This window comes from Copidosoma floridanum, unplaced genomic scaffold, assembly GCF_036245765.1.
Source record: "Copidosoma floridanum isolate Cflo_tuat_1 unplaced genomic scaffold, Cflo_Japanese_pri ptg000025l, whole genome shotgun sequence".
Lineage (NCBI taxonomy): Eukaryota > Metazoa > Arthropoda > Insecta > Hymenoptera > Encyrtidae > Copidosoma > Copidosoma floridanum.
In genome coordinates, this window is record NW_028321902.1 from 5756879 (window position 1) to 5885659 (window position 128781).

Below are 128781 nucleotides of genomic sequence, written 5' to 3' on the forward strand. Positions count from 1 at the left end.
AAAAAAAAAAAAAAAAAAAAAAAAAAATGTACAAACAATATGAATAAAGCTGAATTGGTTGTCCGATTGCAGCGCCAGGTTGACGAGTCGCGGATTCGGCACGGCATCAGGTAATGCCGCGGTCCCACGTCCCCAGCGCCCGTAGCATGTGGACGGCCAGCAGGTACGCGACCCGTGGCAGCGGCAGCCGTCCCGCCGCCACTGCACCGGCCCAGGTAGTTCGCAAAAACGACGACGGCGGCGACACTGGCCGAAAAAATTGGTGACAGCAGTGGTCCAGGTGGTAGAGGCGAGCGTAGTACGGGGTCGTGGCAGCAAGTCCTTGGCCTCATCGCCACCATCGCCGTCGCCGTAAATCACCCGGGCAGCTTGAGCCTGCTGCGACGGAGGCCGAGGCGGAGGCGGCGGAAAGGGGGGCCGGCGGCGGTGGCGGGGGCAGTACCAGTTGGTGCCGGAGGCGCAGGAAGGTGAAGAAGAAGAGGAGGGGGAGGAGGGAGGCTGGAGGCGGTAGCTTAGAGCCGTAGCAGGCCGGCCGATGAGCGCCGGCGATGGCAAGGGGCTCGGGGAGGCCCGCGGTCAGGTGGACGCCAACAACACCCTCAGCCCGCCCGCGGGACCCCACCAGAATGGCGCTGCCACTGCCGGTGGTGGTGGCGGACCGCCCAGTACAACGGCTACCGCGCTTCCTGGGGGCAAGCCTGGGGCACCGGCGGCCGGGGCTGCCAAAAAGCCGGTCAGGAGACCCGGGAAGACACAGCCGGACAGACCCGTCAGGGCACTATGGTGCCTCGGGCTCAAGAACCCCCTGCGCAAACTCTGCATCGACATCGTCGAGTGGAAGTATCCTTTTCTTCTCTTTTAGGGCCATTTATTTTTGGTTGTTCATCGCTTCACTCGCTATTCAATGGTCAAATATACTTTTCCGATCAAAATAATGCAACATGTTTATTTGTTAATATATTAAAAGGCGTGGGTTTGTGTTGGGTGAGGGGTCGTGGGTTGGTTGGATACTGGGAGATGGGCGGAGATGGGGCGAAGAAGGTTATTAGCTGAGATTAATCATCATTATCCTTCACACACAGGTGATAAAGGGTACTCGTAAAAATTACCAAAGTGTTGTCTAGGGATAGGAAAAATACGATAAAAGTAAATACAGAGTAGTTTGTTGAGTAGTAATAAAAATGAAATGTCTAGCACAAATGGTACCCACGTAAGTAATATTTCTCGAAAAAAAAATTGTATCTTCAAAATCAATCATGTTAATTGTAAGTATGTATACATTTACATGTGATGAGTTTTCCTTAACTGAAATTCGCGTCAAGGCCCTTCGAGTGGCTCATCCTGTTTACAATATTGGCCAATTGCGTCGCCCTGGCCGTCTACACGCCTTACCCCTTCGCTGACTCCAACGCTACGAATTTAGCTCTGGTAAGTTTTTTTTCTCCAAACTAGTTACATTTTTTTGTAAATGTTAAAAAAAAAAAAAAAAAAAAAAAAACCAATCTCACCCCGATTCTGTCAGGAAAAAATCGAATACTTCTTCCTTGTCGTCTTCACATCCGAGTGCATAATGAAGATCATCGCCTACGGCTTCTGCATGCACCAGGGCGCCTATCTGCGGAACGGCTGGAATCTCCTCGACTTCACCATCGTCGTGATCGGGTAACCCCTTTGTCCACCCCCCGAAATTTCTTTCAACCCACCAACCCCCATATCTGGATGAAAAAAAAAAAAAAAAAAAAATCTCAATCTCGGTTGATCCAACAGGGCGATCAGCACCGTGTTACAATGGTTCATGAAGGAAGGCTTCGACGTGAAGGCCCTGCGCGCCTTTCGCGTGCTCCGGCCTCTGAGGCTCGTCTCCGGAGTACCAAGTATACATATTCAAAATACACCCACCCACGTACAACTCCCCACCGACACCCACGTCTACCAAAATCTCCAATCTTCTTCCTCCAGGTCTGCAAGTCGTCCTGAACTCGATCCTACGGGCAATGGTGCCCCTGTTGCACATAGCCCTGCTGGTAATCTTTGTGATCATCATATACGCGATAATCGGTCTCGAGCTGTTCTCCGGGAAACTCCACTCCACCTGCTGGAACAACATAACCGGTGAGATAATGGAGGACGCGCACCCGTGCGGCATAGCCGGTTTCAATTGCAAGACCATCGGCGACGACTGGATATGCGACACCAAGCGCTACTGGGACGGGCCCAATTGGGGCATCACCAACTTTGACAACTTCGGCCTGGCCATGCTGACCGTCTTCCAATGCGTCACCCTCGAGGGATGGACCGATGTTTTGTACTCCGTGAGTTGCCTCTTTTTTTTTTTTTCAATTGGCTTTTCCATACCAAAATAATACACGACATGACATGCGACAACGAGATGTGCAGATAGAGGACGCGATGGGCAGCACCTGGCAGTGGGTCTACTTCATATCGCTGGTCATCCTCGGCGCGTTCTTCGTCATGAACCTCATTCTTGGTGTCCTGTCCGGGTAAGTTGTGGTCGCGGGTGTTGAAAGAAAGAAACTAAGTTGCGCAACGGTGTCGCAGAGAGTTCTCCAAGGAGAGGGAGAAGGCCAAGGCTAGGGGGGACTTTCACAAGCTGCGGGAGAAGCAGCAGATCGAGGACGATCTGAAGGGCTACCTGGACTGGATCACCCAGGCCGAGGACATCGAGCCCGAGGCGGACGAGCCGCAGATACAAGATGGCAAGTGACGCCCAGAAAATCCCTCGTTATATTTATTGACTCGAAACAAAGTAAATTTTTGATGTTGGTCCGTTTTGTGGTTTAGCGAAGCAACAAGGGGAGATGGAGAGCACCGACAGACTGGAGGGCGAGGAGGGCGTGCAGCAGGTGACGGCGTGGCAGAGGAGGAAAAAGGAGTTCGACAGGTGAGAATTTGCTCTTTTCCCCTTCACCGGTACCCTTATTGTAATAATATATGTGGTATGCTTTTGTTCGAAAGGGCGAATCGTCGGATGAGACGAGCTTGCAGGAAAGCCGTCAAGTCGCAGGTTTTTTACTGGCTCATCATAGTCTTAGTGTTTTTGAATACCGGGGTTTTGGCGACCGAGCACTACCAGCAACCCGAGTGGCTGGACAAGTTTCAAGGTTTGACCCCACCACCCTTATACTTTCATTCTTTTAATTATGGGATTAATGGGTCGTTGCATATTGTAGAAGTGACAAACATGTTCTTCATCGTGCTCTTTTCCATGGAGATGATGCTCAAGATGTACAGTTTGGGCTTTCAGGTGAGTTTTTTTTTTTTTTTTGTTTAAGATAAAGAAAAAAAAAGGGGGGAGGCGAAAAAAAGTAACGATTAACAACCTTACTCAGGGCTACTTTGTGTCGTTGTTCAACCGTTTCGACTGTTTCGTCGTGATTGGCTCGATCTCCGAGACGATACTCACCAACTCGAACCTCATGCCACCCCTGGGGGTGTCCGTCCTCCGATGCGTCAGGCTACTCCGAGTCTTCAAAGTCACCAAGTAAGATATATACATACATGTATACGTTTTGATATCCATACAATAGAAGAGGCTTAGTGTGTACAAAGCTGTCGACGCCTTATACATGTATATATTGTTGGTGGAAATGGTTCGATAATTATATAGCCAGCGTGGCACGAATAATTTTCCTTTGAGAGGGTTGTACGGAAAAAAAAAAAAGCTCTAGCGTGTATAACGTAGGGAGAGGTGTCTAATACATAGTGTCGCTTGTTGTACACGTGTAGGTACTGGCGATCCTTATCGAATCTCGTGGCCTCCTTACTCAACTCGATACAGTCGATCGCCTCGCTCTTGCTTCTCTTGTTCCTCTTCATCGTCATCTTTGCCCTGCTCGGCATGCAGGTACGTGTGTGTCTTTATGTCGCATCTATACTATACTTTTTTCACGTGTGTGTGTGTGTGAGATGACGGTTTATTTTTTTTTTGTTTTTTTTTTTTTTTACTGTTTGGCAGGTATTCGGGGGAAAGTTCAATTTCAGCGCCGAGGAGGACAAGCCGAGGTACAACTTTGACAGTTTCTGGCAGAGTTTGCTCACCGTATTTCAGGTATACACATAGATTGATCGTTACTTTTACTTGTGTATGGTCAATCGGTAATGTGATTGGATGGTTGAACAAAATGACGTATCGATTTGACAGATTTTAACTGGTGAGGATTGGAACGTGGTGATGTACACGGGGATCAGGGCTTACGGTGGTGTGGCGAGCACCGGCGTGTTGGCCTGCATCTACTACATTATACTGTTCATCTGCGGTAATTGTATCCTTTTTTTTTTTTGTTTTACTCGAAAAAAAAGCTTCCAAAAACTCGAGGGTGTATACCTAAATTATCGAGGGAAGAGAGAAAAGCTGTATACTTTTCCTGAATCGATGGCGAATAGATATTCTGTTGAACGTGTTCTTGGCTATCGCCGTTGACAATCTCGCGGACGCAGAGTCCCTCACTGCCATCGAAAAGGAAGCCGAGGAGGAGGTATGTTTTAACGATATATTGTTATACGGTATGATAGTTAGAGTTTATTGCTGAGAAAAAATAATCGCAAAATTTTTTAAAAATTACTTTTAAAACAAAGGGTAACAAATAAATAAACAATATTTATCATTGATCTATTATTACGTGCTATTCCATAATTATTATCATTTATTTTTCTTTTTTTTTTTTGTAAAATCTGAGTTAAAAAGTATGATTAAATTGCGTAATTTAATAACGAAAATAATTAATTTTCATGAAGTGTTAAAAATAATTAATAACAATTTTCATCACTTATTCTAAAATTGTATATTAATAAAAACCAAATAAAATATATTCTATACATCAGCTTCAAGTTTTAATTAGTTATGATTCATAGTAGTTACTGCTACTTTTTATTTTCTGAGATGCCATTCGAGACAAAAAAAAAAAAAAAAAAAAGAAAACAAATAACCAATAACGGATTTTATTCTTGGTTTAAAATCTGCACTCTTTATCAATTTATTTGACGATCGGTATCCTTATTCACTAAAACGATTTTCACTTGGGTTGAACCGACAATGTAAAGGAATGGACACGCATGTATTCATATAATAACCGGTGACCCCCCGACACAGTTTCCAACATGCAATAGCCCAACAGTAAACCCAAGTTTGAATCGACGCGTCGTAACCGCGGGGCGCAAAAACCATCGATCCCCCGTAAAGCGCGCTTCGATCGTAAATTCACCCACGATAAAAATGAAACAAAGAAGAAACACTCGTATGCAGGCGGGAAAAAAGTCGAGGAGCGGCTCGCCGGGTCAGGAGTTGAGCGGCGAGCAGGACGACGGGGGCGACGTGACCGGTGGCGAGGACGAAGAGGGCGGCACGGACCTCGAGCAGGACCCTAACGAGACGATGGAGGACTACGAGCCAGCCGGCTCGGAGAAGGGCGAGGACGGGCCCCACGGCAAAGTCAGGCTCGACGTTGGCGAGTCCGAGGAGGAGGAGGAGGAGGAGGACTTTGAGGCCGAGGACGAGGACGAGCACACCGAAATGCAGGACGACGAGCTCGAGAACGAAGTGAGCGCCAGGCCAAGGCGCATGTCCGAGTTCAACACCGGCACCAAGATCGTGCCCATACCACCGGGGACCTCCTTTTTCATCTTCAAACAGCACAACAGGTCTGACTGCCGATCTTTTTTTTTTTTTTTTTTTTTTGTTGATTCCTTTGACCTATGTGGTTTTTTTTTCCCCCCATTGAAGGTTTCGCATATTTTGCCATTGGGTGGCTAATCACAGTCATTTCGGTAACGTGATCCTCGTGTGCATCATGATCTCCTCGGCTATGCTGGCGGCCGAGGATCCGCTGGACCCTCACTCGCAGCGAAACAAGGTGACTTTCGTCGTAAATTTTCTTTTTTGTTGTGATCGAACGAAAAAATCGATGCTTTTTTTTTCACGATGTAAACACAGATCTTGGCGTACTTTGACTACTTTTTCACGTCGGTTTTCACCATCGAGATCTGCTTGAAGACCATCTCGTACGGCTTCATTTTGCACGACGGGGCGTTTTGCAGGTCGTCCTTTAATCTCCTCGATCTCCTCGTCGTTTGCGTGTCCATAGTTTCCACGCAGTTGAGGTGAGAAATAATGTTAAATAAAAATAGTGTGCCAACGACAAAGAAATGTTTTACGCTTGGCTTCGTTCGTTTTGAAGCTCCGGGGCTATATCGGTAGTGAAGATCCTTCGAGTGCTGAGGGTCTTGAGGCCCCTGCGTGCCATCAACCGAGCCAAAGGATTGAAGGTACGTTGATTCTCACTTGTTCTCCTACAAATTGTATCAATGAATTTGATTATTCCCCCTTTAGATTAATAGTTGATCGCTATGATTTGAGATAAAAATAAAAGGTAATTTGTATAGCAGTATTATTGAAATACGTATACATTTATACGCAAGGCCTGTATTTTGCCAGTGTTGATACGAGTAAAGTTGTTGCTAGTTTTTTTTTTTTTTTCCCTAAATTAAAGAACAAAAAAAAAAAAAAATTATACACACGTAATTATTTTTGCAAGGTACACGTATTTGTGTCTCTGGAAGGTGTGGTATTGAAAAAAGAGACGTGTAGGAAAAATAAAAATTTCGAAAAATAAAGTTTGCCAATAAAATTGTTTATGGCGGCTCTAGCACGTAGTTCAATGCGTCATCGTAGCCATAAAGACTATCGGAAACATAGTCCTCGTCACCACACTACTGCAGTTTGTGTTTGCCGTCGTTGGCGTGCAACTCTTCAAGGTAGGATCGCCCACCCCCCTGCCAACCTTTTTGTGTCCCGCTAGCCTTTTAACGCCCCCCGGCCCCCTGTCGCGTGACAATTTTGAAAGCACAGGACATTCGACTTTCCTCTCTTGGTTTTTCTTGATTAATTTTTGTGATTGTTTTCATTTTTTGCTCCTCAGTTTTTCCCTAACGAAGGAAATTGTGTGATTTATTTTAATTTTTAACCCAGGGTTTTTTCTTTCGTTGTCAAAAAATACAAACAGTAACTATTGTTTTGTCTTATCCTGACAATGTGTATTTATTGTTAATTTCTAGCAATAATGTTAAAAGTAGAGATTTTTGTTTTATTTTTATTACCCAAGAATTTCGTGTCGTTTTCTTCTCCTAAAAATCTTTTTTAGAGATAATTTTTTCTTTGCACTGACTTGAAATTTATAATTAATTAGTTACGTGATATAACTATAGGCATTTATGTCAGAGCAACAAAACTTGTTTTTTGTTTTTTTTTTGTTTTTTTTTTTTGCTTCGATGCCCTGAGCCGTAAAAAATGTAGTCTGCTTCTTTGTCAACGTTTTTTTTTTTTTTTTATTTTTTAAGAATTTTTTATTAAACTTTTGTTATCAATTGAGTAATAAAAAAAATGCATACAAAGCAAATGATAAAAAAGCGAGGGTGTCGTGTACCATTGTTTTCTGTGATCCAACAATCAGTGTAGCTGTTGGATTTACCTGTACCTCATTTTTTTTCTTTGTCTTTTGTTTTGCCCATAGTCAAAAATTCAACGATTGAAACAGATTTTTTTCTATTTTCTGTTATCCTTCATTTTCTCCTCAAATTACGTTTCTCTTTTCATATTTGTTTTTTTTTTTTTTTTTTTTTTTATATACAAATTTTACAACACTTCCAACAAACTTACATTGTTACACTTTTTCAATTAATACATATTTTTTAACGCACTTTTACGGATAAAATGATTTATATTTACATTACCAATATTTCTATTTTTATTAAATTTATTAATTTCCTACAAAACGATCAAAGAAGTCTGTTATACAAGATCAAATTTAATTGATGTCTATATCATTATTAATTTAACAACTGAACAAATTTAATTTTTTTATGATGCAAAATAGATTTTTACTATTAATTGTCCTCAGTTTATGTAATCGATCATTTCAGAAGTATTGATCGTTATACAAATGTATAGATGCTTATGTGGCTTTATGCAAAAAAAATTTTTTTTCACAGAAATACACCACAAATCAATCATATATGTTTTAATTATTATTATTTCACCATTACTACTATATTTTTTTTGTATAATTTCATAGCGAGTTAGTAATGTATATTAGTAAACAAAAATTTAGAACACAATTGCTTACTTGCATTTTGAAAAGACAAAAACGTATAGACAATTTGGAAAAAAAAAAAAAGTAAAATAAAATTGAAAAAAAGTGCGAGTTATAAGTTAAATTTAGACTTGTGCATGTATTGGGGTTGTGTGCTGACTAACAAAGTTTTGAAAACTTTTAACCATCCAAAGTTTCTCTCTTTTCTTGAGGTACATAGTTAAAAGTAGTGATATTAAACGGGAGAAAAGTGCGAAACGAAATTCAAAGACCCCTTAATATATTATATTTTCATCTTATCTCCCTTCAATAATTTATCTGTACATACAACCGTATAATCATACATAAATTGTATACATCATGAAAAGGCCATGGCAATATATTTTAAATATTTAAGTGTGTTTTACTTAGATCGATTGAATAATTTATGTCTTAGAAAGTTACATTTCCTAGAACTTACATTTATTTGTACATTTATATTACACTTACATATAGATACCTACACACATAGATAAATTCATCACATTCATAGTTCTACATGTACATTTATATTTTCAAAAAATCGTTCATGTCAAGGATTGAATCGTGTAAAAAATAATTTTAGACTATACTAATTAAATTTAAAAAATATGGTTATAGATTTTCATTCGTTAAAATTTAAAGTACACTAACACTAAAAAGAAGTACAATTATATTATACTGAAAGGATTTTTATATTTTTTTTAATATTTGACGGTTGCTCACATGGCGGAGCTAAATAGCAAATCAGTAAATCACCAAATTACTTTCAACGTATATTTAACCCCAACTGGTGCAAAAATAATGTTTTATGAAGTTCTTAAGAGGAAAACGACATTTTTACAGCCGTACTTTTGAAATAGAAAGTAAAATCTATATTTAGAAATAAAAATCTGTTATCAAATTTTTTCGGCGACGATGACGTTTTAAAATATCATTTTAATTCAATGAAATTGGTGGAATCGTAGTGAGTATTAATTATCATTATACGTGCACAACATTAAAAATTATTAATTCATAAAGTGTCTTGGTAATAACTTAGTATAATAAATGAAGAAAAGAATTAGATTAGTTCATAGATCCCTTGTAAATTGATATACATGACAAATCATTACAATTAGTAATATTTATTTTATTTCGATTCTGCAAAATTATATGATTACAAAAACAAAACGTATTTTTTAAGGCGAATACTGGCTCATCGATAGAAGATAAAAAAAAAAAATGTACAATATACATGCACGTTCATATTAATAAAAATAGATATCCCCCCCATACCTAAGGTTGTTAACTCCTCGAATAATAATGTCAATATATTTCTTTGTATTTGTTTTTTTTTACAAACCTGCTCCTGTGTGTGCTCGCTCGCCTTCACCTTCGCCTGTGTGTTCCGCCAAACAAAACCAAAAATCGAACAATAAAAAAAACAATTCCAAAAACCAATGCGCCTCGTTTAAAAAAAAAAAAAAAAAAAAAAACTAGTACGTAGTCAAGTGCGTGATTGTCGCCATTAAAACGATCGGCAACATTATGTTGGTCACCTATCTCCTACAGTTCATGTTCGCCGTTATTGGCGTCCAGCTCTTCAAGGTAAACAATTAGCGTCATCAATCTGCTAACATATTAGATGAACGAATCTTTTGTCTATCTGTTATTGCGTTTCTATAAATATATTTTCTATTTGTACATATTTAATATACTTACTTACTTCACTTCTTCTGGAACTTGATTCTTTCTTTCTTTCTCTATCTCTCTTTATCTCTGTTTCATTTAATTCGTTGTATAGTTTCGATACTCGCTTAATTTTGCAAGAAACTACGCGATTGAAAATTTTTTCAAAAGATCAGCGATGTATCAAATTTTTCTATCGAAATAAACAATACGATACAATTGTAAAATATTACGTATTTGTGCTGCTCCGGGAAGAAGATGAATACGCGCTTCTTCTGTGCTTGCTCGGTTTAGTCGTTGTCAAACTATATAAATGTTTACTCACTGCTCTCGATGTCTCGATAACTTTCACGATGGAAATAAATAATAAAAGATACTCGTTTCATTCACTCAAATCATGTATACTAACACTTGCTTGGATCGATGTTTGTCGAAATCTCGAAAACGATGCAACGAAAAACTTAGCAAGCCAAACATCTGAATTCAGGACGATGATCCAACAACTCTTGCGCATGTTTGCATACTTTTCGGTGAACACTTTTAGATTATAATTCTTCGGTATCTTGTTATCTTCTTCTATTAATTTTGTTGACTAATGATGTATTAAATATTTCACAAGTATAGTGTTTTTTTTTGTAACATATACACGTGTAAACAGCAAAAAAAAAAACAATAGAATTAATGATTCTCCTAGACGCATGTGAAATGTTCTTCGTCGCATGTGAAAATCACTCCAATTTAATGATGGACAACTTAATAATACCATATACATATAGATGTGCATGTGTACACCTTTAATAGATTGAAAATCAACTTTAGCGAGAAGCATATTTGTGCATTACACGTTTACTCTAGAGAATATATCCATCTAATTTAATTAGTTTAAGTACATATATTTTTAGAAAAAGAAAACTTTTTATAATCCTATAGCGAGTATACATTAGTTACTAATAATATACAACAAAGTAGTTGATGAATGCAATACACCTAAAAAATTGTACTAGCATCTAATCTTACATGTGTTAAAAAACTCAATAAAGTAAAATCGACAACATAGAATTTATGTTTGCATGGATGTTAATCGTACACCTAATAACAAAAGAGTCGATGCCATGCCTAAGAAACAATTAATAAAAATCTAACTATCTTATGCGCGCGCGCGTTTTCGTATGCATTTAAATCGATAAATTATTTTCTGATCATTGCAGTCAATTGAAAAAAAAAAAAATAATAAAGTATTGCACGCATGGAAGATTCAAGCTGTCAATTTAATTTTTATATTTCATATTTATATAGAACTACGTAGAATAAAGTAGTGGATTATAAAAATATATAGTGTGACCCTTTTTTTAATTACTTGTCATGGCTCCTTGTCAGAGGATTTAATAAATATTTTTCATACTTGAGAATGAGTCGATGGAAAAAAATTTTCAAAAAAAAAAAAAAAGGGAGACAAGAGTAGCCAGAAGAGAAAAAAAAGCTACGCACACTGCATCAGTTGAGTTGCGCATTCGTAAAGCGAGAACAAAACTGCAGCATTATTGAAGAAGGAAAAAAAAAGTGCACGGTTTTGATGATATTTGATTTTTACTTTTTTACGTTTTTCTCTAGTATTATTATTGTTATTATTATTATTATTATTATTTGAATTTCGTTCACACTTTTGCGCTACTGCGATCACACATTTTAACACCAAGTACACGCTATTTCTTTTACCACAAGCATAAGTGCGCTTCTTTTTTAATTATTTACATTGCCTTCAGTGCCTTGGCTTTCACGTGCATAATCGTGTACAACTACATGCTTTTTGTTTTAATGTTTTCACCCTCCAAGTTTGAGTTTTCTCATCGTGTTTTTTTTTTGTGCAGCTTATCTTTACACAATAATGTGTGCTCACAATTTTTTGCCATCACTTGAGTGCGGTACACGTTATTTTAGAGAATAATGCGTTTTTATTTTTGTTTTCGCGACCTGGTGCAACAGGGCAAGTTTTACATGTGCAACGACAGATCGAAAATGACCGCCGAGGAGTGCCAGTGAGTAGAAGCGAATTTTTTAGACTCAGGACGAGTGACTTGGGCACACACTTTTTCAATTTTTTTTTTTTTTTGCAATATAATTTTTTATTTAAAATCTAATTTATTATTTATGTTAAATAATTTTAATTAATTACAACTTGGAAATTCAGTACAAAATTTTCTCCAGCAACACAGCATATTACAATGAAAAAAAAAATCCGCTTTTATACTAGCAGTAAATTTTGTTTTTGGAATGAAAATTTTTTTTGTTTTCAAAAAAAAAAAAAATGCAAAATACTCGGGAAATAACTTTTTATTTATATAAATAAAAAAATCCATGAAATACTCGTGCCCAAGTCTGCAGGATGAGATATATATTTTTTTTTTCATAATGGCTTTTGTTCGTTTCCCAGGGGAACTTTTATAAGGTACGAGGACGGTAACATCAACAAACCGGTGACGGAGGAACGCAAGTGGGACAGGAACACGTTCCACTTTGACGACGTCGCCAAAGCGATGCTCACGCTTTTCACTGTCTCGACTTTCGAGGGATGGCCAAGGTGATTTTTATTTTTTCCAATTTTGATTTTGGTGCCATTCACAATCAAATCAATGATCAACACAACAAACGTACTTGTAAATTTCAGCTTACTCTACGTGTCCATCGACTCGAACAAAGAAGACTACGGACCAATATACAATTTTCGACCGATAGTCGCAGCTTACTACATAATCTACATAATCATCATAGCCTTCTTCATGGTCAACATATTCGTGGGTTTCGTCATCGTCACTTTCCAAAACGAGGGCGAGCAGGAGTACAAGAACTGCGAGCTCGACAAAAACCAGGCAAGCCTTTTTCCCTCGATTATACCGATATGGAAAAGAGAAAAAACGGTGTTTTAACCATCTGCAATCGTTGGCGTTTGCAGCGAAACTGCATAGAGTTCGCGCTGAAGGCCAAACCGGTTCGCCGGTACATTCCCAAGCACAGGATACAGTACAAGGTCTGGTGGTTCGTCACCTCCCAACCCTTCGAGTACACGATATTCATCCTCATCATGATAAACACCGTCACCCTCGCCATGAAGTTCTACCAGCAGCCCAAGGCCTACACCGATCTCCTCGATTTCCTCAACATGATCTTCACCGCGGTCTTTGCCCTCGAGTTCATCTTCAAACTGGCGGCCTTTAGATTCAAGGTTTATCTCATTTTGACAAATCGAATGACCACTTTTTTCGTGGAAAACAAATCAACGACTTCTTGCAGAACTACTTCGGCGATGCCTGGAACGTCTTCGACTTCATAATAGTCCTCGGTAGCTTCATCGACATAGTTTGCTCAGAAGTGACGGTACGTACCCCCCTCCTTCTAATTTATCCTTTTAAAAAAATGATGTTCAAAACAATTCAGACCGGAGGTGGTCCCTCGGTGGGCATATCCATAAACTTCTTCCGGCTGTTCCGCGTGATGAGACTGGTGAAGCTGTTGAGCCGAGGCGAGGGCATTCGCACGCTCCTCTGGACTTTCATCAAGTCCTTCCAAGCGCTGCCCTACGTCGCCCTCCTCATCGTCATGCTGTTCTTCATCTACGCCGTCATCGGGATGCAGATGTTCGGCAAAGTGGCCATCGACAACGAGACGCCCATACACCGGAACAACCACTTTCAAAACTTTCCCCAGGCTGTCCTTGTGCTGTTTAGATCGGCAACTGGTACGTACACGACAACACAACCAAACCCGTCACATGGTCCATACGATTAAAATGGTATTTACGGGTTGTTAAAATAAACGGTTTAATTGAAATTACCATTTTACCAAACTATTTTTCCAAAGCCGGTAAATAAATTTATGGTTTTAAGGTTATGTTCGGTACACCGTGTTTTTCTACTGATTTTTTAAACATAAGTGCGCTTGTTGTTTGACCCTCAGGTGAGGCTTGGCAGGAAATCATGATGGCGTGCTCGTACAGTAAATTGGTCGCCTGCGCACCGGCACCGGCCGGCTCCAACATAACGGAGGCCCAGCCGGAGAGCTGTGGCTCGGATTTGGCCTTCCCCTATTTCATTTCCTTCTACGTGCTCTGCTCGTTTCTGGTGAGTCCTTTTTTTTTGACACACACACACTGACGTAAGCCAACAAAACCTGATCCTATGACTCCATACAGATCATCAATCTCTTCGTGGCCGTGATAATGGACAACTTTGACTACCTGACGCGCGACTGGTCCATCCTCGGGCCTCACCACCTCGACGAGTTCATAAGACTGTGGTCCGAGTACGACCCCGACGCCAAAGGCCGGATCAAGCACTTGGACGTGGTGACCCTGCTCCGGAAGATATCACCGCCCCTTGGCTTCGGCAAGCTCTGTCCACACCGGGTGGCCTGCAAGGTGACCATCTCTTATACACAAGCCTGCACGGAATCCAATACTTAATAGTAACGATGTTGGGTTTTTGCAGAGGTTGGTGTCGATGAACATGCCGCTGAATAGCGACGGCACGGTGTTGTTCAACGCAACCCTGTTCGCCGTGGTGCGCACGTCGCTGCACATAAAAACCGAGGGCAACATCGACGACGCGAACGCGGAGCTGCGCGCGGTGATCAAGAAGATCTGGAAGCGCACGAGCCCGAAACTGTTGGACCAGGTGGTGCCGCCGCCGGGGGTCGACGACGAGGTCACGGTTGGCAAGTTCTACGCGACCTTCCTCATACAGGATTACTTCAGGCGCTTCAAGAAGCGGAAGGAGCTGAACGCGATGAGGGAGAGCGACCGGGATTGTCACAACGCGGTCACGCTGCAGGCGGGCTTGAGGACGCTCCACGAGGCTGGTCCCGAGCTCAAGAGGGCTATCTCCGGGAACTTGGAGGAGTTGCAGGATGACCCGGAGCCCATGCACAGGAGGAATCACACCCTGTTTGGCAGCGTGTGGTCAAGCGTCAGGAGGCAACAGCAGCACTACCTCGACAGGGCGAGGTCGCTCAGGCTCACCTCGAGTGGCTCGTCGAAGGTTTGCTTTTTTTTTTTTTTTTTTTTTTTTCTTTTTTTTTCTGCCACGTCTATAATTTTCAACACACGCTTTTTTGCTTGACGCGCGAGCTATATGCATCATGACTATTGGAGCGTCTCTCTTTTCGTCAAATTGTTGAGCTTTGAGCTGTTATGTATACGTTTATAACGTTTACTTTTTTTTTTTGCAGCAAAAATTATACCATTTAATGATATTTTCTTACACACTGTACAGCATCACATACTTATGTTTATACACTGATTTCAACCATTGTACTTGAGTATTATTATGATTTGGCTTGATTATACATGTATTTATACGTAGGTTCATCAGTTTTTTGCGGTGCAAGAGGCAAAAATCTGAAATTTCTCACTGCGATCGTGCTTTGCTGGTAATATAATGGAATGGGAATACGCAATGTAAAGCAATGGTTCATGCATTTTTGTTCAAATGTGTCATCGATGTTGTTCTCGTTTCTTTTCTATTTTTCTCGTAGAGCCTTTAAAACTGAAAACAAAGACAAAAAAATAAAAAATAACGATATTTTTTAAGGATTCGCCGACCAATTCTATAGATTTCCTGCGATATTCTTCGTTGCAGAGGGGAGGTCCGGACACGCCGAATCAAATCGTCGCGAGGTCGCACCAAGTCGTACCAAACGTCACTGGGTAACTTTACAATATACATATTTTTTTTTGTAATTTAGGTTGCAAAGTTGATTTTGTTTATCTACTCATGACTATTTTTTACTTTTTTCTCTTCCTACTCCGCAGTGGTTTGGGTGACGGTGTGATGATAGGCCAACTGGGTATGGAGCCGAGACTGATGGGAGGCGAGGAGAGCATACCGATGAGGCCACTGGCGATGTTTGGTGGACAACAGCAGCCGCAGCTCATCAACTACCACATACCTCAGAAAATCGTCGAGTAAGTATACCGATTTTTTTTTTTTTTTTTACGCATTTGACCCGATCGAGCGCTCAATTTTATTGTGACTTTTTCACTTTTTCGAGTGATTACGAATATAAAAATTTTTAATCTTGAAGCGAACAGGCAGGCGATAATAACATAATAACGATAAACAGCGGGTAAACTTTTTTTCGCTTTTTTTAATTACCTTACATTCCAATTTTTGTTTACATTAGTGTAATTAATTATATACTCTACGCTGTGATATATACATATAGATGGTTTTATATTATATATTTGTTAATGTTTAGATATATACGTGTGTACACATATAAATACATTTATTAATAGACCTATAGTATATATTATAATGTGTGAAACTTTTTGACTTTTATCGACGTTTTCTTTTTCTCGATGTTTCGTGGTGTGTAGTGCATGAACAATAATTATCGACTTTTTCAAACTTTAAATGTGTACAAATAAAGAAAATTATTTTCTTTTCTCTCTTCTTAGACACTGTTTTCTCGTATAGAGTTCATAAGTAAATATTTTACGTATACTGAATAAATTCAAGGCAAAAACATAATAAAGATGAAAAAAAAAAAAAAAAATACATCGAAGATACTCGCGTCTACGTGACATTAGAAATAAACTTCTTTTTCTTTCCTATTCTTACAGTTTATTGTAATGGAAATGGCTCCTCGGCTGAGTTAACAGTAGTGTACCTACATTTGTATTTTGAACATTAAATCTCCCCGACCCTTCGTGTCTCGAAAATTACATTGATAAATGTGTAATCATATCCGGCACGGTCGTTTGGTGTTATTCTTTTTATATTTATCATTGTTTTTGATGGTTGAACGAAAAAGTTTAGACATTATACGTGTACCTTTAAATTGATATACATATATACATATGATATTTACCATAATGTGTACACAATAATTATTTAGTAATGATTTTTTGTGTGTATTGAACGTATTTCCATCACGTGTATTATATTGGTGAAAATTTCCTTATTTAAACCAAAGAGAAATCGATAAATGTTGTTGTATGGAAATATGAGGAAACTTTTACCCCAGAAGCGAGTGACATATTCACGTACACAAAATTAATGTGTCTCCGAGAGCTTTTTGTTCATTTTCGTACGTTTCAGTGGACCAGGTAGCGGTAACTATCTTCATCCGAATAGGGATTACGGTAAGACCTGCAGCCTCACCAGAAAATGTAGATTTTGCTGTCTACGTTTTCGCACGTCAGCTTTATCATTTTTTACCATTTTGTATACTTATATAAATGCCATTTTTGCAGCTTTTAATATTTATACTTGCTTTTCTTTACCTATTAACAATATTTATTTTGCAACACGTTTTACTCCCAGAAAAACAACAATTGAATTTCAAAGCTGGAGATGTTAATATATATAACGATCGTTGCACAAAATAGATATTAATTTCATTGACTGTCGTGTGTTTAGTCATTCACCAAAAAAAAAAAAAAAAAAAAGAACTTGCATGCCTGGATGCATCACTGCTTTTTTTGCACTCGTGTACACAAAATTCGTGGATTTACCCTTTATGTATATTCCTTCTTGTCTTGTATGTATGTGTGCTTCGGACAACCCGAGAACCAACTTGAATTGGGTAGTAGACATAAATTTATTTCTGCTTTATAGTCTTTTTTTGATTCGTAAAAATTTATAAGTAAAGGAAGTGAAGAAATATAATAATGTGTAACTACAAAATTGAGTAAAATAGGTGTTATTGATTGATACAAAAGTGGATAAAATAAATCAATAATATCATTGTTATCATGAAAGTAGTCATAGTATTTCGCAACGTTGTAAATAGCTTTCATTGTTGTAAAAATCCAAAGAAGACTGTGAATCGTCTGAGGACGTATGTCTACGTAGGAAATAAAAGTATCACCTTAATGAGTTAGAGCAAATAATGGCACAAATAAGAGTCAAACGGGAGTTGAAGTATCGATCTCTGCAAAGACTGAAAAATAATTGTACAGCTTACTTTAGAAAAGTGACATCTATAACTTTTATAAGTAAGAGGTACAATTTTTGTTTTCAAATTCTTTGGAAGAATGAAAATTCACTCCTAAAAAATAATTTTTAGTAATTTAGAGTATAGTGTTAATTAATTATAATTTTGAAAAATCACACCCTGATAAATTAATCCTGACCTAAATTATACGTCATACATGTACAATTATTCGAATCAAACGCAATCTGAACAATACACTTTCAACTTACGTAATTTCAAAAGCAAAAACAATGCAGAGTTTGAAATAATTGTACAAAATAAAAAAAAAATGAAAAGTGTTGATACTCTCTTTAGCACCTCGGTTATCACAGTCGATGGTTAGATTAATATTAGCAAATGCAGTAGAGACAAAAAAAAATCAAAATCACCGCAAATTACCAATCGCATTTAGAATATACTCATAGTCCAAAAGATAGAAAAAAAAAAAAAAACGAGCACACCACTTGTGCATCTAAAAATTATATCTACATTATGAACTCCCACTTGCTAGTCCATGACATGATCCGTAAACCCTGTGCCCACATATGTGTGTTCGCGATATCGCCGTGGGCCCACGACAATCCTGTCCCGCCATCTGATCCACCTGGTACAAATCTACGGCTCGCGGGTCCAGCCATCTTCAGGACGGAGTCGAGCGGCAGGTGACGGGCGTAGGCCCAGTGCCGCCGGGGCCTACGCCTTCGTCGTCGCCTTCGTTGCGCCGGTTGAAGCACGTCAGCCTCGACGAGTCCATCACCAGGAATTCCTCGACGCGCTCCATGATTACGGCATCGGCCAACAACTGCTGCGCCCTACACCACCACCACCACCATCCGGCCGTGGTGGCTGCTGCGATGGCCACGGCCAATCCTACATCGTCGGCAGACACGTCCCTGGGCGCCCCGAGTCCGAGCTTCGCGTCCTCGTCGTCGACGACCACCGGCACTGGCACAGAGCCCAGGTACCATTCCTATCCCAGTCAAGGATGCTGCCCCGACTGCGCTACCTGGAGCTCTCACGGTACGACCTTTTTTCACGCGCACACAATTTCATCACTTGTCGTTCATTTTTCTCACGCATTTTTTTTTCATTCTGTGTTGACACGTACACTCATTATCATTTTTTTTCTCTCTTTATGTATCAAATAAAAGTTCGGGATCATTTGATGATGTCAAAGTGGGGGGTACAGTCGGTAAAAATGCTACACTTTGGTGATTAAAGCCCCCTGCTGCCAAACAGATCATTATAAATAGAATCAAATGACCACGCACACCCCGCTAAACACTTTTGGTTCACTAGTGACGAAAAAAAAGAAAAAAAATGTAAAAGAAACCCTTAAATCCTATACGTGTGTGCGACAACAGCAACAGCAGCCGGAGAAGAAGAAGACCAGGATAAAACGGAGCAGGTGGACGCGATAGACATAGACGATGACGAAGACGACGACGACGACGACGACGACGAAGAGGACGTTCTGGGTCTGGATGACGAGACGACGTCCCTGGAGAGCTCGTCGTTTTCGGGCGTGAAAAACGACGATAGCTGCGGGGATTACGTTTACCCGGTGAGCCAGCAGCAACGCCGGCCGGTGTCCATGTCGTTGCGCTCGCACCAGCACTCCCGGCGCCAACACCGGCCGGTAAAGCCGACCATCTCGTCGCCCAGTGTCCCCTACTCCAAGTCGTCAGCCAAGCGGCCCGAAGCGCTGACGGAGGATGACAGTAGTTGTAGGACGAACAAGCCCAAGACCAAGAGGAGCATATCCCTGTCGCTGAGGAACAGGTTCAGGAGCGGAAGGGACAAAAGGAGGAGCTCGGGGACAGAGTTGAGGTCTGTGGCCAATGGATTGAGGTTAGCTCAGCGGCAGGCCATTGCCGTGGCCGGCTTTCTTGCCGAAGTCGACGCCAACCAGTGGCGGCTGTGCGACTCGTGCAGCTTCTCGCATCGGGCTTCTTATCACGGGAGAGGTGATTTATACACGTGCACATCACGTAGTTTTATACATTAAGTGATGTATCACTGTTGGATTCGAATGGGCACCGAGGAGATCTGATTAAGTTCTATGTATATATATGGATATTGATGAAATCTCTCTTTTTTTTTGTAACTGTTCAATGGCGAATTAGGTTTTGACGCTGAGAAAAACGATATTTCTCGGCGTCGATTGATGTGCTCACTGTATACTACATGTTTGTTTATAATACCTCTATGTGTCGCGATTTGCATTATTTCGTTGATCTAATTTTAATGTTCACACACGAAAACTATACACCCATTGACACGAGTATATCTACACCACAGTTTTAGTTGTTTCATTAAAGCTGTATCTTAATATATGTATGTAAAAAATACGACGAAAAATCTTTTGTTTCCATATGTGTCACATTGTACCATAGAATACGACCCTTAGGCATTTAATTATCTACGAGAGGTTCGAAGGATAAATCGGCCAAAGTGAAATTTTAAGGAATATATATCTACTCCCCGACTATTGCACTACCCCTTCCTGGTTGTCGAACGTTGCTCGAAGCATGCGATTGATCATTTTCAACTACCGAATCGTCGACTAACACCTACACATTGATGTATACTACTAACATTTTTTCGTATGAGTTGGTTTTTGGTTTTTGTTTTGAGTTTCTGCTGTGCTTTCAAAAATGCATCACTTATCCCAGTAATGGTGTAAACGTGAGAAAGTTTGTTTAAATACTTGTCAATTTCAATCCAAGATCACTTTGGTATTCAATTTTTTTATCGGGCCCTAATACATGCAGTACGACTGGAAGCGCATGTTGTGTGTTGAAGCATTGTTGGAAAAAAAAAAAAGGAAATCTTCCACAAGTAAACGTAAAGTATGTTTGAAACGCTCACCTACAGTGTCCTGGGGCGGAGAGAGTAACGGGAGCGTGGGCGCCGAGCGCCTGTCCCACAGCCTACCGGGTAGCCCAGCCGACAGGAAGCCCAACTTCGAGGTCATCGGCAGCGCCGAGAGTCTCGTCGGCAGGGTCAGTCCTTAATGTTGTCATTGATTGTCGCTTCAGCCGATAGCTCAGCCATTAATCCGTGCCCAATCCGTAGGTGCTGGTGGAACAAGGCCTGGGCAAGTACGCGGACCCGGAGTTCGTGCGCTACACCTCGCGCGAGATGCAGGAGGCCCTGGACATGACCCGCGAGGAGATGGACCGCGCTGCCCACCAGCTGCTCCTGCAGGAACGCCGAGGCCAAACTCTAACCTACCAACTGCAGCAGCAGACGGCCGGGCCCAACAGCCTGACCCCCCCACCACCCGACCACCACCCCCACCACCAGCCCTGGCATTTTGGTCCCGGACAACAGCAGCCGCCCCAGCAGGGCTCTGCGGTAGCTTACCAACCGCTACAGGATGCCTCGCTGCTCATGCCCACGCAGACGTCGCCGATGATGCAGAGGCAGCCGTCGCCCCAACCGCCCGCACCTCCGTCTTAGCGACGCTCGCCTGGCGGCTCCGATTGGGCAGCCGGGGACTGAGCTTTCACGTGTGCGTGTGCGCGTGTGTGTGTGTGTTTTTTTTCCACAGATTTCGTTTCGACTTGTTTTTGTTTCTTTCTTCTTCCACAGCACCGCTGGCGTTTATTACAAATAATATGACGTATTGTTATACACCTCGTTAATATTTATACATGATATATATTATGATGATGATTGTGGTGAGCTCTCCCGGTCGATTGGGATATGCGCGCAAGAGGAGGGTACGACGATGCGAACGAAAAATAAGAATGCGGTTTTTGTAGGTTATAATTGGTTACTTTGCAAGCGTCCCGACGAGGGGTTCCCCTTTTTTTGATGCATGGGTAAAACGAGATCGTTCGGGGTTCGGTGAATCGAGAGAAAGAGAGACTACGCAATACGCGTACGAGTCGTTGATTATTTGTCCTCTATTTTTTTTTTTTTTTTTTTTTTTTGTACAGAGAGAAACTATAAAGGAAATTTCAAATATGGGCTATCGTTTTGTAAATAATTACTAATCTTACGGTGGGTAATTGGTTGCGTTTGTTGGAAGTTAAAAAATTTACTGATCGGAGTATATTTGCGTTTCTGCAAAATCTTTCGAGTTGACGGTTGAGTTTTGACTTTTTAATAAAAAATTTGGTGCCTTTCTGTAGCCAGTGTTTTATATTGAATTCGCAGAACCATCTTCACCGAAGAGTTTGTATATAAATGTAAACGACAAAAATTTACCAGTCGTAACGATGGTAATGATAAAAAAAATTATTTAAACAAATTTATAGATTTATGTGAATAAATTATAATTATTTACAAAAAATAATTGTGACATGCCATTTACGGTTAAATGATTGGGATTTTCAATGTTTTAAATTTCCATTGAAAAATTTACACAACTATTAATTATTATGTAGTTTAAACGTTGATACATTAAATATTAAATATATATTAAATGTTTGGTGTGTTTTACAAAGTAAATAATTAAGGTCGCAATTCCTGACGTGTGATGAATGATGCGTGTAACGTGTAATTATTCCTTTGCACATTTTACAGGTTAAACAAATCAATGTCTCACAATCATTGTTTACCGTCATTTTTGAACAAAACATTCTTATGTAAGATTTTTTATCGATTCTTTACGATGCAAACGCTGAAAGCGATCAATTTTCTATCCAAAAATCTAAATGCATTTGCTACGGATGAACTAATAACGAGGAACAAGTAATAACTTCTATAAACAGCAGTTTTGCTAACTTTGTCAATAAAATTGTATAACATTTTCCAACTTAGCTGATATAAATAATGGACCTGCCATTGTAAAGTTTTTTAAAATATACATGTCTTTTTTTTGAAAAATATTATGTAGTTCTAAATATTAACTTAGTATTTGAAAAAAAAAAGATAGTAAAAGAAATAATTTTTATGAGAAACAAATGTGCGTTTGATACGTAACTACAATATTATAACTAAGGAAAAAATTAATTTCCTAAGATATGAACATTGAATATAAATATACGAACAAACAATTCATAGGAGTAATAAAACTGCTTATTTATTTTTACGGTGGAAAAGTCACTTTCTCTCTTTCTTTCTCTTTACCAATAACTCAGCGATTTCAGTTTACCTCGAAAAAACTAAAAAAAAAAATTCAGTAGTTGACATTAATAAATGATAAATTTTATATATATACCTAAATATACCTAATAGTTATATAAGAATAAAAACACTGTTACTTTGGTAATTTCTAAATTTTTTTTACAACAAAAAATTAGCTACCGGAATATATAATACATAATTAAATTTACCAAACTTGGTGCGAAAGAAACTTCGTTGTGTTTTATGTGTTTATGCAACGGTTCGTATAGAAGAGACAAGTGCCTAACATTCATTCGGACCAGCGAAGACTTTTATCAATCTTGTAGCAAAAAAAAAAAAAAAAAAAAACAAATAAAAAAAAAAAATAACACGATCTATTAAATTCTTATATACGATAATACATTTGTCTCGTCGTGCGAAAAATAATTTATATATTATATAAGACGCGGAAAGCCACAAATGTAATAATAATAATAGATCGTGATTCCAGATTTTGAAGGATAAAACCTACGAGTTGAATCAATCGAGATCTGGATTAAAATTTTTAGCAACAAAAATATCGCGAGGAGGCGGAAAATAAAATTTTAGTTGTTTTTTTTTTTAAGACGTAACTTTTTAAAAACTTACAAACGTCACAACACATTTTCTGTCATTTCACATGTACTACGCAGTATAGGTAATTTTTTTTTTTTTTTTTCTACAATTCACCTTTTAGAATGCGAATATTTTAAATTAATCAATGTAAGCGTGTCCTTGGAAATGATTTTCAAAATTCCAAAGTTTAAGAATGTTTTTGCTTAAAATTGTTATAAATTTAATGCACATGAAAATAATTTCGTTTGATACGTACAATCGATCAATAATCGTAACAGCGACATTTCATCTTTCCTCGATATAAGTGCCCTTATGCAGAATAACTTTTTTTACTCCTCAGCTATAGAAGCAGAGCAAAGTACAATTGTTAGATTGCTCCATACTATGAAAAAAAAGTCAAGTCCATAACAGATGAGGTGATTTTTCAAACAACTTTTTACGTGCACAGCCTGCCCTACTTGTTTTACTTTTTACCGATGGTTTATACACGTAGTTGAAAAAACCAATCAACGAAACTTTACGAAACAAAGTGTCAAACGGTATTATTACTTGTAGCCGAGTAACTTTATACGAAACTTTTCTTCCTCCTCGGCGATAAAATCGAAAAGATGCGCGTGCCTTGCGCTGGAAGAGACCCACAGGACAATGTGAGGAAAAAAAAGTCGTCCAGCCAAGCTCACAAGTGGACACATCTAAAAAAAAAAACTCGATGGTTAAAAGTGATGTGTATTAATTTATTTGTACTCCCGAGGAAGATTTTCACGAAAATTTTCGGACACTCCTCTCACAAATTTCATTGGAACCAAGTGCCAAACGAATTTTTTAAATCTTGATTTTTTTCCGTTCTCCGAACAAAGGGACAAACAAGAGTGACGAAAATTTTTGTGAATCTCAAAAATAGCTGGTGTCAACCAATCGGATTGCCATAAAATTTGTCACGGCGTTGACGCGCGTTTGAAAGTTGAGCAAAAATTACAAATGAAAATAAAAGTCTTGTAATAATAAAACCAAGAGATATGAGGGAGCACGAAAACATTTATGATATACATATACTTCTAGGAATATGTGGGTAGTTGAGACTACGTTTTCGCTCACTCGTCCTCTAAGCAACAAATAGTAGTTTATCTTACAATTTTTTATACATCTTTAAGTGTCATGCTATGAAAGAAGACAAAAAAAAAGGTTTTATTACATGAATGCCGCTGTTACTCCTACTTCTACATATGTATATGTATTTTCCTTTTTCGACGTGTCGATGCACATAAATGAAAATTACCAATGAATGACTTTTGACAATTTGCTGGCGCGTATATTGAGAGTCGTTTGTGTAAAATCCTCATGTTTATTTAACTCTGAAAAAGCGTACAAGTGTAATAAAATTTTCCAAGTCCTTTTTAATCGGGATCTTTGATTGTAAAGACTCAATCTGCCACGCACAAGCAAACTACATGAACGAACACTTAGTTGAAACCAGAAATGTAACAGTAATATTTATGTACAATAATGACGGTACGGAATATAAATTTAATTAATGAAAGTTAAATAATTGTGGCACGATGATGGTGAGAAGAAACTTTAACTAGCGACCGATGCAAAAATATTTTTCATATAAAAAGTTGGGAAAAATGTTGTCAAACACTTCCATTAAGTGGACTGTCGAATATTGAAAATGAGAGGAAAAAAAAAAATAATAAAAATAAAAATAATTAAATAAATGATTAAAAGACTCTTGATCATTTTCATTCACACAGCTTGTAAATATTATAACGAATAATAATTTACAGTACCATTAATATTTAATTAAATTAAATAAATACATGAAGTGGAAGATACGTTTTCCTCATTTATGCTGCAGAGAATAAGAAATAGTGGGTGAGGTGAAATGGGGAAATAAACGGAGTTATGACTGCAAACCGTGTGTTATCAAGTATGTGAAATATAAATAAATTTAAATAAAAAAAAGAAATAAAATAGGCGATTAAAAAATTTGAGAAAAATCTAATAAAAATTGTTGTTGTTGTTGATGTTGTCAGATAATGTGTCAAATTATAAATATACAAAATTTGAGGTCTACATTTTTGTTGTTTATTTTGTTCGAATAACACTTATTTGTTATTTTGAGGTTTTTTTAGGGATATGAAAGAAAAAAAGAACCAATAAAAATTCCAAGGTTAAATGAATTATTTTACTGAACCTGTCTTTTACACATCAATTTCATTTATCTTACATAAATTACAGCATCATTTGATACGAAATCACAGAGGCTAAAATAACGTCGTAACGCATGATGTAGATTTTTTTTTTTATCCTTGTACAATTTTCTTAGTATTAAACTCCTTACTTTCGATCTTACAATAATGTAAAAATGTTTTATAATAATTATAAATGTGTTATTTATAGCTAGTCGAGTGTTTGAACTTTGAAAAGACAACTTGACCGCGGCATTTCTTCACATGGGAATTCTACACCTGTAAATGAAATTTCAGCAGTAAAGCGAACACTCATTTGAAAACCTATTGCATTTTTTGCTTTAGGAACAAAAGTCAACACTAATTCAACACTTGGGCTGCTTTTTTGGCCTTCACGAGCTCGACCAATTCCTGTTCAAAGAGAAGAAAAAATTACATACAACAATCACACGAAATTTCAACTTCTAGCAACAACAAATACAAACCTTGTATCTCTTCATGCACTCTTTTTTCGTTCTAGAAGGCAAACACGCGGCGATTTGGTCCCACCTGTCAGCGACGGAAGCTGGGTAAGTCTTGAGAGCCTGCTCCAGGAGTTTCTGTTCAGCTGGTGTCCATGCTGCGGGTTCTGTCTTCTCTGATTTTACAGACTTTTCCTTTACCTCGGCATCTTTGGCACCTGCAAAAAAATCATGAGAAAAAAATGTAAAAAATCAAAATAGAACCTAATGATCAAAATAAAAGAAACTCCGAATATTTATAAACTCACTTTTGCCGTTGGAGATGGGATTGTCGAGTCTCTCAGTGACAGCGGGCATTCTGTCATCAACGTCCTTGTGCTTTTTCTCGTTGATAAAATTGTCAAAGGCTTTTTTATTGGCCTGCTCTTTCATACTAGATTTACTAAAATCGGTGGATTGTAAGTCCTTGGCCTTAGCTAATACCTCTTTGGCGTCGCGTTTTGTTCCATCAGTAGAATTCGTGTGCTGGTTGATGAAATTCGCCACAACCTCCCAGCGCTGATTCGTCCCCGCTGGGAAAAGATTTACAGCTTTAATGAGCAGCTGCAAGTCGTTTTCAGTCCACGGAGCTGTGCAGCCTTTAACCTGCTTCTCGGGCGCACTCTTCGCGTCACTGTCTTTATGCCCGAGGACAGCCCTTCTCTCGGCCTGTAGCCTCTGATCGACCTCTTCCATTATCCTTAAAAAGGCCTCTTTACCCTCGGCCCTCACACTCTTTACCGTTTCCTCCAACTTGGTCAACTTAAATAATTCGCACATTTTTTCGACGTTCTCCATATGTCTGATACTTTCGTCTGTCGTTTTGGCAAAGTAGGCATTTTCTTTACAAATATCTCTCAGATTCTTACGTTCCTTGCGCAGAGCTTTTTTCTGCTGGTCACGCTCTTGCTTCTGCTGTTCCATCTTGGCACGCTCCTCAGCCTCGCGCCTCTCGCGCTCCAAGCGTTCTTTTTCCGCCGCCTCGCGGGCTATCCGTTCTTCTTCCTGCTGACGGGCTTTCACGGCTTCTTGCTTGGCACGCTTGACGGCTTGCTTCTTATCTTTGTCTTGCTGTTGGAACTTGCGGATGCGCGGATCGATGCTGTATGCCATATCAACGAGCTGTCGTATTCTTATCATCTCCTCTTTCTTCTTCTTGGCACGGACGGATTTGTTTTTCTTTTCGATCCACTTGCGCGTGTCGCGGTCCTGACCACTTTCCTTGTCCTCCTCGTCCTGGTAAGAGTATTCTCGCCAAGACTCAAAGCCATACCAGAACAAATAAAACTTTTCTACCCGCTCTCGTGGAGTATTTGGATTGCCCAACTTGGGAACTGGCTTTTTCAACGACCACCGCGAGTTTTCTTCAAAGGCCTTGCCTACGACTTTGTAGAAATTTTCCTTAGCCTCTTTTTCATCTGGCAGAATGTCGCTAAAATATGGGTCGACACTGTCGTAGCTTCTTCTTTTGACTGGATTACCAAGTGTTTCCCAAGCCTTAGTTATACAAGTGAAATAGTCGTCGTCTACTCTGATCTCTTCACCCATTGCTTTTCTCTTGTCAGGATGATGTTTAAGAATTTTGTGTTTATCTACAAAATAATAAAAAAATCTTTAGAGGTTTGATTGATTATGAGAAAATTAATAAAAACTTTATCACTACACTGGTGTAGTAAATCCTTACAAGCTCTCTTAATAACATCCTCTGTTGCCTTGTGTCTGAGATCTTTAATACCAAGAACTGCATAATGATCTTGCTCTTTCCATTCCTTAGGATCTAGAGATCTTAAGTACAAAATGTCATCTTCGAACTGATAGTTGGAGTAGTCTTCTTCCTCTTCCTCTTTGTCACCATAATCTATGCTTGTGTCAACTCTACCATGATTTCCTTCTAACACAGACTTTAACCAAGCCTCATGGGATACATAAACAATTAGAGCGTTTGTCATTGATTTTTCCATTCTCTGGCTCCCTATGTAAAAGTATAAAACATGGGTATTGAATTTTTAAATCAACTTGCAATTGTCATTGTATAAAAATAAATTCTATGACTATGTATCGTGTTGGACCAAAAAAAAAAATTTACAAATTTAATAAAAATTAATGAAAGATCTTTGCATCACGTGGTTCTTGAAGACACAAAATATTCCTCAAATTCTTGCGATGCACCGTCAAAAATAGTTGAGGCATAAAAATCATATGTACTGCTCAATTACCATACTAAAATAAAACATTCAAATCTAATTGCACAAAATAATCGCGATTTTCACGAATTATTTATTATTTCATACTGACTTGACAACCACTAAAACGAAAATTTTTCTTTTATTAAATATACGACAAATTATAAGTTTACCAAAAAATTTCTCGCGTGAGATGAGAGCAGAAAGATTTGGCACACAAGCGCACGTGTGAAAAACGCAAACGTCAACCCAAGTCACACCAAAATCTGATTAATTTAATGCAACGAGTACGTAATGAATAATAAGAAAAATTCAATAGAAAGATTTAGAAAATAAAACACTAATAAGTCAGACATAGATGGATGGTAGTGCTTAATTGTCAAGTAGAGGTGTTGTGCAAAATACTAGTAATAACACATAACCTAAATGCCCAACATGCATTCTTCCTCGAAAGGGATATATATTAATAGACGAGCAAGTGTGCAACATCAAAATACAACCAGAACCAATGCGTGTACGCATCCGTACATGCGAGTGCATTTTAGTAAAGGAGGATAAAATTAAACATAAATCTACACACAATTACAGGTACTTACGAATGGACCCAGCGATTGCACATTGCTCGGATGCTGTCGTCTTAGCCATGGTCGTTTTGCTTTGTTGTTCTCAAAGACCGTTAATCGTAATGTAAGACTACAAAATCAATTGGTTAAAGTTCTAAACGTTTTTCGTTCTCTAAATGACCTCTCTTGTTCTTTCTTGTCTTTCGTAAATTAAAAACTCCAACTGTCCGCCCTCCGAGTAAACGCGGGACTGGTAACCGTCCACGACGAACGACGAGTGTCGGAGTGTCCGCCGTCCGAACCCCCCCGAGCCGCGCCGTTCGTCTCTCAGATGTTTTGTTCTCCGACTATCGATATTTTTCATACCGATATGTATCGTCGTATCGATGTTGAAATTCAAATTGTTGAGGTAACCACATGGAGAGCGTAACGCGTAGCGCGTAACCATTTGAGCCCATCAGAGTGCGACCGGAGCCTAAGAAATGTCAAACAAGCCTAAATGTTATGATGGGTATGCTCGCGGTGTTAAGCGATAAGGCCTATTTGGAAAGCTTTTGAAATTCGCAGACAGACATGGCGGCGCGATGAAAGCGTTCCTGATTGGTCAACTAAAATGGATGCGCAACGCCACACACCTATGTATCATGGTTTAAACTGTAGCCGCGCGAATAGAGTCAAAACATGAATTAAGTATTTCATAAGTTAATTAAATTTTATTCAATTATGTTGGTGAAGGATCCCGTAAATACGTTGGAGGACAAAATGTAGTAAATGCAAAAAAAATTTTTATTGCACCATAAAATTAAAAAAAAAAATGTGGTCTGTTTATGTTTGAAATCGAATAACTGGTTTGAGAGAGAATTTAATAATTATATAAGAACTGTAGTTTGGCACATCGTAGATGCCCTCGTGCAGTCCACCTATAGCGGTAATAGGTTTAATACGCCCAATTTGCTGCATTATTGAACCAATGCTCGTCTGTGTACGTTATTAACGTGTCGAACAAAAAAATTCTATTTAATACGATGAAATAAGTACACTAGTATAAGCGGTGGTCTCAAAAATCTGATGAATCCAATGCATCCATGGAAAATGCTTTTGCAAATGAACACGAAAGTATTCGGAAGCTCCAAGCTCCAATTGAAAAATTTAGTATTCTATGAAGGCTGAGTAAATCGTAGAAATTTTTCTAATTTGTTTGTACAACAAACTCGCGATTTCGCAAAGTCCACCCTAAATCAAACCTTAGAGTGGCCAGTAACACTTTCGGATAAAGTATATTTTCGGTAAGTGTTCAGTTATCGACTTGAAAAGTACAAGGTTACAATATATAGCTGTTGCATGATATAAGTGTAAGGACAAAGTGCAAATTTTGTTTAATGCGTAACAATCCTGATTCCACTACGATTCTCTCAGAGCCTGTAACGATCCCGTTTTTTCCCAAAAGTTAATAACACTTCCTTACCATTAGGAAAATTTTTTTGGCCAGATTGGCTCATAAAACAATCACTTGTTATAGTCACATACGATGCAAAAATATTTGAGAAATTTTACAAAACCCTTTTTAATTCAGTTTTTTGTACTTTAGTCTTCAGAATCTGCCCTTTTTTTTGTAAAATGATCCACATGCATTGTCGTAACATCAGTCGATCGTAAAAATTCTTTTTTCTGTTTGATAACAAAAATTACGACAAAAATTAGTTGAGCCAGCAAAAAAGAGGCTCTACGTGTTTTTAATTCACCATTTCTTCCTATTAAAATATTATAATGTGTCTTCATTTCGCGTAAATATTAAACGTTTTTTTAAAATTCACTGAAATAATATAACATGGGAACCACGTAGAACAATTCATTTTTTGCTGTTGAAAACTAACATATGATTCATAAAATGCCGTCGAAAAGTAACATAATTCATTTCAGGCCATCGAAAACGGGTATTATTGGTGACTAACTGATCGTGTTATAGCATGACATACCTGTCATAAAAATTTCAATTAATTATTATAAACCAATCGATTTAGAATTTGTGCATGTAAACAACGAATACTGCATTTTCTATCGCAACAGGAAGTATTATCAGAATAAATGTCGAAACACATAAATTGTATGGCAACGAATTAATTCTAATATTATCAACTCAAAAGAAATTTTTGTTACGGTACGTAAGTATTTCTTGGAAACTAATAGTGTGGATAAAATAAAATTCCGAAATATTCTTACCATTGTATGGCCAGATATCTTCTTCAGAGCGATGGAGGCTCACATACCACGACATAATTATCTGGCTGATAAAATTTTTAACACACTGCTACGAATACCTGAATATATATTTAAATTGAAACAGTTATTTCAACGGCTTGCAAGTTTCTTAGGCTTTTTTCGAAAAGAAATTAATTGTGAGTTCAAATTACTAATGTTGTTAAATGTTGTGTCTCAGTAAATAACAATGTCCTAAAAACTCCCCCATGAATGGGTAAAATATTATTAACCGAATAACCAAGTACTACTTAAATAACATTGAATCGAAATAAAATCATCAAATAAATAAATTTAGATGTAGCGGACAAGCTAACGTACATACTTAGTAAAAGTACTATGGACAGTATTATTTTGTCATACAAAAACTATGATTCCAATGAACTCATTAGAATCGCTTACTTTTGAGGAAAGTTCATTTTTTGTTTCTCGGACTTGATTAGCTCCTTCCAGTGTAAGTGCAAGGCAACTATGCCAACTCTCCTATGATCGGCCGTGGACTCGGCTGTTCGACTGTCGTCAACTTAATTCCCCGAACTTAGCTGCCCGGCTACCTCGGGTGGTTAATAGACTCGCCTGTTGCTATGCAGTTTCGGCAGCTTGATACCCGCGTCAAAAACGTCAAGTATATCGTACGTATTAGTGTCAATACCTCAAATGAGGTCACTACACTATAATAAAAAAAAAAAAAAAGTATATCGTACGTTACGCGTTCGAGACACCGTGACGTCGTTGTCCTCAAGGACGGGATTCTTTTTGGCTTATAGGTATGTTTGTGATATGGTACATATAGTGTTCGCATCATGTTGTTCGTATTGTATTTTATTGTATCGAGTTAGAGGAAAGAGGGTCGTTTCAAGCTATTTGTCCCTTTTTTCTCCTACTGATTTTACTTTTGCTATTTTTTTGTAATACATAATTGTTCATGTTCGCGCGCTTCTCTTGTACAAATTTTTTATGAGTTCAAAATTTCCTTATGCATTAATTATGTTACATAGGATTTCTTTTTTTTTTTTTTTTCATCATTATCACCATAGGGCATAGTTTTAGTTTTGATTTCATAATTATTGTCAAGAATATCGTGGGTTAAGGTGTTACTGCGTTTAAACTTATCAACTTCCTACTAGTATTATAAATGTTATCATTGTATCACTACTATTTTTCACCATATTACTTCACTTAGATTCTTGTAGTAGTATGAGCTCTGGATACAAAATTGGCCACTTGCGGCAGAATCACCCATTAGTGTTCAAACCGTAATAAACTTTTGAGAATATCGGTGAGCTATCTAAAGACGTTTCAATCAAGCGTGTATTTTTTTGAAAAAATTAATGTATCGATAGAATCCAGTAAACTTGCAACTTTACCATGTAACTAACAAAATCAATGTAATTTGTTATTCATTGCGTGAAGCTACCGCATTGTGAACTTATTTCGAGAGCCTTATTGGCTTTGCTTCATTTTTTTGGATCTTCAGGGGTAACAACAAAAATTTAGATTAAGAATTCCCACAGTACACAGTAGTAGATTTTATGAGGTTCAGGGAAGGGCCTGAACTCAGACACAAAGAAAACGCATATTTTGCCTTTTCTGTACAGGCAGTCGGCCATGTTACGGAAAATTTCTACTCGGGCATACGTGGTAGAGGGGAGAGAGCTAAAAAAGTGGGACCGCCTGATATACGGCATATATCTTGACCGTATACACGAAGAACCAGCTATCACTCATTGTGTATCTGTACGTGCGTTCGTGCGCTCATTTCCCGAGTCAATTTTTAATGTGCTGCGCGCTTCCAGAAGTGTTATTTAAAAAACCTGTCATCCCGAAATAGTTTCCAAATTACAATAGTACGATATCGGTGAGTATAACTTACAATTAATGACAAATGTTTTTTTTTTATGTTTCATTATTTCATGTAATTTTTATATTTCCGCCATTAAATGAGAATAATTTTTTTTTTTTTTTTTTTAATTTCAACGTCAACGCTGTGACGTTAATAAATTAGCAATGATTAAAAATCTTCAAAACGACGTTTTTCTTTCCTATGGTGCATTAATTTTAAATAATCTTTAACGTAATACGATAATTGCTCAAGTTGTTTCACTTAAAAGGACAAAAAAGTATAATAGCGTTTGTTTATACATTTACACGTAACATATGGTACGATAGTTTATACATTTACACTAGTTTACACATACTTAAATTCTGTGTAGTGTAATTTATGTACTACAGCTAAAATCGAAACTTTGATACCCAAATCACTTGTAAAATAGGTTCATACACATGTATTTTATATTCACCTGACACTATAGGGCCATTAACGATTCTTCGTGGTATCGCTTCAATTACATTAACAACTACAACAGTATTCAGCAGCCATACGAAAAACGATATTAGAAAAAAAGTAAGGCCTTAAGTTCAGACATCTTTATAGCCCCACCGATATATAGCTTAGATAAAATGTATTTTAATTAAAACCGAATTTGTGCTTGTATATAATAAAAAACTTCAAAAATTGTAGACTGTAAAATTTTACAGCTACTAATTTTACGTTATTGAGATAATCTCTGCATTACTTTTAACTCAATTTTAATAGATGCAAAACGCTACATGAGTTTGGATGTTTAACGATATCGAAAAATGTCATGCGTGATAAGCGACTACTAATGAGTACTTTTTTTTATGCCACTCTGAGAATCAGCTTATTCCATTATTGTACCCAATTTGTAAAAGTCGTTAAGCACTTATCAATTATTGGGTATTAAAAGTCTAGATACTGGTTAATAGCTTCCAAGTAATATTTTCGATTTAAAAAAAGGTATGGATGAAATTAAAATTAATTTATAAAGTCGTATACCTAGTACTTCAAATTTTGACTTCCAAAATACTTATACGCTTAGGTAAATTACATTTTTTTTTTAAATGTTTGCACAAATTAAACACATTTACGCTAAATATTTGGATTTCGTTAAACATACTAAATTTACTATTGCGTTGTTTTACATCTCAATTCCAACATCCATTTCCACCTTTGTTTAACAGTTATATGTTTGATTCAGAGTTTATTTAGGATGTATTAAGTCAGGGCTTGGGTGTCTCATTCCTATAGGGCGGATGATGCATCGTGATAATTGTGCGTCATTTTAACTCGGATTGCATTAAACAACAAAGTGTTAGTTTTTAAAAAACCGTGGAGATAACATATTTACGGCTCAACACAAATTATCGATTGTACTGATACTCGAAGAAAAAAAAGTTCGTCAAAACGCTAAAATGAGTGTCAAGGATTAATTTTTAGTTTGATAGGCAACTCTTTTTATTTATCCTGCTCTGTAAAAAATTCTTTCACAACGAAATCCTGTTATTTTTGGTACAGTGTTTGAAAAAATCAAATGAAATGTTGTTTGATCCTTTGATAAAACTATTTTTTTTTTTTACTTTCGCAGTTCAGTGAGAGCCAGAGCAGCAAACCGATTTACGCCACAATCATCGGCAAGTATCACTTTATCGATGTAAAAATAATTTCGCTAGTAAAGTAACCAACTGTCCTTAAGTCGTTTGTTCGTTTCTTATTTTCTTTTTTTTTTTTAGACTCATCTTGTTGAAAATTGATATTCATGTGGTGCCAAACGGTAAGAAATAAACTCTGCAATCATTAGAAATGTCTTATTGTAACGTTTATTTGTCATTCAAATATTTGTTTTTTTCCCTCTGCAGAATATGGCTCGAATGTACAAAGATGCGGGATATCGGAATGAAACTTCTTCCAGGCCTCCAATACGGTAACTATTTTCCCTTGACTTTTCAGTAATTTTCTACTTTATGTACTACATATACGTAACGTTAAAAAATAATTGTAGAGATTATTGGAAATTCAGAACAGCCGGTCATAGGCAGACAAGAGCTATTAATTGAAACAACAGGAGAAAAACTTGTTGTCCGTGACAGCCGTGGAGCTCTTCTTCTCACCTCGTTTAATCTTTGTTAGTTTAATTTGACAAAAATTCACAGAGAACTCCTGCGTCACTTGATTTTAATTCATGGTATTAATGTTGTTTACAACTGCACCACTGGTATCGGCTTTATTAGGCAGTTTGTCACTTTGAAAGAGTTAAAAACTCACGTTTGACCGTATAGCCTAAGCTCTTGTCATTTTGAGCGCAAATATATCCTTGAGACGTTGAACTTTTCCAATTTACAGTCGATTCAACCATATCGACTCAGCTAGTGTTCACCACCAACGCTAAATTTATTGTCATCTTGGTCCTAACCCAATACTTCCTTGGTCTACCAAACCACTTCATATTTCTCATTGGTCTTCTGGTTCTCCTCTCTCCCCCAGGACTATACCATGTGAGGCCATTACGTTTCCACGTGGCTATTGACAGTTCGTTGGTAGTCTTGACCGCAAACTAATAGTCGATAGCAAAACGTTTCTCTATTCTCGAATTGCTCCGATATGCCCTGCCAGTAGAGATGGATAATTATTCTCTTCAACCTCAAAATTGCCTATATCTGTGTGCGACAACTTGCCAGGAACTGAAAAAAAAAAAAAAAAAAAAAAAGTAACAAAATAGAAAACCATCATTTCCGAATAAGTGGCACTCATTTCATTATTAATAAATAATACGTACGTGTTGGAAGTGAGCGGAAAGTGGCGTAGCTAAATTTGCTCCATATGTCCTTCCTTTGGACGTTTGCGCTTTTCAAGGCGACTCTTATGTCATATCAATATTAATGTTGTTGGCGTAGGTGAGGTCCGTCAAGTTGTCATATCCTTCTTTTACAGCCACCTTATCCGTAATGTTAATTGTCTTAAAAAGCGGAAAGAAAAAGAAAAAAAATCAATCAAGAGTCACGCTAAACGTCACGGTTATACCGTACAAACTCTCTTTTATTCACCATTTCTTCCCATTAAAATATAATATCTTCATTCACATAAATATTAAAATTTTTATAAAATTCACTGAAATTATACCTGTGCTGAAATAATATAACATGGGAACCACGTCGAAGGAGGATCACATGTAAATTCTTGGAGATCCGTGAAATTGGGTCGTGCATAGTAAAAGTCCTCATTTTCCCTAAAATTGTGGAAAAATTCACATACATTTACCTCGGCCCCTCCCACTTCTTTTCGGGAAAATTTTACATTTATTACTGTGAATTTTTTGAGTTTCCCAATTGACATTATCCATTCCTTCTTACCCATTTCTTCCATTCGAAACAGGTACACTGTAATATATGAAGGTTGTAAAGTATAACCGTAGGTGCATTGTACAACATATAGTGCATCGTAACAGATGTAAACTTTTATCATCGGAGCATAAGTAAGAGAAATTTTGCAAAAGTACGAGTATATATTAATTGGTCTACATGGATCATTTGTTAAAATTGTTTGTTTCCGATGCTATATGTAGGATGAATAAAACTTTTTTTTAAGCACAACTTTGAAACTGGAACTATTTTACTCAAAATGTCTTGTACTATTAGAAAAAAATCGTGAACACTTGTTTCAGCAGTGGGGACATCGAACCGCTTTTCCATAATTTACATGCAAAAATTGTATTCATACATAATGTAATGTAAACATATAGATACAATAATTTATTGCATTAAAAATCGAAATTAGGGTTGCAGCTACTGAAACTGTGCCTGTATTTTTGTAAGCAAAAAATAGTCTGAAATCTTAATATTGAAATTGTCATACTTTATTTATTATTAAGAAAAATGTGTATTTCTAAATAAAAAAATTATTAACTTATGACTGTATCTCGAATTATTTCTCCGACACTATAGGTGGTCATGTAAAAAATAAGCTTTGTTAAGTAAAAATTTTTTTCCAAACTATTTTTCAGAAAACTACTTCCTTTGAGAAAAAAAAAAAAGAAAAAAAAAAAACCTTCAGTTTCAAACATGAGTACTTAATAATGTTATGTTTAATAATACGATTACTTTTTACACGAAGTTATATATTTCTAAAAATTTCTTCCCAAACTATGTTTTCCACTTTTGAGTTATCTTTAATTTTATCGTACGTAAACACTTGATTTTAATTTTTGCATCTTGATAAATGCCACTTATAAACCCGGGAGAATATAAAGTTTTTTGTTTGTTACCATCCCACAATACGTAAGAAAGTGGCTTTCTATGTCAAATAAAAGGTAATGACGATATACTATGTATATTCAAAGTTATCTTGGGTACACATACTTTGCATTATATTTTTCATGACGCTTCATAAAAATTAAAAAATTTCAGTTCAATCGTAAAAAAAAAAAATTTTTTTCTCAATATTTTACACAAAAGCATATGGTTGGTGTGCAAATGTGTGTCATATCTTTGTGCATATCTCCGTGAAAAATTCGACGCCAGACATCCATCATCGAAGAAAAGGAGGAGAAAGAAGCTACGTATGTTTGTCGAGATCCACAGGAAAATACGGTTGAAAAGATTTTTTTGTAGATCACAATGTCCAGAAGCCATGAAATGGGTTCCAACAGGCCTCATTTTCTTCATCTGTCCCACCTACGTTCAAAACGACCCGTGGGACGCCCATAATAAGGAGAACGCAAGTACGGAACTTAAATTTTGGAAAAAAATCATATAATACACCAAAAGTATTTTTTTTTTTTTTGCCGATTTTAACAAATAAACAAATATGAACGGAATTTCGATTTTAAAAGTATTATTGCAATGTTGTAAGAGTAATCATCACCTCAAGGTTTTTAATTATACTCATCTTAAAAAAAAAAAAAAAAAACTATTATATTAGAATTCCATGATAAAAAAACCTTTCTTAAACACCTATATTTTAGGTTAAAGTTGGACTAGTCCGGTATAAAATAAAAATTTTTACAATTCTTTATCATGGTAATCATAAACTCCCATCTGGTACTACATGCCCATTAAGATTGTGTTGACTTACACTTTTCCTTGATGATGCAAAAGTTTCTAACCTTTTATTTTTCTTTTGTAATAACTTTTTGCATTAGTTAAATTGTAGACAGTTATTTTATAAGAAAAAAAATTTAATTTAGTTTACAAGGTTTTCCTGAAATTATCTTTTCATGATAGTTTTTAATTGTAAGCTGATGTTCCCGTTTCTTTAAAAGGGAAAGGAAGTAGTGATATAATTATTGTTTTTACTGTTAAAATTTTAACACAATGAGCATAAAAAGCGGGCTTTATGTATCATATAAGATAAAATGTTTTTAATAAACTATTGTATTGTCAACCAGTTATATAAAAATACCAAAACGTACTTAAAGATTCACTTTGAGGTTATTTGTATACCTATACATTGAAATGTAGTTTCGGTTTTAAAGATTATTTCTTTATGAAGTTTGGCAATAATTTATTACTTACTAATACAAAAAACATTTTACATAATGAAAATTTATGCATACGTTTTAAACAGATGTTTTGTTATTTCCTGTGTTGATTTAGTTTCAACTATCGTAAAATAAAATAGAATATAAAACATCGTATACTTCAGCAAAAATCTTGAAAATGTATATTGCGTGGATAGCTGATTAAGATAAGATTTGTATAAATATATTGAGGTGGTGTATGTCGTTGTGTACTTTATTAAACTCCAATTATAGTACCGTAAGTGTAAAGTTAAATAGATTTTCTGTGTAGAGAAGTAATGTTTTTGAAAGCCAAAAAAACTTTTGTTTATCACTATTCACAATAAAATATTGAAAGAGCAATGCATTTTAATTATTCAAGCTTATTATAAATTATCTGTGATTAAATATTTTAACACTTGAACAATTTTTTTGTAATTTATACTTTAAAATTAGAATGCATTGCTTGGGCTAAAAAAATTTTGCTAACCACCATGTTATAAATCGTACTTGAAAAACATTGTCTTAACACGTTGTATCACACTGTAAGAAAATAATCATAAGAAATATGTATACAAAGTTAAAAACAGTATCAGTCTGGTTATCATAAGCACAGATATATCCTACCATCAAATTCACATTCAAAGAACGATTTATTAAAAATTACTTCCGTTTCTGAGGGGAACAAAGAAAAAATGGTTACTTGTACAAAAAGCTACAAGAAAAACCAAAAAACACCTGTCGTTGATCAACATTTTTACTTCAAAAACCTTTTGATTATATTCTCCAGAAACCACTCTTCGGTGTAGTCGAAGAGCTCAACCGCCAGAAAGTGAAGTCTACCCGAATTCTGCAAATCCGCCAGACCTAACCGGTCCTTTGGAAACAATTTGCGATTTTTAACTCATTCGAAGTATTTTTTGCAAAAACTTAAAATACACGTACCTCTTTATAAATGGCCGAATCCTCCAACTTTTCGGTCTGCACGGCCTGGCCCGGCGAGTAGAACCCAAACCACTCGGTCTCTACGGGCTTGATCACTGTTTCGTTAACGAACTTGACCAGCACGAGGTTCCTTAGCCTCCCAAGGTTTTTGATATAAGTCTACGATAGAAAAAAAAAAAAACTTTAACAGAAAATATCACCTTCATGACTAGTAGTCAAACTCCACTTTGGAAAAAAAATTCATTTGTTTAACTCCAATGTTACTGTTTCGCATTTTTGTATAGTGTCAAAACAGCCATACCTGAGTCTTGGGGCAACGATGAACAGTACAAGTTTTTCTTGTTTACCTTATTAACGTATCGCTCGTTGTTGATATCGGCCAAGAAAGTACTGCTCTGCTTGTAAACGTCTTCGTTTAGCGGATCGTGCCAATACTGGGCTTGAACTATGTGATTCTGGACATCCCTGTGTGGTTGATGCATTGTTTTAATCATATCGTTTGAATTATTTTTTTTATTCCGATGACAAAAAAATGATCATACTTTGTGTAAGCGGCGTAGTGCAAAACTCGGAACGAGTAATCGCACAACGAGTACTGGGCAGAGGTGCATTTCGGCACGCCGTAGATGCCCTGGTGCGGCCCACCCAGCGATATGAGGTTCAACACGTGCAGATTGGGGCATCTTTGGACCAATGCTCGCCTGTGTACGTTGACGTGTTGAAGGAAAAAAAAGAAGAAAAAAAATTAAACTGTGTGATAGCGATTCTTTAAGTTTTGAGGGAGGTGTGCATCAAAATTGTACACCAATATTATGTATAACGCAATAACGATACTTGCAAGAACAGAGCCCCTTGGCCGAACCCAATGGCGTTGAAGCCGTCGCTCAACATTTCGTCCTTTTCCAACTCCTCGCACACCTCTCGGACTTGGTCATTGGCGTCTTTGAAGTAGCTGTTCATGACATCCTTAAGTATATATACAAAAATTCAACAAGAAATGATGCAAACGTACGTTCATACATTCTCGAGATAAAAGTATAGCGCAATCAAGTTTTATTTATCTGTAAACATAGCCAAAAGTATCAAGTCTCTGCTGGAATTAAATTTGAAACATTGGTGTGTGATAATTTACAAGACTACACACTAAGTTGAAAAAAAAATCCAGTTGCCCATCGGGTGACCACACCGGCAAAAGTGAGAACTTAGTAGCGAATTGTTACACTTATTTAGTTCAAAAAGCCAATTTTTGAAATAATTAAAATTTTATAATGCAAGATAACTAAATAATTAAAGTTTTTGGATTTAAATACGTATCAAATGGTTTATTGGGAAAAGTTATTTTAAATATCAATTTTGCGTCATTACAATTATTTGGAGTTAGATGCTGTTTGATTTGATTGTACTCCTGAATCCAATTGTCATTTTAATAGTTTTAAGTATTGAAGTATTTGTCATGGTATCCAAAATTAAAAAATGATTGATACAATGCTAAGCTTGAAGAAAGGATCCGAACAATAGATGGCAAGAAAATTAATTTTTTTATCTTTGACATGATAGAAAATGTAAGATTAGTTTTTCACGGCTGTGTATTAAAATTGAATTACGAAATGCAGAAAAATATTTATGAATGTAAATGAAATCGAATAACAAAACAAATAAAGCACGCGAAGCGCGTCCAACGTAACTAGTATATAAAAAAAAAAAAAAAAAAAATACATCCCCCGTCGCGCACTGTCACTCCGCCACCGACCCTCGTCTAGTGCCATCCACTAGCAACCAGATGCCACTCTTGCCCCGATTCCATCTCCCTCGCTATCCGAATTTTCTATACAGGACATCCTTGTTTTAAGGACGGTCACCACAGTTAGCATTAGCAGCGGGAAAGTTCAGAGAAGTGAGGGGAGTAGCAACTCTGGATGTAAGTACCTATGTTTACGCATACTCGACCCCCTTCGGTCTTATTTTACAGGAAAACCCACAATTTAAAAATTCAATGTTTATCCAATAGTGTTTTGTCGTACAAAGAAAAATGGAGAGTATTCAATTGAGATTTTTTTTAAATTAAATGTGTAAAAAATCGTACAGCGAAACGATTATAAATTTTCGGTGGGGATATTTTTACGGTATAACGAGTATAAACGTCACAGTGTCAACAGCGTCGGTTAGAAAAATCTATATCCTTAAGTGAGAGTAAGTATAAGTAGCGTTTATTAAGCCGTGTGGTATGACCACGTGTGCCTTCAAGTAAATTACACAGGAAAATACAGTATAATAATTCATACAGAATAATTTTACAGTTCAAATAACATACGTGATATTATCGGTTATTTATAAATTCAGTTAGATATACAATTACATTTGTCTTTCCATGTGTATATCCATGAGAAAATGATGAAAGATGAGTGTTGATAAGCATGAAAAGAATAACGTAAAGGGTAATCTAGAGGCGGGGTGAAAGTCTGCATTCTGTATTCCAATGGTTCGAGTCGAGGGTGAGTTGAAGAGAAAATAGAGTGCGTTTGAATAAGGCGATTTGAATTGGATCAAAAAAGAATTTCTCATGGTTTCTGTGGGACAAGCAGGGCACAACAGATAATGCTGCGGAAAGCGCATGGACCGTCTTAATTGCGGGTGAGAGAGCATCAATGAGAAACGTGTGGCCAAGTAAGTGGGGCTATTATGCAAAAGAGCCAAGAAGATACTCTCTACGCCTACCCACAAAAAGCCACCCCAAAGCGATTCATATCTACCAATCCCTCCATGCACGAAACGAACACACGCATTTAGAGTAGTGTGGAGGCGAAGATTTGAACTTGAATCAATAACATGATATGCCACAGACATATATAATCAAAAATGGGGAAAATTAACGTCTCAACCAACTGTTTTCTTAGTGAGGCCGAGAGAGCATGTTTACAATGTTTAAGACTATGAAGAGAGCGAAGAGCTCGACTATAGACACATGAGCAGCATGTTTTCCCCGATGCAGCGTCGGTGCCAGCCAGAGCGACGTTGACGCGAACCCATCTAAAAGTCACCCAACGCGCCTAATAAAGTTTTCACATCAAAATAAATAATAATAACATTGTTCCAACTGGAGCGTATTTGTATGTGCTCATGTAGTCCGGGCTTCTAAATCCTTAACGTACACTTAGTGATATAATCAAGAACAGAAGAAAAATGTATATGCGTACCGCCTTGAAGCCGTCGCCGAGTCTGATACATTTGACGTACAGTTCCCACAGTTGATTCTCCAGCATCTGTTGTATCGTTTTCATGCCATACATAAAGTCACAACTGTCGCCTGCGTTGCATTAGAAATTCTCGTTACAAAAAAACTACTTTTCAAAAAATTGTACGTTACATGGTTCGAGCCTTTTTATTCGTCGTTGTGATTCATTCGAAAAAATCAATTGCTCGTAACGGCATTTGAAACAAAATTATTTTTAAACCGTGCAGAATATCCAAAGATTTTTCAATAATCGCTCACTTATTTACGATGTGTCGTTTACGTTAAAAAAAAAATATTCACGTCAACTTGTTGAAAACATTGCTTATAGGTTGTACATACACGCGATGCAAAGAAAAAAAGTAACGAAATATACAAAGATGAGTGGCTTACCGATTTCGTGCCACAAGACAATGGGAACTGTCGGCTTGGCTAAGACATTCAAAGAAAGAAAAAAAAGAAATTAGAATCGCACGCCAGAATCCCACGTGTTATTATTTCATGTACTCACGTCGAGGGATCACGAGACCAACGGCGCAATTGAGTGCAATCAGTTGCAAAAACAGACCAAATTCCTTCTTCATCCTGATGTAAGTCAACAACAACAGCACCAGGTACGTTATATATAAATATATATATGTGTGTAGGAGCGTGGTGTGCTCGGCTACTTTTGGGAAGGAAACACACCGACTGAGTGGCCGACAACGCGACGCGCCTCATATTGGCCCTCGCAGCGCGGCCAACCGTGTAAGTGTACAGAAGAGCTTTTCCTCCGAGAAGCAGCGGGAGGAGGGGCACGAGGAAAGATGAAAGGAGCGGCGGCGACCCAACTGCCCCGCACACCCGAGAGGAAAACAAGGGACGGATATTTTGCCACATGCGCGAAATATCATTGCTGCGACGGATGAAAGGGATTCAGTGCCCGTAAGACGCGTAAGGGCCATTTAGAAAAATTGCGCGCATTGTGCACTTGAACGGAAAAATTTTTATTTGTCTCTGCGGTAACGATGGACCCCCTGACCTAACAATATACGTATATATACATATCCCAACTGCGGAAATAAGTCGGTGACTTGAGGGAATTGTCGACCTTTCGGAACTAATGTTGCAACCTGTGTTGACAATTAAATTCTGCACGTGTTTTGGTCCAAAAGTGGTGCCTTTTAGGCCTTGACAACAAGTTGGCACCAATAGTTTTATGGGGATATGTAACGGTAGATTTTTAATCAGCCTTGCAGTAATCATTAAAAATTCCCACAACTCACCGAGGGTTCGAACTTTTGAATTGGACGTGGATGCAAGTTTGCGTTCTTTTCTTCAACCTTCGACAAAACCATTGCAAAACGTTATGTTATACATGTAAGGCACGACAAATTCACGGATTACCAGAAAAGAAAGTATAGTTTTAATTTTATGACTTTATTTGGGAATCATTATTATAGTTTAGTATAATATCCAAGTTGATTCTTTTTTTTTTTTTTTTTTTTTTTTTTTTTTTCACTAATTGTCGAACAATCTATCAGCCACTTCAAAACAATTGTCGTTGTATGTTATGATAGGACGACACTGCAGGTGGAAATGCCAAACATAAATAAGTCTAAATTACTATAAGATCTATAAATTTCGTAGTGTGGCATTATAAATTCTACGCAATACCCAATTTCGGGGTTTTTACGTATCCCGTTTTTCCCCAATTACCCCTTGCAAAGTTCTCCTCGTCGGGCGACTCGGTCATCCATCCCATTACAGTGGACACGTAATGTGTATATTATCAAACTGCTGCAATTTTTGATTAATGGCACTAAATGGCACACGACTTTTTTTGACCACTTAGCTATACTATCGTTCAAAGTAGCATTGTCGTCTATTGATCTTGCAAAAAAAAGGCTTTTCTACACAAAACAATGCAGAGGCAGGTATCTAATTTTATAGCCACCAGTAAAAGGGATAAAATGTTGGTAATATTCCCAGTAGAATGATATAGATCCCTTAGAAAGAGGATCCCTCGTCTCTGAATTCGTTTACGTTTACTGCGCGTTGGAACGAAAAATAAATCTCCAAGAGATTTGGATTCGCGAAATTCAAAGGGTCTTTTCGATCTCAACGATTGTGATTCCAACAGTGGCTGCATACACCGCGTCGTTATTTGTCTAATTTTTTTTTACCGCTTTTTTCGACCGAACGCTCCGTTTTTTTCCGCATTAATTATGATATTATAAATGGTAAAAGTTGATCGAAAAACCAGTGTACCTGTAGTTAAAAATGCTTTTAACAAGTGCTTAATCAAATTTTGTTTTGGATTTCATTCGGAGAACAAAATTTAACTCGAGAGAGCGTTTCCACCGTCGTAGCTCACACAGCAATCACAACATTCGCAGGGAACAGTAAAAAGTGGAGGGAACACTCATAATTGACTTCTGACACAACACCTTGAAGGAAATTGCGGATTTTCAATTTTTTTTGCCCCGTTGGATTTTAAAATAATAAATATTGGCATACAACAGTTTGTATGCGAAAAATACTCTTGCAAATGACGGAGGATGACATGTAAATTCTTGGAGATCCGTGAAATTCGGTCGTGCATACAATAAAGGTCCCCATTTCTCCTAAAATTGTGGAAAAATACGCACACTTTCTCTTTTACCTCGCCCCTTCTCTCTCCTTTCCGGGAAAGTTCTAAGTGCATTCATTGCTGTAGTCCAGTTGACATTATCCATTCCTTCTTACCCCTTTCTTCCATTCGAAACAGGTGTACACTGATATATATATATATGCTGCGTAACGGATCTAAACTTTTATTACTGGGAGAGATTTTGCATAAGTATTCGAGTATAAATTCATTGGCGTACGCGGACCGTTTGGTTAAAATTTTCGATGCTATATGTGTATACTTACTCATTTGTATTAGATATTCAGTTTTTAATAAAAGGACTACGATCGCGGTATGTTAAAAAAAAAACTGTGAAACCTTGAAAGGCACTTGTTATGTGTAATAAAATTTATACTTCCTAAGTAGAGTAGAAAATGGTCTCGTGTAATTCAGCGTCTCAAGGAAATACAAAAAAGGAAAGGAAGGATAATAAGTCTAAGAATGTCTATTGGATAAATAAAGCCAATCAAAATAGGAGGAATATTTGCGGGAATAAGCAGAATAACGTATTAATATTTGAGATCATCAGATCGACAGCCCAACTATTAATTAATAATAATGCAGGTTATTGCAATTAGACATTACTTTTATTGACATTGTCCTCTCATTCTTACGATACATAACAAAAAATCTCGTTCAGTATTTCAAAAAGAAAAAAAAAAAAACAATAAAGTCTCTACATAATTAAGGAAATACGAAATTACTTTCTTTATACAAAATTAGAAGATTAACGTCATATTTTATGACTTATGAAAACAGAATCAGCTCATTTTACAACTCTTTTTGCTCTGCATATTTGTAACGTAACGCTATTAGTGTAATAAAGCTGATCGGTAATTATAAATAAATTTTCTATTTTAAGCGAATGAAAAATATTCACTTTAATGATGACAAATTATAGTATTTCAGCATATTACGCGCTTGTTAAACATTTTTTTTTTTTTTTTACTCAAAGTAACATTAATTAAGTAGGCTTGTCTCGCTCTAGCGTAGAAACAGTTTTAACAGTTCTTAGTCCAGATACACGTCGCAACGTAAATTTCAAGCTGCAAAACGAAATTTAACGAAAAATTTAATTTTTCTTGCACAATTATTGTTTCGAAATATATTTGCAATCTTTTTCTCTCAAGTTTTAAGTTAAATCTATTATTCATCTAATAATATTGATATTATGTTTAGAAAAAAAATATAGATATATAAATATAAACTCCTCATGCTAAATAAAAAAACATTGTTCGTATCTATCGACATAGACAATCTTAAAACTAGTATTTTACTAGTGTATAGCATCACAATAATCTCGACATCAGTGAATCGTTGATTTTTAGAAACTCATCTGATATCCATTTCATATAAAAATGATACACTTAAAAATTAAAGTTGAGTTACTTGATACTTAAGCAAGTTAAAAACTTTGAATCCAATTAATGTAAAAAGCAATTCGTCATCAATTGCACCCAAAGTTTTACATTAGCTATTGAATCAAATAAATCAACTATTTATTTTTGATTCATAAAAATTTGCTAATATGAAAATATCGAGTTTCAAAAAGTTGATTATATTTATCTCTGGCTAATAAAAAAATCTATTTTTTTATGTGGTTTAATCTTACAGCTTACGTCCACTTAACTTTACTATTTTTTTTTTTTTTTACGAATTAAAACATTTCCTCAACAATAGAAATGTCTACGTTTTTATATCAAAATATACACAAATGAGGCACTATGATAATAAATATACATGTACATTGAGATGATTTACAATTGACAACTTAGCAGATTTCTTATTACAAGAAAAAAATTTAACTAACAAAAACCGATCCTCGGTTGTTATACATTTTTTTTATATGCACCCTCTCCCACTTTTTCTACACACCCACGCACTCACTCACATCCACAAATACTCTTACTCACATTTCCACGAAAAAATCGCTAAAATACTTCAAGCCGTTCACTTTCAGTTTGCAGCTGCAAAAAAAACTAAATAAAAAAAAAAAAAAAAAAAAAACATTATCAGTGAAAGAAAGATTCGAGGCTCATGAGAGAGTCAAAATCCTTATTTCTCGACTATACACTTGAGAAGGCCACGCACTATTCTTCATTAAGTTCAGTTCATTGTACATGCGGCACAACCGCCACTTTGCTGTACGACTGTTCGTCGGTCGTCGACTGATGTTCCTGTTGCTTCTGAATCGACGTTGGCGGCAGTTTAACAAAACGCGCGCCAGGCAAAATTTGTTGTTCAGGCATCTTTACGTAACCCGTCGACGACTTTTGAAACTGCGGTTGCGTCTGCTGCTGCAGTTCTGCCGGACTGTGCGATGGCGAGATTTCGAGACTCGAGTCCCAATCATATTCAAGCGACGGCGTCGGGGAATTTGACAGCAAGCCATCTAACGACAGACCGTCTTTGACTTCAATTACCGTTGATGGATAACAGAATCTGTTGGGAAAAATGATAACATTTTCATTCATACGCATAAACCATTGACATAAAAATTTTTTTACAAAGACGAAAGTGTGTTGTCAACATACCCGTTTGTCTGTTGGCTCTCGTCAGCATCGCAGTTAGTGATGGACGGAGTATTGGAGTCTGGTAGAATCTGGAAAGCAGTACTGTCTACGGACGGCTTCGTTTCGTTCTCTTTTTCACTTCCACGCTCCGTCGACATCATAATCGTTGTTCGCGGAAGCGTCGGTAGCTGGCTTATAGCAACGTATGGTTTGTGCGTAGTCGTTGTTGACGTGGACGGCATCGGAACATCCGGATTTCTCGTCAACATCTCGGGAATCTCGGATAAAGCTACGTAGGGCTTTGACTCCATCAACACCGGCGCTATGAGTTTGTTCGTCAGATCCTCCGCAAGTGAAGTTTGAGCAAAGAAGCTGGGTTGCTGCTGCTGTTGTGCGGAGATCGTGAGCGGAGACCGCTGGTGTGTGGAATCGTAAGGCAACGTGGACTTTGGGAAATCGCGGAAGCCGTGCTGGACGTAAGGCTTATCGAACGGCTTCGGAGTGTTGAAGCCAAGTTCGTTAAGGACCCTCATCGAGTCCAAGGTTTTTGGGGCACTGCAATCCTTCGTCTTTTGTTCCAATGAGGCAAGACTCACGTAAGGATTTGACGTGGGTTTAACGCTGGAGTCGTTTGTTTTCGTCTTTACTGGTGACGCCGACTCTTTTTCAGACATACCACGAAGAGGAGATTTGGACATAGTTCCGACGACACTGTAACTGCCTGGATTCGGGTTTTCTTTTGTACTAGGGTCGGTCGGCAACTGTTCAGTCGACAACATGTTCAAGTAACCTGAAATCCAAGTGTAAAAATGAACGATCCAAATACCTTCTTGAAACCAAGTAATATAGTGCCTAAAAAACCAAGGTATGTACCTGTAGAGGTCCACATCTGCTGCGAGTTACCGAAGCTCATGTTTTCGTTAAGATTCGGCGTGGACCTCGCTAAGGATAGTGAATCGGCTGGCTCGTTTGTTCCGATCGGTTCAGTCGAGCTATTGGCTATTTTCACGTATGGATCAGCCCACCTAGTGGCATCCAGACTCGTAGGTTTCGTGGCACCTATGACGTTACGTTGACGCAGACTCGACGATTCCCAGACGGCGGGCGAGGAGCCCGTCGTCGTCGTTGTTGTTGTCGTCGATGAATCGACGGCCGCATCGATCATGAGTTCTTTGGGAGCGATCGGATCCACCTCTGTGCCACTGTCGTTTGAAATTTGGGAATCCGATGTAAGGCAGGAGTTGGCCGATTCCTGGCCGCTCGAACAACCGCTCGAGTCCGCCGAGGACTGGCGCGTGTGCTGCTCTTTCTTTTTCAAGAGCGCCTGCGAACAATTGTCAACGCAATTTTAAATGTCATTGTTCACAAAATTACTTGAAGTAAGAGATATCTCACGATTCAAGAGGAAATAGTTACCGTATTGGAGGTTAATCCTGGGGGAATTTCAATTTCTATATCCCGCATCTCTTTACATTTAAGCCATATTCTGCAAAGAAAAAAAAAAAAAAATTAGAATAACAAATAAACGTTCCAATAAAACATTTTTAATGATTGCAGAGTTACAATGACATACCGTTTCGAAGAATACGCCAAACAAAAGATGAATCCAATGCCACTGATGCTCCCGATGATCCAGATGAGTATCCATATCGCATAAGACGGTCCTGAAAATAATAAAAAGAAACAACTTGAGAACAGTCGACCTTTTTATCAACGACGGAATTTCACGCGCATAAAGTGATACTTGCCAGCACTGAAGCAGTTTCCTTCACCAGCCTCCGACCAGTTTCCAAACAGATGCTCGTTGTTTGGTGCAATATTGACGGCTCGGACGAAGAACTTGTACATTTTCTCCCTGCCCACAGTATTGCAGTCGGGAATGGATATAATGGCCTCTGTATTCGTGATATTCATAACGATATCGTTGTCCTTGACCTGGTAATAATCCAGCGGTCCAGATGGAAACAGTGGCTCATTCCAGAACACCCTGACCTCGCTGCTGTTGAGGAATCTGACGGTAGGCGGCAGCGGTGCATTTGGCACACCGATATCCGTCATTGCGTACACAGGCTGGGACTTGTCGCTGCACTGTACTGTGCACGCAGCGACCCTGATGCTGTAATTGTGATGCGCCCGGAGCCCCGTGAGATCAACGCGTGGTACTTTGTCGACTTTCATTTCCAAGTGGTCGTAGTACACAATGTAATAGCGAAGCACGCCATTCATGGCCAGTGGCCCGCGCCATTCGATGTGCATCGTCGTGTTTGTTACGTTGCTTATCACGACGTCGTGCGGTGGATCGGATGGTTTTAGCTCGAGAGTTGTGCCAAGAAGCGGTTCGCTGTGCTGGCCCTCACCGTTCTACAAAAGTCGAAAGAATCAAGTGTTTTATTCAAATACCCAAATCTTTTCATTGAATTTTTTCCAACGCTACACCAAAATAACATGAGTTTGTTCCGAAAGAAGCTTTTACAGAGCAGGATCGATATAGAAGGGGTTGCTTAATCTAATAATAAAAGTTTGAAACACGCTTCTTAGCGTTTCGTCGAATTCCCTAGGTCAATTTTACTTCGAGTGTCAAGTTACAAAGTTCAGACGAGTAATTCAAGGTATACTATACCCTACAAACTACAAAAAAAAAAAAAAAAAAAAAATATTTACGCAAGACTAAAAAAGCGCGCTCTATCATGGGTATTATAAAACAAAGTCACAAATTAAAGAGAAAAGAAAAAGCACGGAAAATAATCTATAGAGCTTTACATACCTTGTTGAGCACAGCAACGGCAATCATGTAGGTCGTATAGGGCTTCAAGCCCGTCACTTTACCCCTAATGCCACTATAATCGGTTTTGATGGTCGTATTAAGCTTGGGACCCTTGCAATTGACGTCGTAGGGTGAAACAATGGGACAATAGTAGATTTTGAAGCCCTCGATGATGCCAATGCGGTCGGAGCAGTCGAGTTTCCAACCAACTTCGATGGTAGTGGAATCAACACGGTTTATCCAGACGCTGTTCATCTTGCTCACTGCCTTGTTGTGAATCACAGTGCACGAGGCCCATACCATGCCACTGCTCGCGTGTTCGGTGTTTGCGGAAATGGCAAACTGATAGACTTTGTGCGGATCCGGCACCGTTACGTTGTGGATGAAGGTTGTTTTAGGTACGTGCACCCACTCCAGGTAGCCCTATGAAAAATAAAAAATTCACAACGTTATGACAGACAACTCATTTCTATTCATTCACGTAGCAATTTCTCGTGGAATAAGTTCAAGGGAAATAGGTCGGTTCCCCGAACTCGATCAAAACCGTAAGAGTCTATCGATTGCGCCTAATTGTTTATCTTGAAACGACTACCATACCTCGCATTGATAAGGCCGATCTCGCTCGTTCTCGCACCAGAATATCGTGTAATTTTTTATATTAGCGCTGCCAATGGCCGGTGCCTTCCACGACAACTCGTACAGCCCATCTTCGAAAGCAATTTTCGTGAAAGCCTCCGGCTCTTTTGGCTCTGCAATTGAAAAACCAATGTTAATTTAAAAGGTGTTTTTGCTTTCCCACTTGTTATCTCACGCTATCGAAAGATAACGAATGAATCGTAAAACCAACACTTTTCTTTAACTAGCTCGTAAAAATTACTTGCAAAAGTAACCATTAAATAGAACTTACTCGAACTCTTGCTGGGAACGAAGATCTTGGCTGACTCCTTGCGAATGCCGAACTCGTTGGAAGTCATGATCGAAAAGGTGTAGTCGATGTCGTGCGCGAGACCTTCAAATTTGGCGTAAATGTGCGTTGTCGCGGCATAATCCTCGGCACGTACATATTTGTGAATTTTGTTTTCCATGATGATAGCAAACCGATAGCGGAAAGTTCTTCCGTTCTCGAGCTGCTCTGGTATGGCCTGCCAGTATAGGTAGATGTCACGGTTCAGGTTATTCTCTTCGACCTCGAAGCTACCTATATCTGTGCGCGGCGACTGGCCAGGAACTGAAAAAAAAAAAAAAAAAAAAAAATAACAAAATAGAAAATCAAACTCATCATCATCATTCATTCATTGTTAATAAATAATACTTACGGGTTTGAAGAGTGCGGAACGTAACGTAGCTGAAGTTGCTCCACATATCCTCGCCAACGGCGTACGCGCTCTTCAAAGCGACTCTCACATCGTAGATGGTGTTGGCGTAGGTGAGGCCCGACAAGTTGTAGGACCCCTCCTTCACAACCACCTTGTCCGTAATGTTGATTGTCTGGAAAAGCGGAAAGAAAAAGAAAAAAAAAAAAAAAAAATCAATCAAGAGTCACGCGAAAATAGCTCCGGGAAAATAGTAACCATCACCATCGAATGTAATCAAGCGATCGTCCAATCGCTTCCATCAGCGAAATTAATTACGCGAAATAAAGCAATTCACGTCCAACGATTCGCGGTAGCAATAACACAGGCTGTTGTTGAAAAAGGAGACGACGACTCTCTACGGAGAGCCGCGAAAATCGAGTTTACCCATTGACGACCCAATTTCTGCACAACCGAGCAACGCGCGTGATCATCAATTTTCCTTATCGGGTCGATGGCATTGCTGTCTTTTTCTGCGACGACGACTACGACAACGACGTCAAGTTCCCGGGAAAGATGTCCGGCTCCGCGAACAAAAATCCACGCAGCAAAGAGACACGACGGATAGATAGATAGATAGATAGATAGATAAAGAAAAGTCTGTAGCGGCAGTCGCCCGAGAATGGCTTACGGGGAAAAGGAGGCGAGCGAGCGCCTACGTGTATGTGTATATACATACATTGATGGCACTCGAGCCGGGTTTCGAAAGAATTCCCTCGAACGATCCTATATATACATATACATAACAGCAGCAGTAGTGGCTTGACGAGATAATTCGCGACGACGATTTTTATGCTTCCGCTAATAAGCTCACGTGAGTATGCAAAAGCGTTTTGTTCGATTACACTCCTGTCATTAAAATCGTCCCTTCCCCCTCCCATTTCTTTTTTTATTCTTATTCCAGCTGCAGTGGTAATAATCGTAAACGCTTCCAGAGTCAAGTTACCTTCCACTTGTCCCGGCTGTCCCAGTGGCTCTGGTAAGACACTCGGAGATGCATACCCGGAGGGAAGTCCTCCATCGGAAAGGCGATTTTCCATTGCAGAATGGCGCTGTTGTACGTCTTGTCAGCAACTGTCAGGTTGATCGGTTTTGCCGGTATTACTGAAAAAACAAAACGAATAATCCACGACGGCACTTAAATAACAATAAAATTACCAATTTGTTGTGAATGAAAACTCGACAAAGATACACGCACATGTTGATAAAGTATACAGCAGGTCTACTTGGAAATGAAATTAAAAACAAAAAAAAAATGTTGTTTCTCCTATACGAAACATCATAATTCCATACTGGCGGATAAAATAATACTTTTGCAAACACAAAATACGATCATATCACTACATGTGATTGGGTGGGGGGGAACGTCATCAAAGAAAATAATAATCTGTGTCGTACCATGGGCGTAGTGCTGAAACAGAAACGATCCGGTCCAATTGCCAAGCACGTTGCCGCCGTGCATCAAAAGCGTGTAGTTCTCGTGGGCCTGTCTGTACAAGGGATTCGTGTCGAAGGCCCAGAAACAACTGTCCCGGGGTCTCTCCTTGCCCGGCGGGAGCGCCCTGTCCGTCGGGCACTGGTGGAGCATGCGGCTACCGGCTCGACCCATCAACCGATAAGCTATCGCGTACGTCGTGTCGATGTAGTTCTGCGGCAGCTCCCACGTGCACGTCAGGTTCTCCCAATTCTGCGACAGGCACCTCACGTTTTTCGGCGCCTCGGGCTTGACTGGAAAAACAAAAAAAAAACAACCATCTTTATATCTCCAATTTTTCTTCTTCTTTTTTTTTTTATCCGAAACTCTTTCGTCTCGCGGAGCGGCGATCGATATTCCCGCATACGTATGTAACGTGCAAAATGCAAACGGGTCGTCGACAGCAACAGTAGCCGACGACCCCGTTGGCCGTACAACGATCGATGAACGCGATGTGTACACACATATATGTATTGCACACGTAAATGGTTAACGCCAATCGACACCCGAACGTTGTACTATGTTCTTTTTCCTTCCTCCTTCGCGTTAAATCTTTAAGAGAAAAAAAAAAAAAGAATCGATGCACGCGTTTTCTTTTTTACCGAGAAAAAAAAAGGTATGTAAAGAAAGGGACCGCGTAATTGTTGTCTTTCTCTCTCACTCTTTCTTTGCACTGCAGGAAAAAAAAAAAAAAAAAAAAGAGATCGTCGCACGTATAAACAGTGTATACGTGTGATAATACGCTCTCGATGTATTTAAAATACGCGTGTCGCGTCGTAAACGGCGTGTGTGTGTGTGTTTATCATCCGCGAGCGGTGCACTTTTCCAAGTACACATACACACACGATTTAATATACACAAGGTATTATATATATATATATATATATATATATTATACCCATGCGCGGAAGAACACTTTCCAAGAAGAGCTCGATAAGAGATCTCATATATTATATGTACATACGACTTATTATTGATATTAAGACCGGCGAGGGAGTGAAAATTATAATGCACGTGTATATACATACATATACCATCTTCTGGTGTACAGACACTCCAACGGTGCGTTGTGTTGTTAAATGACTTTACGTCTTATCGTCTCAAAGTATATACACATATACATACGTACACAAAACAATGTCCTTTAGAGCGAGTTATCGCTTAAACGCGTAATTAAAAAAATCGAGTGATCGAGAGAAAAAAAAAATAGACGTGGAAGACTCACAACCGACGACGACTTTGTTGAGACAAACGGCCTCGTAGTCCTTTTTGGAGGTCGTATCGAGCCTGAGTTTGCAGTAGTACATGGCGTTCTCGGGCGGTGGCTTGTTCACGTCCAGCTGTATCGTCGTCTCGTTGAGTATCGTTATGTACTCGGGATCCATCTGCCGCTGGCCCTTGAAGAACACCAGGTCTCGCGAACCCTTGCCCGGGAAGTAATGCTCGACGTACGTCATGTTCAGGATACAATAGAGCCGCAGGGAGTTGCCGTGCTCGAGTACTATGTCACCCGCTGGCCACGTTCCTGAAGGGCAAAACAACAACAAATTTTCATTCATCAGTATACACCCATATACATGTAAAATAAATAAAAATAAAGCGAGGAATAAACGAGAGCTTGGGGGGGGGGGGATCAATGGAAGATAGAAATGCTACATTATTATGTTTAACAAGTGTTTCCCCCCCCCCTATCGTGTGTCCACCCACGTGTCAATAATGTACACACACGCGACGATGACGACATACTATATGTATATCCATCGCTTGCAAAAAAAAGAGAGAGAGAAAAAAAAAATACTTTCGCAGAAAAGTGTTACGCACTACTACTCCTCCCTCCCGCCCCCGACCATACATTGCACAATGAATCAATATCAGCAAATGTATATGTGTGTACACTCTCGTGGCTTATTAAGGCTCGCGAGAGCTTCCGATGCAAATACATAATGTACAAGATCGATAATCCCGGCGCGTCGCGGGAGTGTATACTTGGGCACACACAATATATTGTGTATACATACCGGAGAGAAAAAATGTAAAAGGACTCTCGGCGTGTATAATGCATTATTTAATACGCGTGTATCGCGGCGATAATCCGAACCAACTTTCGGGCTTTTTCCACGAAAACCAGACCCGCCCCACGTGTATATATATATATATATATATATATATATATATATATATATATATATATATATATATATATATATATATATGCACGGAAGAAACGAATAAGCTGCCACTGCAAACATAATCGCCGAGGGAAAGAGTCGAGGTGCACCTTTTTTTTTTTTTTTTTTTTTCATGTATGTGTGTATGTATAGATGTTGTGTGTATATTATATACTGTGGACATTTGGGTTGTTGGACTCGGTAAGTACACACGTACATGTACTTGTAAAAGGGAGAGAGAAAAAGAAGTCACGGAGTCTCGTCGCGAATCCATACCCATCCGTGCATTTAATCATACCTCGTCTCCTGGAGTTACAATGACCCTTACTTCGGATGTACTTTTGTGTGTGTTGTAGGTACTTACCGTCTTCGTTATGTTACACGACGAATTCCAAAACGGCGGAGAGGAACACCGTACACATATACATAGATGCGCGTGTGAGGCTCGCGCCCATGTTTTATTTATAAAACGCCCACGAGCGAGGGCAAGCGACGACTATATGTATACATATAAGCTTTATTTCGTCATTTTCTCTCGCACGCACGTACACATACTTTTACTCCACGTTATATTCTCGCAGTGTTCCCACCCCGTATAATATACGCTCTGTCGTGCACGTGCACTGCACTTTCTTCTCTCCCCGTCAGTCACCCTTTTTCGCGAAAAATCGCCATTCGTACACGACTCTTTTTTTTTCTCTCTCTCTGGAATGGACGAGGAATTTTTATCTTATCTCGAGGCGATCGATAGCAAAACTAAGGGAATATAATATTCAATGATTGATCTTTAATTTTATTAATAATAGGTGCGCGTGCTTTTGTTTTTTCTTTCCGTTAAATTTCAATTTCAACTTCATAGCAACTCTTTTAACTTTATTTCAATTGACGGTATTGAATTCCACTTTGACGAACGCAATATGCAATACTTCAAACGAAAAATTTTTCACTGCTATTCCCCCCCTTCCTTGGGCAATGTTTCATTATTTCATTGGAATTTGATTTCAATTTCGCAGCAACACTTATAGGACAATTATACGTTTTTAATTGATTCGTATATTTCGTTTTAATTTACGATACTTTGGTAAAATACCTGGACAACCTGCTATTATTGTACCATCCAATTAAAACACAATTACTTTCCTCCTTTTTTTTAAATTCAGTTATACAATATATTGTTTTGCTCGCTCTCGAACCAATAGCGCACGAAAGAAGTGTACAGGTGTACATATATATATATAAAAATAATGTGTTTGTGCCGAAGCAGTATACCTATATAGTTTCGACTGCGAGAAAACTCGAAGGATCCTTAAACGTCATCCCTTTGTAATTTTAAAAATAAGATATGGTACTCACGTCCAGGGGTGGTGAGACCAACGGCGCATTGCTGGGACTCGGCGCGGGACCCAAACGCCAAAAACGCGAGCGCGACTGCAATCAATTGCAAAAATCGACTGGCGTCCATATTCATCCTAACTGAGAAGTCGAACGCGTGGCGGTGATGCATCGCTGCTGCTGTACCTTTTGTACGACAACTGCCGGCTGTGGTATTCCCATCACTGAAATCAGAAGAAAAGTGAATAGATTTTTTTTTATGTCTTTTTTTTTTTTTTACATTAGATTAGTAATAAGTTGCGCAGGAGGTGCAAAAAAAAAATAAAACAGTTACGTTGCACATTATTTCATGTATCGCGCATACAAAGGTGTCGTTTTTTTTATTTTATTTTTTTTTGTCTCTTTGTTACACACATGTGGTAATAACAAAACACGACGAATACCACCAGACCCCCGCGTATACATCGCAAATATCCCGGAATGATACATTTCGCGTTATTTTCAGACCGGCCGTTTCATCATTCCTTTATATTCACACTACGCGCCCCAGAGCTATATACCTACTTATTATTAGGTTTGAAAAGACTTTAAATTATGTTTGTTTGTTTGTTTTTTTTCTCCCTGGCAAAAAAATAACACATTGGACAATATTTGGCCTCCAAAGTTTTTTACCTAACTCGTTGTTGAATTCAGTGAAAAAGTACAACTAAACTGACGGCGACGGCACCAGGTGCACGACTGCCCTCGGGAAGAAAACACCGACTGACTGACACCATGCACGCGCCTCGAGGCTTGTCCCTATAATAGCGCAGCCGACCATACGTATATATATATATGTAGGAAAGCAGCTTATACAGAAGAGGAGCTTTTCGTCCGAGAAACCAACAGCATCGGAAGGAGGAGGGGCGAATAAGACGACGACACAACTGCTGCATCGAGAGGAAAACAAGAGACCGATTGTCAGGTGGGCGAAAAATCATTGCCTTCGATGGATAAGGGATCCAATATTGGGATGTACATTACAGGGATATTATTGTATTAATCAGCGAACCTCCTACTTCAATCAAGGAATTTCTATAACTCTCGTCTCCACGAAAACGAAGATAATGGACAGGATGTTATTCACCATAAGTACGAGTTTTAATCGTCCCGGACAATGAGTACAAGAGCTTTATATTTCCCGAACTTGCAATGCATTTCGGCTAACTCGGTACACTTACTCAATTATTTATCGGCTCTCCTTTTTTCTACAGCGAGATTATATATTAGATAATATATATTCGTACTCGAGCGAAGGCCTTTGTAACTCAAAGGACTCTTCAAACTCTTCTTTTTTGTACCGTGATGTTTTTTTTTTTTTTTTTTTTTTTTCTACTCACTACTTTGATCGACCGCGATTTTTCTCCCGCGTTATAATTGAGAAACAAGAGTGCATTTCTAGAAATGATTTTCACAATTGGAGCAATTTTGCTTTGAATTTCATTCCGAAAACGAAATTTAATATTGACTCTCCCAGAACTAAGGGATTCCCGGAAAACGCGGGTTTATTTTTATTTTACGTTTCTTTTTCACTCCACCGCCGCATGTACGCACAAACGAAAAGTAATTTGGTTACATTTTTTAGTTTTAGTTTCCCGAAGAACCTGGACGCGTACCCGAAAAAAAAAAAAAAAAAAAAAAAACTCTTACGGATCAATTTTCACCCTCCCACGAATCTAATACATCGAAAATCCACTGCACGCGCTCTCCCCGATTTTTTTTTTTTTTTTTTTTTTTCCAAGGAAGCCCATCAATCGACTTATTTTCCGCAGCAATAACAGTTGTTGTTGTTCCCCTACTCTGGATGTCAATAAAAAAAAAAAAAAAAAAAAAAACGCGAAACAAAACCCCTCTTTTTTTTAGTCGTACGAGGGTACACGAGCGCGCATTGAGAGGGTCACGCGCTACAAGAGACACGAGGGAGCTTATTAATGCACCGAGGGATCCTGCGACGCGTGAGCTTTCGTTTCGCACTCGGATTTATTTTCTTTTTTTTTTTTTTTTTTTTTTTTTTTTTCCTCCAAAATCGACTATTTGGAAAAGTGCGTGTCATTTTTTTTTCTTCCCATGGGTTATTCGCTCGCAGCCACCATACAGCAGAGAGAGCACTCGAGAGTGCAGATGTAGTGCAGATGTAACGCGAAGGGGACTTTAATTTTTTTTTTTTTTTTTTTTTTCATACTCGTCCAGCATCGGCGTCGCGAGGGCGCGTGTTTAATGTGGCACGTATACCTCTCTTGGGCCAACGTACAATCGGTGCGCTTGTTCGCTAGTATCTGGTTCTTTTTTTTCCTCCTCCATATACGCAGCAGCAACACTCGGGCGCTCATTATACTTTACAAGAGAGAGAGAGAGAGTCTCTTTTTTTCCACCAGCACGCGCTGGCATGGATTTCCATAAGACATATTTGCAGCGTTTACTCGTGAGATTAATGGGACTCGCGGGTCTAAAAATACACCCGCGTTTGCTCTGTTGCTTTGCACATATCGAGGTTTTTGCGCGATTTCGTGTCGAAGGATCGCAGGGAGGAAAAAAAAGGGGAGTCTTCGATCGCACGCTGTGAATGAGAAAATTTTCAGTGCTTGGCAAACCGTTTCGAGTACTTGGCGATTTTTCGGAAAGAACTTGTGTTTTTTCAGTCCAACAATCTGCTTTACGGTGTTAACAGTGATGTACAAAGAGCTTATACAATAATCCGTAGCTTTGGCCGATCGAAAAAAAAAAAAAAAAACAAACGTATATTTCTTAGATAATCGTTGCGGGAAACATTTTTAAAAAAAGGAGCATGTCCCGTGAAAGTGTATATTTTTTCCGCACAGAAAAGAAATTGAGATACATGTACCAATTATCTCTCGTTCGCCTTGTTTTCGCATTAGTATGAGTTAAACGTGTCTTTGTTCCTTATGTTAAGAAACGCAGTAGTGCATACAAGCACACGTACAGAAATGATAATACTCAGTAGGAACCAAAGAGAGAGAGAGAGAGAGAGAGAGAGAGAGAAAATCGGGGGTCATATATATATATATATTGTTGGAGATCAGTAAAACTCGGTCGTGCATACACACAGAAAGATCCCCCATTTATTTTACAACTCTATGGCGTTGCACGACTCTTCTCTCTCTCTCTCTCTCTCTTTTTTCCGGGAAAGGCTGACATTCATTGCAAATATTGCTCGAATTAACATCATGCTTATGAGTACCTCTACCGTGTGCTACCTTTCTCTTATTCAAAACAGGCGCACAGGTGAGCATATTATATGTATATATATGGGCAATAGGTTGTACCTGCGAGCGAGCACGCATTGTATAATATACACTGCGCAACACAGCTGTAAACTTTTATTATTGGAGCAAATCATTGTGGAAAAGTGCCAATAAATTCATCTCTACGTTATATTATGGACCCTACAGGGCTCGGTGGGAAAAAAAAAAAAAAAAAAAAAAAAAAAAATGGAGGGAGGGGGTCTATAATTGTAAATCTGTGAAATCCTAAAAGGCACATGTTACTTTACCGCGTGTACCAAGTATCGCGCACTTACTCGGTACGAGGGAGGGGGAGTAGTACAGAAATGGGCCTCGCGGAAATCCAAAAAACGAAAAGGAGACGAGAGAGAGAGAGAAGTCTAAAACCAGCTGGTGTGTGTATAGGTTTACGTGTATGTATTAAAAAAAGAAAGAAAGAAAAAAAGAGGAATGAAAAAGGGGTTGCTATACAAGAGGAAGAAGGGGGTTTGTGTCTGGGCTGTGCGTGGTGTGTATCGCCGCGAGAGCTCCAAACAACCAAAGAGGAGGAGGAGGAGGCTAAAGAAGCACTGTATATATATACAAGCTCACATACGAGAGAGGAGAGAGCTGCACGGCACAGCAGCCGGTAGCTGTTTTAGGTGGATTCCGGGAACGGAGATCCGAATGGGCCTACATAACGTCGAGAAAGAGAGAGAGAGAGAGAGAGAGAGAGAAGAAGCAACACCAGAGCAAAGGAGAAAAGAGAGAAGAAAGAGAGGCGAACGAGCGCGTATAGAGAGAGAGAGGAGGCCTCCCCCTTCGCGTCCCAGGGGTTTTCTCGGAAGGCGCCGCCTTTATGCACCAGCGAGGCCATGCTGGTCGGGCACCACATCGGAGCGCTGCAACGTCTTACACACACATATACCTGCGCGCGCGCGCGTCCCAGCTCCTTGCCCAGCAAAAAAAAAAGTGGAGGTGCATGGTGGCCCACAACATGTGCGTGCAACAACATTTATGTATATACATATGTATGTATGTGTGTGTGTGTGTGTGTCTACCTATGTATGTGTTGTGTTTCGTATGCATGTGTGCGAGCGAAAAATAATGCGCGTTTTCGCTCGGCGGAATTTAAATGCCCGGGATTACACGCACGAGAGCTGCAGACTTACATGGGTTTTTTTTTTTTTTTTTTTTTTTCTCAACGCATGGGTATATACATACACACCTATTTATCTATGGGATCGTTTATGTATATACATGTATATAGAAGAACGAGGGTTGATGGTTGTTCCGTAGTTTTACCTGATGTGTATACGTATGTAAGTATGCGGTATAAATAATATGCCCATCGGCCGTATGTATACAGAGGGTGCACATCGGAGGGGAAAGAGAACGAAAAAATGTATAATACAAATATATATACACACGCAGCATCAGAGAGAAATGTCGGAGGAGGGATGTACCTATTTAAACTGCAGCAGGTCCTGTGTGTAAGGGAATATACATCGGCTTTTAGGGAAAAAAAAAAATAATAATAATAAAATAATAAAAGGAGACGAGGCGTTTGTGTTTTCCTGTCTGTCTGTCTGTCTACGGAGGAGGAGGAGACACGAGGACCCGAGAAAAAGCTAGGGAGTTATAATAAAAGTGTTCGCCAAAGAAAAAGAGAGAGAGAGAGATAAGGTCGCAGTGCTAATGCGTTTTTTCTCTTCTAAAAACGTCACTCCCCCCCATCACCATCGCCGCTCTAAGACCCCGCACGTGTCGGGTCCCCGAATACCTCAACTGTGTATGTTTAGCATCGGGTGTATCTCTGATTAGATTAGAAAAATGTGTCTGCCACGACGACGACGACGGACGTCCTCTTTCCGTGATTCTGCTGGTCGGTATGTTGTTTATCATCCATCGACGGCAACAGAACAACCATCCCTAGAAATGCCTCTCCGATAACCCCCTTCCGCTGTAGATTAGCCGTATATATATACACTTTAGAGATTCTTCCCTCGGTTCTATGTGTTTTTTTATTTTATTTTTGTAACTTCTTCCAAAGGAGCGCCGTTACCGTGCTATCACGTAGATATATACATATACACACCGCAGGTAACCCTCGTCATTCTCTTGGACACACCTGTTATTAAACAGCAATTTGATATCCGAAAACGGCCCCCCTCGCTCCCCCCCCCCCATCTTATAGCTTTAAATAATACAGACACCGCGCCACGCCGCCTCTTTTTTTCTCCTAACTCGCGCGTGTACGCATTATATGTGTGTATAGGTGAATAGTGATCTAAGAGTGTGTATATATGTGGATCGAACGGACTACGAAAAATCGGGGAGACCGGGCGGTCGCAATAATTTGGCTAAAAGGCCGCGAGCGCGCTTTTAATTCGACTCGAGCAACAAAAGGGACCCGATACGCTCGAGGGGGAAAAAGAAATTTTTTTTTTTTTTCCTATATATAATATGGAGACTAAGCACGAAAGGTAAAAAAAAAAAAAAGTTATACTCCAAAAAAAAGGAACACGCACGCACTCTATTGTGGGGGGGGGGCTCTTGTAAAGTTTTTCCGAAATCTCGACGATAAACATCGCGTTTTTTCGTTTTACGGCGCCTATGCATTTTACACATGTATATACGGTCCGAGACGAAGCGAAGGGGGAGCGAGGAATTTTCAAGGGCTCCTGCTGCTAATAGCGTGGACTCAATATGTATATATATGTACGCTTCGTGTAACAGCCCTATTTATTTCCCGGGGCCCTTAATTGGCGTCTAAACACTAAAAGGGGAGTAAGTGTATATATATAAGGGAGAAAACAGCGGCCTCGAGAACCCCTCTCAAGGCTCTTCTTTGCTTTTCCCGTCGTCGTCGTCGTCGTCGATTTATAACACCGGCGCACCGGTGCAGTTCCGCCAAGAGAGAGGAAAAGGGAGATAAGAAAATTCCTCCTCGGCTGTGCACTTACCTAAGTATGTATAATATATTTTTTCACAGCGCGTTACGTTATAATATGCTCGCTCGATTTTTAATTTTGAAGCTGTGTTGCTGCCTATTCTTTTTTTTTTTCCTTACCACCGCGTCACTTTTCTCCGAATCGGCTGGTAGGTAAACGTTAGGTTGTAGGTACGTGCTAATGTCACGTTTGAGTTTTTTTTTTCCAAGCGTACCGTCGCCGATGAATATATGGCGTGTATAATGTGTGTACAGTCGTAGCTACACTGCAATGATTAATACACACGCATAGGTGTGATTTTGTATCCATTGTAGCACGCGCGCTATACTTTGCTGGATTTTTCGCGTTTTCCAATTGCTACGCTGATGATTTCGAGATATACGATTTATCAACACGTGTGTGCTATTCTCGTAATTAATGGTTACTGATAACACAGTTATTTTTTGGTTGAAAACAAAAAAAAGGCTTCACTGAGAATCAAAGTATATGCATACATAAATAGTGCGTAGTTGACATTTCATTTTTTTTTTTTTTTTTTTTTTTTACACAAAAAGCATTACGCTTGTGTTGGTTTAACACGCATACAAGAGTGTAAAATCTGTGACAGGAATAATATACACTCTACAGCCTATACACTTGTGTCAATCGTGGAAGGAAAAACTTATTTAGTTCAATGGAACAGTCGAAACAACTTACGGAGCATCGATTTGCTTATTCTCGAAATTCTTATCAACTCGACAGCAAAGCGCTTTAAAAAAAAAAAAGAAAAAAAGAATTTTAATTATACACATTTTCAACATGATCACAAATATCCATGTATAAAGAGGGAAGCATATTGAAAATTTGTTTTTTTATTTTCTTTTTATTTTTTAATTCGATGAATGGCGCAATTTTTTTTAATTTTTTCAACGCCCGCATTTTTTCTCCTCGAGCGTATGCTTTCCAAACCGAGTCAGCGAGCGTGTGTTGCTTCGTACGAAGCGGAACGACGCTTCTATGAACGAAAGATATCGATCCGATGAATGAATTCAGTGTAGGCTTTTCCGGGAGATTAGAACACGAGAGTGTCCCCCGTCCAGTGGAAAGAAATAATAAAAGTGCTAAGCAAGGATCCCCCAATACTTGATCGTCACAATTATATACGTTACATCTACCATGTGCACATTGTGACAAGAAAGGGTTTTCAATGAAAATATACACGTGGCGAACCAACAGGTGGGTACGAGGCAGATTTTCCCGTCAAGAAAGAAAAGAATAAAAAAAAGAAAGTAAAAAGTACAACGCTGACAAAACGAGGACGCGTTTTCGTGGAAAAACAGTGGGTGGGAGGGAGTTTAATGTAAGTCTCTCTCCTCCTTTTTTATACATGCGCTGCCGCGAGAAAAGTTCACGAGTTCACTGCAAGGGGATAAAAAAAAATACACATGAAAATTAAACACACAGTCTCGTAATAATAAATTTCACATAACTTTGTTCACGCCAAAATTTTTCTCAAACACTTAAAATCTTCATTAAAAATAATCACACTGAACTTTCGCTACATGAAACGATATCCAAGTCAAAAACTTCCACTTTTTATTGTCTCAACACACCACCTATGCACGTAAAAAAACAATGCTTCGTTAAAAAAAAAAGGAAGAATCCTATACTCTCGCCGAACTTATTCCACATGAAACTATATAATTTAACTTGGCCACTAAATGGCCACTGTGTTGACTAATAGAGTTTTTGGTCTGTGTTGGCACATAAAACTTTTTCCTATTCGTTTTTTGGACACGATAACTCGATGTGTTCCCATCAACGGGGCAGTAAAATTGTAGAAGCAAAGCTTATTAAATGGATAATTGAAAAGCGCTAAAAAGACACAAGTACGCACGAAAATACCGCGAAAAACATCGAACATTGTAACGGCGTAGGCGATTTCTTGAAACAATAATTTTCTCCACTTAAACGCGGATCGATTTCCATATACTCACTTATCTATACACTGTGGTTTCGTTTTTCGTTGTCTATATCACTATCTTTCTTGCTATCGTTTTCCTCGACAATTACGTTATACTAAACACACGCGTGTGCCCCTACACACGGCCCAATACGATAAGAAAGAGTCGAAATTGCTTTCGGGAGTAAAGCACTCGTTAAAATAATCGTACGCCTCATTAGTAATACAAATTAAACGAACGAACATTACGTTTGCTCTTTTTTTTTTTTTTTTCAAATCACACACACACACACACACGTATACACACAAAAGGAAAGCAATTTCAGAAAGAAAAACAATTAGAGAAAGAGAGATAAAGAGGATGGGAAGCTTTTTTTTCTTCGTCTTTTTCATCTCGGCAGAGTAAGTTTTCCTACTTTTCGCTCTCTCGCTTGTATATATACCTATTATACTGCATGTAACCGAGCGCGAGTGCGGGTACATATTACAGGTTATTATTCAAGCTGCGCACACCTATATATATATATATGTAACTTGCACGCGCGTAAACCGCGAGGAGCCCGGCGGCAGCCAAAGTGGTATACATATAATAACAATAATGAGGGGGGAGGGAGGGTGTAATTGCATCGCTGGAAAGTGATTAAATGAAAATCATTATGTATTCCCTTAAGCGAGAGAGAGGAGCAGTCCTTCGGTTGTATACACCGCATATTATGTAGTTGGAAGGGAGTCGCAAGGATCTGTAATCATCTTATTACGACTATGCAAAAGAGAGTAAGAGTAAGAAAAAAAAAAAAAAAAAAGAAACATCGTTTTACACCGCGAGTGAAATGTACCAACTAGAAAAACTACTTCCAGCCGATGTCATGAGCCTTCTCTGTAAAGTCAAACAAAAAAAAAAAAGGAGGGAAAAGGAAGAAGAAGAAGAAGAAGGAGGATCTCTTCCGACGCTCGGCGCAAAGCCTCCCGATGAGTCGTCGTCGATCCTTTTCGGCTTTAGAGGAGGAAAATCCTCTCTTTCAGAACAGTAGAGATGTTTATACAAAAAAAAAAAAAAAAAAAGTGCGTGTATTTGCGTACGCGCAAAAGCACCGTCCCGGAGTATTAGCCGGAAGAACTTAGTACCTGTTTTTGTTGTTTTCCTTTCGATTGTTTTTCCGATCGGGTACACAAGATTTACACCTCCCCCCCTCCCCTACCCATGACACGTGACTTTAGGTTTGCTGTTTTCGCTACATGTATATATACCTCACATTGTTGCTTCTAATCCTATTAAATATATAATACTTGTAAAATGATTTTCCAACTATTTGAATACAGATAGCTACATTTTTTTTTCTTCTTTCATTCGTGTATTTAATTATACAGTACTTACACCCAAGCTCGACCATTAATTGCCCGGACAATGGCCAAAGTTTTTGTTCCCCTCACGCGCGCCCGTCTCTCCCTTGCGTTGCATTATAATATTGTTTTCGAAGCAACCTTTTCTCGTCGTCGTCCCTCTCTTTTTTTCTTCTCTCCGCGTGTTGCGGAATAAATATACATACTTACCATGCACCCCGTGTATATCCCGGCTATCCCTGCTACTACCCCCCCCCCTTTTTTTCATTTTTGACCAAAACAGCAAACACGTACCCTGTAGGTATATGTATATACATAAAACTTAATTCCCCGCGTGTCGTCGAAGAATCCCCGGCTTTCGGGAGGTTTTTACTCGTTGCTTATATATACATTCGCTTGGGAGGAGGAAAAAAAAGGAGAAAAAGAAGAAGGAAGAGGAAGGAAGGTGGAATGTCTTTTCTGCAGTTGAGAGAGAGAGAGGCTGGAAGCAAAGGATACGGAGAATAGCTGCAGCAGAGCGCACGGCAATTTTCAATTGATGCCCCCCTCCTCCTCCTCCTCACATCTCTGTACCTTATGTGTGTACACAACGCGTACGTGTACAGAGAGTTATCGGGCCAGCGTGTAGATACACGCACCTTGATAAAGAGTATCTTTCCTTTCGCGTATACGTATATACAAGACGAGAGACGATGAGCACGAGAAAGAGGAGACCCCCGCGTGTTGTTTCTTATTTTCTTTTTTTTCTTTTTCTTTTCTTGAAGGAAAAAGAAAAAGGTACATATACAAGGTGCAGACGCGCGTATAAAAACGGCAAGAAGCGGGTATCGGGTAAATTTAATTATCGGCCGCGCGGGCTCCCATCCTTTTTTTTTTTTTTCTTACTCTTCTCTTTTTTCGCTGTTTACCTTTGCACCAAGTCACTGCCATGGTAATTAGCTGACTGCGGGGAAAATTTTTTTTTTTCCACGATAGACAGAGAGATGCAAATTCGCGCTCGTTTAATTTTGCTGCGTGTAACTTTGGACGAACAACCTAAACTGTACAGCTGCATCGCGTATGGGGAAAACTATAACAAGGATATACATTCACAGACGCTGAAACGGAAATTTGTGATTTCTGGTGCAACAAAAATAACTGACAATTTTTCATACTTTTTCACACTTGAATACAATCTCTGTTCTACGATATATTACGTGCACAATAAGATATATATTTATAAAACAAAATTCTTGATGTCCAGGCATTCTTCATTTGAATAATACTATAGGCAGATAGAATTTACTTATGATATACATATTTGAAAAAGTACTTTTTTAGTTCGCACGGAGTATTGACTGATCATTAAATTTTTTTACTTCTTATAGTGCCTTTACTTTTATTTTGCTAAAAAAATATTTTGTAACGCGTTACTACCATCATTTATGTTTTGCATTGTACATTTTTTATACCACGGATTTTAATTACATTTTGTAAAAACAAAGAATTGTTATAGCAATGATTCACAAACCTATTTTTTTTTTTTTTTACAACCCACGAATGCAATTTAAATGAAACCACGTGATCTCAGCTTCAATTCGTGTTGTCATGTACATCGCCGAAATTTATCAATTTACACGTATCTACTGCAATAAAAACATAAAAATTGAATAACAAGCATGATGATAACAAAACACATCTTTTTGAAGGAATCGATGAAAAAATAATTGTTTCAGCATCCGTACATTTACCTTATTTGCCAAATTTAAAAAAAAATTGTTTTTTTTTTTATTACACAACACAATAGTCAACAGGCACGTAAACAAGGAAAAAAAAAAAAAAAAAAAAAATTCAACGTGGGAACGAAGAAGGTGGACCCCTACGCACACCTGCCCCTCTCTTTGATTTAAAAATCCATACATCTATACGTGGATGTAAATGTACACACAGAGAGCCGAGTTAGAAGACACCTGCCAATGGCTACCTGATATTATATTTACACATGTGCAACCGAGAGAGAAAAGGAAAGCCCAAAGAATCGACGAAATATTTTTCCCTCCGTTCTCTCCCCCCTATATAACGTGACAAATTTCCCTCTTCTTTCCGGACGAGAGCCTTCATAAAACACGTTTAAGCCGATTCCCATGTGCGTGCACGTGTTGAAGCGACCATCAGCGGAATAAGACCGCCTTATATTTTTTTTTTCCCCCTTTGGAGAGAGGGGAATAGAGTTTTTGCGGTGCAGGCGTCATATTATACTCACAGACACGTATATATGCCAGAGGGAGAAACCTACCGTCTGCCAAAAGTCGCTCTCTCTCTCTCTCTCTCTCTCTCTCTCTCTCCCGGTACAATTGAATGACGCGAGCGAGCCGAAAAGAGAGTTAGATTACAAAGTGGATCTCGCGGGAGAGGAATCACGAGAGAGAGAAATAAGACAGTAGAGAGCCCGCATGCGTGTGTATTACGTGTGGGCCAAGAGACTCTGTGTGTCGGGCGATGTTATTTTGATTTATCGAGAGTTACGATTACTTCCGCCGGAGAGGCGTTACGTAAAACCGTTATTGCGCGAATATAATATGCGAATGCGATGGTACACAAAGTAACCCAATAACCATAATTTAAAGAGAAACAAAAAGTGGGGGGGGGGCGCTCGTGTGGTTTTTTTCGAGTATACCCAAAATTCATGGAAGTACAGGTCGGGACGAAAAAAGGAAGAAAAAAAAAAGAATTATTTTCGTGAGTAACTTTTAGCCGATGCTGTACACACACAACACGGTTTAACCATCAGCCGAGAGCGAACGACCCGTAGGCCATAGGCCCCTGGGTGTAGTGTGGTAGCGCTCCGTCGAGCGCGAGAGAAAAAGAAGGAGAGAAAAAAAAAAAAGAGAGAGAGAAAGAGGATAAGGGCAGCGTGAGGGGCTCGAAGAGGAGGACGAGAGAGAAACCCGACGATGCAGCAGTCGAGGAGGAGAGGGCCTTTTCAGCATTTTTTTCCGTCCGCACTCCGCCTGTTTTTCTCCTTCTTCTTCCCGGCTTTATATACATACACGCTATACGTATACATGCAGCCCCAAGGCTCCTCTTCTTCTTCTTCTTCTTCTCGGATTTTTCAAAAGCTCCAGTCGCGCGCGTGTGCGTGAATGTATGCGTGCAAGGGCGAGGAAGAAGGGTGTTTATATATACCTATATGCACACGCGCAGGGCATTAGGAGCCGGGACGACCCTGGACGCTGTCCGTGTGCGAGGAAAAGTGGGCCCCTTAATTCTTGCGTCTTATTAGTCCCCAAATAAATACCCTCCTTTGTTTTCTTTTTTCCTCGACGAGGGACGAGCAGCCACGGGTCTTTTTTCGCGTCTGGACTGCTTTCAGGGCAGGATATATTGCTTTTTTCCGGCGAAGCGGGATTTGGGACCGTGGGTCCTTTATCCTTGTTATTTATGATTTTTTTTTTTTTCTTTTTCGTCCATTTCAGACAAATGTCTATTTTACACGAGATCGCAAATATAAGCGACTCGCAATATTACCTGCATGATCGACAACACCCCCCTTTTTTATCCTTCGCTCCGTCGACTCTCAAAAAAATAATACTCAAAAGCAACTAAGCAGGAAAAAATAGAGATACAAGTGTATCCGGGAGGTATTTACGCTCGTGCCCCCGGAATATCGAATTAGAGTTTTACGTGGAAAAAGAGCCCCTCTCCCCCTTCGCGCTCGCAATCCCTTTTTTTTTCCTTTAATAAGAAAAAAAAAGCAGAATCGAGGAAACTCAAAGCCTCGGGCAGTCGCATGCGTGTGCATGCCCGTGACCATTGGATTCCTTTTGGCGGTGGATGTGAAAAATTGAACGAAAAAAAAAAAAAAAAAAAAAATTGTAGTTCAATCGGGCACTTATACGCAGCATTGATTCGTGGAACATGTCTCTCTCTCTCTCTCTGTCTGATAGAAGCAGGGAGATTCGATTATTTTCTTTTTTTTTTTTCGTTTCTAGATTCCTGCTTTGCATGTGCCGGCACATTTATATATGCGTGAAGGTATATACCGTTACGAGAGAGAGAGAGTTTCTCGTTTTTATTTCTCGAATATTTTTTCGAAACTTTCTCGGTATACAAATAATATATAATAGCACACACGTACAATGTACTTACGCTCTCGTGAGTAATGTATCCTGATGCTGTTATCAGCGTGCAGCACGCGAGCGGTCGTATATGTACGGGGCACCGATCCAATTATTTATTTATCTATTTCAACAGATACACACTCGTATTTTTACATAAAATGTCCGGGTGTGCGCGCGCGAATTTCTTCCTTTCCTGAATGAAATCGACTATAGGGTGTATACGCGCGCAACAATGTTTGTACTTTGTACACGTCAGAGAGAGAGAGAGAGAGTGACTTCGTGTTGTATAATTACACTACGAGTTTATAGATATACGAACCGTCGTGGTCCGTCTCGCGTGGCTGTTATCGTACCCGACTGCGAGAAAGTCATTAACATCTACTTACTTTTCTCAAAATTTATCGTCGCGCTCACACGCTGCGCCATCATCCAGACATGATAAGAGGAACATCGTTTAAAAGCCATTTGGTGCGCTTTTATTTTTCTCGCGAAAAAGCACGTGCAACCAACGTCCAACGCTTGTGTTGAGACGGAAACATTTTACGCGCCCTGAATTTTTCGATAAAGTCCCTCCGCGTCATCCAATCCGGTCAAACGGCGCGATACGCGGTGTATAATGAGTGTGCCATATTTGTGTTGTGTAGACCCTCGATCGAAAGACAAATAAAGTGACGTAACGAATTCGCGGAAATCGTGCACTTTGTAGAGTCGAGAGAAAGGTATTTTTCTTCGTGTACAATGTGATTAGGTTTGAGAATAGTATATACACGTATACCAAATGAACATGTCAAGCGACATAATTGATATACGTACACTTGTGTGTTTCAACAGCTGAGTATATTTTCAGAACAGCTATTTTAACATGGGGACAATACCAGAAGCGCGTATGGAGGTAATATTTTGCGAGAGTTGTTAATGATATTCTTTTTTTTTGCGCTTCCTCGTATCAGAGAAAGCTTAAAAAAAAACAAAAAAAAAAAAAACGAAAGTTTGCTCAAAAGCGCATGGTATGTGTGTGTGTCTATATAAGATGTACGCTTAAGGCCCAAAAGAGTAAAAATGGACGCTGGAAAATTCCTCAAAATTACTCTTTTCAAAGTTGTAAAATTACTCTTTATAAATGGTAAGTAGTTTTGAAGAAAGCCAAGTGATTTTCGAATATTACTCTTTTGAAAAGAGGGAATCTTCAAAACTACCATTTATAAAGAGTAATTTTACTATACTTTGAAAAGAGTAATGTCGAGGAACTACTCTTTCGAGCGTCCATATTTTTTCACCCTTTTGGGCTTGGAGTATACATGAAAGAAACTTTTTTTTTTTTCGTCCCCTTGTAAAGAGTTTCAATTTATTAATTACAATTGTGTAACAATAATTGATGAGCAGAATTTGTTTTTTAATCGCAGCGACATGGTGTTGTTTACAAGCGTATCGGGTACCAGTGGGGTATATTATATGGGTAAGCGCCTACACCCGAGAGCTCATAATATTTGTTTACTCTAGAAAAAACACCTGCACACAAAACCCATTACCATTGTCTGCTTATGTTATATTGTAGTGACAGAAAGCGCTGATATTCGCGAAATTCGATGAATCAAAGTCACCGTCGTTATTTAATTAAACGGAGCATCCCCAGGGGTGAGGGGTAAAAAAAGGAGGGAGGGGTCGCCGTTAGAAAAATACATCACACGCGAGCGCACGGCGGACAAAAGCACCGTGTATGTATACCTTGCCGATAATTCGTGCCGACCAATTAAGAGCCGCCCGTTGGAAGAACAATGGGCCGGATAAAAGTTAATTTCGTGTCCTCTTCCACCTCTGCGTCGTCGACGTCATGGTCGTTTGGGGGAGAAGAGAGGAAAAAAAAAAAAAAAAAAAAAAAACACTCGGCCGAGGAAGGGAGCTATAAATCAAGTCCGCAGGAGACGACGACGACGACGACGAGGAGGATCGATCCGCAGGCTCGAATAATTCATCGCGTGACATACTAATAAATAAGGAAAAAGCACGGGCCGAGCGCTGAGGGGAGACCCCTTCGGATGCAGTACGCACGAGAGCGTGTGTATACGAGTAGGGGACTCGCGTCGCATTCCGCGGGGGGATATTGGTAAAAAAGAGCACCAGAGTGTCCCCTTTCCAAGCCTGTACATTATCATCTGCTGCCTCTCGCGTCTTGTTTATATCTCGCGTATATATATATATATATATATACACGAGTACAATGCAGTAGCTGCTTATGCAGAAAGGGAATGTATATTGGACAAGGATGTGCTTTGCGGTGGTGGCAATAAACTATGCGTTCCTTGTGCATATACACACGATCGGCATTCGTTTGGCTAAACTTTTTGCTCGATTGTTGATACGTATATGCATGTATGTGCGGTCTCGATGTAAATTCGGAGCCAACGCGCTTATTTCTTATCTCCCCCCCCCCCCTCGACGCCGAGGGGGATTGTGTGCTCACGTTTTTCACGTTAATTGGGCGCAACGTTATCATAACGATAAGCCCTAAATGGCTTTGCGCATAATTTAACTTTTTGTTTTGTGTTTATCTCTTATCGCCTAGACACGTTTGAGATTTCGGATGGTAATCGCTTTGTGGACTCGAGAAACAAACAAATTTTCTTTTTCTTCTACGTTTAAGATAGCGAATGGAGGAATTTGACGTCATTAACGATTTTGACCTTCTTTTTTTTTCGTTTATTTTTTAATTATTCGACACAAGGTGAAAACCGTTTCGCCGTAAAAATTTGTATATTCGATACATTTGAACATATTTTAACAATACAACGAGACACGCGAGTACAGTACAATAACAGTATTGTTGTGCTATTATTCTTGTAATAATATAGTTCTATCCCGGTGCGCGGCTTTGCACAGTAATTCAGTAACTCGTTAAGAGCAAAATAATAATATCTAAAGACGAGTATCTGTACATAAAATCAAAGTGCCGGGTGATAATTTTATACATCCCAGCAGCAAACTTAATCGGATGTAGCTGATGATTTCGGAGCTTTCGCGGATCCACTAGCCACGTGTGTTGATAAAAAAAAAGTTTCGGTCCTTTCCCTCGTAAGGTGATAATTTATTGCACTATATCATTTAAAATTGAAAAAAAAAAAAAAAGGTAAAACTATGGTTGTTTCAACACGATATTCATTGTACGAAATACTCACCCTCAAGAGCAGCAGCAGGTGCCAGCGGCACGTCGTTTCGCGTCGCATGTCCTCTGATTTCCTCCTCCTCTCCCGGGAATCCAGCAGCAACGCAGCGCGCGCCAAGCGTTTAATTAACAATACAAAAGAGAGGCTCCTCCAAGAGACTCGGTTTATTTGCGGAAAACCCGCATGCGTCTTACGTATCCTCCTGTTTCTTGTCCTTTTTTCGTCTTGTTAAACACAGTCATGCATCAATGTGAACTTCACAAATAAAATAAAATAAATAAAGAACTGAACAAACGACGAATAAACACACTCGGACGGACAAAGTGTAAGTAGGCGCGGTGTGTATAGGTGTACAATGCGTGCACTTGCTCTCTCTCGAGCTCGTATACGAGATGATGCTGCAGTAGCCACGTTGAGGAACAAAAAAAGAAAAAGATTTAAGAAGGCACAAAGAGTCGTTCTCCCATGTTTTCCACGTCGCCTTGTCAATGACACTTTAACGTATACTCATAATGAATATGTGCACTGCACGATGTGCGCGTAATTATCACGCTCGCACACACACACACACCCACAAACCACTCACTCGACTTCTCTGCTGCACTGATAACCGATGTTGGTACGTAATACTCTACATACACGTATGTATATATTCTTTTTTACAACATTACATTACACGCACTGGCGAGCTGTGTTTTATCTCTTCCTCTTTATCTGTCGTGGAACTCGTGGGTCAGCACAAAAAAAAACCAACCAAATAAACAATTAACCATAGTAATCACACGTCAACTTGATATACATGTGTACACAATAGCATGCTCGCACGCACGTTTGTTATAAATGAGAGCAGCGATTGGATGTATATGTAGCCGCAATAAACAAATAATTACACTTGAGTGCTCGGTGCGGGGTGTGTGTATCTCAGCGGACAGACGTGTAGCCCGCCGAGGTTAGCGACTGTTGCTCGCCATGTAGAAAGAACGTATATAGAAAGAAACTGGCTGCTGCTGCTGCTGTTCTTGGCTCAGGTTTATTAAGACTGACTGATGGCGTCCACACCACCCCACATACCCACACACTTTCTTTTTGTACAATCTCGCGCGCTATACACGCATCACTGATGAAAAAAAAATAAATAAAAAAAAAAAGATCAACTCTTTGGAGCACGCGCACGCGACACTATCACTATATACTTTTATTTCAATCGCGGAAAATCCGCGAGCGTCGACTAATCCGATACTTGATCAAATTCTTGAGAGAGATAGAGGCACAGCAGGCGAACATTAGGAGACAGGCACTGTACAACAAACGCGTTTACGTGTGAGAGGCGTTTTGTGTGTATATAGCACGAACGGAGAAGAGGCCGAGAGAGCTGCTTCGTTCTGGCTGATCTGGGCCTGATTTTGTACACGGTCGCTGCTGCAGCCGTCCGACAGAAGCAGCGCCTGTGCCCGTACTGCGGCTCGGCTGGGCCTGTCTATATATGTATTATAATTGGTGCCACTACTACACTCTATAGTCTCTATACTCTATCCCTGATGTTCTGTTCTCGGTAATGCTGAGCCAAACTCCGAAACTCCAATCAGTGACTGTATTGTTGCTCTTTTCGTTGCACACTGTGGACTGTGGCATTTGGTATATAGCGAATGCCACTGCTACCAACTGTGTAACCAAAAGTATACCTACATGCGCCGTGAGTGTGCGCTATGGTGGTGGGAGAGAAAAGTGCATGACTCGATCATTTCAAGTAAGTACGATAATTACCTCGATAATTACTACACAGTAGTGAATAAGTAATATGAAATTTTATGAGCAGGGTAGTTTTCACGTTGAGCATCCTCATGAGTCATGAGTTGGTGAACTTGTGTGAATATATGCGGTGAGTTTGCAAAAGTCCGGCGAGACTGTCCGCACTTTCCTGGGCACCAAATGGCACATGGAGAATAATTTATTTTATCAGCACTATCATGTAATTCCTATGTATTTAATAATTCCTACTCGTGCGTGTGAAAAGTTTATTACGGCACTGTTGAAGATTTTGATGTTCGTGCATGTTTCTTCCAATAAAATTTAAAATACAATTTTTTATGGAGACAGTAGGATTTTTTACATTTTCATATTGCTCTTGTTTTGGTACCTTTGAACTCTTATGGTAAGGTAAGTTCGATGCTTTGTCGGTCGAGTTTTGAATTTCAAAAAAACCGTCGAGTTTTTTAATTTTCATTTTACAATTCAATGAATTTTTTTTCTTTAAATAATAAAAATATTAATACCAACAGCTTTGAACACGTATTCCTTACGGTTTTTACAGTAAAGCATCAATAAAGAGCAAAATTTTCAAATCGATTATCCTACGTAGATGTCGCTTGGGTTTTTCGCGCGCCCGACCTCCGACCCGTGTATATAGATGTATCATCGTATATAGGTACCGTTCTTTCTCTGTCAAATCAAAATCGGCTTACATATTTTGGCGCGCAACCCATGCACATGAGGTTGTGTATACCTTCTAACTCGCCGGATCGAGAAAAAGGTTTACGTGAATTTTCTTTCATTTCTGCAAATATCGCGCTGTGTGTTGCAAAATCCAAAACACACGAGCCACTTAGTTACTCAACGACAGCATCTAGCCATCATCAACCAGAATCAACTTGGTAAGACCCAGTAAACGTTTGTTGATTCAAATCACCCATCTATATTAATTAACAATTATAGTGGTGAACGTACAATTTCAGTAACTGCAGTTTTTTACTACCCTGTCACGAGGAATAAACAGTAGCAACAGCCGTCATGTCGTGGGGTAACTTTGACAGCAGCTCGATGCAGAGTTCGGGTGGCTTCATGGACACCACAATGGGGGATGGGGCTGGAGCTGGAACCGAAGATAAAGGAGGTTCCAAGCGAGCTCAAAATTGCATGCCCGTCATGATATCTCATATCCAAAGGCATGGAGAGAAGCTCACCGTTTGGGGTGTGCCGGCGCGCATAGTTACCTTGGTTGCCTTCGTCCGTAAGCTCGAATCTACCAGCACAAAGGTCACATTTGAATTCCAGGACGAGACTGGTTGGTTTTTCTCATCGCTATTTGTCTGATCTCGTTTCTTAATGTGTGCCTTGTTCTGTAATTATGTCTTTCTGCAGGTGTCATCAAGGGTATTAAGTGGTTAGAGGGTGACAATGCAACGTACGAATCGCCAGTCAGTGTTAACAACTACGCCCGCGTTTACGGTCTGATCAGAGATCAGAACGACGAGCCTTACGTCCTTATTGTCAACGTTCAGCCGATGGAGCACCTGAATGAGCTGCTGACCCACATCATGGAAGTTACTTTGATGTGTCTACAGGGAGAGAAGATGGTGAACAAAGTGGCCACCAACGATTCATCCTATGCCAACAACTCCATTAGAAATACCAGTGCCAATGGTACAGCTGGCAATACTTCTATGGGTGGTGGTGGTGGAGGTGGCATGGGATCAGGTCTTACTGAGAACCAGCAGCTCATTCTCCAAATAATACAAAACAGTGATCCAGAGTATGGAGCAGAAAGAGACGCCATTAAACAACGCGTGCCACCACATCTAGTTTCTAGAGTTGATGAGATTATCGAGTTCCTGTCCGGTGAAGGCCACATTTACACCACCAAGACAGACGACTTTTTCAAGGCTATCTAAGTTTATTTTAATTTTTGTTTAGTCTAGTGGATTCAGAGGTTGTTTTGTTATTAATTCGTAACTTTTGTACTCCACGTTAATTTTAATCATGTAAATAATTTAACAAAAAAATACTTTACTCTCGTGCCGTTGTACATATTTATGCAATCGAATTTTTCTAATCCGTTGCTAAGCTTCAACTTGAGTACTGTGTACATTTGTATCGGGTATCATTTGCACTTTATACTCAATAAAAACGTTCACAAGTGACAAAAAACTGATATTTGAGTAACGGTTTATTTGTTTTAATAACGATAAGTTGACTTTTTATTTTTACAGGGTTTATTAAAAATGTAAAGAAGTTGTAATTAACATACGTCAACATCCCAAAGCATTTCGCGTGGACTATATTATTTATAAACAGCGTTGATTGAAAAAAAAAATTAATTTTGTAGCACGTGGCTTTTACTTGATTTAATTCAGTATTACAGGTATATGAATTGAAAGACAAAAAATTATTTTTTTACTATTTTTATTAATATCGAAAAAAATCAATTGTTAAGCAAATAAATTAAGGACGTCACAATTTAGCGTCAAATATTGAATTACATGTATGTACATGAGATTTCTTGACTTTTTTAAAAATACTTAGCAAGTCCTATTATCTTATAGTTTCAAAGGTTTATCAAATAACGTGATAGTTTCAAATTTAAAAAAAAATTTTGTTTTGACAACGTCATTTTCAAAAAGTGTTCTAGTATAAATAATTTGAAAACATCATTACACTATGATACAAAACTTAAATTAACCAGAGTGAAAATCGTATGCCCCCCTGCTGCCCCCAATAGATTACACATCTCGATCTAGACCTTAATAATCCACCGAATTTTTTGGTCATTCTGGACTTAAACATGAGGGATTAAAAAGTAAAATTTGCCGTTCGCAGTAAATTCAAGCCCTATATTTTACAGCTTGACGGTGGGGCGAAAAGATCCTGCACAGCTCGCTGACCGGCTTGATCGGTGTCCCAGCGTAGCCCTTCAAGCTCTTCCTGTTCATAATAGACGACTTTGACCTGCTGACCTGGAGATTGTCGCTCGACACTTTGGGCTCACGTACACGATATTTCTTCTTTTTGGCCACGTAGTGCGTCCCCGTCACGGACAGGCCAACCACCGTCTTGGACCTTTGGGGCATCGGGCGGTGGCTCACCGGCATCTTCGCTGCAACCTTGGATGACTCCTGCGACTGGATGGTACACGCCATCTCGACCCTACAACTGCTGCCGTGGCTTACACTGAAGCTGCTTATGCTACTCGAAATTCCAGCCAGACTCTGTTTACTTTTCCGGATGACCGGGTGCTGCGCTGGTCGTTTGCAGTTGTTGGCATCGATCGGCTGCAGGGGTCTTCTCGGTGGTAACGGTTTGCCCGTTTGTTTGAGGTTCTTCAGGATCCAGTACTTGGACTGGTGGACACCGCTGCATCTGCCCACGGAGCTCGATTCGTTTTTCTGGACGACCGGCTGCTGTGGGAGCTTACTGGTGATCGCGTTACCACCTTGGTCGGGTCTCCCGGGGATCTTAGTGGCCGACTTTGCGGCGAGACTTCGCAGAGGACGCGGCAGCTTACTCCTCCTAACGTTGCCCCCAATCTGTACCTTTGATTCGTTAGCATCGGTGCTCTCATTTACCAATGCCAACGAGTCCTGAGACTCGTTCTTGCACGTTGACGCGGGCGGATTGTCAAAGATTTTCGCAAGCTTATGGGGATTGAGCAATGGGCCGTCTAAATCGTGCAAATTAAAGCACCTGCGCCTTGGAGTCGCTGGCACGTGGAGGCTGTTGGCTTCTGATGGATCACAAGGATTACTGTGCAGGAAAGAAGGAAAAAAGTATATGATGTATTGTAATTTTATGAGAAAGAACAACTGACGAAAGCCTTTATAGTATGTACCTTATTATCGGCGACGGCGTGTGCGACCTGCAGTCGAAGAAGACGTCGTCATCGGATTCTAAATAAGCGTCAAAAATCACGTTTGGGGTGTACGGAGACGAGTTCTCGGAGGATGTCGAAGACATATTGTATATCAATGTTAATAATATGTTATTTGATCCTTTCGTCGTTGACCAGAGTCAGAACGTAACTACAATCATCGCACGATTTTGACCACCTACATTTACATTTCAAGTGCGGATGTAACGAACAATACGTGTATTGTTCACATACAGTTTGATTTTCAGTATTTATATACTATTGATAGTAAATGTAAATAAATATAAACTTACCTATGAGGCGCCTCTTATCTCTCGTTCTTGCGAATTCATTGGAAAGGAAAAATTCCTAAATACGTACCTTCTAATTTTGCTGACTCGATCGAAAACTTATTATATGCATGACTAAAATTTTTTTTTTAATTACCAACTCATAGGGAATTTTGGCACTTTTTTAACAGTTTGCAGATTATCTCATCACTAATGTTTATCGATCGATAGATTTGAAACTTTTTTCAATTGAGCCAATGACGGGGTTTTTCATAAAAAAAATAAATTGGTCCAACCGGGCCAAAAAGTTCGAAAACTTTAACTGTATTTCCACATTCCAAATTTAATTATTATCCTTTTTGACCGATTTTAGGACGATTTTTTAGGTCAATCTTTTTGTACAGCACTTAAACTACAAAAAGGTACTTTTCTCTGTTGGTTTTTCAAAAATCAGTAGCTATTTTTCTCTACATGTGAGATCAAACTTTTTTTTTTATATTAGCTCTCAGCTCGCAGGAATAACTTTTTAATCTTAAAATTGATGTTCCAATATTTACTGATTTGGTCGAAATTATTTGCACACGTTGCAGTTGACTTGTGTACCAAAATATGGTTTCGATGGAAAAATGTTTGCCCTTGATTTTTTATCCACTGACTGTTGCAAAAACAACGAGTTCTTGTTGCAAAAGCAGTGCTCATTCAGCTTCTGGATGAATTTGCTTGGAGCTTGATGTCATAATGTATATATGCGCTCTATGTCGAAACTGTTTGACGAAATATGACAAGCACGAAATGAAAAGTTTTTATATTTTTGTGTTACAGTGGAGTATACATTTATTCCATAAAATTGAACTGTATCACAATTTACCTTTTTTCACGAGTAATGAAGATTGAAGCTCATGATAGAAGAGCATACACTTCGCTATTACCAAAAATTATTATAAGTTATACCTCGATAAGAAAAATTTATACGAGTCCACAAATCAAAGCGTACAACTTATAGAGTTTATTTCCATTCTGATCATATTTTTTTACAGAAAAATAGAGCCATGTCCATTTCATCTGATTCACCAAGGTTTTATTTCAACTACGGTTCGCATTGATATGGAGTAAAAATATACGATGAGTCTATAGAAAAAATTACGAGTTTCCACGATCCCAATGAATTTGAATTTGAAAATTATTAAGTACGCGGTGATCGCCATCTTGCGTTGGCTGATCAGATGACGTCAAGGAGCGTTTACACGCTACACTATACGGGAATACGGGCCGTCTGCAAAACACACACAGACACACCATAATTATTAATCTGACTTTTTTTTAACAATGAATTGGATAATTTTATTAAAATTACATATTGAAATAAAACTAATGTATTTACATGCATATCTTCTGTGAGCCTGTTCGAGGTATAAATTCTTGTTTGCCGAACTCCGTGTAAACACACCTCAAAGCTGCGCAAGAAGGATACACAATATATTTATGCAGCACAAAGTACCGACAGTTTATAAACAGACAGCCCCCCCATCAGTAGTCAGTCGCCCGCTTATACATGTAATTAAATTATTTATCGTTAACGAGAGTATATTATAAATACGGTTCTCGTGTCTTAGTCAAACAAGAAATGGGAGAAGAAAGGGGTAATTGTTGCTTGTCGTGCTCAAATTGAAAATTTAAATTAAAATCATCCATCCATCCTCACTTTACTGTGTGCATGTTTTTCAGCTCTCATCTACAAACGAGATAAAGCTCTCAAAAACAAAAATGAAAACGCCAAAGTACTCTCCGTCGTTCAGAAAAAACTGGGTGACATTTATTTCTACAGGAACAATTTTGATGATGCTCTGGAAGCTTATCAAAGTCAGCTCGAAGCCTGCGAGCACATGGGAGACAAGCTCAACTGTGCCATAGCTCATCGATTAATTGGAGAAGTCTATTTTAGTAAAGAAAAATACGAGGTTGCTCTTTATCATCAGAACTTGTATTTAGGTAACGTTGAAAGGAGTAAGATTTAACTTGAAAGTAAATCCTAACTTTTTGAATGTCTTCCATTGCAGATTTAGCTCTGGAGCTGAAAAACCTAATAGAAGAACAAAGAGCCTATGCTACATTAGGTAGAACGTATTTGTGTATAGCAGATAATTTAGTTAAAGATTCCGAGAAGGATGAAAAGATGAAAAACGTGAAAGAGGCAAACAGAGCATTTTCAAAAAGCATCCAACTGTGCGAAAAGTGAGTATGCTTACAAAGAAAATAAGTTACAAATGTTACTCTAAGTACAAAAAAAAAAAAAAAAAAAAAGTATTATTAAAATGTTTTCTCAGGTTAGAGGGACAAATAAGTGAAATTGAACTCATGACTATGAGGGCGAGACTGCTGCTGAATCGTGGACTTGTCAATGAGCATAAAAAAAAAATAGAGAAGGCTTTAGAAATGTTAAACGTCGCCGAGTCTTTGTGTGAAAAATACAAATTGTCCGAGGACAATCATAGAACGAAAATTGCTCTAGCTGGCCTGTACGAGCGTTATGAGCACTTGAAAGATCTAAAGCTTGCCCTAAAAAAATTAGATGAGGCAGCCAACGTTGAAGATGCCAACTTGAAGAACACTGCACATCTTTTGAAGGCAGAATTGTTATTGAGGATGGGAAAATGGTCGGAAGCTAAGAAATTGTTACTCAAACTGTACAAAAATGAGAAACTGTTGGAACCTGACAGACAACAAGTTTCCAAGCAATTAAGAAAAGGTATACTAGACTATTTTTCAACCCAGTTTCAATTTATACCTGATTAATTCTTTATAAATGTTATGAAAATTCGTTACAGCCGTCGTGTTGGCACGAAATGATCTCGAGTTGTCGATAGAAACAGACGATACAGTTAAAGAAAAAATTTATGAAACGATGGGCGATGCGGCGACAGCCGTGCGCTCTTTCGACAAAGCCATAGAGTACTATGGTAAAATGCTCTCGTTTGCCGAGAAAAACCAAAGTTCCCGGGTCGGCGCTGCATTAACCAGTTTGGTCATGACGTTCAAAGACGCCGGCAAGTTCAAGGATGCCATACCTTACGCGCGTCGGGAGCTGGCCTTGTGCACCGACTTCAGGGACACCTGCACTTCGGCGCTAGGCCTTGCTGGCATCTTGGAAGACGCTGGTGGAGATCTCGAGGAAATTCGCGAAATGTATGACAAAGCGCTTGCTTGTGCAAAAGAGAGCAATGACCTCAGTCTCCAGAAGATGGTACTTACAGAGCTATTGGAGTACCAGCGTCGGATTAACAATCAAACGGAGGTCGCCCAATTGACAAAGGAACTAGACGCTCTGCCTTACATTGAGTCTCAAGAGATTCAGGAAGAGGATTCGCCGGATGTCGGTGCAGACATCGATCTGGATGAGCTTTCGGATTCGGATGCCGAGCAGGAACAGAAAGAAGAGGAGGAAAAAGTTATGGGGCATCAGTTAAAGAATGTGAGCAGACATAGATTCAAGAGACCCAGAATCTTCAAGCCAAACGAAAAGGGCGAGACTCCGTTACACCTTGCCTGCATAAAAGGTATAGAAGCTGCGGAAAAGAGATTGAATCAAAATGTTGTGAAAATTTCGAGTTTTTCAAAGGAAGGTTTAATTTTCAGGTGACGTATCCAAGGTGGAATACTTACTGGAGGAAAAGCACCCAACGTTAGTAAAGGACAATTTTGGCTGGACGCCTCTCCATGAAGCCTCGAATCACGGCTTCACGGAAATCGTGGATCTCCTCATCCGCCACAAAGCTGACATAAACAATCAATGTGACGGTGTCACACCTTTGCACGACGCAGCGGCTAACGGGCATTTTTCGGTAATTCGATTACTGCTGGAAAATGGGGCGGATCCAAATTTGCTGACCAAACTGGGTGAAACGGCACTAGATTGTTTGGAGCAGTGGAAAGAGCGTATAGACAATTTAACGTCGAGAGATCTAAAAGAGTACAAGGATGTACGGAAGAAGCTTATGAAGATAACGACTGTGACTAGTAAAAACAAGAAGGCAAAAATCAGCAGTAATCGCAGCAGGAGTGCCCTTATCGATGAGGATGCTGATGACAGTGATGAAATCATTGGTGAGAATTTTTTTTGTTTTTTTTTTTCTTGTTTAAATGTTGTTTACTATAATTTTTCTTTTTTCACGACCAGCGCCGTCAACAATAGATACATGGGAGCAACCAAAAAAAATATCCATGGGAGAAGTATACAAGCAGACGATAGCAAATTTGCAGCCGTCAAACCGACTAGCTGCGCCTCTAAAACCAATCCACCAATTGCCGAAAATAACAGCACCACTCATTGACAGTGATGAGCTGTTGGTCAATGAGTGGCTCGAAGATGACATTGGCATCTCGCATCAAGGACGCGAAAGGCCCTACTTCAATGGTGTTCCTCAAGGCGTCACAAACAGTTCCACAAATAATATTAAAAGGAAATCTGTGACAGATATTGATGTCGAAATCGAGGTTGACAAGAGCAGTAAGAGATCAAAACTCGTGAGTTACATTTTTTTTTTTTAACATAAAAGAGAACGTGGCTGGTATGATGATTTTATCAATTACATTGGTTTTTAGTCTGACGAAAGCTGTTTAATGATCACCGACGAAAGCAGCAATGGGAGCGACGCAATGGTGGACGACCCGTTCGACACAGCCATATGGCCAAAAACTAAGAAAGCCCGCCAGCTAAGTCTTTTCAAGCAAGGCTTCACGAAGAGTAACGTTGTTTCAAAATCTCCTTCACCCATTACAGTAAAATCAGTTAGTCCCGAACCTGCCGTTTACACATCTAGTCTTTCGAGATCGGAGTACGAGAGGCGGTCTTGGGAATCGTCGATGAGCGAAACTTTCGATCTTGAGATCACTCTCGATGGTGAACTTTTTGAGCTTAAACTTCACTATCGAGATTTAAGGTAAGTTCAATGGTTCTTTTTTTTTTTTTTTTTTTTTATTTCGTGGTTATTTTTTGAAAGCTAAAAAGGGTGTCATCGTTTTTAGAAAAACAATGAACGATATAGAGGAGCTGATAAGGCACAAATTTGAAGCTAAAACCGGATGCAGACCTAAGATAAGGTTCAAGACGATTGAAGGGGTCGCACTTTCGGCCGAAGTTACGCTTGAAGGAGTACCCAAGGATAAAAATAAATTGAAGCTATTTGGTGAAATTACGCAAAATGAGCTGCCGCCAATTGCGGATAGATATAAAAAGGTTTGCGAGACCCTTGGCGTAGGTAAGTCACTTATCAGGTTGAAAGAATACATATTAAATATTATTGAGGGTCTCTAAAACTATATTATTACTACTCTTACAGATGTTACTGATTTGATGTTGAAATCTTTGCGCAGTTGCGAGAATACTTCGACTTTCCGTCTGAACACGTCCAACGTTTTTGTAGAGGAGGAACTTGAGCCGCTGATCAAGTGTCTCCACTATCAGCTAAACCTTCAGAGTATCAATCTATCAGGTGCAACTTTTTTTGCACGGGGCGATTTGTTAAATCTAACCATCTCAAAATTAAGTGGACTGTGTGAGCTACACCTCCAAGGCTGTGACATCGATCAAGAGTGCTTGGAGCAGGTTGAAAAACTTCCTGCTGCATTGCGAGTTTTGGATCTATCATACAATCCTCTAGGAAGTAAAAGCCAAGAAAAGCTCTTAAAATTGATCGAGCCGTTAGAGAGATTGCAAACGCTCAATTTGAGGGCTTGCGAACTTGACGACTTCAGGTGAAATGTTTTTCGAAACAGCACAAACAGTAGTTTGCTAGTACTAAGAAAATAAACTAATTTTTTTTTTTTAATTTCCACAGGTTTAAATTCACATGCAGGTCTTTGATAAACCTAGATATATCGTGGAATGCGATCGGCGGCGACGGTGCAGCGAACCTTTTGCAGCGGCAGTTGCTCAGCTTGAATCTATCCAATACGCTCTCTAATCGCAGCAACGTCATCGACAAGCTGTTCTTCAACGAATCTGAGGTTTGTTGGTTATAAAAAACATTCGATTGAACGCGATGTTACCATATAATATAATATTGCTACATCACAATTACAGGGTTACTCATACAGCACACTAGAGTATCTGGATTTAAGCTCGTGTCAAGCGACGGACTTTGACGTCGAGAAAATCCTTTCGAAAACGCCGAATCTTACAAAGCTCATTTTAAATAACAATCCCAATGTCACACAAACGTCCTTGTCTGCAATTTTAATACGAAAACCGACGTTAAATTACATAGATTTAAGCGGATGTAAACTCATTGAGGATCCGCCTCCAACTAACTTACGAATCGCCACACCCCAAGTCTGCACTTTACTTGTACATATGAACTCTTTGATCGTGGACTCATGGGAAGTTTTGTGGCAAGGCAAAAGTAAGACAAAGAGACTGCCCGATTCATTTGTGATATTCAAATCGCCTTAAAATTTGATTTTTTACTTGCTTATGTACATAGTTTAGTCAGTATTACTAAAAAGTTGAACAAAAATGAATGTTAAAACTTGAATTCACTGTAAAAATGTGTTGAAAACATTGTGTTGACGCATTATAAAATTTATAATGTAAGTATTTTGTATAAAAAAATATATTTTATTAAATATTTATACAGAAGTTTTAAAAACTTAATTACCTTAAATTAAATTTATAGAGTTTGTTGCCGATTTTGCACTTCAACGAATCGACTTGCACATAATGATGTTCTGGATGGTTTGTTAAAAATTCGTGAAAGTTTGACGTTAACTTGGGTAGCAGAGTTTCCAAAACTTGTTTATGATCACCAACGCACCACCAAATGCTCACGTGAAACAATGCATCCTAAATTGCAAAAATTTAAATTGAGTTTTTATGTTTGAAAAATTTTCCTTTTTTTGAGTAGGAAAAGAAAATAATCAAGAATGCATTAATTTCTACTAGGAAAATCGTTTTTTCAGCAAATCAATTCTGCACTTGAATGTTATCTTGATCAGAATATAATTTTGTAAGTGTAAAGGAGTGATTAATTATGACAAAAATTAAATTTAAATGATACACGTCTAAATGAAAATTATTCAAATTAATTTTTATACATACCTCGTAAAACGGAGGTAACTGATATTCATCCAAAAGCTTGTTTAGAGTACCAGTCAAACTTCTCAAGGAATTATTTGTACTTTGAACAGTAATGCCCAGAAAAGTCCGAGTTTTGTCATCATTACAATACACCTTGATACCGTTTAGTTCCATAACAAAGCCAGGGTAGTTTCTGGCAATGTTTTTCACAGCCTCAACGAAAGAATCAATCCAATGAAATTTTAGTATCAAAGTACGTGTTAGACTCACATGGAATTCTTCAAAAAGATTACCTGTTTTGAGAATTTCGCCAACAGTATTTTTCATCCACTGTAAAATTTCTTCGCTTGGATCATCTAAAAAATATAAATTGATAAGACTACAATTGTTCATTTTCTAGGATTAGAAAGTAATAATAAAATACAAACTCACAATCGAGGTACACAAGGCTTGCCCAATTTCCTCTTTCATGTTTGAAAGACCTGATTCTTCCTTGATGTTTCAAAGGATCATCTACAACATCTGTATGATGTACAACTCCTTTTAGAGACAAAATAGATTCTGGCAAGGGTAATCTCGAGCTAAAACCACGAAACAATTATTAAGCACATCATCTTGTACACTCAAACACAACTCAAGTTTTATAAGTAATAACCAAAAATATTATAAATGCATTAACAAAGTAATAATACATCTGTTAAAAAGTATACTTACAGTTTTGCCACATTAAAACCCGTTTGGTTTTCTTCATTGGAATTTTTAGCCTCATCGTCGGTATCTGACGAATACTCTTGTATTAAATTCAATCCAGCCATGGTAAATTCTTTTGCAAAAGAAAATTGAAAAGGAACAAATGCAACCACATTATATGTTTAATATTGTTTGATGACTATACTCTATACTCCAAACTCAAAAAAACAAGAACGTAAACATAACCCCCCTCTCTCACCTACATCAAAACATATGCGTGTGTGTGCGCGTCAAAAACATTTGCGGTTTGCGCGCAATACTAATATAAGCGCGATATGCGATAATGCGATAGTTGAGTTAAGAGCCTAATTTATTTATTAAAGTAAAGTTACTGTGCAATCACTCGTACTTTTATCAAGATGTAAAATTAGAAAAGGAGTTGTTTATGCAAACTGATGTGAATACTCACTTTGTGGGAAAAGTTGCGCGTTTTAAGAAGAAAAAAAAACTGGTAGTAACCACATCCATTAAATCATAACATTATTTAATATTTATTAGTATATTACAAAATGTGTTGATATTTTATGATGAAATGATATAATTAAATCAAGAGTTTAATGCTACATAATAATCCAAACTTTTTTTTTTCATAAAATTTATAGTTTTTATCAAAGTAAAATAGTATTATTAATGTTTTTACATTGTGTACGTATGAAAAACAATGATTTAAAAATATGAAATTTCAAGATTTTCTATTAAAAATCTTATCTAATCAATATCATCGATGTATTAATTAATTACCATTGTATGTTCAATAGCTATTTTTTTAGTATACATACAAAAAAAGAATAAGTTGGACTCAAAAGGGGTTTTCAAGAAAAAAAAAATATAATGAGTATATGTATAGCCATTTAAACTAATTGTTATAACAAATTATTAAAAAAAAAATTGTATCGTAAATGATCAGATAATACGGGGGATGTTGGAGCTGCTGCAGAGACCCCGAATATGGAGTGGGGGGTAGCGAAGGGTCTTTAAGGATAGTGAGGGGACGTGGGGAGTCATGGAAAAAATAACAGAATATTTAATTAGAAATTTTATGAATACGTTGAAAATATTTGGAAAAATTTTTACTTTTTCACAAATATATTAAACATTTAATAATAAATTCAATGACTTAATTATATTCGTGAAATTTAAAAATTCGCCGAATGCAATAATAAGGCAGTATCGTGACTTTTAAGAAAGTTATAAAAAAAAAAAAAAAAAAAAGTATGAACACGCCAGGGGTCTGACTCCCAATTACCACTTATCTCAGCGAGCCACTACGTTTTTTTTTTCGACTTTAGTAGCAGCTCAAGCCAAGCTTAACACATGGGTAGGTCAGAGCCAGTGTGCACACAACTCTGACTACTGAACTGCTAATTCGGCTATATATACTAACCAACTACTTTTTTCGCCACTTGCGAGAACGGCACCGGAGCCACGCGGTTGGAGACGGAATCACAATAGCAGTGTTGTCTATCCGTTGTCGATAACTAATTAATAATAGTATTGTAGGTGACCGGTAACTGCTAATATAATGCTGTAGTATACCTATATATGGTAAAGCAAAACATGTGTAAACTTACCATCTACCCAAATTAGTAAATATGTATATATAGGTACACTAAGGCGTTATCAGCGTTACGTTAGCAGTTACCGGTCACCTACAATACTAGTATATATTAGCTATTATTATTCATAGTATAATAGTAAGTATATAACATCAAAAATTTGGTTTTGAACTTCTGGATGCTTAAATTTTTATAATTTTACATGTTCACACAACGAAAGTTTTTTTAAATTTGAGTTTACATAATATTACAGATAAATTTAAAATGAATAATAGCAAAATTTTTATGGTTTCAACTGTGAAGTACATGATATGAACCCTATACTAAATTAGAACTGATTTTATTACACGTGATAACCCACCTTCTCAAACTAGTGGGATTTGAGTAGTTTCTATATGCATACATATTTGTTTTGAAAAAATTGTAATGACATGTTAAATGAAGTATGTTCACACTGTGTCGACGATCTAAAATGATGATATGTAACTTGTTCGTTTTTTCAAAAGAAAAAAGTAGACAATACTTTGTATTTATGGATCATGGAATATAAAAAAATGTAAAGTAATCATAATATGATTTACATCGCCTGAGGCGCGTCTAACGTAACTAGTATGAGAAGAAAAGAAAAAAATTCCCGCGCTGAAGCTAATGCAGAAATCCCGAATATATGGAGTGGCAGGTACCGAAGGGTCTTTAAGGATAGTGAGGGGACGTGGGGAGTCATGGAAAAAATAACAGAAAATTTTATTAGAAATTTTATGAATACGTTGAAAATATTTGAAAAATTTTTGAAGAATACATAATATATACTTTACTTTTTCACAAATATATTAAACATTTAATAATAAATTCAATGACTTAATTATATTCGTGAAATTTAAAAATTTGCAGAAATGCAATAATAAGGCAGTATCGTGGCTTTTAAAAAAGTTATAAAAAAAAAAAAAAAAAAAAAAAGTATGAACACGCCAGGGGTCTGACTCCCAATTACCACTTATCTCAGCGAGCCACTACGTTTTTTTTTTTCGACATTAGTAGCAGCTCAAGCCAAGCCTTACACATGGGTAGGTCAGAGCCAGTGTGCACACAACTCTGAATAATGAAAAGCTAATTCGGCTATATATACTAACCAACTACTTTTTTCGCCACATGCGGGAACGGCACCGGAGCCACGCGGTTGGAGACGCAATCACCATATCGTCATGTAAGTGATTAAATATTAATCAATGAAGTTTTTGATGGTCATATTTTTTCAGAGTAGAAACAAATCAAGTAACATTAGTTTTAATTATATGTGTAAGCTTAACGAATTCCACATTTTTCCTGCAATTTAATGTATTTTATCCATGAAAAATCCCACCAAATAATACACTTGACCTGTTTCAATCAATCACGTAACGAATAAAAAAAGGCACGTGACCATCAATATCTATTACGGTAGGAGATCACAAGGAGACTTTTTACAACTTTTTTTTTGTGTATCGTAAGTATGTCCACGTCAACAATGTCAATTAAAGCAATGTCTAATTGCAATAACCTGCGTTATTATTAATTTATTGGGTATTATTCTGTGAAAAAGTATAAATGCTTGAACAACACGATTTTTCGCGCTCGTCGTGAGACTATAGTACTATACTAGTAAAGCGTGTCTCTAATTGGCGGTTCGAGTGATGAAAAACTCCAGAACCTACGCTTACATTGGGCGTTTGATATCAAGGTGTATTCGCACGACACCGAAGGGAATTTTGCATCCAATGCACCTTTGTGGTCGATGCAAATCCATATAAGTATAATGCACGGGACGATGAGGTTTAAAATTTCTGCTGTACTATAGTATACGTATTTTTATTTTTCGCCTAGACGACTCGCCATCGCCACTTGCATCAAGACTGCGTGGGCTCTTCTCCTTTATTCTTCACAATAGGTATATCATATAAAGCTGCAATTGTCGATTTTTGCATTAGTTCGTACAATCCATTATTTGTTATGTAAAAGGGCAGTATACGCATAACTTCTAGAACGAATGAATGACAGTGAGCCCTTGTGGTGCTTCGAAATATATATTTTTTTTTTTTTTCGAGCCCCGTTTTTGTCACCTTTTTTTTATCTATTTCACAATCTAATATACTTATTTATGCATATTTTAGCTCTTTATTCAATTTAAACCTATCGCTTGTATTTTGCACACATACGTGTAGCTTTGCTGCACATATACTAGAATCGCTATTGGGATTCCAAAAGGTCACGTGACTCATATTTTTGAATGATGAATAACATATTTTTGAGGAGATGACAATACCTTAGCTATTTTTTCCTAACTCAATTAGTCTTTTGCAGCTTAAAACTTTCCTTTGAAAGTACGAAAACGCACATTTAACCTGTACAAATCCCTCCCGCCGCTGCTTATATATATATAGGTGTATAAACATGTCTTTTGTACAGGTGCAGAAGACTAATTGAGTTAGGGAAAAATAGCTAAGGTATTGTCATCTTCTCAAAAATACGTTATTCAACGGCTTTTATCGTATTACAATCGTTGAACGTGTAAAAAAAATAAAAATATATTTGCACCTACAAGGCCTGTGTTATTTTTCCCCCAAGTGACTATATATACCGCGAGAGTCACGTGACCTTTTGGAATCCCAATAGCGTCATCGCAGTTATCGATTGGCGTGGCAGGAATTTCAAGTGCACGGCTACATCAATATCGTACAAAATTTAAAATATGCACGCTCTAGTCAAACATTTACATTCTATTGATGTGTATCGATTACTTAATTTGCTTCAGTTTTTTTTTTTTTTTTTTTTCCACAAAAAATAACATTTTACCGAACACGCACAATTAAATCTTGCATTTTATTTTTTTCATTTTTTTTCTGCAAACATAAATTTAATTATGATACGGGTCAAGCTAATAGTATTTCAATAAAAAAATAATTAGTATGATTATTATTGTTAGCGAAAGCAGCAGTAAAAATATCTGCAATGAAAAATGAGTATTTCCGAGAGAAAGCACGCAGCCGATCCATACCGATTTTTTTCTCTGTCAAGAATGAAAAAAAAAAAAAAAAAAAAAAAAATTACACAAAATAATATGGTATTGAAATGAAAAATTTTTGATCGTGCAAAGATCAGCAGCGATCGGTTATTATCACGAAAGAGCTCCCATTTTTCAACATCTCTCGAAACCAGGGTGAGAAAAGTATATCCTCGAGGCCTTGCGTGGAGGCGAAAGCTCTCCAAAGGCCCAGGCAAGCGCTACTTATGCGATTATATTTATATCGTCACCTCGGCAAATGAGAGGAAAAGAGAGATTCGCGTGCCACGTGCTGCATTTATACAAACGAGCACGCGATGATCGGGAGAGCCGTACCGGCGCACATGGTCATATGTTTTGTAAATAACGTCGTGAATAGGGAGGCCTCCTGAACCTCAGATTTTTGTTGTTTTGCGAAATTATTTTTTCCAACGAGTTGGGGTAATTTTTTCACGTATTAATAACCACTTGTCAGGTGGTTACTTTTTTTTTTTTTTTTTCGTGGCACTATGTTATTTTCCTTTTCGAGATGAGGGAATCGCTGTGATTAAAACTGATACTCTCACGAGTCTTCTGTATGTATAAAATAATCATGTATGAGAAAAAATTTTTTTTCTCAAATTAAGTGGCAAATACATTGAAAAAAATGTTTCATAACAATATTTTAAAAAAAAGTTATGTAGAAATACGCTCGTATTTATGAAAAATTTTATAGAGTAATTTTTACTTGTTAAAATTTTACGCAATCCAAATACATCCACAATAAATCTAAAAAACATAGTAAAAGAAAACTAAAATCGAGGACGAAATGAACTATTATAGCTATTGCACACGTAATTAGGCGAGATGCCATTAAAATAGCGCGTGAAAGATACTCTGAACGTCGCATCAAGGAAATTTTTCAAACCGATCGGATTCTTATAATGTGATAGTCGAAAAGTCAAGCCCTGTCGTTTCCCTAATTTTTTATCATTTAAAAAAAATAATTTTTCCCCTCGCTCCACATAATTTTCATCTAACTTAATACACCGATTATTGTCAGTCGTATCAATTTTTTAAGAAGTGGTTTTACCAATTATTTCAATTAATTTTATCAACCTGAGGAAATATCTTAATTTAGTTCGATGATTTTGTACGCACTAAATAGTAATTATTCAAAGTGATTACCGAAAATGAAAGGCCGGGTCGTGTGTAAAGTATAGACTTTATTGAAATTAAAAAACCACTATCACCAGACTTGGGCATGAGTACTTTTTTTTTTTTTTTTTTACAATATAACAAAACTGTTTCCAGTTACAACAATGCATTACAATTTTAAAGAAGAAATAAATTATTTAAAAAAAATAGTGAAAGTATTTAATAAAGTATGCAAATATTTGATTTCTAACATTTTACAATAAGATTTAATATACTAAATGTGTTGCGCACATCTGTCGGAAAAATTTTTTTTTTAAATGTTATATGGCAAATAGTAATGAAAATAAAATTTAAAAAAGTACACTTTGTTCATGAAAAAAAATTTTCTTTCAATATCTTTAAAAAATCTATAAATAATTGTGCCTTGATCAAAACTCACTGGTATCTCTACGTGCATCTGATGACAACAATATAAAGAAAAGAGCAAAAAAAAAAGATATCGGTTTATTGTAAATGTTTACTTTTTCACTCAGATATGAGACGGACTCGATAAGGAGGTGACGGCCAAAGTATCTGCGGAGTTGCTCACAGTATCTGTTAGTATCATTATTATTATATCGTTAGTATTTTAAAATATAATTAACAAAAATTTCATGAAATTAATACTTGATTAAAAAAAAAAAAACCAAAAAAACAAAAAAAACAGTTAGTATGTACTACACGATATAATCCAATTTGCTTCTTTCATCCAAAAACTATAGTGAGATCTTAATTTAAAAATTATTTTTCTTGCGTCAACGAAATACCACATGGTACCCACTAACACAGAGTACACACGTTAAACACGTAATGATCAAAAATACACTTGATGACTTCGAATAGCTCTATCTGTCCCTATTATCAAAAATACAAGCACCTCTCTCTCTCTCTTTTATTCTAAGCATCTCCGAATCGAATGGACACCCGCTTGGGAAAAAAGGTATACGAGAGTCACGAGCGCGTGTTATATAATTCCCAAAGTTTGGTGACCCGCAGTTTGAGCAGTTTTTTTTATTTTCAGAAAAATTTTTTTTCTTCATTTTACACCAATTAGACAAATTATTCATATTCGAAGGAAAACTCCATGTATTAGAATAGCTGTGAGTTTTGTAATATTGCGCCGTAATTGTTAATATTGTAGCGTCGGCGTTGCATTTTGTTGCACACATATCATGCAGTGCTAAAACAAACAATGTTAAAGATAATTTTTTTTTTTTTTTTAATTTGTCTCTCTCACACGTGTGTTTATATATTTGCTTCACACGTGTTCACGGTGAACTTGAAAGCCAGTCACGTGGGAAGAGAGAGATATATATGTATACAGATGAAGCAAGATGTATTAAAATTACGAGCAGTGGTAACTTGGTTCACACAGTTTTATAACAATCGTAATTTACGGGTTCATTGCAGGCTTGATTTTAATTATTTAGAACATTTTCTCCATTAAAAACATGATGGAAAATTATTAACTTTTACATAAATTAATTGATACGTTTTGTAAAAAATCAAGATGTTTATCGTCCTAATCACATAATTCATCAAGAAAATTACATATTTTTAAGGGAGCTTTTTCCCGATCAATAAAAATACTTTCCATAAATGTCCAAGTGTTTTCTATAAGTATCATAATATATTTCGTGCTATGACGTGTGGGTGATGAAAGTTGTTTTTAATCGTAATACATTTAATTTAGGGATTTCCATTTTCTAAAATTAAGATCAAATTTTTTTTTAATGTAAAATCATAACTATGTAAAAAAAAAAAAAAAAAAAATTCAGCTGTACCTATACCCTACGTGCGCGTCCAATATATAAACACGCGAATCAAACTATATTTCACGTATACACATGGCACGCACGTAGTGAACTTGAAAGTCAGTCAAGATAGAGAGAGAGGCTTAAACGGTGCTATTACGTATATACCATAGCTGAGTATACATATAAATTGAGCAATGAGAACTTACTTCACACAGTTTTAAAACAATCAAACTTTGAGGGTCGACTGTGGCCTTAATTTTTATCGTTTTTGAAAATTTTTTTTTCCACTTGCTTAGAATATTTCAAGGATGCCTAATATAAAAAAAAAAATGGATGACCAAATAAAAATATTTAATCAAATAAACAATAGATTCTGCGTGTCATTGAAAATGACTGCTGATTGGAAAAAAAAAAAAAAAAGTAGTGATGATAATAGTGTTATTACAGTTTGCAGATAGCAATAAGAAAATGTAGCTAACGATAAATTAGATACTGATTAATTGTTAACTTACACATTTATTTTTAATCAAAAAGTTATTTGTGAAAAGAAGTATTTCATTATTTTTTATTTTTTTTTTTTTAAGTATTTTAAAGTATACCTTAACATCAATAAATCCTCTGTTAAAAAATCTTTAATGTAACGAGTGATCAAGAAAATATTTTATAAACATTAAATTTAAAAAATGTAGATTTTTATATGGTTTTCATACAAAAAACACAAAAGTAGATAATGCAGAAAATTTTAGTTAAATCGCACACTTTTCAAAGATTTCTACGTTTGAACATATTTAAATGAAAATTTGTTCAATGATCTACAAAAATTATGGACGTGATGATCTTTGAAATACAAACAATTCTTAAAGTGGTATAAATATGCCTGAGATCACCGTGACCCCACTAGTGCTGCTAACGGTAAACGCATCCGTATTCTAAAAAATACTATTAGAAACTTACACCACGAAATATTAACGGAAAGGCAAAAAAAAAAATTCATTTGTTATTAATTTATAAATCAAACACAATTGGGGGAACAAAGAAAAAAAAAAAATTTCGTAAATGACCGACATAATCGAGGCTGTTGCGTGTGTGGTGTACATATAAGTATACACGCCAGAGCGAGAACTTGCCTCTTGCAGATTTATTACTATCTAACTTTAAAGATCGATAACTTTGTCAATTTTTTTAATTTTTCGAAAATTTATTTTGCAACGGTCTTGTCTAATTTTTCCAATAACTAATATAAAGGTAAATTTTTATTTTTCAAAAAATCATATATAATTTTGGATATAATAATGGGTAAAAACAAATCACTTGAGCAGCGAATTATGGAAAATCCCATCAATCGCTTCATCCATGATTCTCGTACCAAAAATTAAAAAAAAAAAAAAATTTTCCATAAAGAGCTTTCGAAGTCAGCCAAAAAATCAAACTGTTGTATGAAATTCAACGAAACTGTGACCATGAAAATACACGGTGATAAAAAAAAGTGTAACTTTCAGATTGGCGGTGAAGGTGTGCGCAAGCTTTTATAAATCCGGACTTTCCCGTCGATAAACAAATTGACTGCGGCCTATTAAATTATCATTTTCCTTTTCTTTTTTTTTTTTAGCTTTTACAGTGTACCATTGAACGCATGGCGGCAACTCATTTCAGGCACTCCCTGCCTTTTCGCCTAACGAAGCGAGGACTTGGTCTGTCGAAAAAAATCACCCACATCGAACGCTTCGATGGAGCACCGGTAAGTTTTTGTTTTAATAACATCGTTTATTTAGCAAGATCCAAAACTATGTAGAATTTCGTGCAAAAAAATGTGTATTTCAATTCGAAAATTACAATCGCCGTATACGAACAATTTAAGTAGTTCCTACTGAAAACGAGACGATTTCAAAAGGGGGGAAAAAACTAGAAAAACGAAGGGGGAAAAACAAAAAAACGAAAGTTAAGGCCATCGGGGAGGAACAATTTACCAAACCAAAGGAGGAAAAAGAGCCGCCCATCATCATAAAAAAAGTCTCAGCCGCTTCAGAATTGCGTATCGGTTGCGGGAGGTGGGAGGGAGAAAGACTCGCGCGCGGGTCTTTAAAACGCGGAGTTAGCCGGCAGTAGGGGGTCAGTAGTGCTCTCGAGCGACTCGGAGTCGGACTGTCGCGATACTCTTGCTCTTGGGATCCGAAGTTGCAACGGTTTTTACCTTAACTGGGATTCCTTCGGTTATAGAGGACATAAATCTAACTATCACTTTGACGGCTTGGAGCAATTGTAAAAACATAAATCACGAAAGGTAAGTTTTTTTTTTTTTTTTTTTTTCATAAGAAAATTAAATCTCAAATTATGCTCTGCAAATTGACTTTTCAAGTTCTGACGTGTATTAAAAAATTAAGAAATCGATTCCTCTAATATTTAGTTATGTGATTTTTTTTTTTTCTTTTGCAACGCGTTTAAATTGTTATTGGAGATAGTATTAACAAGTTTGGAATCGATGATTTTCGGGAGGATAGAATAGACTTTTAAAATAAAAATTCACGTTATACTCAAACTGTATTTTTTTCATTTTTTTATAAGTTCAGCAAACATTTTAAGAACAAAAATCTGATAATTAAATAAAAAGTAATACATTATTTTGGAATGAACAACGTTTTGGAGATAATTTTCGTTTAAAATTCGAGAAAATATTTGCACAAAATGTTACACCAAGTCCCGATCGAGTACGTTAGTATTTTATAAAACCAACGAAAGTATTAATACTACAAAAAAATTTATCATCGATAAAATAGATTTCTGTTTTTAAAATCAAATTCTACATGTACGTTTTGAAGAAAATCAGATTAAAGTATTTTAAACAAAAATCAAAGCAGCCTTTAATTAAAAGGAGAGTTTTTTTTAGATGCAATATCGCGTATTGATGTATTACAGCTTTTGAAGTTGTACAGTAGAAGATACTCGCAAATACGATGACTTAATAATTATTTAAACCAAAATAAAATGAGGCAAACTAAAAATTGCATTTTTCATCGAGAATCATTGTCGTTTTTGTTATTATAATCATTTCATTTATTTATTTATGTATTATTATTATTATTGGTACAGCAAACGACTCAAATCGTCGTGCTACTCTAATACCGATCAAACGTATAATTTGTGAAAGTGTTCATCCAAAACCAGCTAAATCCAACATATTATAAACCAATCGACTAGCAATTCAATTTACTTTATTTCAACGTAGAATTAACATAAATCGAACGAACCAACATTCCATAAAGAGCTAAAAAAAAAAAAAAAAAAAAAAAAAGCGTACCCTTGGATATTTACAGGCAAAAATGCCGGGCCAAGTCGATTCGGTTGAGGGCAAGCGCGCCACCTTCGGCATGGGCTGTTTCTGGGCCAGCGACTCGTTGTTTGGGGCGACCCTTGGAGTCATCCGCACCAGCGTCGGCTACGCGGGCGGCACCAGCAACACTCCCACCTACAAGAATATGTAAGTGGATCTCACCTGATTTAATTGCGTTTTGTTATTTTATTTTTAAAAAAATTTCTCGTCCAGCGGCGATCACACCGAGGTGGTCGATATAGAGTACGACCCCGAGGTGGTCTCGTACACGCAGCTGCTGGACTTGTTCTGGAACAACCACGAGTACAGCTTGACGTCGCGCACGAAGCGACAGGTGAGAATTTTACCGATCCGTTTTCTTTTCTCTTTACCACAAATTGTTGTTTTTTTTTTTTTTTCACTCTGTTGCTCTTCGTTTTCAGTACATGTCGTTGATTTTGTACCACGACGAGGAACAGAGGATAACCGCGGAAAAATCGCGCGATCGCCAGCAGCACGAAAAGAACGAGAAATTCAGCACGGAGATCAGGGCCTTTGAGAGATTTTATCCCGCCGAAGAGTAAGTGTTATTATTAATTTTTCAATCGGCATATTTTTCTCGATGCGCATTTCGCGAAATCAAGTACCCACTTTTGTCAACAAACGGATTTGCATAAGCATTTACTGGCTTTAATGAAATCTGTGTTTTTTTTTTTTTACCCCGATAAAATACAAATGTGGATACAACAACACGACACTGATGACAAAACAAGCAATTGAAGGCAAACCTTTTTTTTTTCAACGAGATAAACGAAGTAAACTTCAAGAATATTTTAGCTCGCATTGTAACTATAGCATGTACCGATTCTCATGAAAAAGAACCGATACCCCTACCGATTTAATATTGAAAAAAATGTCCCGTTTTTCTCAGCTACCACCAAAAGTACCGGTTGCAAGGTCACGCCTGGCTCATGGAAGCGATCGGTGTCAAGTCGGGGGAGCAGCTGCGCACCTCGCCACTGGCCGCAAAGCTAAACGGGTACCTGGCCGGGGTCGTCACGGCGGTGGAGTACGAGCGCCAGGTCCCGGGTCTCGGGCTCTCGGACAAGGCCGTGCAGTACGTGAGGAAGTACGTGGTCGAGAGACAGGGCAATGGGCTCTACTGCTAGTGCCAAGGCCATTATCAGATACTTTTAGAGAAACGCGCGTGTTTGTGTCCGAGGAAGTCGAGGAAGAGCGTTTGCGGTGTGAATTCACGTGTGCGGGAATACGTTTTTCTTTTTAACGCGATACAACATGAAACTATGTCTACACTGTTAATGGGAAATCATTGAAATCAGTAAGGAATTACTGAAGTATGTATTATTTACACGCTTGTGGCGATGTTTATTTATTAGCTATTAATAAGTTGAATCCATACTATGTTAGCCAGTTCAATTTCACACTCCACACATCTATTTTTTTTATTTATTCTTATTATTATTATTATTATTTGTACAAATTTAGTGCACCACATAGCTCGTTAAATTAGGAATACTCGTGAAGATACAAAATAAATTTATTTTTAACTGTAACTTTTGTTTGTTTGATTAATTTATAATATATTTTCCCGTTGTATGTGCGTGCAATTAGCTATAGGGTAGCTCACGCGGTAGACAATGATTTTTGAGCTAACGAAAGGTTTTTTCGCGGTTGAACTTTTCATCCTATCATACTTATAACACAATACTTGAGAAAATTTTAGCCGGCAAAATAATAAAAAAAAAGAGTCAAAGAAGGTACCAAAAAAATTGGGTTTCGAAACATTTTTGACAGTAAAATTTAACGTACATAATGTACTCATCTTAATATTGCATTGTCATAAGTGATAAACGAAATATTTGGTTTCGAAAATCGGAAATCGTTAAAACAGTTGTGCTCGCGAGTCTGGTCCCAAGACCAATCAAGTATAGACAGAAGTTCGAATAAAATGGCCTCTCTGGTAAAACGTGCTGTACGATGGTGAGTAAATTCAAAACGTTTTCACACAAAAATCATAAACAACGAATCAAAGTATTGGGTGCGTATAGTTACAATTCACCCTGATGTATACCTATAGAAACGTCAAACTTTGGGGGGGGGAGGGGTGTTTGTATATACTAAATCGCCGCTACAGCCGTTAGTATACTGTGTAGTTTTTGGGGACCCACCCAAGATAAATCAGTCGTCGATCGTACACTAACGGAATAACTGCACGTTTCATTGTCCGTGCGATTGTTATCCATATACCTATACACAAGTTGCGCGTGTGATGGAGTGGAAAAATCAAGTTAAACGATTAATTGCGGTCAAACACGCGGCTTTTGTATGGACGATCGACAAAAGTGCCATCCAACTTCCCGATGGAAAGAAAATCGCGTCAAAAACATTTACCGTGGATAATCTCGAGTTTGAAGCATACCTCCACATTAACGACGGCTCATTCGCGTTTTACCTAAAATCCCGTGACTACGAAATCACCAGCAAAATTAGGTACGTTGGCTCTTTTATCAACGACCAAAACGTCGTCATCAGCACAACCAAAATGCAAAGGGCCATTTTGGGCCCACTGATGTCTTGCGGAATCGACCAGCTTACATCCTTGTGCTTCGTCAAGTCCGAAGTTAAGAAGGATCTCCGAGTGCTGATTGAAATTTGGCCCGACGAGGAGTCGGGCGAGGGGGTAGGGCCGTGCGAGACATGGGCCAAGACGGTAAATCATTTCGGCTTTGACTTCAAAATATTGTATTATTATGGTAACTACAGCGACGTGACACTTGTTATCGATGGCTCGACATTGAAGTTGCACAGATTAGTGCTGGCCAACAAGAGTGCGGTGTTCGCGGTGATGTTCGAAGACGCGGTGGAGAAGAAAATTCAAAACGAGCCGATTGAGATAACGGACGTGGACTCGGATGTGTTGGTCGATGTTCTCAAGTATATGTACACCGGTAGAATCGAGGATGTCAAGGATCACGGCAAAAAATCGTTCCGAATACTGAAGGATGTGGCTCGAAAATTTGCTGTGCACGATTTGGTGGCCATTTGCAAGGAAAGGTGTGAAGAATAAAAACGTTTGGCTCAAAGTATGCGTTGAAGTTTACGAGTAGGGTGTGTGTACACAATCGATGGAAAGCGAAACAGATTGAAAATCTGCGTGAATATTTTGTATTGCCAAGTGTTACCTTTGCCCTTCAGCTCGTAAGATTTATTGTTTACTTTTGATGTTACGATATCGAGGGACTGCAATCCCAATGTTTTCGATTATTTTACGAAACGCGATTCTATATGATACCAAAATTAAAAATTTTTCATGTCAACGAATATTAAAAAATTTAGCTGTTTTTTTAAGTTCAGTCCAAATAAATGAATATAAATTTTAAATTTTCTTTTGATTTATTCATAAATTTTGAACACCCACAGTATACACCCAAAGAAGTACAACTAGTTATATTCATTATATGAGTTATTATTTAAAAAATATAACAGTTAAATCGTTAATATTTTATGATCTGTAACACTCGGATAATTTTATAAATTTTTTTACATAATGTAATTTGATGGATTAAAATAAATACTTTTAAAAACGAACAATGTTTATGTTTTATTTCTCTCGTGTATGTACCTATACGTAACAAAAATTGTATACTCGTAGTACACTCGATGCTAAAATCACCCATACTTTTGTCGAACACTTGGAAAGAAATTTTTCGATTATTTATAATACGTTTCAACGGATTAAAACTTATTTACAAAAGTACCTTACAAACTCATACGTGTATCGGTTATTAATCTCACACACACGCAGTGACAAACTATGTATATAAGCGAATGAGGATCTTGTATTTATTTTATAACACAATGCGAATTTCACTCGACACCGATGCGTCGAAACAAAGAATAAAATACAAAATCATCAACATTTTTCGATCCCACCGAAAGTTAACGATAAGTACAACAATGGTTGTTTTCCGCAATCGTCACCAAAATGTATCTCAGTACTTCATCATGGTAAATACAATATATATATATCAGTATCACAAACTAACTTATCAGCAATTAATTAATCAATAGTTTCGTGGGATTTCTAAAGGTGGCGGTAGCAATATAATAAACTGACGATGATTGTGTCAGTTCTAAGAGAGAAATTTCTTTTCTGCAAGAATGCAAATCACTTAAGTTAAAATGTATGGGTCTACTAGACTCACAACGTTTTTGGATTTCGTATTTATATATAACCTTATGCATTGTTCATAACTATTTGGTTTCCTTCTTATGTAAAACTTTATTTATTGTATTTAAAAAGGGCGCCTTTATACTCCATTAATTTGATATGTATGTAATGTATTTAAGTGTGTAATATAATTTTAATTGTACTGCCAATGAAAAATTTTATTCAATCACGATGATTGTGCTGGCTAATGTAAAAAAACACAAAGTCCAATTAATTAAATCAAAACTAAAACGACAATCGTGGGGGTGATGTATTGTGTATCAATGTATACTTACACCTGTATAAATATTAATGTACGAAGCCTCAATAAAAATAAACTTAGGAACTTAAAGTTGCAACCGATATAATAGAGCTTGTATAATATCACGTAAGTTATACATGAGTAATCGGAGCCCAGTGGATTGATTGCGATTGCGTTTGGATTTGTGTAAGGGTAACAGAAGATTTTCTCGATGTTATCGGCTTGCTAGAGTATGAACAAGGTGAGGTCGGTTTATGGAGTAAAACTACGTTATACATATGGATGGAGAAAAAAGTAATGATTAATCAACCATTCGAGGCTTTGAGTATACAATGCGTGTGAAAAATTATTTATTAGTACTTGTCAATTACGGGAATCCATTGATTTATTAAAAAAAAGAATCATAAAGAACTTTTGCGTCGTGCCAATTGCGAAATATTTTGCACAAAAACTCTTGATGTAGGAAAATAAATAACACCATGATCAGGACGAGTTTTGGAAAACAATTGATTTTCTGTGTCACACTTTACAAGAGGTCAATTTGTGTGAAAAATATAGCGGGTGATTGGAAGATGGGTAAGAATAAATGACGAATGGGGGACAAAAAAAAATTTATCTTGATAATAAAAAGGATTAAATATTGTATAGTTTTAAAATTCATTCGACATCCTCATACAGATACGCGCATGTATCAGAAGAAGAAACGCAAGAAATTTGACATAATTCGGTATTCGTTGAACCCGTATATTTATAAATACAAAGTGTGTATATTCGTAGGTGATGTAATGGATTTCGTGAAAACTGACCGCGCGATTTCTCAGACGCGATAACAAATCGGCGCTTTAGGAACGATGCACACCGGAGCTTTGGAGATGATGCAAGAATCGGTTCTTTTCTAGACCACGAAAAATAAGTATTTTGCAGCACCCAACGATCGCGATGATCAACTCTTCATATCAACTGGTATTGACCGATAAAAAAAAAAAATCAGCGAAAAAGAAACCAACTCTCGCAAATCGTGCTTCATCGGTAATTATTCTTGGTATATATTTTTTTTCTTTTGCAATGGCATCACATGGATCTAATAATTTCTTAAAACACCATGACGTTGGTTCAGTTGACGAAACAAAAATTGTTTATCCTCGCGTCCCAATTACCTATGGGGAAAAAAAATCGTTTTCATACACCACACGCCACACTACGAAAAAGTGTACCGATTTCTCATTAAATATAACACCATCATCAATCACAACAATCGATCGATTACAACGTCAATCGTCACAGATATCGGCCTACACCCGCGAGTAGATAATAGACGTGACGTATTTGCGTATACGCTGTACACACACGAGCAGGGGAGCTTACCGATAATCCCGCGATCGGTGGTATCGGTGCACCTTATCGCTCGCACATCTCTTTTGGTATAAAAAAAAAAAAAAAATGAAAAATAAATAACTTGTTACAGTATAAAAGGGAGAGAGGGAGAAAAAGCGCCAGCTCTACATTGACAACGAGATAAGTGCACGCGCAGTTGAACAACAAGTGTCCGCGCAAGGTGTACTTTGAAACAAGTATCGCGCGTCTTTAACAACCGCAACCAAGATGACGACGAGCCGCTCCTCCTACGCGATCCTCGTTCTCTTGGTCCTTGTGACGTATATCCTCGTGACTAGAGGTAAGTACCAAATCTATACGCACACCGAGAGAAAAAAAAAAAAATAATAAAAATTACCGTGCTACGGGTGCTGCTCAGTGAATTTAGTAATTTCTCTTGAATTTGAATCTCTCGCACCAAGATCGTGTTGTATTCTTTTGCCTTTAATCTCATTTATACATTTATGCAATTGTAATTCTATCGCGTTGTAAAGTCCATACAGGAGCTCGTCTCTCACTCCTTACTCTATACGAGACAAATTCAAATGCTTACGCAGAAATCACTTGTTGTCAAGTCAAGATATGTATGCGTGTGTGTTTTTCAGGTAACCCGAGGTTGGGGAAAAAGCCCCTGGGCCGGGTGCTCGGCAGCGAGAACGCCGTGATCCGCGACTACCCGTACATGGTGTCGATAGAGAAGCTGGGGCACTTTGCGGGCAGCGGGGCCATCCTCAACAGCCGCTACGTCCTCACAACCGCCTCGCGCGCCCACTCGGCCCAGACCCTCGAGTTGAGCATCCGCGCGGGCACGTCCCTCCGCGGCCAGGGCGGCTTCGTCCACCAGGTCGACAAGATCGTCCTCCACGAGAAGTACAACCTGACCGACGGAGCGACGGCCCGACCCACGAGCTTCGACGTGGCGGTCGTGCGGGTGGCCGAGCCCTTCAACTTTGACGAGGAGTGCCAGCCGGCGCGGCTGTTCAACCAGAGCGAGGGAGCGCCCTCGGGGGTAGAGGCGAGGCTTACGGGGTGGGGCGATCCGGGCACGGGGGAGTTGTCGCTGCAGATGCAGGTTGCGCGGCTGGCAGTGCTGGAGCGGGGGAGTTGCGGCTCGGAGTTGTCGGAAGGGCAGTTCTGCGCAGGGGGTCCGGGGCGGCAGTTGTGCCGGGGTGACGAGGGCGGGCCGTTGGCACTGGGCAGTAGGCTCGTGGGCATGGCAGCGTGGGGCTTTGGGTGCGCGGGCTCGACTCTCCCAGCTGTTTTTACCGAGATCGCGCACTACAGGGACTGGATCGACGAGCACGCCAAGTTTTGAGGTTTCGTGGGTCGGGGCAAGCTTAATCGTGGCTATAATCTGTGATAACGCGGGGTGTTCTTTTTTTTTTTTTTTTTTTTTTTTTTCCTTCAAATTTGTGATATACATTTCAGATGGACGTGGCGATTCTAACGAAATGCTTCTCTCTCTCTTGATCCGATCGAATTCGTGATTTTGCCTCCCTTCGGCAGATTATAAATGTGGGTGCATCGATTGCGAGTGTTTTCATGTACATATATTTTACTGATTCCTCAAATCAAAGAGGATAAAGTCGCTTTTTTTTCTTATTAATTATTGTACACTGAGATAATAAAAATTATAGGGACATTCCAGCAAAAATTACCATTTTTCTCAGTAAATCGGGATGCAAGTTGGCTAAAAAGGGAAAATTTATTATTTTCAATAGTAAAAATTGTAGTTTGGATGGTAAAAATTATATTTAGAACAGAAAAATTTTCATACTGGAACAGTAAACCTTTCAAGGATCGATTAATAAATTTTACTTTCCCGCATTGAAATCCTTACTTTTAAAAATAATAATTATTTCCTCTTTTACCAGCTTGTATTCGATTTACAGTGCAGGATGGTAATTTTTTCTGGAATTTTTATTGTTTTTTTTTCTCTCAGTGTAATTTTTAGGACTGAGTGAAGGGAAGTTTTTTTTTTTTCCAAGTAGATAATCTTTCAATAGTTTTGCGCTATTTTGAAAAAATTAAATTGGAAAAAAAATTTTTTTTAATAACTATTCCAAGGAGTGTAATGCGCTGGAAAGGGATGGAGGGGTGGTCGTGTCGTCACACAGACGGCGCTATGACGCGGTGGCGCCAAGAGGCTCAAGTGTAAATGCACCAGCGATTAATCTAATCTTTGTTTTTCCTTTGCATATTTTTTTTTTTCTTCTTCTTTCTTCTTTTGTACATTTACATACAGCTTTTCGAGCTGTTGTCGTGCGTGTTTGTCAGGGAAAAAAGGAAAAAAATATATGTCGCACATATTCATACATGTGTATCTTGTGACGTCGAAAGTTTGTTCGTTTACTGCTTATCTTTTTAAATCTTAAGTGTAAATATAATATGTATACGACGATTACGCGATCTGAGAGTGCACTCGAAAAATATCTTGCGTCCTTTATCTTTTTTCATTTTTTCTTTTTTTTTTGCGGAGTTTGCTTTCGTCACGCTCACCTATTACTTGCTGTGAATTTCGTACTTAAGCCGAACCATACGTATTAAGTTTTATTTTATAATATTATTTTGCTACTATACTTTTATTTTTAATGCATAAGCTGTACTAATTTATTGTAATATTATGTGATTCGAATGTAGCACAGAAATTTTTTTAACCGCGTAATTGTAGAAAATTAATATATTTAATCCTAGTAGTCTACGAATTAATGTAAAATTTATTATTAATAAACCCTTTTTTCATGCAAAGACTGAACTTTTAGTTTAAATTTTCATCATGGCATTAACTTGTTTCAAATATTAAAAAATATTTCATCTTAAAAACTTAATAAACAAATTGTTTTTCAAATAAATAATTAAATTACGATGATTGAAATAATGATGACTTCAACCATAGGCGTAACGATTAAATGACTAATGTACTCGGTTCGGCAAAATACATCGGAGCGCAATAAAATCTGCGCTGGATATACGTTATGTCTTATCAATGAAAGGATCGTATGTCTCGAAATGACGCGTCAGCAACGATAACCAGAACGTGTTGATGATAGAAGGTAAAAATATCGGGCTAGCTTTTGTCGCAGCTCAATCGATTTGTGGCGAAAATTTCAAAACGACTTTCTTTCATCCCGTTTAAATAAAACCATTTTATGCCACAGTTTTATTTTTCAGATCAAACATTTTCTCGTAGTCAGATTTGGCCACAATTATTTTAGAGATTTTCAAACATGTACAAAGAAAGTTTTTTTCTACTGCATACAACGCATTCTTTTTGTTGAAAAAATGTTTTATTGATCACCCATCATGTGACAATTCTGAGGAAAAAAAAATCTACATTGCAGATATTTAATTTTATTGTTAAATATTGAAATCAAAATATTGAATTACTTTTTTAAATATACTTTGACTATTTCTTCTTCTTTTTTTTTTTTTGTTTTTTTGGAAAAAATAATGTTGAAAACAGCTATAGAAAAAAATTTTTTTTAGTAGATAAAACACATCGAAAAATTATACTCTGAAGAAAATTGAAAAAATATCCGTGCCCAAGTCTACCGATGTTAGTACACTTTTTGCCGTCTTCTCGAAATGTAGTTGATTAAATCGACAATACCGAGTACTGTCGACATACCCGACTATTGAGTCACTTTGGCAATAAAAACGTGCTTTGGGTTTGTTATTTGTTCTTTTTTATTTTTTTTTCTCCATACATTCCTAGACACCTCATTATATATTCCACAAGCTTCCAGTTTGACGATAACACCACTCGACACGCCTTGCCCGCGCACATCAAACGCCAATATCCATCGATTATGTGTGGCAAAATACAAAGAATCGGACTTTCAACGAGCGATGCGTCATTTCGCTTCCGCGAGTAATTTTTGTCTCGCATGAGGGATCGTCGAAATTGTTAAGGATATACGGACATCCGGTGAAAGGTCGAGAGGCACCATTAGAAATCATTGGAAACTTGGAAAATAAAAAATAAATAAAATTACACATTACGCACCATTTTGGTGAAGTTAAATTCTTTTTATATACATACAATTCCTAAACTAAAAAAAAATATATTTCAAACACAAAACGTGACTCAAGAAAAAGATACGTTTCCACGTACGGCTAGCCGATATGGTATACCATGAACCTCTCGAGGTGTACCTATATATAAAAATAAAATAACGGCGCGTGTGGTTGCCAAATGTCTCGCATTAATTTCGTGATTAGCCTCGAGAGCTATACATCGGCAATGTCTACAAGTAATTTTTTCACCTCACTCTGCGCTCAAGCGCTTTTCGTCTTCCTTCTAGGCGTCAACGCGGAGTTCGAGCCTATTACGCAGCCCAAGATTTGTCGGTACGAAAATATAATTCAATTCAACGGAGAAATCGGAAAAAAATATCGTTTTGTTGATCAGATGGCACGTACTACGCATCGTCGAGGGCCAAGGGATGCGTCTCCGAGGCAAGGGACGTTTAGGGACCATTTGCGCTCAACCCGATTTCAATCATCGGCTGCATCGTAAGTTGACATTTGATCATTTTCGTTGGACTTTTTTTTTTTCAGATTGACCACGAGATTTTAATTTACTCCAGATCAGTCACATCCACTCGAGCAAAGCGCACTGCTGATCGTTTGAGTACAAATGTTAGCAAGATCATTTTGAAAAATATGACACATGATATACTAGAAACATAAACATTCGAACTTTTTATTGCAAATCCCACAATCATTTTAAGCTCCCAAAATTGTCACGAAAAAGGAAAAAGCCCACACGTGCAAACCATCCGGTAAATCCCGCACTTATCGACGTCGCGGCAAACGTCTCTATATAGTTCGCTCTGGAACCGGCACGCGGTTCTGGGAGTCCTCCTCCCGCTACATGTATACACATTAACACGGAGGAAGAGTGTTGGTGTAATGTATACTTACCACGGATCAGCTGAGCTCCCCGCAGTAGCCCAGTGGCGTCTGCTCGCTCTGGCACTGCGAAAACGGCAAAACAACACTCGATTGTACGGCTAAAAAGTGCCCCGGTCAATTACACCTGTAATTGCCTAAAGTCTCAAAAGTTTAAAAAACTCGGAATAATAATCTTCCGGCAGGGAAAACAATGGCAACGCGTATCCGACGCGTGTTTTGCCTAATGGCCACAATAATGGCCACTATTGTCTACAGTGGGGTCGTCGCCGAGTCTCCCGTTCCCGTCGTTCTATGGCACGGCATGGGTGAGTCGCTCGTTGTCACTGCAATTCTTTTTACTCGCACGCAATAGAAACTGAAAGTCCATCAACGTGATCTATATATTTATATAACGTGGTTGTACACGCAACACCATACAATTGTATCTACTTTCTTTTGGGCGCGTCGACCTTTTTTTCTTGTCTTTTTTTTTAACATTAGTTTTTTCATGAGTTATTTTATGACATTATGATAATTCACAACACGATACAGGAGACAGTTGCTGCTTCTCCTTCAGCCTGGGCCAGATAAAGACCATCCTGGAGGAGCACTTGCCGGGGGTTTACGTCAAGTCCGTTAAAATCGGCGACAGTCTCGTGAAGGTTCGCAATTTTTCTTTATTTATTTTTCATACAGTGTAAGCCAAACCTTATAGTATGGATTTTCGTGCGTAATGTGATTTAGGATGTCGAGAACAGCTACTTCAAAAACGTTAACGATCAAGTCCGGGAGGTGTGCGAGGAGTTGGAAAATGACAAAATGTTGAGCGACGGCTTCAACGCCATTGGTTTCTCCCAAGGGGCTCAGTTCTTGCAAGTATCGATATTGTGTTATATTATATGATTTTGGTGCTTAAGTTCTTAAGAATCGGGTATCGATACATTATAATTTTGAGAAATCGGCAATCAAGATGTACATGTCCGTCAAAACTCAAGGAATCGCAATCTTATCGCTTTCAAGTGTCACGCGATTTAAAACAATTTTTTTTTTTTTTTTTTCTGTCCCAATTGAAAATCGTTTTAACAAGTAAATAAGGATAAGTAATGATAACTTATATTGAAAACTAATTGAGTCTAGATTTGTGTCTGAGAATAAAATTCAATAACTTTTTTATTTTCGTCCGGGACGACACCTCAGAAAGTAAATAAAAAAAAAAAAAAAAAAAAAAAAAAAAAAAAAAAAAAAATACTAATAGGATATAATTTTATTATAAAAAATGCACACAGACGAGCATTGGTTCAAAGATGCAGCAAACTACGCGTATTGAGTCTGATATCACTGGGTGGGCAGCACCAGGGCGTCTATGGTTTGCCGAACTGCGCTTCCCTCAAGCATCACATGTGCGATTATTTGCGCCGAGTTTTGCACTACGCCGCTTACACAAAGTAAGATCATCAAAATAAAAAAAAATAAAAAAACAGAAAAAAGTAATTAAAATGATACAAAATTAATTAAACATTTCAATCACATGTTTCACATATAGGGTCGTCCAGAATCACTTCGTTCAAGCCGAGTACTGGCACGACCCGCTAAACGAAGACGTTTACAAGCAGAACAGTATCTTCTTGGCCGATATCAACAACGAGAGAAACGTTAATAAGGTAAACAAGAAAACAAAAGGTTTACCACTTGTATTTTACGCGATATCGTATTAATCGTCCGATTTTTATTTGGTTTTTTTTTTTTTCATCGTACAGACGTACATCGAAAACCTCACGAGACTGAAAAATTTCGTGCTGGTCAAGTTCGATAAGGACACAATGGTCCAGCCCGTAGAGTCCGAGTGGTTTGGGTTCTACTCGCCGGGCCAGGCCGTGCAGACCGAAAAGTTGGAGGATTCGGCCATTTATAAAGAGGTAGGGGTAAACGCACCATCTACCGTACACCCGTAAATTCACTTTATTTTGTTACCATGATTGTAAGACAATTTGATACTAAATATTGACTCAGTAAATTTTAAATTGTTATTTAGGATCTCAAGAGAGCACTGAAATTTTTTTGAGGTGTAAGAGCTTTTTAGAATGATTTTATAATAAAAATATGAAATAAAAGTCGTGTTCCTATTTCCGTACTGCCGTTCTCATTACCGGACCCCATCTACCGTACGCGTTCCTATTACCGGACCCCATTCACCGTTTGACGACAGATTTGACTATAACCTCACATTTTTGTTTACAACTGCATATCGATCTCAGTGCCTGCTACATAAATCACGATGAAAATGTCAAAAGCAAAGAAAGATGGAAAATTGAAAATTAAGGAAAAAACGCCAAGTCAATTATGCAATTCAAAAAGATAGCAGACAGAAAAATCAAAAAAGAAAAACAATTACAGAGAGAGAAACAAAGATTAGAAAAAAAAAAAAAAAATTACGAAAGCAAGAAGAGAAGTTAAAAGCCACTGTAAAGAGAAAAAAGTATGTTGAGGAAGATTTAATGGACGAGACAGAAGTTATTAATTTACAAAAGCAGATTGGAGAACTTCAAGAGAAACAATTAAAACTAAACCAAAAAAGAAACAAAGATCCATCATGAGTAATTTTTGTAATGCAAGTTATTCTTGAATATTCATAACATCGTAAGTTGATTACTATTATAGTCTTAAGCTTTTTTACTGATTTTTGTCAGTCTAATTAAAATATTTAAAAGCAATAATATCTCGTGGTATGAAACAGAAATCTTATTAATGAATAAATTTTTTTTCAATAAATGCAAATAAGTTATTTCATATAAACAAGCAGTAATTAAACTTAGATTAGTTTCAGCTTAACGACAATTAAATCTATTAATACTAAATAAAACATCACTTGGCAAAAATTATTCAAGAATAACTTGCATTTCAAAAATTACTCATGATGGATCTTTGTTTCTTTTTTGGTTTAGTTTTAATTGTTTCTCTTGAAGTTCTCCAATCTGCTTTTGTAAATTAATAACTTCTGTCTCGTCCATTAAATCTTCCTCAACATACTTTTTTCTCTTTACAGTGGCTTTTAACTTCTCTTCTTGCTTTCGTAATTTTTTTTTTTTTTTTTCTAATCTTTGTTTCTCTCTCTGTAATTGTTTTTTTTTTTTTTATTTTTCTGTCTGCTATCTTTTTGAATTGCATAATTGACTTGGCGTTTTTTCCTTAATTTTCAATTTTCCATTTTTCTTTGCTTTTGACATTTTCATCGTGATTTATGTAGCAGGCACTGAGATCGATATGCAGTTGTAAACAAAAATGTGAGGTTATAGTCAAATCTGTCGTCAAACGGTGAATGGGGTCCGGTAATAGGAACGCGTACGGTAGATGGGGTCCGGTAATGAGAACGGCAGTACGGAAATAGGAACACGACTTTTATTTCATATTTTTATTATAAAATCATTCTAAAAAGCTCTTACACCTCAAAAAAATTTCAGTGCTCTCTTGAGATCCTAAATAACAATTTAAAATTTACTGAGTCAATATTTAGTATCAAATTGTCTTACAATCATGGTAACAAAATAAAGTGAATTTACGGGTGTACGGTAGATGGTGCGTTTACCCCTACGTGTATTTTAAGTTTTTGCAAAAAATACTTCGAATGAGTTAAAAATCGCAAATTGTTTCCAAAGGACCGGTTAGGTCTGGCGGATTTGCAGAAATCGGGTAGACTTCACTTTCTGGCGGTCGACGCTAATCACCTGCAGTTTACCGACGAATGGTTTGTCAGCGACATCATCAGCGGGTTTTTAAAGTAAAAATTTTGATCGACTGCAGCCACCGCATACTATTTTTTATACTTTTTTCGATGTTTTTTATTTGTGTCAAAAACGATGGTGACGATTATTTTTTTCACATCGTCGGTAAAGTGTGAGATCGATATATATAGGAGTACGTGTGTAATGCACTATTTTTGGTTGAAATTTTTTTTTTCTTATCTTCAGCAAAATACTTTGCAAATTTTTTTTCTAGCACTAACACTGATTTGTAATTTCAAAGAAAAAACAAAAAAACGTTCATTTCAAACACTCAGCAACAAAATTTAATGCACAAAATTTAACACACTCGCGTATTGAATAGAAATTTTTTCTCAGCATTGCAAAATGTCCATGAAATAAGAATAATACACTTTAATCAAGCATAAATTTTGAAAAATCCACAAGTATAATATGTATTGTACTGATAACAGCGATAATGCAGAAACTCGTGCTATCGACGCGCGTGGTAAAATATACGTATACGTTTTACATTATTTTGCAAAAGAGGCTGGAACATGTGTGGAAATGAAAAAAAAAAAAAAAAGAAGTTTTTTACCTTTGTACACGCGAACGAGTTTTTTTTTTATGAATAAAAGAAATTAATAAAGCAAGTAATGCGCTCGGCATTATGCAACCCTACTGAAATTTTAAAAAATTAGGACCCGGCGCGCACACGTCGGATGAAAAAAAAAAAAAGTGCGTAAAAACGAATATTCATGCGAGAGAGTTGATAACACGAGGCGCAAAGCAAAGAGTCAAGGCGAAGGGGGTGGCGGGGGCGTAACTTATACGTATTTATACGGTCAAAGACGAGGGAGGAAGAGATAGCGGAGAGAAAAAAAAAAAAAGGGGGTCGTAGCCATACATATACACATCCCTCTCTCTCTCTCCCCATTAAGAGATTACATTATGAGTTAGTTCACTTTGTACATACATGTGCGCGCTTCCTCGTCTTTCGCTCGGCCTTTTTCCTTTTCGTACATTATATATACGCACCCACTCCCTTTGCCGGCGATTGTGCGCCCATATCGCAAGATACGCTACGTAAACGAGATATACAAAGTGATGGATATTCGCTTGCCTCGTGGAGGCACTTTTCAAAACGAATGATGCGCCAGAGGCGCAGGTATGATGAGCCGCCGCTACCTTTTTTTTTTTTTTTTTTTTTTTTTTTCATTGATACACGATGCGCATATATGTCTCGGGACGCGCGAAGATCCGCGAAATGAATTTTTTTTGGTCTATCGATGGCGATGTGGGATTGTTAGACTCTTTTTTTTCTCTCTTGATAATGGAATCGCGCAGTATGAATATATTATCATTTTACAGGAAAAAAAAAAAAAAAAGTTGCATTATCTGAATGAAAAGTACGAAGAAAAAGAAAAATGTGCGATTTAAAAAAACCATTTGGGTGAATTAGAAAAACATCGGTACGTACACACGTGGACGTTTATCAGAGCGCGCGCTAATGTGTAGTTTTTAAAAATAAGCCCGTTCCAGTTATGCGGTATACAAAAAAAAAAAAAAAAGCCCCCGAAATTTCGGACGATCGCTCTTGCCAAAAAAAAAGACCACACGCGCGCGTAGGGATGCTGTTTTTTTGTTCACATGCACCGGAGTTTCGTGCGCGTCGATAAATATGTATTTTTTATTCAACAACGGGATATGTGGAAAAAAAAACAGATATTTCGCTGTGAAAGCCACTAGTGTACGGTCATCATGAGATTACAGCGCGTCTGCCCCCCTCCTCCTTTTTTTCATTTTCATTTTCATCCGCGAGTGTACGTAGGTATCCTCCCTTTGTTCGCGGGAAATGAAATTTCAGACGTGCGAGATATCGATTTCCAACGACTATATACGCGCGCACGGAAAATTAACCGCGGGGGCCGACCTTTGGGATTAAAATTTCATTATACGTGCGCGACGCCTTCTGTACCATACGTTACGAGACGAGGTATCCTTTTTTTGTTTTTCAAAAGTTTTCACGCTCCGTTGATTCGTTCCCCACCAAAGAAAATCTCGGAACATCATATCCAATCGGTGGTTTTTTCGTACAAGTAGAGACGATTTTTCGGGAAAAGAAGAGCCAAGGGACAGAGGAGTTTTCGAGGAAAAAGGGAGAGTCGCTACCACCCGTGGCTCGGACGGTCAAGGACGAAAGAGGAGACGAAACCACGGAGCTCACACTTACAACGTTTGGACGGCAGAATCACTAAACTCGTCGATTCTTAAAGACAAAACAATATACGTTACGAAAAACTAAAACTCCATTTGGTCCTTGCAAAAGATTAAGCTCACTAGTTAATAAAACGATACGCATTTTATCCTTAAAAAAAACACTGAAAGGGTTATATTTTGGTTTGGAGTGCGCGAGGTTGGCCGACCGGTACTAACGGATTAGGAGTAATTTTTCGTGCACCAAAAAAAAGAAAAAAGAAAAAGCGGAGGTCCTGTACACTACCGGCAGTTGAAAAAGTTGGCGAGTAACCCGATCAGTGGTTCCCTATATATGCTTTTTTTCCCTTCTTTTTCAGGTAAGTATAAACTCATTCGCACGGTCTCTCGTTATAATGTACCGAAATTTGGCTCGGGACGCCCCACGCGCGTTCAATTACATGGTCCTCGCGACCGTAAATACCCCCACAAAGAGTGAGGCAAGGAAGGGTAGAAACAACAAGGTAATACACACATCGTATCACCCTCTGATGCGTTTCGGGTTAAGTATATATAATATCCTCCCCTGCCCCCCTGATGCGTTCACCCCATCGACTCGACCGGCTCCGGTTGGTCGGCCGCGCAGCCTATTATCTCCCTTCCTTCCCTGTAGCCGTCTCCCCCTTCGCCGCTGTGTGTGCGCGTCTTTCAATGGCGTCCATTGTTTGAAGAAGGAACGCGTATCGATGCAGACTCATTATGCGCCGCCTACATTTTCCGGGTACGTATAATTGCCTCTGCTCGGGTTATGGGCATCACCTTCTTCTTTCTACCCTTTTTTTTTTTCGGAGGTGCAGGTTCATCGGGACGACTCGGTGGCTCGAGCGAATCATCCTTCCATCCATCGGTAAGTATATAGGAGCATCTCATATGGCGATTGGAGTATAAAGGTGTATAGGGTAGTTTGGGAATTTCCAAGAGGGAGAGAGAGAGGAAAAGTTGGGCGATGGTGTATACGTGTATGAGCTTGGAAAACAATGCGGTCAGCCGCAAACGCATCCTGTATGTATACACATCGGGGGTATAACGCAGCTTTTACCTATACAGGTATATTTGCCGGTCTATTATGCATGTACAAGGAGGAGGAGAAGAAGAAGAAGGTATGTACAGGATAGGGGGGAGGGAACGATGAGCCGGACAATGCGGCTATTGTTTCGGCTACTCTCATCTTAATAATACGAAGAGTGCCGATGTGCTGATGAATTTCGGGGCTGCCTCCCCTCTCTCGTTGTATACGTGTGGGGTAATCGTAATATTTTTGTGCCCCTTCGTTGCAGAATGTGCTCGATGGGCGGGAAAAATGGCTCAGTTTTTTTTTCGATCATCCCTCCGGTGCTTCCATTGTTTCGTTCCGTGCCTTCTTTCGTTCCCATGTACAAAAGAGAAAAGCCCAATGGATCATCTGTACTTACCGGTTGGCTTACCACGCACGGGTGCATATACGTGTATTATACCGATTTTGCGCGATACCGGCACTTGCTCTGCTTATTCGGGCCGATTTCCCGATACGAGCGCTAGACGTAACCGACAAATCGATGAAACGTCGCGCGCGTGTGTCAATGGAAATATGATTTATTTAGTTTTTTGTTTTTTATTTTTGGTTTGAGTTACGGAGGAAAAAAAAATATTACAACAAGAGACAAGGATCGGCAAAAATCGGTATTCCCTTTAACAGCGACCGAGCCTTTTCGGCTAGAGGGGAAACTCAACCCTGCTTTATCGTCGCTTTCTCAGGAGTACCGTTACGTAACAGAACTTTGGATCGCTCTTAAATACAAACAGACATCGATTTTCGCCACCTGCGGGTCGAACCTCCTTGAAGCCGGGTCACCTGGCGGTGATCTAACGAACTACGTGACTCTTTATAAAGTCTCCATTGTAGGCTAACCACCACCTGTTAGAAAGTATAGTTATTTATACTCACTAAATAAATAAATAGTAAAATTTCAACTGATTGTTAGTTAATTACTGATTTACATGTGGTAGAAATAAAGCCACTGTATGATACGAATTAATCTTCTATTAATATTTCGAGTTATGAGTGAACTGTATTTTGTGATACACATTTTATATTTCATACAAATTAATATAAAACAGCGACGGAGAATCGTTACAAAAGAAAAAATATAAGTTTCAAAGATACCGAAAAAAAAAAATTTTTTTTATTTTTTTTATTGTCAAGTCACCACTTTACAGCGAAAAAAAATTTATCGATTGGCCAAGAAGAAATTGCCTAAAATAACGTAGGTGTACACCTGATACGCACACGCGTACTGCACGATATAAATATATAAGTGAAAAAACGCAACAATAAGTACCTATTTCGAGGATCAAACCCATTTGGGTGGTATAATTAAAAATCGGCCTCCCAGCTGAAAAAAAAAAAAAAATAGCTAGAGGCACCATCGCGCATTCGATAACTAGCAGCGTCGCCCCGTTTATTATTTTTTTTTTCGCGGACGAAAGTCCCACACTCGCACGCGCGTAGCTGTAGGTATGCATGGGTAATAGGTGCCTATACACCGGGAGACAATGGCCCTTTTCGCGTGTAAAAAAAAAAAAAAAAAAAAAAAAAGGGAGAGAAAAGGGAAAAAAATTGTAACGACGCGGCGTGTATTCGCGTGCGTTTGGATGCTGTTTCTGCTGCTGTGCTCTACATATCCTCTCTTGGCAATGCGCTAAACAAACGCGCTCGTCTTTCCCGCTCTCTTCCACGTAGGTATACGTATAGGTATGTGTGTATGTACACGTGGAAAAGGAAAACACGCAAATTTTCACGATAGGCTTGCTATACATGTATACGAATAGGTACATTGATAGATAGATAGCACCAAAGGTGTATACTAACAAAAGGTGTAATAAGGAATTCTCGTGTGGCCCATGCTGTTATTGGACTGGGAGTTCGTCCCTTTTCTAAAAGTATAGTTACGTATATTATAGGCACTTTTACTTTTTTGGTTGCACGTGTAGATATAAAAGTGCTCTTGCTATAGGATCAATTTTACATTACTTTTCCGATGTGCATCATGATACACGGCACATCATTTAAAAAAAAAATTTTTTTTGTCCTAAAATCTGGTTAAATGTAATTTTGATGCGCAAACTTATAGATACTTATGTATATACATTACGATATATACAAGTGCAACGGAAATTTTATGTAATTTTATAATATTCATCAAGCAAAATAATGTACAATTTTGTATTTTATGCCTTTTGCTGTTGTTTATTGTACATTTTTTTTAATTTTACGGTTTTGATCATAATTTTGTTGTTGTTTGCATGTACAATTACATTGTAAAATAACAACCCCTACAATATCCATAAAAATTAAGATATTTACCTTTTTTGAAAGGTTTCTTTCGGTATCATCCCAACTTAGACAAAAAAAAAAAAAATGTCCTATAGATGACGCATTTTGATGATATTTACGATTTCCTTTGACTTTGTAGAGGCCAGTGACGTCTGAATGCAACTGAAAACCGTACATAGACTGTATAAATAAATATCATCGCACTGTACGACCTTTTGACATTTCACCAGCCAAATCTTAACGAGACGAGAGAAACCATCAAACCTAACGTCCTAAGCTCTTGTTACAACCACGACATATTTCTATCAAGTACAGGTGCACGCAAAGACTCCGTCAAAGACCGAGACGACACACGCGTACCTATACATACACGTATTAATATTATATATATATGCACCGTAGCAATTGCAGCCCGCAAATTTCCTAGTCCCTTTCCACGTGCACGTATAATAAGCCCGAGGCTCCCTTTTCTCCCTCCTATCTGTCTATACGTTAATATTACCCTGCACATGTATATATACAACCTTCGTAATACGTGCAGTGTAAAAGGATATCTGCCGACACACGCGTGTCACCAGTCACATTTACGCCACTGCGACGAAATATAAGCCCTACACCTCTGAAAAATCACCATTATTATCATGATTTACTGTATCCACGTGTGCAACGACGATATTAAATTTATCGTGAATCAAACCTCCCCCCGAAATGCAGACGACGAGGCTCATCCGTTATTATTAATTAGCCCGAGAGATTAATTATCCCGAATTATTCAAGCTCCCGCGGTCATATATATATATATATATAAATCTACCAGAGCTGCTGCTGCTGGCTTTAATCTCGTTTTATTTCGAGAGCTTCGGGAGAATCAACTTGCCGGGGAAAACTCGCGCAGAGAAGGAAAGGGGGGGGGGGCGAGGGTGGCCTGTTTCGTTTTTTTTATCTTTATTTTTGCTTGTTATATTTCCAGGGTTGAAACTAGTTCAGCTTCAAAAGCCGCAAAACTCCGGGAGCGAGCGCACGGAATAATCCAATAACCCTCTCCTCCGCCCCTCTTGGTTATACAAGGCTATGACGCAGGAGGAAAAGGGGGTGGGGGATCGGAGAAAAAATGACGGGGCGTCATTTTTCTCTCCGTTTAACGAGCGATACCAAGATGATGAAAGAATAAAGAACATATATGTATATGTAGGGGGGGGTGGGGGTATCGTCAAAGGAAGTTTTAATTGCGCGGGGATATCTATACATATTCGCGGTAAAAGGTGTACGTATATTACCTTTCTTTTGGATTCCCTGGCGTGCAGACAACGCGCGTGCGGTGCATCAGAGCATTTATTACTTCTCTCTGAAGTGCGCGCATCATCTATAATATATACACCACCGTACGAGACACATAGCTGCTGATGGTATTTTTTTTTATAGTTTTGCAGTATACCCTTCTAACGCGATGGTGTCGTTTGATCAGGTAATTTTTCGATTCTTTGATCTGAGCGCATGCACCGATGATCATCACTTATACGTATATGTATTGCCGGGTGTACTTGTCATGTTATTCCAAAACATTTTCTTTTTTCAACCCTTCATCACGTAAGTATTTTAACAATACCCCTTTACGATATACATTACAGCATATTTATGTGGGTTGCACATGTATAGATTAGCTCCACCGCAGACACATACACACACTTGGACGACACGGATAGAAAGATATATATATATAATAGAGACGAAATGGAGGAGGAGCGGGTGGTGGTGGTCCGGGGGTCGCTTTGTCGAAAATTAGCTGTGACGGTAATGGACGAGATCCTCGCGGATCCCCGCCTTTTCTCTTCTCTCCTCCGCGAGCGAGTTCTCCTCCCTCCCCTGCAATATATATTCCTCTTTTGTACGTCGCTCTGTCTCTCTGTAGCTCGGCGCTTTTGCGGTATCACGTCAGGCATTCGACACAATTTTTTAATATCCTCCTACCCCCACCTCTTGACGATCATAATAGACGAAAGGGGAGGACTGATTTTTCTTTCTCCCCTCCTACTTTCCATTTTTTTTTCATCTTCCACTGGCTCTGTACGTGTATATGGACTTTTCTGTTACTTGTTATTATTCGTGTGTTTTTTGCCTCTCTCTCTCTCTCTGTGTTTCTATGCCCATTCATCCGTACGCCTATTATAGCTTTTACCTTTGCGGGTATACATACACCTGTACTATTGTACGCTGATATATATATATATTTTTTCTTTATCCAAAAGTGTCCAATGCTCAATCGCGTTACCAAAAACATGAATTAAGTATGATCTAGATGGATTACTATCTATATCATGTACACATATGCTGATGGGAATTTTCTCGCAAACAAGAGTCCCTTATACATAGACCGAGTGCTGGAATTTTAGCGTATGCATAAATATGCATATATATCATACTACAGCAGAGGGTGAGAAAGGGAGAATGTAGATGTAATGGCTTAAGAGATGAATAAAAGAGATGTATACATTACGTATACGGTGACTTACACACAGGCTGTACTGTTTTTGGTATACACGTATTTATATATATATACCATACGGAGTGGACGCGAAAAAAAAAAAAGAAAGAAAGAAAGAAAGAAATCCCCGACAAATGCCACGCAGCGTCGTCAAATATACGCGCATTTTTGTATGTTTGGGTTGTTGGAAGGAAAAGGGTTGCCAGGCATTAAAAGAGAAAGAGAAACTGCATCAGAAGTCTGTCGTGCGTGTAGTACATACTGCGTTGCTTTGCTTTGAGGTAGGGTCTCTTTTGCCCGAGCGAGCATTTTCTCTCGTTATCCGTACACTGGAGTGTAAGGTGTGTATATATATATGTGTTATAACAAAAAAAAAAAAAAAAAAAATGAGTATACCCTACGCCTGTGTAATTCAACACACGCGTACAACGATGAGCTAATCGTATACGTATACATGCGATGATGTGCACTTATGACACATAGGAGGTAAATGCCTCCTCCTCGTCTTTGCTCCCATAATTATATACCTACATGGTATCTTACTGTTGTATATATTGTGTGCAATGTACCGCGATGCAAAGGAGGAAGCGAGTGTGCTCTGTTGGCTCTTGCTTTTTTTTTTTTTTTTTTATTTTTTAATTCGCTCGATTATAATCGCGTGTGTCAAGTATACACCCTCGTCGTCGTCGCTTGTTGACGCGATATACCGAGGGAGGGGGGATTTATTAATTTCCGCGCTGGGAGCTCTTACCCCCCCCCCTCTAGTATACAACACACGAGGTAATGTATCAGAGTAATGGAGCTTTGAGGGAGAGAAGCTCTCCCGCTCTCTCGTGTGCTTTTACGATCGACTGGCTTTTGTGCGGTACAGCATATATACGGGTTTGATTTGTGTATACCTTCTCTCTGTTGGTATGTGCTGTATCCGATTAATTTCTTTTAATTACGGGATCTTGGTTTGACAAGGAAACATCGGAAAGATGTATGTAGGGGTGCACGGGTGTCTTTTTTGTCTAAGAAAAGTTACGATCCCAAACTGAACACCCAATTTGTAGGGTACATGTGGCATTTGTTAACTCTTCGATTATCAAACTCGCGAGAAATAAAAAAGAATCGTTTGTAACCTGTTATTCGTGTTCATGCAGTCGTTTTTGTATAGTTTGGGCCTTATTTGTTAATAATTGTCATCAAACGGTACCTATACTAGGGGGGGGGGGGGGCTGGTTTTAGTTTTATAGAGTAATATTCTGGAGGGTTTCGTTAAATTCGGAATGTTTTTCACTTTTCAAAAAAAAAAAAAAAAAAAAACACCCTTCTGTTCATCGTAGATCAAGGAAATTAAAAAAAAAAAAAAAAAAAAAAAGGAACAAAGGTAAATCGACATATCTGCGGCTAGACTCTCCCGAAGAGAGTGACAAAAACTCGGGCGCTTTTATAAATAAACACATATACAACACAACGTCGGAGGGATCTATCAAGTGATTCGACTTGGCGGGAAGCCTTCGACGTGGCCATAATATATACAATGTATACATATATATATATATATATAAACGCGGGGGCTGGGGCAAACAGAAAGAAAGGAGAAAAGAATTTGAAGGAAAACTCGAATAATAATGAATCTCGCTGGTCCGCTCGCTCGCTTCACTCGAGAAAATGAATTCCCCCCTTCCCCCCTTTTCTTTTTTTCCCCACCCCCTCCCGCTCACCCTCTCTTAAACATAAATATACATACATATACATCCCTCTTGCGCTCTTTGTTATCCGTTATTATTATTATTGTTGTTACTCGTCTGCGGAGTATTTAAATACTCGTGCGGGTGTGTGAGTGTGTATGTATACGTGTAGGAACGTGCATGAATTTTCGGATCGGATTTGTTGAATACATTTTTTCACGTCATCTTCCTCGTACAATGCACGCAGCTCTCGTTATTTACCGCTACGAATCTATGTATATATTTATGTATCCTACTTCCCCGTTATATTTTTGCTACGAAGATTAAATTTTTATTCCCAGCACACCTTTACAATTTCGATGTTTGTGTGTGTAGCCCCTATTGGAATTTATGAAACATCTTTACTTTGTACGCTCAATGATAAAAAAAAAAAAAAAAAAATACATATCCTCTAAATTTGAAATGTAGCCACGAGTGGGAACAGAAAAAAAAATATTTATATAGAGGCCATGCGATTATTCTCTTCGATCGTCTGATAAGAAGTTTCATTGGTTCACCGATGAATATGTTCGAAATGCCAAATAATAATTGCCGAGCACAGATAAATTCTACACCTGTACTTTCCAATAACCATTTCGCTGGTGAAAAATCTCGTTCACCGAGCAAATAGCCTAGATTTTCACAATTTCCAATAATAAAAGAAATATATATACATATGCGACATAAAATATATGACATAAAATACAAATACGCCTCTGTAAGTTGGTCAACGAGGTATAGTGGTGGTGGTGGTGAGAGAGAGGGAAAAGCACAAGCTGATGAGTGTAGTACCTACAGTATAGTAAAATGATAATAATAACAATACCGATTTCCCCGAGGCTTTTCAGCCGAACGGAGATACCCGTGGTTGTACATACGAAAACAATCGTCGAAACTTCATCATCGGGTGCTTATCCGCTACACACATACACACACAGAGAGAGAACGAAAGAACAAACTATATATATATATATATATCTGCGCGTGAAGACAAAGGAAAACGAGCTTGGGCTCAAATAAGCATCAGCAACAACTCACTCGCTCCGTTATTTCCATCTCAATTAATATTTTAATCAAGCCTCCTCCTTTCCTTCTTCTCCTTCTGTTCCGTTGTACATCCATGCCACGTTGTTCCATTTACGGACTCCTGAACATTTTAACTCGTCCCTCCCCCCGCCGTCACTCCTCTCTCGCGTTTTTCCCATTCCCTCTTTTTCTTTTTTTTTTTTTTTTTCCTTTTTCCCCAACAAACGTCAACCCAATCCCCCTCGTGTACACCCACTGCTGGGGTAACCCATGGAACATACTCCCACCCACCTGTAAATATATAAACGTGTGTACATCTCGCCCACCCCCTCCCGTTTGACAATAAGCCAATCGTATATGAAATGGCGCACGATGGACAATCCCAACTGTGGAAAATTGTATATTGTATAGGTGTGATCGACACGTATACTCACCATGTATGAATAGTGAATACCCGTTGGATTCTGGTGCTTTTGTTTGTCCAATTGTTCTTTATCGCTTCTCGAAGAGAAAAAAAAAAAAAAGAGGATGTGTATGTAACTACAGGCTCAGCAAACAAGTGCACCTTATTCGGTATACTTACGTGTAAAAGTACTGCAAGAGAGTCGAAGAATAAAATTCATGCGGATACACGACGGTACTTATATGTATATATGTGTAGGTTTTCCGTGCATCGTGTATCGGAGCGTGTATATACATACATGTTTCAGTCACACCCTCCTCTACTCGAGAGAGGGTACATATATATATATATGGATAGAGTCGTCGTCCCAGTGGGTTGCAGCGCACACGTATATACCTACAACACGCGCCACTAAGCCCCCTTGAGAACAATTATACACGCTCTATATATGCGTCCGAGTGTCTCAAGTACACAATATATTGTGTTTACATGGGCGTCAAAGTGCCTCTCCGCTGGCTGTTAACGACTCTTGTGTGTGCCTCTTTTTTCTTTTTTTTCGAGTGCTTGGATTGATTATTTGCCTCGATTTTTCATGCCCAATCACTGGAAATCCAAGTGTATACAGTGTGTTGAACTCAAAGTTATACGCACGTTTATCAAAAGGGGTTTCGTTGAATTTTCTGTTTTTTCACAAAACAAAAAAAAAAACGCATGATAACATAATATTGGTGAACGTTTTCATAAAAAAAAAACTAAATCTATGTGGTGCACCAAAAGAATTAAACTAATTTTACTCAACTGTAACGAAACGCGTGTAGAAAATCTGTGAAGTGAAAAAACTGGGCTGTCGTGGATTTCTTACGTCAATTGGTTGTTCTCGAAACGTTTGCCAAGACTAATGCAATTTATAATAATAAAAAAAAGGGAATTTAAATAATACACGCTCCTTGTGAACGGTGTACTTTAAGATGAATTATCGCGTGCAGGTATTTAATTTGGAGATCCAAGCCTGTATAATTTCGAGGTGAGCCAAAACCAATCGACTCCGTCCCTTGTATCTGCAATAAATGGGTATATGTTGTTTGTCTATATGTTTGTCTATATGTATATTATATCCCCCCCACAATACCCACACGTAAAATATGTGTAACAAAACGTCGTGCATGTTAATCCCAGTAAGTCAATCCCCGCATTAACAATACACGTTTGTCCCCATTGTGCCCCCCTCGATTATGATCTATAAATGTATACATAATACGGGGTTGTCGACGCGCCGCAAGCAAAGGATCAGCCCCGACAATTCGTTTAATCTGCCAAAGTGATTTCTTGATGTTTCACGGCTCGCCGCCCCACGGGGGGGTAGTTTTTTTTTTTTTTTTTTTTTTTTCCTTCCCCACGACAATGATTCGCTCCTTAATTGCGAGTAAACCCAATCAAGGGGTGTGTTATGTATAGGTACACGTAGAATAAGGGAGCCACGCGACCACTTCCCTCCCCAAGTCCCGTGTATTGTGCGTATTACATTGTACACGCATACACGTATATAATACGGTTCGAAGAGAGGCACCATATGGGTGTACCCGCGTGTACAGCGCGAGAGAAAACCGGGGGATTAAAAGCGTATGTGTATATATATATATGATGGGCATCAGCAACCAAGAGCCCGTGTGTATATATGCAGAGGGTGGGAGAGAAGAGCTCCTTTGGTCGAGTGGGCCTCTTTGGACGAGAGATTAATCGGGGCTCTATTTTTTTTTTTACTTTTCATTCGGCCCAAGAGGGTTGGCATACAGCTGCAGGTTGATCGTCGCGTTTGAGCCATTAGATTGTCCACCTACACGTGTGTTATTTTTTTGTCAATAAATCTAACGAGATTACGGGGAGAGAAGCTTTTTCTATTTCTGTGTTGTTTTTTTTTTTTTTTTTTTTTTTTTTGCGAAAAGAGACATTGTCAGGGAGTAAAAATTATGAAGCATCTCGTGGCTTTCATTGATTCCCCATCAATCGGCACTGTTGCGAGAGTTACATGCTTTTATGTGAGAGACAGCTAGAATCTCGTAACGAAATTTACAAAAAAAATATAACATACAACTGATTTATTCATCAACACACGACGATTTGTTTGTTTATTTATTTCTCCTCACAATGGGTTTTTTATTGTAAAAACAAATGGTCTAATTTTATAAGAAAGCGATGAACCACATCTATTCTTCCTTTTTTTTTTTTGTTATTGGTATGGCTTTCGAGTATAGCTTTCTGCTGCATTGAAATGTGATAAGAATATTATGATTAATGATGCAAAAATACTTTAAGGAATTAAAATAGTTTTGAATCTATTTTTAGCTGACATGTATAAAATACTTCAGAGCAATGTGCGAAATTTTAAATTTTTACTTTTTCAGAAAAACAAAAAAAAAAAAATTTCTTTCTGGACCAAAGATTATTGAAGCTTTTTCTCTGATGGTCACAAGAACAACAGTCATTTTACTGTTTTTAATATTAAAGCCGTACACCAATCGCGTCTTCCACGGTCACCCCTAAATCGACGATAAATCATCCGACAACTCCACTACAATCGTAGGAAATGCATACAAAAGAGCCCCGAGGGAGTACACGGAGCAAAGAAAAAAAAAAAAAAAAAAAAAAAAAAAACGAGATTTCGATTGACCCGCACACGTGCAGTCCATACACGTATATATGCAAGCGTAAACCTTATAAAGCGTCCCTTGTGGGAGGACAGTCCATTGGTTATCGCGAACAAGGGAAAGAACAATGCCCCCGACGACCTTTTAATTTTGTCACGTATTTCGGCCCACGGCACGTATATATATATATATATACACCATGCAGCATGTGCTCCGGTGCACTATAATACATATTGTTCGTGGCCACATGTGTGCGATTACAAAACTCATGCGACCACTGATCCTATACCATATACGCGGGGTTTTTTATTCTCTCCCACGCGAAAATACTCGGATTATTAACGTAATACACATATATATATAGGTACAGTGAGTTATATTTCACGCCCACCGTAAATCTAAATGTCCAGTAACAAAAGCACGTGGTAACACACACCGGAATGTATATCGTCATGAGGCTGTGGAGAACTATGAGTATATATAAGGAGAAGAAAAGGAGTCGGATTGATGGTGGATCTAATGATTGGTGAGCCCAACGGAGCCCAGCACACCCATCGACACACACCAGAGAGAGGGAGAATAATTTTCAATGATAGAAACGAACGTATATACATGGACCGCAGATGGACCGATAGGATTGGTATATGGTCGCGCGTATATACCTATACACGTGTGTACATGTACATACACAGAGAGGAAAGTCTCGTAATTACGCGTGAGCAAACGGGAGAGAGGACAGAGCCGATAACCGAGCCGCAGCTGCTGGCGATGCCTGGCTCCTAATGAATCCGTTTTATTCCGCCCTCCAGTTCCACATTGCCACTCCCCCTCTAGGCTGGACTAGCTGCACCAGTACCTATACTTGATAAGCTCCCGCGCGCGCCCTACAGCTCCAATCCGGGAGAAGCTTCGTTTCGCGACCATTGTGGTGTCGGATTGCACTGCGTTTTGTGGAAAATATGTCGTTTTTTCAAACTAAGACCATATAGACGGTTTGTTGGTACATCCATGGAAATTTAATTTACGGGTTTTACAGCGACGTGTTTTTTGCTAATCCGATCGATGAATGTATATAATGCACTTTCGACCCTCTGAGCGCGTATATTTTATAAATCGGTCGCTTTTGATTACATATCACGAATGTTGGCGCGAGTTGGTAAAAAAAAAAAAAAAAAAAAAAAGAAAAAGAAAAAAGTCGTCATCCGTAATTAAACGCATAAATGTCCAAACGTGAGGAGATACGGTACGCATCGATTGCCGGTTTCGTTGGAAAAATCGGTTCGATCGCTACCGCAATCATGGGTGGAAAAAAAAAAAAAAGGAGTACAAATTTTCCCCTCTCACGCGTAAACGAACTACCGCACGCAGGATACGGTCAACGGTCCGCTTTTCGGTCGCTGGACCCAACGCTTTTCATCCCCCCCCCCTCCCATGGCTGACGAGTAGCCGCGACGTAGTTTCTAATTAATCAGCTAGCCGCATCGGGGTGGCCTGCCGCGCGAATCGTCCTCGCCCCATCCGCAGTGCAGTTCCATGCTGACGCACACAAACTCCGCGCGCACCAACGACTCTCCGTGTACAGGTTAGTAGGTACAATCACGCCCCATGGACTTTTATCCCTCGATTCACGGAATGCGCCGCACAAATCGATCCGTGAGCGTTTTTCGATCGACAGCCATGTAAGGTGTATATATATACATACTTTTGCGCAAATTACTCTTGCCGGGTGAAACCGCAAATACTATATATAGAGGCCCGACTCGGTTAAAAACGGGAGTTGTTCGCTAATTTCTTTCCCTCTTTTATACGACGTACTTGTATATAATATACCCCACGAAAGTTACAGCCCACGGAAAAGAGGGAGAAGGGTACCGCAGAACTTTGCCCCGAGCCGTCTGGCTTCTTCTCTTTTCCCTTGCATCGGAGATTGTGGGGGGCTATGGGGGGGCGAGCTAGAGTAATTAACGATATTTCACAGGTAATTAAACGCATCCAATACACGAGCCGTTTGTATATACATATAGTAAATCTGGAAGGGAACGGCAAAAGAGTTGTTGGCTCTCTTGAGACACCCCTCCCCCCACGCCGACCAACCTAACCCTGTGCACGAGAAATAGCGACCGCATTTTCTATGCTCGCTGATGAAGGGAGGGAAAACCACTATTGACTCTCGAGGCTTTCAACGGAGGACCGATTCCCCCCCTCCTCCT

At 38.4% G+C, this 128781-nt stretch overlaps 11 protein-coding genes and 1 long non-coding RNA gene across 16 annotated transcripts; 7 read left to right on the forward strand and 5 right to left on the reverse strand.

The window, feature by feature from the left end:
• Positions 1-535: 535 nt before the first annotated feature.
• Ca-alpha1D (Ca[2+]-channel protein alpha[[1]] subunit D) lies at positions 536-21672 on the forward strand. The gene is made up of 35 exons (XM_089595493.1): positions 536-840; positions 1323-1428; positions 1523-1662; positions 1768-1874; positions 1960-2312; positions 2398-2501; positions 2560-2723; positions 2803-2902; positions 2977-3122; positions 3192-3265; positions 3351-3502; positions 3748-3865; positions 3977-4069; positions 4163-4283; positions 4405-4496; positions 5264-5658; positions 5741-5870; positions 5951-6117; positions 6195-6282; positions 6664-6771; positions 11778-11830; positions 12226-12372; positions 12460-12661; positions 12745-13014; positions 13083-13160; positions 13227-13527; positions 13746-13909; positions 13981-14205; positions 14276-14824; positions 15377-15492; positions 15598-15750; positions 18400-18785; positions 19145-19732; positions 20643-20770; positions 20844-21672. Exons 1-35 carry the CDS (start codon positions 536-538, stop codon positions 21228-21230), a joined length of 6810 nt encoding a protein of 2269 aa, XP_089451619.1. The 3' UTR covers positions 21231-21672.
• Positions 21673-25601: 3929 nt separating this feature from the next.
• Positions 25602-29145, reverse strand: LOC106642682 (dnaJ homolog subfamily C member 2). Its single transcript, XM_014357523.2, has 5 exons — positions 28907-29145; positions 27812-28099; positions 26397-27719; positions 26113-26306; positions 25602-26038 (listed from the first exon to the last, which is right to left on the reverse strand). The coding sequence occupies exons 1-5, from the start codon at positions 28953-28955 to the stop codon at positions 25988-25990; spliced, it is 1905 nt and encodes a 634-aa protein (XP_014213009.2). The 5' UTR covers positions 28956-29145; the 3' UTR covers positions 25602-25987.
• Positions 29146-34719: 5574 nt separating this feature from the next.
• On the forward strand, positions 34720-35660 carry LOC149373964 (uncharacterized). The gene is made up of 3 exons (XR_016293235.1): positions 34720-34761; positions 34847-34911; positions 34990-35660. It is a non-coding gene; the product is annotated as an uncharacterized LOC149373964 (long non-coding RNA).
• Positions 35661-38955: 3295 nt separating this feature from the next.
• LOC106642662 (palmitoyl-protein thioesterase 1) lies at positions 38956-43337 on the reverse strand. The gene is made up of 8 exons (XM_014357500.2): positions 43167-43337; positions 43049-43087; positions 42621-42730; positions 40265-40392; positions 39969-40127; positions 39774-39891; positions 39427-39585; positions 38956-39358 (listed from the first exon to the last, which is right to left on the reverse strand). Exons 1-8 carry the CDS (start codon positions 43237-43239, stop codon positions 39239-39241), a joined length of 906 nt encoding a protein of 301 aa, XP_014212986.2. The 5' UTR covers positions 43240-43337; the 3' UTR covers positions 38956-39238.
• Positions 43338-45914: 2577 nt separating this feature from the next.
• Positions 45915-75263, reverse strand: dome (cytokine receptor domeless). The gene is made up of 15 exons (XM_014357572.3): positions 73679-75263; positions 56930-57132; positions 54634-54933; positions 53333-53662; positions 52881-53038; positions 51899-52070; positions 51490-51810; positions 51180-51331; positions 50583-51005; positions 49567-50179; positions 49392-49482; positions 49235-49304; positions 48692-49142; positions 47840-48608; positions 45915-47747 (listed from the first exon to the last, which is right to left on the reverse strand). The coding sequence occupies exons 2-15, from the start codon at positions 57078-57080 to the stop codon at positions 47417-47419; spliced, it is 4332 nt and encodes a 1443-aa protein (XP_014213058.2). The 5' UTR covers positions 57081-57132; positions 73679-75263; the 3' UTR covers positions 45915-47416.
• Positions 75264-76120: 857 nt separating this feature from the next.
• On the forward strand, positions 76121-77594 carry LOC106642689 (replication protein A 32 kDa subunit-B). 2 transcript variants are annotated; one of them, XM_089595214.1, is made up of 3 exons: positions 76121-76317; positions 76379-76727; positions 76805-77594. In XM_089595214.1, the coding sequence occupies exons 2-3, from the start codon at positions 76454-76456 to the stop codon at positions 77332-77334; spliced, it is 804 nt and encodes a 267-aa protein (XP_089451340.1). In that variant the 5' UTR covers positions 76121-76317; positions 76379-76453; the 3' UTR covers positions 77335-77594. The 2 variants fall into 2 exon arrangements, with proteins under 2 accessions (XP_089451340.1, XP_014213018.2); XM_014357532.2 differs by having other exon boundaries at positions 76399-76727.
• Positions 77595-78048: 454 nt separating this feature from the next.
• Positions 78049-79478, reverse strand: LOC106642691 (uncharacterized). The gene is made up of 2 exons (XM_014357533.3): positions 79269-79478; positions 78049-79183 (listed from the first exon to the last, which is right to left on the reverse strand). The coding sequence occupies exons 1-2, from the start codon at positions 79391-79393 to the stop codon at positions 78265-78267; spliced, it is 1044 nt and encodes a 347-aa protein (XP_014213019.2). The 5' UTR covers positions 79394-79478; the 3' UTR covers positions 78049-78264.
• Positions 79479-81080: 1602 nt separating this feature from the next.
• Positions 81081-86105, forward strand: LOC106642679 (tonsoku-like protein). Of its 2 annotated transcripts, XM_014357520.2 has the most exons (12): positions 81081-81216; positions 81302-81565; positions 81634-81808; positions 81901-82322; positions 82402-83130; positions 83210-83677; positions 83751-84097; positions 84176-84513; positions 84599-84831; positions 84913-85327; positions 85411-85579; positions 85656-86105. In XM_014357520.2, the coding sequence occupies exons 1-12, from the start codon at positions 81201-81203 to the stop codon at positions 86022-86024; spliced, it is 3945 nt and encodes a 1314-aa protein (XP_014213006.2). In that variant the 5' UTR covers positions 81081-81200; the 3' UTR covers positions 86025-86105. The 2 variants fall into 2 exon arrangements, with proteins under 2 accessions (XP_014213006.2, XP_089451484.1); XM_089595358.1 differs by lacking the exons at positions 85411-85579; positions 85656-86105 and having other exon boundaries at positions 84947-85061.
• Positions 86106-86212: 107 nt separating this feature from the next.
• On the reverse strand, positions 86213-87602 carry LOC106642693 (U6 snRNA phosphodiesterase 1). The gene is made up of 4 exons (XM_014357536.3): positions 87363-87602; positions 87081-87229; positions 86670-87004; positions 86213-86414 (listed from the first exon to the last, which is right to left on the reverse strand). Exons 1-4 carry the CDS (start codon positions 87461-87463, stop codon positions 86226-86228), a joined length of 774 nt encoding a protein of 257 aa, XP_014213022.3. The 5' UTR covers positions 87464-87602; the 3' UTR covers positions 86213-86225.
• A 3196-nt stretch (positions 87603-90798) lies between these two features.
• On the forward strand, positions 90799-99799 carry MsrA (methionine sulfoxide reductase A). Of its 3 annotated transcripts, XM_089595199.1 has the most exons (6): positions 90799-90878; positions 96534-96662; positions 98236-98399; positions 98466-98586; positions 98675-98811; positions 99163-99799. In XM_089595199.1, exons 2-6 carry the CDS (start codon positions 96558-96560, stop codon positions 99398-99400), a joined length of 765 nt encoding a protein of 254 aa, XP_089451325.1. In that variant the 5' UTR covers positions 90799-90878; positions 96534-96557; the 3' UTR covers positions 99401-99799. The 3 variants fall into 3 exon arrangements, with proteins under 3 accessions (XP_089451325.1, XP_023246568.2, XP_014213013.3); XM_023390800.2 differs by lacking the exons at positions 90799-90878; positions 96534-96662 and adding an exon at positions 97093-97205 and having other exon boundaries at positions 98215-98399; XM_014357527.3 differs by lacking the exons at positions 90799-90878; positions 96534-96662 and adding an exon at positions 97093-97205.
• Positions 99800-104267: 4468 nt separating this feature from the next.
• On the forward strand, positions 104268-105413 carry LOC106642660 (trypsin delta-like). The gene is made up of 2 exons (XM_014357498.2): positions 104268-104399; positions 104704-105413. The coding sequence occupies exons 1-2, from the start codon at positions 104327-104329 to the stop codon at positions 105411-105413; spliced, it is 783 nt and encodes a 260-aa protein (XP_014212984.2). The 5' UTR covers positions 104268-104326.
• A 3651-nt stretch (positions 105414-109064) lies between these two features.
• On the forward strand, positions 109065-113329 carry LOC106642681 (palmitoyl-protein thioesterase 1-like). The gene is made up of 7 exons (XM_089595221.1): positions 109065-109320; positions 109547-109656; positions 109739-109866; positions 110281-110439; positions 110538-110655; positions 110752-110910; positions 112648-113329. The coding sequence occupies exons 1-7, from the start codon at positions 109206-109208 to the stop codon at positions 112771-112773; spliced, it is 915 nt and encodes a 304-aa protein (XP_089451347.1). The 5' UTR covers positions 109065-109205; the 3' UTR covers positions 112774-113329.
• Positions 113330-128781: the final 15452 nt, after the last annotated feature.

Excerpts from the sequence above, each read along its gene's own strand:
- LOC106642682 (XM_014357523.2), bottom strand. The coding sequence starts at position 28,955 with ATGGCTAAGACGACAGCATCCGAGCAATGTGCAATCGCTGGGTCCATT. Across the intron at positions 28,100-28,906 it reads TGCAATCGCTGGGTCCATTC|GGAGCCAGAGAATGGAAAAA; the intron begins GTAAGTACCTGT and ends ACTTTTACATAG. Across the intron at positions 26,039-26,112 it reads AGTGCATGAAGAGATACAAG|GAATTGGTCGAGCTCGTGAA; the intron begins GTTTGTATTTGT and ends CTCTTTGAACAG.
- Ca-alpha1D (XM_089595493.1), top strand. The coding sequence starts at position 536 with ATGAGCGCCGGCGATGGCAAGGGGCTCGGGGAGGCCCGCGGTCAGGTG. Across the intron at positions 2,313-2,397 it reads GGACCGATGTTTTGTACTCC|ATAGAGGACGCGATGGGCAG; the intron begins GTGAGTTGCCTC and ends CGAGATGTGCAG. Across the intron at positions 2,724-2,802 it reads GCAGATACAAGATGGCAAGT|CGAAGCAACAAGGGGAGATG; the intron begins GACGCCCAGAAA and ends TTTGTGGTTTAG.
- LOC106642691 (XM_014357533.3), bottom strand. The coding sequence starts at position 79,393 with ATGTCTTCGACATCCTCCGAGAACTCGTCTCCGTACACCCCAAACGTG. Across the intron at positions 79,184-79,268 it reads ACGCCGTCGCCGATAATAAG|TAATCCTTGTGATCCATCAG; the intron begins GTACATACTATA and ends TTTCCTGCACAG.
- MsrA (XM_089595199.1), top strand. The coding sequence starts at position 96,558 with ATGGCGGCAACTCATTTCAGGCACTCCCTGCCTTTTCGCCTAACGAAG. Across the intron at positions 96,663-98,235 it reads AACGCTTCGATGGAGCACCG|GCAAAAATGCCGGGCCAAGT; the intron begins GTAAGTTTTTGT and ends GGATATTTACAG. Across the intron at positions 98,812-99,162 it reads AGATTTTATCCCGCCGAAGA|CTACCACCAAAAGTACCGGT; the intron begins GTAAGTGTTATT and ends CGTTTTTCTCAG.
- dome (XM_014357572.3), bottom strand. The coding sequence starts at position 57,080 with ATGCATCACCGCCACGCGTTCGACTTCTCAGTTAGGATGAATATGGAC. Across the intron at positions 53,663-54,633 it reads CAACAAAGTCGTCGTCGGTT|TCAAGCCCGAGGCGCCGAAA; the intron begins GTGAGTCTTCCA and ends TTGTTTTTCCAG. Across the intron at positions 53,039-53,332 it reads GTTTCAGCACTACGCCCATG|TAATACCGGCAAAACCGATC; the intron begins GTACGACACAGA and ends TTGTTTTTTCAG.
- LOC106642693 (XM_014357536.3), bottom strand. The coding sequence starts at position 87,463 with ATGGCTGGATTGAATTTAATACAAGAGTATTCGTCAGATACCGACGAT. Across the intron at positions 87,005-87,080 it reads AAGCCTTGTGTACCTCGATT|ATGATCCAAGCGAAGAAATT; the intron begins GTGAGTTTGTAT and ends TATATTTTTTAG. Across the intron at positions 86,415-86,669 it reads AGTTACCTCCGTTTTACGAG|GATGCATTGTTTCACGTGAG; the intron begins GTATGTATAAAA and ends TTTGCAATTTAG.
- LOC106642681 (XM_089595221.1), top strand. The coding sequence starts at position 109,206 with ATGGCAACGCGTATCCGACGCGTGTTTTGCCTAATGGCCACAATAATG. Across the intron at positions 110,440-110,537 it reads CACTACGCCGCTTACACAAA|GGTCGTCCAGAATCACTTCG; the intron begins GTAAGATCATCA and ends TTTCACATATAG. Across the intron at positions 110,656-110,751 it reads ACGAGAGAAACGTTAATAAG|ACGTACATCGAAAACCTCAC; the intron begins GTAAACAAGAAA and ends TTCATCGTACAG.
- LOC106642662 (XM_014357500.2), bottom strand. The coding sequence starts at position 43,239 with ATGAAGAAGGAATTTGGTCTGTTTTTGCAACTGATTGCACTCAATTGC. Across the intron at positions 43,088-43,166 it reads TGGTCTCGTGATCCCTCGAC|CCAAGCCGACAGTTCCCATT; the intron begins GTGAGTACATGA and ends TGAATGTCTTAG. Across the intron at positions 39,359-39,426 it reads ATTCGGCCATTTATAAAGAG|GACCGGTTAGGTCTGGCGGA; the intron begins GTACGTGTATTT and ends TTGTTTCCAAAG.
- LOC106642689 (XM_089595214.1), top strand. The coding sequence starts at position 76,454 with ATGTCGTGGGGTAACTTTGACAGCAGCTCGATGCAGAGTTCGGGTGGC. Across the intron at positions 76,728-76,804 it reads TGAATTCCAGGACGAGACTG|GTGTCATCAAGGGTATTAAG; the intron begins GTTGGTTTTTCT and ends GTCTTTCTGCAG.
- LOC106642660 (XM_014357498.2), top strand. The coding sequence starts at position 104,327 with ATGACGACGAGCCGCTCCTCCTACGCGATCCTCGTTCTCTTGGTCCTT. Across the intron at positions 104,400-104,703 it reads GTATATCCTCGTGACTAGAG|GTAACCCGAGGTTGGGGAAA; the intron begins GTAAGTACCAAA and ends TGTGTTTTTCAG.
- LOC106642679 (XM_014357520.2), top strand. Across the intron at positions 83,678-83,750 it reads TGACAGTGATGAAATCATTG|CGCCGTCAACAATAGATACA; the intron begins GTGAGAATTTTT and ends TTTCACGACCAG. Across the intron at positions 85,580-85,655 it reads TGTTCTTCAACGAATCTGAG|GGTTACTCATACAGCACACT; the intron begins GTTTGTTGGTTA and ends TCACAATTACAG.